The sequence below is a fragment of the Delphinus delphis genome, chromosome 3 (genome assembly GCF_949987515.2).
Source record: "Delphinus delphis chromosome 3, mDelDel1.2, whole genome shotgun sequence".
In the NCBI taxonomy this organism is placed as follows: domain Eukaryota; kingdom Metazoa; phylum Chordata; class Mammalia; order Artiodactyla; family Delphinidae; genus Delphinus; species Delphinus delphis.
In genome coordinates, this window is record NC_082685.1 from 168,567,709 (window position 1) to 168,711,887 (window position 144,179).

The following is a 144,179-nucleotide window of genomic DNA, read 5'->3' on the forward strand; positions in this document are numbered from 1 at the left end:
CATCTAATATTATTAGTCATTTACAGAAATACATTAAGACTACAATGGAACACCATGACACACCCTCCAAACTAGATGTGTCATGGATTGACAGTAACAACCAACCATGTTGCTTGGAAATGTTTGGCATCTTTTGAACAAATGCCTGTCCTACGTCTCAACCATGGTACTCTTTGGTTTGTACCCAAAGACATGTATGAGAATACTTGTGGCAGCCTTGTTCATAATAGTCCCAAACTGGAAGCAACTCTAATATCCATCAATAGCGAATGTATAAATAAATGTTAGAATACTAATACTGATGAAACATCACAAAGCAACAAAAATGAACAAACTACAGCCACATACGACAACATGGCTGAATCTCACAAATACAAGTTGAATGAAAAACAAACAATAACAAAATAATTATACTATTGTGTATGATCCCACGCAGATAAACTCAAAGCCAGGCAAAACTGATCTAAGATGTTAAAGTCACATGGTGGTTAGTTGTGACTGGGAGGCAGCATGAATGGCACTTTTGTGTGCCTGGTGATGTCCTATGTCTTGACCTAGACATTAGTACACAGGGGTATTCAACTGGTAACAATTTGTTGGTTGTACGTTTATGATTTGTACCTTTTATGGACATGTGCTATATTTTATTTAAAAAGAGGAAATGTGTGCTTTCAAATGTCAAACTTGAAAGCACAAGAACTTTAAAATTTGTTAGCTGACGTTGGAAATAAGTTCCTTGGGAGCCTCTAACTTACCCTTTTGACCAGATTTTGATATGTAATTCAAAATAGTTTCTGTTTACAGTACCAGTATTTGGTACTCTAAAAGACACAAAAGTTTATGGAATAAATAAATAAATGGAACTTTGAACATTTAACAACAAAAAAAAAGAATATAGCTATTCTTTGGGAGTAGAGGGCAGATCCACTCTGAAAAAACAAGTCCTTTATTAAGTCATCCCCTAAGGACTGATACGGAGCAGGACCTTATGGGGCTCTTGGTCACAAAAGTCTTTCTGTGTCCCGCCATTTCTCGATTATAGGAAATGGTCTTCCTTTAGCCTCCTTGACCTTCCCTGAGGCATGGGCATATATACACTACCAAATGTAAGGTAGATAGCTAGTGGGAAGCAGCGCATAGCACAGGGAGATCAGCTCAGTGCTTTGTGACCACCTGGAGGGGTGGAATAGGGAGGGTGGGAGGGAGGGAGACGCAAGAGGGAAGAGATATGGGAACATATGTATATGTATAACTGATTCACTTTGTTATAAAGCAGAAACTAACACACCATTGTAAAGCAATTATACCCCAATAAAGATGTTATAAACAAACAAACAAACAAACAGTTGCTAATCAGAGAAAGGAGGGGATGCAGAGACAAGGGAGGAACAGTCAAAAGAAACAATAATGTAGCCTTGGGGCAGGGTCTTGGTTCCCCCTCAAGGGATACACACAACAATATCTTTGAGCTGTTCTGCAAGTACTGAAACCTTACCAGGTGGGAGAAGTTAACTGTCTGCTGCCCACAAGCATGGAGACCCCAAACCGGTTGGAACCAGAAGGTTGATGATACTGACTCCCAATTGCCTCACCACCAACCAATCAGGAAAATGTCCATGAACTGATCACGCTCTGTTTGAACCATGACTATAAAACTCCTCACTACCCCCTCCAGGTCAGGACACACAGTCTTGGGAGCATTAGCCCACTGTGCCCCCCTTTGCCTGGCAAATCAACAAAGCTATTCTTTTCTGCTTAACCCAAAACTCTGTCTCTGAGATTTAATTCAGTGTCGAGGTACAGAGGTCAGATTCGGCTTCAGAACCTTGTAGATTGCAGAGCAGGTGTGTCTTTTGGCCCAAAGACCAGAGCCTGGTAAGAGGATCCCAGGTCCCTCATAAAGTTGGACTCTTTCTCTTGACCTCTGCCACAGAAAGGTCATCTTGAACTATGATATGGATATATGTGAGACAAAAGTACATGGAATTTGAAATCAAAACACCTACAGTTTAGACTCAATGCAGCCATTAAACTAGGTCATTTTTGTGGCATTTTAACAAAGAAGATCTAGAAGATAAAATATAGATTATCTTATTATTCTGTAAAGTAAGCATGAAACATTACAATTCCATGGCCTTTTTCATATAGATTTTAAATAAAATGTAGATGATTGTATAGTCATAACTCCCACTGGGGTTGGGAGTGAATGAACCACAGAAAACAAAGATCTGGTAAAGAATCAGGTGGGTCAAACTCTCCCTGGGAAGTTGCCTCAGACTAGGCATTTCTGAGATCTTGAGTGATTGAGGGGTCTTCAGAGAGAAAGCATAAGGAATCCCAGTACATCTTGTAGCTCCAGGCTTCTCAGAACAAGTATGTAAAGCTGGTTCTGCTGGTATCTTCTGGAGAGTCAGTACCTTGAGCTTGTGGTCTCTCTGTGGTCTGTCAGGAGAAGCTCTGTCCAGTTCAGGTAACATTAAAATCATCATCAGCAATGACTCCTACAACAGTCCACATCCTCACCATTAACTCTGAGAGAGCCCATCTAATCTTGGATGGCATAAAATACTATGATATTCCTGGCAAAGGCTGGTATATTAAGCCCTTTTCATCTGCTCGCACCCTCCTCTAAACATTTTTGTCTTCAATCTCAACCTCTACACCTCACAGGGTCATGTGATGGATGACACCCTGACTTCAATATCACACATGTGAGGATAGGTTCATGGGAAGACCCTTCTGAGAATCCATAGCATAGCTTTTCCAAAAGAATTACCCCAAACAAGAGAAGTAAGACTCCATTAAGGAGAGTTTCCAAGTTGACCAAATCAGACTAATAATAGGAACTACATCCCAGGGCTTTAGGCTTAAGTTAGATTAAATTAGAGGTAGGTGATTGAAATAGAGTGTCCTCTATAAATGATAGGTATCACCACTATTATCATTGTCCTCATCACCATCAACACCATCATCACCACCATCATCATTATTGTCATCATCATCATCACCATCATCATCCCCATTATTGTCATCACCACCACCAACACCATCATCATCAATCCCACCATCATCATCACTATCATTGTCACTGCTGTCATCACCATCAACACCATCACCATCATCAACATCATTCTGGAGCTAGTAGACTGCTTCTGTCTTCTTTTTATCCCACCTCCCACACTCCTGAATGCTCCACTCCAGACCTGTGGATCTAAATGCACCTAACTGTGCCCATCACAAAGGCACTGGTAAAATGGTGTGTTCTCTCCCCCTGACCACATGAAAATGGCAGGGATACATGTCAACATCCAACTGAGCACTGCGTGAGCCAGATACACCACAGACAAGCCAGGATGCATGTCTTTGAGTTCAGTGGACACAGAGCAGGAGGACTCCAGTCCCAGGAGATGGTGTGACCAGATGGCTGAAAATAAAGATATTAAGAAACTGGCTGCCTGTGATCTTGAAAGTGCAATGACTCGTGGCCTCAGGGAGCATTTTTGAGACGCTTTTGCCTTGCTGTTTTGAGTGAAGCTCATTGTGATGCTTGCCTGTTCCACTTATTTATAGTGAGATGAAACCCAGGTGACTTATTTGGCAGCAGGGAATGCTGCTGTTTTTAATCAAAGCAAAAAAAAGACAATCTCTTTATTGAAAAGATATAACCTCAAGGCCTTTTACAGATGGCAGATGTGTGTACCTTAAACTTACATTCCTTTGAAAAAATAACTCTCTTGAAAAGCAATCTATATGTTCTTAATTTCACAATAAAACACTTCAATAGGTCGGTCTTTCTGAATCAGGAAAAAAAAATAAAAAGCGTAAGTCCACTGTGACTCAGAAACTATCACACAACATAAGCCCCTGGAAGGTGGCGATGCTGGAGTAGTACTGAGTTCAAGACCACCGAGTCTTAGGCTGCTAAGAGGCAAATTTGATTTTATAACATAAACATGAGAAGTCAAGACAATGAATAAAATGTAAGGACACAAAATGTTGCATAGAATAGCAGAGCCCAATGTGTCTGAGGAGGCTGTAAGTGTAGATTTACTTAATGTCTGAAAAGACTTCACACTCACGATTAAAGGAGAAGTTGCATGCCACCTGGCACTATCTTCCACACAGCAACAATGGAGAGTTGAAACAACTGGATAATGATGCTTAAAAAACAATCAGAAACACAGCAACCTCTATGCTTGCCCAGGGAGAAAGCTGAGAAGGCAAATATCCAGGGAATAACTCCTTCCCAGGCTAGAGCAGACAGGAGCAGCATGATTTTTCATACCAAGCAGTGGAGAGAGATGACTTATATGGTGATGTTGCTAAGGAAAAACATTTGACTTCTTAAATTATTTGGGCCTCATGACTATAGAAGACAATGTGTAGAAAAGATACATTACCTCTGGATTTCTAATATGATTTTTTCAGCCAACTAGATGAGGGAAAAAAATCATCTTTCCAAGTTACTCTTTATTTTTTAAAAAACTGGTTTGTATGAGGGCAGACATAACTTTGCCCTCTCTTTAGTTGTTCTACTATTCTCAAATGACTCGTACCATAAAACCCATTAATAGCGTAAGGAAGTCTTCATTATAAAAATAATGAGTCAGTCAAGTGAGATGAACACAGCTGAGGGGCATTAGAGCTTGGGACCTGAGATTGAGAAGAAAAGTATTGACAAGGTCTGGACTGGCTAGGAAAGTGTCTCCCCAAGACTCGAGTCTACCTTGAATCTCTTAATGTGACTTTATATGAAAAAAAGGGCCTCTGCAGATGTAATTAGTTAATGAAGTCACTGTGGATTAGGCTGGGTTCTAACCCAATGACTGTTGTCCCAATAAAAAGAAAATAGAGACACACCCGGACGAAGGCCATGTGACGACAGGGCCAGAGACTGGAGTGATGTGTCTGCAAGCCAAGGACTGCCACGGACCCATGGCAACCGCCACAAGAGGAAGAGGCAAAGAAGTGTCCTTCCCTGGAGTCTTCAGAGGGAGGGAGGGAGGCCCTGCTGACACCTTGATCTCAGACTTCCGGCTCCCACAGCTGTGAGCGAATAAATCTCTGTTGTTCTAAACCATCCAGTTTGTGGTGCTTTGTTGCAGCAGTCCTGGGAATCGAAGACCAGGTCCCTTAGTCTGGAGAATGGAGCCCACAGACCCAGAACCTTGCCAGGAATCCATAAATGCTGAGCATTTTAAACCAAGCAGGACCCTGTGGGGCTCCTGGGAACAAAAGTCTTTCTGTGTCCTCCCATTTCTTGATTACAGGAAATAAGCTTCATCCAGCCTCCATGACCTTCCTTGAGTTCCAAAGGGCAGGTCCAAACAATTGCTAATTAGAGAAGGGAGGGGATTCTGGGACAAGGGAGGAACAATCAAAAGAAACAATAGTACAGACTTGGGGTCCCAAGGCTGTGTGCTGGAGTTCAGGGGTCGGAATTGGCATCACACTCAAGTGTCCTCTGAAATTGTGAAGGGCAGAAATTCCTGAAGTAGATTAAACAGTGCTGGCCTCAGTTTACCCCACTAACTGACAGACACCGTTTCCTTCCGTGAGTTCTGTTCATCCTTTGAGTGGGATGTATTCATTTTAGTCTTGATCAGGCTTAGAGAAAACTCTCTTTTATCATCTAACCTGCATTTCAAAGGCCTGGGATGTCTTTCAATAGATAGTCAAAGGTTTTTAGCTGAGAATGTGGAATTTCTGCCTGGCGTTTCAGGCTGCCCCGGCCATCCCTCCCCTTCGCTGCATCCCCTCCCTCTCCTGGCCCTTCCTGCTCTGCCTGAGCTGCACCAAGGCTCCTCCCACTGTACGTAAGTCTTCCCTATTCTGCGCCCCGCCCCTTCTATCTTGTACGTGTCTCCTTTGCCTCTTCAGAGCGTGGTGTGCCAGTTCCCTAGGGCTGCAGTAACAGTGTCACAAACTCGGTGGCTTAATGAACAGAATTCTCTTCTCTCACAGCTCTGGAGGCCAGAAGTCTGAAACCAAAGAGTCAGCAGGTCCCCAGAGGCTCCAGGGAAGAATGCGATTCCTCCCCCTAGCTTCTGGGGTTGCCGACCCCAGTGCTCATGGGTTTAAGGGTAGAAGCGTTTGGGCAATTGTGTTTTTGTCCAAACTCAATCTTCTGCCCAGGTGAAGGGGGACTACGGTGTCACCAAGCGCATAAGATGCAGAAATAAAGGAGCAAGGCAGCTACTGTGTTAGTGACACCACCCTGTGAAGTGTAACTCCCTCTTTAAGAAAAGGAATTGAGTAACTTGCCCAAGATCACTGAGCTAGTGAGGCGATGATTTGGGATTGAAATCCAGGTCTAGCTAACTTGAAAAACATTGATCTTTCCACCACCGTATTCACTCAGTACTTAATACAGAATTTAACATTATACATACCTATGTCTTCTCTGAGTTTTCTGTGCCATCATGCCGTTAATGCCACTTTGAATTGCACTGTTTTTATTATTCAGCATTAGTTCTTTGTTTTTCCAAGTGTTTTAAATTTAATTAAGGTATGTCCTAAACACAGGAAAATCAGAATTCAGACATGCATGGTTTGATGAATATCACAAAGTGATAATTACCAATGAGTTTCTTATATCTGTGAATTGACATCTTCCATTGTGTTTGGAAAATTCTCAGCCATTATCTCTTTCAGGATTGCCCCTGGTTCATTCTTGTTTTCTCACCAATTCTAGAAATGTCACTCAGTCTCTTCTTTCTTTGCCATGTTTTTCATCATTTATTCTTTCTATGATTCAATCTAGATGTTTCTTTCAACTGTTCCTTAGTTCTTTGGTGAAATTCCTAACTTGGCTTTTAATTATTGAACATATTAATCACAGTTATTTTAAAGTCTGTGTCTGATCATTCCAATATCTGCATCTTCTGTGGTTTGGTTCCTAGTTTTTTCTATTTGTCTTTGGTCTGTCCTTATTTGTTTTCACCCCTGTTGTTTTAATCTGCATTTAGAACTTTAGGCATGAGAAATTAGAGCTCCTGTGAGGCACTGGTTTGTGCTATCATTCTTCAGGGAAGGCTTATTCTCCCTTGAGACAGGCAGTCGGGGGGCGAGGGGGCTCTAGGCTTCATTCTTTGTGAGACTTCATCTATTTCTGTTTCACCCTTATTCTTAAGTGTGACCCTGCAGGATTCCCAGCTGAAGGCCTTCTCCTTTGTGTTGGGCTCTGAGATCCAATTTTTGCTGAAAGCTCTGCAGATACTCAGACTTTTAGCCGGTACACAGGCCTTGAGGGGAAAGTGACACCTCCCTCAGGGTTTCTTCAGTGCCTCTCCTTCCATCCGGCATCCTGGACCTCAAATTCTTGCTATCTCAGGAGCTCTGCAATGTCTATAAACAGATGGGCATTTTCTCATACAGTGTGTTCAGTTTTTCCTGTTACTCTTGGTGGAAAATTTGGTCTGCATTATCTCATCTTCCAATACTAGAAATGCAAGTCTCTTCTTAACTGTTTAAAGCATTTCACATGGGTTCTTTTATATCCTCCGTAGCCCATCAGCAGGGCAGATGCCTAGAAAGACACCTTTCCCTGGGCAGTACCCACAGATATGAAGTCAAATGGTGCAGGGCATGCATTACATTCTTTAAAGTCATCTCCTCAACAAAGTTTTCTTTTTTCTTTTTTTCTTTTCCTGCCTCCTTTGGTTTCAGGAAGGGCCTAAAGAGTTAATTTTTATGAAACTGGGAAATCTCTCTCAGGATTCATCATATTGTGTTCTTAGATATTGTCCACCTCTCATTAAAGCATCCCAGGTTATTTACTTATAAGTTTCAAGTAGTGGTTGGGGCAGAATAAGGTATTTGGAACATGTACAACCTAACCTTAAACTTAATAATGTGTTCTCAGAAAACAAACAAACAAACAAACAAAAAAAACCTTTAAGAAAGCCAGATGACAGAGCAGGGAAATGTAATCAAGCGACTCAGTCTTCAGTGGAAAGAAATGGGAGATTTATTATATATTTGCTCTTGAGATCCAGCCTGGAGAGTGAGGGTCAGTGATGCGTTTGAATGGAGGAGGTGCTCAGGGTTGACCAGTACACAGCCCCACGCCTGGTCACTCTTAGGACCCCATCAAGCAGCCTGCGAGGGAGGGCAAAGAGGTGAAGAAGTGGGGTGGGGAGCCACCTCTGTAGGAATGAGCAGAGGTGTGCTCACAGACATGGAAAAGCTGCAAGCCCTGTGCCCAGTGAGTATTTCTGCTCACTCAGAAACCACACTCCCTAACACAAATTTATCTCAGGTGCCAAATTTAATCTGTCAGCACTGTGTTGAGAAAGATCCTGATGCTGAATCCAGGTCAATGACAAAGGGTCCTACTACAATGAGTGGTACCAACCTGAGGCTTGGGGTGGGGAGAGCAGCAGTGCCGGTGTTGTGTATTTGCCACTTGTCTCATTGAAGTATGTGTACAATGACAATTATCCTATACGTTCATTATTTATTCACTTGTTCTTAAACAACCTCATGATGTAGGTAAGACAGGTATCATAAATCCCATTTTTCAGGTAAGAAAACAGCATTTTAGAATGTAACAAGATTTGACCACATAATCCACAGCTTCCTACTGAGCTTCTGTTCCTATTCAATTTTCCCATAGCTGCTAGGAAGACAGTCAGCACCCGGTGACCAGGGCATCAGGCAAAAACGTGGACGATGCAGTAATATTCATAGCGTTGCTCTCAGAGAACACAATAAATACTCCCTAAAGAACAGTAAACTATTCTGTCCATTCATGTTAAAAATTTTTAAAAACATAATTAAAAGATAAAAGTTATGAATGATCATGAATTTAGACTTTTTATATCGCAAATGGAATAAATAAGTATAGAACAACACGTATGCGAATTTATACACGGATTTTTTTTCAGTAAACACATTCTATAGTACTAAACAATCCGTGGTTGGTTGAACCTGCAGGTGCAGAACTGCATATGCAAAGGGCCAACTGCACAGTTACACATGAATTTTCTATTGCACTGGGGGTCAATGCCCCTAACCCCTTCGTTGTTCAAAGGTCAACTGTAGTTGATGCCCCAAACGTATAAGGAAATACAAAAGGGGTTGAAAACTTTCACTGCTAATTTTTGTGCATACCTATACCTAAAAATAAGGCAGGAAAACAGCCATTTAACTAAATTAAAAATATATATTTGGGCCACGTGCTAAATGCATAAAACATACTAGAATATAATCTAGTGTGGGTTAGATTAATGTATAAGTAACTATAATCCAAGACAGGATATGAGAGTACTTGCCATTGGAGAGACACAAGAAAACAGAATGGGAGATCATTGAGTCAGGAGATTTGGATATAACCATTCAGCATGATTATTGAATGAATTACATTTTTATAACTATATAAAATTTACTGTCAAATTTAAGAAAGCAAAAAAGAGAGAGGGAGAGAAAGAGAGGAGTATTTCTTTCAACCTTATAGATTGACCCTGATCCTATGTGTTCTTTTTCCTGGACTCCTCAGGTGGGTATGAACAAACCCAGTCTATAATGTACTCACATCTATTTCCTGGAAACTTTCTAGAATTGTGTATAATGAGCATCTGATGATAAACCAATTTATCTCAGGACTCGTGGCATGGATTTTAATTTCGGCTTACAAATTTTCAAAGGTTAATAAAAGAGAAAATAGAGTTTCTACAAGTGAACACAGAAATCAAGAATTTGTTGTAATTCCTGCCACCTTTAAATAGAAATGTTTTTATACTATCCAGCATGGACTACTACCCCTCTTATTACTTAGCTCTCCTGGAAACAAGATCCGAAAGCCCCTCTGCATCAAGTGTTTTGGCTTCTCTGGAGGCTGAACAGGTCTGCTGTAGGCAGAGGGAAGGTCTTTAGTTGCATGATCAATTTCTAAAGTCTCTGACCATGGACACTCTTAGCAGTGACATCTCCTCCAACCACTTATGCCTTGGTGCTTAGGTCCTTGTAGGCAAAAGAAGAAAGATCACAACTTCTTTGACACTCCTCCAGTTAAGGGGCTGAGTCTGTGTCCCCTTCCCTTAAGTGAGAGCAGGCTTGTGATTGCTTCAGTCAAGCAGAATGGTGGAAGTGACCCTGTGTCTTCTGAAGCAAGGTCATAAAAGCTGTGCTGCCTCCACGTGGTCTCCTGAACCCAGCCCCATGCAGTGAGAAGCCCAAGCTGGTGGGGAGAGGCCACGTGTGGGTGCCCCACTCAACAGTCCCAGGTGAGCCTGGCCTTCAAGCCATCCCAGCCCAGGCAACAGATGTCTGAGTGAGGAAGCATCCAGATGGTTCCAGTCCCCAGCCTCTGGTCTGCCCAGTCATTCAAGTCTTTCCAAATGAGACCTCGGACCTCCCTCCTGTGCTCTATAGAATTTCCTGACCGACAGGATTTGTGAACATAATAAAATGATTGCTGTCTTACCCCACGAAGCTTGGGGTCATTTTTTACGCAGAACTCAACCAGAACGCCCACAATTACATATGCCCATGTCACTCAAACTTGTCCTGAGTCCCACCTCTTAATCTATTTCTATCCTGACCTCAAATTCTCTGCCAGGCCTTATGCAAATTTTCCATCTTAACACTCACCCAGCTTTACACTAACATTCTTCTCATTGTACAATAATATTTTGTTGTATTTACTTCCATTTTTAAAACTATTTTACTATCACGGGATGTTTCCATTCTTTTCCACTTGGGGTAATTAAGGATGATGCCATCATAAATATCTTTGTATGTGATTTTATGCTTGAGTTTCAGATTAGTTTTAAAGGGTACATTTTCAGAAGTTCAATTACCAGGTTAAAGAGGGTTAATGACTTTAGGCTCTGGAGGCATATTGGCAAATTTATTTTCAGAGTTATAACAATTTAGAGTGACACCAATAATCTATGAGCGTACCTGTGCCTCTGTGCCCTCTCCAGCTAAATTAAGTTTTGTAATTCAGAAAAGTACTAATTTGAAGCATAAAATTCACAGTTTTGTTTATCTCACAAATGCATGTAGAGGTGGAATGACACGGGCAGCTAGAATCATAAGCACATTAAAGCATGAGATGCAAAAACAGACGGAATATGATTTAGAAGAAGAGAGAGAAAGCAAAAGGAATGATTGTCAAGTCTAAGTGGGAGAGAGAGAGAAAGACAGAACAAAAAAGAGATGGAAGAAGGTAGCAGAAGAGACCCTCAGATCATGGCAAGGCCAGATACATAAAGAGAGAGAGAACCAAAAAGAGAGATTAATTCCAGGCAGCTGCATGGGTCACTGTATTGAGTAGGGCTCTGTGGCTCCATCAAAGCTCATGGCGGGGGTGGCGGCGTGGCGGGGGGGGGGACTTCCCCAGTGGCGCAGTGGTTACGAATCCTCCTGCCAATGCAGGGAACACGGGGTCGAGCCCTGGTCCGGGAAGATCCCACATGCCGCGGAGCAATGAAACGTGTGCGCCACAACCACTGAGCCTGTGCTCTAGAGCCCGTGAACCACAACTACTGAGCCCGTGTGCTGCAACTACTGAAGCCTGTGCACCTAGAGCCTGTGCTCTGCAACAAAAGAAGCCACCGCAGTGAGTAGCCCCCACTCGCTGCAACTAGAGAAAGCTGCACACAGCAACAAAGAACCCAAGCAGCCAAAAATAAAGAAATAAAATAAATAATTTTATTAAAAAAAAAAAAAAAAGCTCATGAGGGGTTGTTCTCCATGGGGTTTTCCGGACAGCTGTGTCCGAGAATCAGACCAAGGTATTGGAGAGACCCAGACCCAGAGTCATTAAGAGAATGAGAAAAAAAATAATCTTGATCACTGGTGTCACTATGATAGAATGAATACCTTGTTTATCATTCCCAGAGTTTCCTCAGAGAGTAGCAGGAGGATAGAGCACAAGCTTTAGATAAATAGCATTAGGGGAAAAAAAAATTACAAAAAAATATTTGGAATGGGAGTGAATTTGGCCAAACAGATTCAAATACCCTTACTGTTATTTTCCGAAACAACTAACAATTCATCTTCTCTCAGGTAAATGTAGTTCCTTGAACTAAGAAATGTATAAGAATATTCAAAACATCCTTTTCAAGACTGTGCTCCTTGGGCTTCCCTGGTGGCGCAGTGGTTGAGAGTCTGCCTGCTGATGTAGGGGACACAGGTTCGTGCCCCAGTCCGGGAAGATCCCACATGCCGCGGACCAAAGAGTGTGCTCCTTGAAATCCCACTGTTTAATGGTCAGCTCACTGTGCTGTTTCATTTTTTTTCCCACAGATACCAAGGGCTTACGATAAAAACATCTGGTCTGGGTGAGCTTGTTTTTGGAAGCAGCACATTATGTAAATAAATATCTGCTTAAAAATGCTTCCCACAATTGCAACTGATATTGTCAGCTCCCCAGTTTTCCAAGAGCAATATGAGATAAACCACAATTAAGTCTTCTAAACAAGAAGAGAATGACAGATAAAATAATCATTTTTGTTGAAGCTCTGTTCTGGGCTGGCATCAAGGACCTTTGTAATTCAGGACACTGCAGGCTACTGGACTTGCAGAAAGAAACACCTCTTTCCCCAGACCGCACTCAAGTGCTTGGCATATACATTTCACATATACAAGCAAATTCGTATTTTATTTTCTGCTTAGCTGGGAAATAGGCAAACTAAGCACTAGCTTATAGTATCAGCGATATTTACGTGTCAGGTGTGGCCACTTATATTGGTAACTGGCCTATGATGTGCAAAGTGGTTTCCTTGTATTATCCCATGCCATTAGCACGACAACTCTGACAAAAAGCTGTTAGTACCTCCATTGTTTTCAAAAACGGGTCCTAAGTAAATCCAACTGCTTGCCCACATGTGGGGAGCTCAATGCTGAGGGGAGAAATACAACTGTCGTTTGGTGCAATTTCAAACCAATGTTCCCCTACTGCACCTGGGCCCTCAGACCCCACCCCACCTGGGCCCTCAGACCCCACCCCACCTGGGCCCTCAGACCCCACCACACCTGGGCCCTCAGACCCCACCCCACCTGGGCCCTCAGAACTCACCCCACCTGGGCCCTCAGACCCCACCACACCTGGGCGCTCAGACCCCACCCCACCTGGGCCCTCAGACCCCACCCCACCTGGGCCCTCAGACCCCACCCCACCTGGGCCCTCAGACCCCACCCCACCTGGGCGCTCAGACCCCACCCCACCTGGGCCCTCAGACCCCACCCCACCTGGGCCCTCAGACCCCACCCCACCTGGGCCCTCAGACCCCACCCCACCTGGGCCCTCAGACCCCACCACACCTGGGCCCTCAGACCCCACCACACCTGGGCCCTCAGACCCCACCACACCTGGGCCCTCAGACCCCACCCCACCTGGGCCCTCAGACCCCACCCCACCTGGACCTTCAGACCTCCAACCCGTGCCTACCTCACCTCCCACCTCGGCGAGGGATTCTGTGCTGTGCCCAAGGGCTCACCAGGTGCCCGCCGCCCTCACGTACGGCTCCAGTACAATTATCAGGGCCACCCCATGAATTCCACCACCTGCATTTCTTGAAGTGAACCTAACACAGGCCAGTGAAGAAAAAAAGGTTCTGTAGGGGGGCCCGAGGACAAACTTCAACTCCCCTCTTGTTTACATTGACATTACAAACTGAACAGAAAGGACTCTTTCTCATGTCCAGATGCTCTTTGAAGAGATTACTGGTGACTTCTAACCTGCTTACTTTCCATGTGGTCTTCCACACCATTTGGAAAACAAGGATTTATTTTCTGGGCCTTTGAAGAGAAAAGAAAGCAATACAGTGGCTCTTCACACAGTTGGGACAGAACCTGCAGGGGTGCTTGTGGAGCAGGGACCCCAGGCCAGCCCCACGAGGGACCAGCAGTGGGTCCCATTCTCTGCAGCTCCGCAGATCTTCACAGGTGAGGACCAGAAATGCGATTGGGCAGGGAAGGGCCGGAAGGACACAGGACAGCGCGGCAGAGCAGGTCCAATCAGAGGGTCCTCGTCTGGGAGCTGGCAGCCTGTGGTGATGTTCATGGTCAGGTTCCCGAGAAGCAGACCTGAGACAAGGAATAGAGTGTGTGTGATGAGGAGGAGGTGCAGGCGGGAAATGGCGTGAAGTCGAGGCTGGACCAGGAGGAAAAGTCAAGCGGGATACAGCCCCAGCCTGACCCTGGAGGGGCCGCGGGGTGTGAGTTATGCCTCAGTGCAGTTCCAGCCCGGAACAAGGATGCTGCGGTCACACTCCCACACCCGGGACTGGGTCACCAGCCACTCGGGTGGGGTGGCAGGACCTAAACTCTGGGCATTTCCTGTCTGTGCACGTGGAGGATGGGTCAAGGTCAGTGCCTCAAGGAAGAGCTACAGCTCCAGTGGGAAGGTGGACGCAAAGGCAGGGAGGGATCTGAGGGGATTTGGTAAAATACTGGCATCGTCCTCCACAGGTAATAACTATCTTACTGTTTAATGCTTACCACTGTGCTCCAGCCACTGTTGTTCAGCCCTGTATGTATGTGGATTCACTTAGAAGGATCTAACAATCCTCATTGTCCTGGTTTTGCCGATGGGCAATTTGTGCACAGAGGTTGATTCAGTGGCCCGAGGCCCGATTTCCTGATGGTCATATTCCTACAGGTGGCAGAGCCCTGCCCCGGGGGCCATATTATAGGCCAGTGTCTGCACTGCCCTTGTGTAAGAGCCCATTTCCTCCTCTGTAAGATGAAAGGGTTATGAGAAGATCCTTCTTGATTATGACACGATGGTGAATTACCCTGACCAGGAGCAGGGAGAACCAGAAAGGGAACCAGCTGACCCAGACAGCCACAGTCCTGGTCAGTTCCAAGTACAGTGAGCCTCTGGCGCCCATGATCACTTTGATACTGGAGGGAATGACCACACACGTTTAACTCCACTCTCATAGGACCTCAGTACAAGGGGACCTACCCCATCCTCTTTCATGGGTCGTAACCAACTAGCTCCTATGTTGAATTTAGTCATTTTTAAAAACTGGTAGTTTTGTTTTCTCACCTAATGAGAATTCCAGAGGCAGGTTATTGCTGGCCTTGGTTCAGTGGCTCAGTGATATCAGGAACACAGTGTCTGCTATTTTCTTGGCTTTCCTTGTGGTTACAAGATGGCTGTTGCAGTTCCAGCCATCACATCTAAATTCTAGGCAGCAAGAAGAATGAGCAGAAAGGGAAAGGGAAAGTGGTAAGTGCCAGCTGAGCCTTCTGCCTTTTAAAGCTTTCCCAGAAAGCCCACCCAAGGGCAACTCATTTGTCAGAATAAAATCACACGTCTGAAACCAAGTTCCCCTAAAACCGAGTTCCTCTGCCGAGTTTAAGATTAACCTCTCTAGCAAAAATTTTGTTCCCTTTCTTGTCCCAAACTTGTTCCCCTCAAGATTGAGGAGTATCAAAGTGAAGGGGGAATTAAAATCACACAGAAGCCCCTGTGTACCTGTCCTTTGTAGTAAAAGGCTTTAGTCTCTCAGGTCTCCCCTGAGTCTCAAAAGGCTGGCTCAAGAGTTAATGATCAGGAAATGTGAAGGTGTAGAAACACAGACTAGCTTTTGGGCCAGGAGACAGGTAACAATTTAGACTATAGACCAGCCACATCACAGAGTCACTGAACTCCCAGTTCCCTGAAAGATAGAGATAAGGGCCTGACACATCTTCCTAAGTTGTTTTTACAGGGAGCAGACCCACCCGATGGAAACTGCTGCTGCAAGCACAGAGACCCCAGACCGGCTGAAATCAGAAGGTTGGTGATGCTCAAAACTCAACCTTGATACCAACAAATCAGAGAACTGTGCACAAGCTGACCACACACCTGGCAGCCCCCTCCCTCACACTGCCTTTAAAAACGTCTCCCTGAAAGCCATCAGGGAGTTTGGGTCTTTTGAACGTGAGCTGCCCATTCTCCTTGCCTGATGCCCTACAGTAAAAGCTGCACTTTCCTTCACCACAAGCCAGTGTCAGTAGACTGGCTTTACTGTGTGGGCAAGTGGACCCAAGTCCAGGTTCAGTAACATGGCCACCCCATGTTCAAAGGAGGCTAGAAAATATACTTCCTTAATTGGGTTCATTGCTGCTCCAAAATGAGAATCCTATGGGTGTATCAGTTTCCTATTGCTACTGTAGAAAAAGTTAACACAAACTTGTTGGCTCAAAACAATATCCATTCATTCTCTTTCTGTTCTAGAGGTCAGAAATCTGCCGTGTCTTAATGGGCTACAGACAAGGTGCGGGCAGGGCTGCAATCCTCCTGGAAGTCTAGGGGAGAAGGTTTCCTTGCCTTTCCCAGCTCACAGAGGCTGCTTGCATTCCTGGGTCTGTGGCTTCCTTCTATCTTGAAAGCCAGCAAAACCCAGTCAAGTCTCTTCTGAGTTTTTATCTGTCTGGTTCTCCTTCTTCTGCCTCCCTTTTCCACTGTTAAGGACCCTGAGATTACTTTGGTTCCATCTTGATCATTTAGTATCATCTCCCATCTCAAGATCAGGAAGGAATCAAAAACATTAATTTCCCTCTGCCATTTAAGGTAATGTACCCACAAGTTCCAGGAATTAAGATATGGACATCCTTTTTTGGGGGGAGTAATTTTTCTGCTTACCACAGTTGGAAGGGAAGAAAATATATATATATATATATATCAGGTGAGGGGCCACCAGCAGCATCTACCATTTTGGTGACTATACGCAATGCTGAAGTAAAAAGTTCAAGTAAATAATTCCTTTTTACTCAGTATGACAATCTCTAGGTCCATCCATGTTGCTGCAACTGGCAATATTTTGTTCTTTTCATGGCTGAGTAATACTCCATTGTATATGTGTACCACCTCTTCCTATCCATTCATCTGTTGAGGGACATTTAGGTTGCTTCCATGTCTTGGCTATTGTGAATAGGGTTTCAAAGATAAGTCAGACAAATATATGATATCGCTTATATGTGGAATCTAAAAAAAGGGTACAAATGAACTTATCTACAAAACAGAAATAGAGTCACAGATGTAGAAAATAAACTTACAGTTACCGGGGGGAAAGGAGGGAGGGGAGGGATAAATTGGGAGATTCGGACTGATATATACACACTACTATATATAAAATAGATAACTAATAAGGACCTACTGGGCAGCACAGGGAACTCTATGCAATACTCTGTAATGACCTATATGGGAAAAGAACCTAAAAAAGAGTGGACATATGTATATGTATAACTGAACCACTTTGCTGTACACCTGAAACTAATACAACATTGTATATCAGCTGTACCCCAATAAAAATTAAAAAAAAACAAACACACACGCTTTTTCCCACTTTCAACAAGATTATAATATCCAGGAATTTAAGAGACAACCCTGAAGTATCTGATTTTTAGCGTGGAATTGGGAAACTGCGGGTCAGGAAGGTTGAGCAGCATGCGCTAGGCTGCTGAGCAGCAGAGCTGGGAGTTGAAATTGGGGGTCAGGGGTCAGGGGCATGTTGGAAGCAGAGCCTGGTTCTCTTTCACCAGGAAGCCACATCATGTTTGTACACAAGGTGGAGAAATTTTCTGTAAGGGACCAGATATTTAGGCTTTACGGCTGTTTGGTCTCTATCACAGGACTCAAGTCTGCTGACAGCCACAGAGAATAGTAAACAAACAGCCTGGTGGCTGAGTTCCAGCAAAACAAAAGCAGCAGGTGGACCCAGTTTGGCCCAAGGGTCTAGTTCACTGAGCCCTGGTCTAGGCAACGATATCTTTCATAGTTTGTTTTATGAAACCTCCTTGAACCCTGAGTTAGTGCTGAGTCATGGCTCCTGTGGAAACATGGAGCCAGGCTCCTGCACGTCTCTGGGCACACATTTTTGTGAACCGATCAATACAGAACCTGGTTTTATGTGTGTTTCTGTTTGAAGACACTTGTTTAATGTATAGTTGAGTTATTAACATTGAACTCATGCCAGCATCTCTGTAGCTCATGATTGAGTAAAGCTCATCTAACACATGTATTTTCCCCAAAAGGCACATCACAGCCTTCTTGTCCTTAGGACCCTGGGCAGCATTTCAGCATGATGCTCGAGGGCAATTTTAAACAGTAAAGTCATCAACGAGAAGCACAAGAATGAGAAAACTGTGTCACTAAATAGACTGTGAAAAGGACGCTTGTTTACAGGGTGAGAGCCGAGACCAGGAGGCAGAGTCCCTTGGTTCTCCCTCAGCTGGGACCGTGTGTGTCAGGAACTCAAATTTCCCACTGCTCTGGGCACATCTGCCAATGACCATAAAAACACCAAGAGTATTGATTTGGGGTTACAGATAAATGTTAGCAAGTGGGTGAATGCACAAATATGGAATCCGCAAATACTAAGGACCAGCTGTGCATGATGTTGGTAACCAGGTTACCTTCACAATGAGAGATGTCGTATTTGACATGCTTGGTGACCGTATGACGCTGACATCACCAATGAGAACGGACCCTGGCCAGGCCCCGCCCACAGCATCTGTCAGCATCACTGGTGGGAATCTACAGTTCTGCAGGTCAGAGTATTATGACACGGTGCTCAGAGGAATAGCATGTAAGTAGCCACATTATCCACAGAACTGGGAAACTAAAAGCCCTGCCCAGGCTGGAGCAGTGACCCATGTCCCACACGATGCCTGTGAAGCCTGGTGCTAGCACAGGGCCAGAGGTGGGGATCGGGGGAACTTCATACATGTCAACCAGACAAGTGACCAAGCTTGGGCCCCCAAGGCCTGGTGTCCTGGACAATGACCCACGGTGCTAGTGTGATGTGGCCTTGGGCAGGCTACTTAGCCTTCCTGTGCCTCGGTTTCCTGACCTAAGAGTAGCCACCTCACGGGAGCTTTGGGAGAACCGGAGTTGTCGTCTCTTCTCATCCTGTAAGATCCCAATAAGATGAGCTACGTCTGCGCTTATGGATCTCTCTATCTTATTCCATTTCACACTCAGAAACCAAACCTGGAACATCGTGTCCAGTGATGGATCCCACATAGTAGAAGACAAACTAAAGAGATGCCATTCACGACGATACGGATGGACCTGGAAGATATTAAGTGAAATAAGCCAGACACAGGAAAACAAATACTATATGATGTCATCGATATTGAGAACCTCATAAAGTCAAAGCCATAGAAACAGAGAGTAGAAAGGTGGTTGCTGAGGGCTGGAGGGGAGGGGGGAATGGGGAGACATTGATCAAAGGGTACAAAGTTCCAGTTATAAGATGAATAAGTCCTAGAGATCCACTGTACAGCATAACGGCTACCGTTTCATACATAGAAATCTGCCAGGAGGGTAGATCTTACGTTAAGTGTTCTTATCACACACACAAAAATATTAGGAAGTAGGAGGAGGAAGAGGAAGAGGAGGAGAAAGAGAAGGGGAAGAAAAGAGGAAACTTTGGGAGGTGATGGATGTCACCTATTACACTTAGGTGGTGATGATGGTTCCATGGGTGTCTATCTCCAAATTTATCAAGTCATGTCTGTTAAATATGTACAGCTGTTTCTATGTCAATCATACCTCAATAAAGTGCTTAAAGGTACTTTATCTCAACTGTCCAAAGTACAGATAGAGTAGAGGCTCTATTCTATCTCACGTGGTTTCAAGCTTCAGAATTCTAGCTGGTTCTGTTGGACAAGGAGATGTAATGGTTGTGTGAGGTATAAACTACAGCAAAGTCAGAAAACAGATTAGAAGAGCTGTTTCTTACAGTGGAATTTGACCCCAAAACAAAATGGCATACAACCGTGCCACATGGTTTGGGATGAAATTCTCTCCCAAACAGGCAAAGTCCACGTGCCAGGCTCCAAGACAGTTGCTGAGAAGCTTGACGTTTGTCAAAATGAGACGTTCAGGGTTTTCTTGAGGACCTTTCAGAAAGTCCCCACCAAGTGCAAGGGGCCAACAGCTCAGTGACAGGCAGCAGGATGAGCCGGCCAGTTCTAAACCCCGCCGGCTGGGCCTTTGTGGCTTTCTGTGCGTCGGGTGGTAATGCTGTGACCTTTCCCAAATGTGTGGAAATAGAACTTTGGTTAACATATTTGTACTCCTCGTAGAGACCTTTGTATATATACAGGGCAATCTGTTTGTTGGGTGAATACTTTGTACTTATTTATTTTTAATAAATTTATTTATTTGTTTGTTTTTTATTTTTGGCCGCGTTGGGTCTTTGTTGCTGCACTCAGGCTTTCTCTAGTTGCGGTGAGTGGGGACTACTCTTCGTTGCAGTGTGCAGGTTTCTCATTGTCGTGGCTCCTCTTGTTGCAGAACAAGGGTGCGCAGGCTTCAGTAGTTGCAGCATGCTGGCTCAGTAGTTGTGGCGCATGGGCTTAGTTGCTCCGCGCGGCATGTGGGATCTTCCTGGGCCAGGGCTCGAGCCCATGTTCCCTGCGTTGGTAGGTGGATTCTTAACCACTGCACCACCAGAGAAGCACCCTTTGTACTTATTTGAAGACTATTCTGGATCCATTTCTCCCATATGTTGCAAAATAGTGAAAAGTATCTCCCTGGGAACAGAGGCAGGTCAGGCCTGGGTCAAGAGTGGCTGGAGTCAGTCCTTCTGGACCTGGACAGACCGGAGAAGGGGAGGACACCAGTGGCTCTTATCAGAAGGGTGCCTGAAGGGCCCCAGGGTGGAAGGGCTGGGCTCCCCTTGCTCAGATCCTGTGGCGTCTCCACTGGGCAAGGCTCATGCAGAGTGCACGTTCCTCATATTGCCATGAGGCTGAGCATGAAGGTCTGGTCCCACAGAGGGTAGAGCCTAGCCTCCTGAAGTTGGTTCAGGTGAGGCGTTCACTGTGGACCAAGCTCCTGTGCACCCATCGCATCCGTAGGATGCCTTCTCAGAGCCTCTCTCTGCCCAGGACCCTCAGCCCTGGCTTTGCCTGAGCCACGAGGCATCTCCTGAGCCTCCCGGGGACCCCAGCTGCCTGCCCAGAGGAAGCCCTGCTCCAGCACCATCAGCGCTGGCCTGAGGCTGAGCGGCTCCCTGCCCTTGTCTCTGGTACTGGTACCACTTCTTGAACCTGTTAAAATGTCAAAGGCTTGGGACCTGGCTCCCGAGCAGCTGTCCCAGGAAAGTGCAGTCCCGTTAACTTGGGGAAAAATTTGGTCAACATGACCCAGGACACAGGAGCACACACTCCCCCTTTTTCCTTCTGCCTGGGGGCTGCTTTGCCTGGAGCCATCCTGCACAGCAGAGCAGGTTCACCTGCTGAGCACCTACCTGGCTGTGGCTCTCCCTGGCACTGCTTCCCTGCTGCTGTGGACTGAATGTGACCCCCGCCCCCCAAATTCATATGTGAGATGGTATTTGGAGATGGAGTCTTTTGGAGGTAATTACGTTTTCATGAGGTCATGTGGGTGGGGTCCTGTGATGGGATTAGTGTCCTTAAAAGAGGAGACACCAGAACTTACTTCCTCTCTCTCTCTCTCTGTCTCTGTCTCTGTCTCTGTCACATTAGGACACAGCGAGAAGACCACCATCTGCAAACCAGGAAGGACATGGCCCTTGCCAAATCTGCAGACACCTTGATCTCCAGAACTGTGAGAAATAAAGGTCTGTTGTTTAAGCCTGCCAGTCTGCATTTGTTATGGAGCAAATGAAAATGGCAGCCCTGGTGTCTCATGCCCCAGTACAGCACCAGCACGTAATCCTTTCCCCAGGCTCTGCTTTCTGGGGAATGCAGGGTTGGTTTCAATTATTCAGTTTTTAAGACAGAGGTTAAGAGATCTATCTCATAGGCTTGTTATGAACATGAAATCAAACATATGGAAGGTAACATGTATTGTGCATTAACTGTAGTTGGATATTGTGCTAAGACTTTCACATTCACAATCTCTCAAACAACCTATAGGGGTCATCCTATTGTCACCTGTTTCCCAGATGTGGAGAGTGAAGGATTCGAAGAGATATGGCCAAGGTCAAATTGTGGTGAGGTCAGGGGCTGCACAGAACTTTGTACCCAGAGGTCTGGCACAGGGATGGCATCTCCTTACCCACCACCTGCATGATCTGTAATCTGTCCAGGAAGACAGGCCAACATGTGGAAGGGGTTCACAGACAAGAGTTTCCCTTTCCCTCCATCTGTCTTTACAATTATTATGGAACATTGGCTGTCTTTATTTCAAGATAGTTTTGTGACATGTGGTAATCCCCAAATGTGTGTTTCTAGCTGTGGGGAGAATCATTCCTGCAACATCCCTATAATCACTTGGACCGCATTGGGAATTGAGGTTCAGAAACAACAAAATGAATGGACTGTAGAATATACACCATTAAATTATTCTGCAAGATCCTTAAAATGAGTAAGCACCCATCCTGATATTTCTTCTTGGAAGCTGGTGGTTGTTTCTGAAACTACTTGCAGCATTTTGATTTGTATTATATTACCAAAAAGTTATTCAATTTTATTATATTGGGTTCTTTTTGACTTTACAAGCAACTTTCTGATCCCATAAAAACAGATAAATTAAAAGTTGGCTGTGGGGATTGAGTCGTACTTGAGTTTGGAGCCCCTCACCTTGGTTCTCCATAAGGTTCACTCACAGCAGGAGGGCCATGCACGGTGTGCTGTCCACCAACTTCTTCCCCTTCGACCTTAGAGGACATTATTATCGCTCATAGGAAGCCAGCCATGGTGGGCTACTTGCAGATCATTTGGAACCATTATTGGAGAAATTGATACTCTGCGTGGTTCCTGGGCAGTTCTTAGGCACACGGCTGGTGCACACAATCCAACTGATGCTACAGGAGAGAAGCAGGTGATGGGCCTTCAGGCGAGAGCTGAAGGGCCAAGTGCAGGGCCTGGGGGGTGGAGGGCAGTGGAGGGGGGTGGGCAGGAGGCAGCCTCTTCAGGGCAGGGCAAGAGGAAAGCTGCAAAGAGGGCGAGCTTTGGCTGTGTTGGGAAGATTGGTCCTTGTCCAAGATACTGATGGGAAGGGAATCCCTGGATGTGAAATATGGGGAACAAAGCCAGGGGGACGGAGCACACCCAGCAGCGTGCTCAGTGCAGATGAGTTGGGGTAGGAGTGGGAGGGGACGAGACTGGAGAAACAATGGGTAAGTGACGGTAATCTTCCCCTGGACCCCCCAGACAGTCAACCACAGCGACAAGTAAAACTGAGCAGGTGATTGTAGAGGCAGTGAAGTAAACACACTAATGATGAGCGAGAAAGGACCCAAGGCTCCCTGTGCCTCAACTCTAAGCTGGGGGTGTCAGGCCCCACCCGGGTCCCGTCTGTCTGTGCCTTTGATGAGGAAGGAAGAAAGGAGAAGAGGCGGAGGGGGTAGAGGGGCAGGAGCACGGGTACCTCTGTCTGGTGGTCGGCGGTCGGTGTGGGGAAGCATCAGGGTCTACGGTGGAATAACGGAAGGTCCTGGTGAGGGCAGCTCCTCCTGGCTTCCTCCGCAAGCCGCCGCCTTACACTCCTGCTCTGGAGCCTGTGGCCTATCCCAGTTTGGATGCAACTGTCTTTTGAACTGTGTGCGCATTACAACCCCACACCCTCTCATACCCTGAGGATCTCAGGCTGCAGCTGGGATTCATCGTGGGATCTTAGGGTCTGTATTGCGCACCACGTACTAGATGGAGGATGCCATGGCTTTCAGAGGCAAACATGTGACCACAGAAAGGACCTTCTGGGGACACAGAAGCCAAGGGCTTAATATATCCTGAGGGGCAGGGTGAGGCGGGGCTGCCCCCTGCCTGCACTGTGTGGTTGTGTGGGTGTGGTCCAGGTGGGATGGACAAAGCCCCCTGTCCCCTTACCCCTTTCATTCTGGGTTTCCCGTCACACTCAAGCAGCTACTCCCACGATAACTATGAGATGTTGACCTTCACCCACCTGCTGAGTTCATGCTATAGTACTCAACAATGCAATGGCCCTCAGCAGAAAGAGGTACATTGTGATTAAAAAGCCCAAAAACACCAGGAGAAAAGATTGTGGTTTAACAATTTTGCATCTGACCACTATTTTTCATGGGGGAAATAATGAACAGGTACATCAGGATGAATTATGTGGTGAGCAGTACAACACCCCATTCCAGGGATTCCGGATTCATAAATATGAATGCCCCTGTCCACAAACATGCCAGCTGGAAGACACCCTCATCAATCACTTCACGAATGCTTCCTTCCAAATAAATGACCTTTCACATTGGGCCACCTGCTTCCTCTGACTCAGGATGCTGGGCTAGGGCGGAGGGAAATACAGCTGGTGTGTTAGTCTGGGTTCTCCGGAGACACAGAGAATAGGACATATATGTCAGGGAATGTGGCTCAGTGTTTCTGGAGGACCGTGATATGATGAATGGATGGACAGATAGACAGATAAGTGTGATTATAGTCTCTCTATACATATCTCTGGATATATAGATATATGTAGAGATATCTATATAAATTATCTATATATTTACATATATCTATATATAATCTATACTACTAGCTATAGATATATAGAGACAGAGAGAGGAATTTATTTTAAGGAATTGTCTCACATGATTCTGGGGGCCAGAAAGTCTGAAGACCATGGATCAGGCTGGGAGTTCAGGTAAGATTTGCCACGGCAGTCTCAAGTCTGAATTCCCCAGGGCTGCAGGCTGGAATGTAAGGCAGGGTTTCTGTGTTGCCATCTTGAGGCAGAATAGCTTCTTCTTTGGGAAACTTCAGTCTAGCTCCTTCTTTGGGAAATTTCAGTCTTTGCTCTTGGGGCTTCAACTGATTGGATGAGGCCCACCCACACTATTAAGGGTAATCTCCTTTATTTAAAGTCAATTAACTGTAGACGTTAATCACATCTAGAAAGTACCTTCACAGCAAGAGGTATACCGGTGTTTGACCAAAGAAACAGCACAGCCTAGCCAAGCTGACACCTAAAGTAACAACCCCAGCTGGTGTCTATTCCCTTCTTTCTGGAACTCCATCAGGATGAATAGTCATCTTTTCCCAGAGAGCAACCATGCTGCTGGGTCAGCTACCTCGCTGTCCATGGACCAGAGAGATCCGTGGTGGTAGGAGATCACAGAGGGAGGAGCATGGTTTCTTTCTTTCCCTCTAGAAATTTCCTTGTGAAGGCAACTTCAGGTTTCAGGTCTGCTCTCTCAGACAGGGGGTGGCAAAATGATCCAAATTCACACAAGGAAGATAATTTTTGAATATAATTTACACACATTGACATGCTCAGATATCAAGTAGAGTATTCCATGAGGTTCTATGAATACTACGAAGGCACAGAGCACTTTCACCAGCACACATCTGCTGCCTCACCTTCCCAGTCCCTCCCTCCCACCCAGAAACCATGGGTCTCTTGCTTATTCTAGACGTTTATACCTATTGAATTATACAGTATGTGCTTTTCTGTTTGGCTTATTCCAGTCATCCTATTATTCTGAGAATTACACCTGTTACATGCTTGTCAGTCATCTATTCCTTTTTAAAAAATTTTCACTGAGTACTAATCAACTGTATGAACAAGCAGAGCTTATCCATTCTGTTGATCAACCGTCCAGGTTTGACGGTTATAAAAGTCTTATAAGAGGTTTTGCATGGACATACATACACATTTATTTTGCACACACACCAGGAGTGGAATTACTAGGTCATAGAAGTAGATTTAACACTTCGAGAAACTGAAACTTCGCCAAAATGGCTGTATGTTTCACAGTCCCGCCAACATGTGCAGGGTCTGGCTGCCCTAGAGCTGTTCCAGATTTGCTGTGGTCAACCTTGTGCATTTTACACATTCTAATGGAGCATGTGGTAACACCTCATTGGGTTTTTAATGTACATTTTCTTGGTGATTAATGAAGTTGAACAGTTTTTCATGTGCTTATTGACCACTTATATACCTTCTTTTGTGAAGTGCCTGTGTGCCTTTGCCTCTTAAAATTGGGCTGTCTCCTTGTTATTGAATTTCAGGAGTTCTTTGTATATTCTGGATACAACTACTTTGTTTTATGAACATATTCTCACAGTCTGTGACTTGCTTTCTTATTTTATTGATAATGTTTTATGATGAAGAATTTTTGTGTATTTGATGAAGTCTAATTTATCATTTTTGATTTTATGATCACACCTTTTGTCTCACAAGAAATGTTTTCTTACCTCAAGGTCACAAATATATTCTTCTATGTTTTTTGTTTTGTTTTGTTTTAGGCTTTACATTTAGGTCTGTAATTTGTCTCAAATAGGTTTTTGTTTGGAGTGAATTAGTGACTGATGTTTTTTGGTTTTGTGTTTGTTCTGTCGGACCTCACACAAGTACATTTCAGACACTGATTTACAAGGTGTTAGTATTAGCAACAATAAAATCTTTCCCCAATTTGGCTATTAACACAAGTTTTGACAAGTGGCTTTAATACACCTGGGAGCATTAGGTGACCTCACAAGAGCCAACTCCTCTTCTTGCATTTTTAAGCTTCTCTGCATGGGACCCCTCTGACTTACCAACCATATTTATTTATCACTGTCAGACTCCTGCTGTCAAAAGAGCACTTCTTTTCACTCCTCCTGTGTGTAGCATAGCATGTGTGACAGTCTCCAGATGGTATTACCTCCCTTGATTTTTTTCTCTCTCTACTTTTTTAAATTATGAAATTTACTATTCACAGATACATATGTACAATTCCAAGAATACACATTCACATTGATAAGGTCTTTTAAATTTATACAAATTTGTACATTTTTGGTGCTCTTCATTGCTTCCTACAGATTTGGGGTTGAATCTGATATAATTTTTATTTAGTCTGAAGAAATTATTTTGGTATTTCTTGTATAGAAGTTCTGATGGGGAGAAATTCTCTTAACTTTCATCTCTAAAAATGGATTTATTTTGCCTCCAATTTTTTAAATTAATCTTTTCTTTTGGGGAAAATAGTAGATTCACATGCAATGGTAAGAAATAGAGAGAGATTTCATACATCGTTTACTCAGTTTCCTCCAATGATAATATCTTACAAAACTACAGTAAAATATTATAGCCAAGATATCAGCACTAATGCAATCAAGATACAGACTATTCTGTCACTATTAGGATCTCTCATGTTGCTCTTTTTAGTAACTTCTCTCTCCTCTCTGCCTCCATCAGTGACCCTTGGTAACCACTATTCTGTCTCCCCAGTTTATAATTTTGCCATTTCAAGAATGAAATTATTGGATGGAACAGTTTGAGATTGCTTTATCTTTATTTTTAAGGCTATTTTGGTAAGAGATGGAATTCTAGGTTGACATTTGTTTGTGTATGAGTGGGATATGTGTGTGTGTGTGTTAGTGTGTATGTGTCCTTTGTATTTTTCCAGATCAGTGTTTCCTGAGCTTTTTGGATTTGTGTGTTGATGTCTTCCATCAAATTTAGACCATTCTCAGCAAATATCTAATTAAATATTTCTTCTGTTCTCTTTTTTCCTTCTTGGGCTCCAATTACAGATATGTTGGACCATTTGATATTGTCCCATAAATTAAGACACTCTTATCTATTCTGTTTTCTGTTTTTTTTTTTGTTTGTTTGCTTTCTTATTTTTGGTTTGCTTTTTTAACCTCAATTCACCTGTCCTCAAGTTCACTCATTATTTCCTCTGCTGAGTCATTCTGTTATTAAAACCAATCAAATATTTATTTCTGATACTCTCTCATTTCTAGAATTTCTACTTGATTCATTTTTGTAGTTTCTTTGTGTCTGCTGAAATTCACCATCTCCTTATCCATACTGCACACTTTTTCTAATAGATCATTTAGCATATTTCTAGTTATTTTAAAGATGCTGTCAAATAATTCCAACATCTCGGCCACCTACAGTTCTACTTCTATTATCTGTTTTCTTTCTTCATCATGAGATGTTAGAACAATTAAGTCTAAAGTAAATAATATTTCCCTTTAGAAAAGAGTTTTTTCTTGTGTCAGGTCACTGGTTTGGAGTGACGGAGTAAATTTGTTCTATAGTTAAACTGGGTCTGAGCTTTTGGGCAAGTTTAGTTTGTTTCAGTTCACTACTAGCTACAGATATTTTGAGAGTCAGCTCAGAATTTTCCCTTCTGCAATGCTCTAGGTGTGAATGCTACCAAGACTCCCCAAATTTATTCATGTTTTCCACCAGCTTTCCACACCATGATGGATCTCTCTCTGATTTACAACTCTACTGACAGCTTTGTACATTGTTGGAGAGTTCCCTTTACTTTCTGGTCCAGCCACAGGCTTTTGGAACTTGTGAAGACTCTGTTCTGCCTGGAATGCCTTGGAGGGATTCCTTTCAGCTTTCCTGTCCCACCTGTAGCTATTATCAGTGGAAAACCTGAAGTGTTTTGGAGAGTGGAGGATTCTCTCAGGTCTCTTGCTTATGACCAGACCTTGGCAGATGAAAATCCAGGATGCCTTTGGCTGACTTATCTCAGTTCTCCTCTCCTTTTGTAGCTGCATCCTCAGCTCTCTGACTGGTTTAGAAAGACGGTGACTCTGTGGCTTATACATCTTGTCTGGGTTAATGAGAACAACAGTCTCTTGTCATTTTCTACCTTCTAACCAAAGAGACATCTTCCACATGTCTTACCTTCTGTTTTCTCTCATTTCATCTCTCTGAGTTGTTTTCTGGGTAATTTTATTCAGAGCAATCTTATACCAATATCTCATCATTTGTAACTAATCTGCTTTTACCCTGTCTTTTGGCTTTGTACTTGGAATGCATGTGTGTACGTATTTGTATCTTTTTGTTTTTAGAAGTTCTATTTTATTCTTCATCAAATCTGCTGCCTCATAAATTTTCATAATCTCTTTTTCTTTTGCTATACTTTTATATTGCCCTCTTATTTCTTTAAACATATTAAAGACAATAATTTTATGTATTCTAAACCTGATAAATAAAATATATACAAACTCCATAAATCTGACTTCAAACAGAGTTTGTGGTTTCTGGAAATTCTCACTCGTGGAGTGTTTTTTTTTTTTTTTTTTCTCATCTGTTTAATAATTTTGTCGGCATGAGTATGAATTCATGCTCCTTGGAACTTTAGCTGTGGGGAGTCTTCAAAAATGGGGTTTAAAAAGAACTTTTCTCTAACAAGGATACACATTTGCCTTTTCCAGGTGCTTTAGTACTACTGAATTGGAAGCACTGTCAACTAATTTGGAGGGATTGAGGCCACATTCCTGCCCAAGTTCCCATGAGTACAGGCCTTTGGATAGAAATTCTCATGCAAGATTGTGTGTGTGTGTGTGGGGGGGGGGGGTTCTTCCTGTTCCTCCCATAGCTAGGATGGTGGGGGGGGTGGGTTTCAATTCCTACCTTCTCCTGTGGATTTTTCCTTGGCTTGACCCGAAGCTTCCTGCGTTTATGGGGTGGGATTGTCAGTGATGTGACCACATTCTTCTGGCCCCAGGTTGTCTCCTTTGACCTTCCTCATGGCCCATAAACCTCAATCTCATTTACCGTCCGAGACTGGTTTCCTCCCACCAGGTGCCATCTAGGCTGGTGCCCCAGTGATCCCAACCCCCATGGATTTCTTCCCTGTCCTTTATGACCTTCAGGAGATTCCCTTATTTTCTGCTGGCTCAAATGGGCATTATATTTTAAATATTTGATTCAACATTTTTAGTTGTGCTATTTGTCTGCAACTCTGCAGGATTCCCTCTTTATCTGCTATTTCGACTCTGCTCTCCTGACAACGAATGGGTCTGTCTGCAGTTTCCAGGGGCCCTCAGGAGCCATATTTTGAAAGCACACTTCAGGATTTGGATAAGTGTGGGGAGATGTGTGTCCTTATCGGATAAGGTAGTTACACGCTCATCTGGATATCCACCATGCAGACCTTCCAAAAGGGAAAGCCTGCTCCTTCCTCAAGCCACTGGCCCATTCTGACTTTAAAAATATCACGTGAAAGTGATTCTCATATTAGTCTTTATTTTGGTAACTGTAAATGTTGACATGAATGTAGATATTGCTAAGTTGAAAAGTAAATGTATCGTTACTACAAACTTACTTTTACTGTTTTAAATCTCATACAAGCCCTTATGATTTAAAAAACAGTGCTTAACACTTATTTCTAATTTTAAGTTAATTGTTTGGCAGAAATATATACTTTTAAATAATGACTAGACATTGTCTGGTGTTAATTGCTCTCGCAGACTTCTGTGAGTAAAAGGTTGAATAAGTCTGTGCAAGCTTAATAATTTAGAAGGGAAGTGCATAATCAAAGCTGTAATTACACAGAAATGTTGTGAGATAGTCTGGGGTAAAATCTATCTGATAAAGTAGAAGTAACTGTGAAGTCTTAAAATGTGCTGTTTTCCCTTTCTGCAGAGAAGAAACCTCACATGTGGATACACACAATGGGGCAGTGAGCCAGCGGCATGGATGTTGAAAACCAAGTGGGTTCTAGGCTAAAGCCAGAGACCTGGTTTGCATCCTACCTCTGCTGCTGCCAACTCTGTCCCGCCAGGGTCCTGGCACCATGGATCGGGTGAGATGGGTCGTGGTGAAGTCACTGCAGAGACCTCTGTGGGGACGATGCCTGTGTCCTGGGCTGGGGAGCAGGGGAGGCTGATAGTGATCTTGCTGCCGGTCAGCTAACTGTCCTGCTCTACCAGCCAGGGTACACCAGCATCTTTCTTCTTCCAGGAGATGCCAAGATGAGACAGGAGATACATGGGCCCCAGGCTGAGCCGCTAGAGTTTGTCCCCTGGGGACAGATACTCCAAGATGAACAGAACAGCAGGAGGATAATAGGAGGAGCTGAGCCCTGCCCAGATAAAAGATAAAGACCACATATTCCTCATTCTCGAAGTCAAGGGGACCTTTCTGACCACACATGTGCAGAAAGACTCCTTGAAGGTCAAAAGGGAAGGGGCACCACCCCATAGTAGGTGATGTCAGCCTTCCCATAGGTCTCTGTGCTGGAATCCATCTTGGCTAAGGGAGCACAGGCACACAGGGGAGGACCCTGAGATAAACCACATACGGACTCAGAACCAGGCAAAGCAAGATGATTGGCCACAGTAAACCCAGAAGAAATGTCCCATAAATGTGATTCAAACTACCACGAGGGCACGACTCTCTGAGCCCACCCGTGTGAGTCTATTCACAGGTACTCTTTTCCTCCTAATAAACACTTCACTTGTTTCGCTACTTTCCATCTCTTTGTGGAAATTCATTTCTACACAGCTGACGGGCCAGGGCCTTGTCACTGGCCACTGTCCCTAGTGGCCTAGTGGCTAGGATTCAGTGCTCTCACCGCTGCGGCCTAACTTCAATCTCTGGCTGGGGAACTGAAATCCTGCTTCAAGCTGCTGCAGGCCAAGGCCACCCAAGATCAAAGAGACAACGAAGTGGCCTTAAACCAAGTCTGACCTTTCTGTCACCTTTGTCACGTCTGTTCAGTCTAACATGGTGAAACACATGATCTGGGATGCAGGAAACATTCTTCATCCCCGGACACTGGAGACCTCACAGGATGCTAGAAGCAGCCTCAGGTTCCTACAGTTCTACTTAGTGCTCCTTGCAAGCCCACATCCACAGATGCTGAGGTCACCATGCCTGCCTGAGCCTATGGAGATGGCAGTGCCTGACTTTCAAGCAGGCCCCCAGGAAGTCAGAGATACAGTATTCCTCTGTTTTAAAAAACAGTAGTTTGTCTTGACAAACTACCAAGTAAAACTTCTAAAAAGTTAATCAAATAAAATTAGTGGCACATAATTGCTTCAATCGTTAACAAAGAATATTGTGATACCCATGTATGAACTTGAACATTTAAAGCAAATTCTCATTCCCCACCCCCCCAAAAAAAACCACCCAGATACAACAACAACAAGAAAACAATAAAGGCAAATGCAAGCTGTCAAAATAATATCATTCCAATGGCGTCAACTAAAAAACCATCAGGATCCTACTGGAATTACTGACTGAAACAGATGTCTCCAAGGCTGACTGTCTCCTGAGCTCAGATTCTCATTATCTGCGTGGGCAGTTTTAGGGGCATTGTCTGTCTTTTCTATAGAAAAAAGTTTTGAGCCCCGCAAAATTTCTTGGGTGACTCATAAAAATATCATTTATGGTATACGTGGCTTGTTTCTGCTACACTGAGACAAAAGACAAGTCCCAGGGGTGCAAAAGCCAACTGAAGTCACAAAAGAATACAGACATTCCAGACTCAGCCTCCATCTGAGAATCCACGCCAGTAATCCCGGGTGAGTTGCACTGTGGTCAGGTTAAAAGGGAAGGGTGCAATTTCTCATTGCTTTCTCAAAACTTCTGTGCTGGAGGCCCTTTCCCAGGTCCCTCAGAAGCATTGCCACCACCAGCGGATGCAGCCTTTGCCTCCGTGGAAGTTTCCTCCTTACAAGACACCAAGAGCACATTTGGGTTCCTGTGAAATCTACCTTGATGTCCTTCTGTTTCTTTTATCTCCTAAACCCGTGTTTCTGCGTCTGGGCGGAGGAGGTCCTTGGGATGGGTGGAGGGTCCTGTGCTCACGACCAAGAGCCCCCTGCCGGGAAGGTCAGGCAGCTGTGCGTCCCCAGCTTGGAGGGGAGCAAGGGAACTGATAAGATCAATGTGTTTTCCATTGAAAACACTTGCATGAGATTAAAGAGAAAAAAATAAAAATAAAAATCAACTTGAGGAGCCAGCACAAGGGTTTTCTTCTTTTAAGATTTCTTTCTCCCTCTCCTTTCTCTCCACTTGGTCAGATTGTGGAATTTGAGTGGAAAGGAATGCCAGGGAAGGACAAAATGCAAAGCTCAACCTGTGAATTAAAACAAATTGTTCATGGTAACATTTCCTTTTTCTAAGGTGCATTAAAAATGGGATGCACAGCTAAAGAAAGCCAGAAAAAAAGAACGTGAACTTACACTTTCTGAAATTGTATTTACCTTACTTTAAATGCCAGTATTTCTATTTAGAAATTAAAATTATGCATTGCAAAACTGCATCAAAATCCAGAAAACTCACTTCCCCATCACTAAACAAATAGGTTTATAAACAGAAAGACACATTAAAAATATTATTCCGGATGATTGCCAAGGTGATAGGAGATAAATTTCAGTCCCTTTAAAAATACAAATAGGAAAGGTCAAGAGTGAATGCTTTTAAAATTCTATTTTCTGCTCCACTGCTGATTTAACAGACAGATTTTCAATATGCAAATAAGGGCTGGTCCTCAGTTACAGACATTCTGAGAGGTTAGACCCTGAGTTGCCCTTTTCCTCCTTCCCTGAAGGCGGCTCTCCAGTTCAACTCAGGTTCCTCGAGTCTCAGGCAGGAAGAGCAGCTATAAACTGACCTGCAGGAGGCGCTACTCACATTTCATAAAGCACTTCTTCAGCACTTTAAGGCGGGATAGGGGCTGTGTTTGGTTTTCTTGGGCTCTTCCTCGGCCGATGACATGGCTTCAGAGCAGATATCATGAGTCCGGAGAATGGCTGTCACCACAACAGAACCCAAGTCTGCTTTTCTAGATGCTTCCACACTAACAAGGGTCCGGAGGAAGCAAGCGCCCTACACTGGCAGGTTCTCCTCAATATCCCCAGGGTGATGGGAAAGCAGAAACTTGAGACAAGTCCTGCCAGCCTTTGGATCATTGATGGGAGCATCCCAAACTGATGGCAGCTCAGGATCAGAGGCCCCTTGACCTTCCTCTGCCTGCAGGGATGTGGGCTGGCAGGGGGCTCCACTTAAGCAAAAAATAACCCTGCAAGCTAAATGCCTCTTTGTGAAAACTCTATCCTCTTTCTCTGGGAACTTATTTTTTTCCCCAAAGGTGAAGCAATGGTTGTAAAACATAGGGATACAGGCCAGGAGACCTTTCTCCTGCAGAAGGACACCGACACTAACCCCCAGTCTTCCTATGAAGCATGTTTCTGGAGTCACGCGTGGGTTGCCCAAGCACTTGCAAATGTGATTGTTGTCTTCTATGAAAAAGTCCTGATTACCCGCTGGTGGCTGACGGGCAGCCTATGTGGGGCTTTGCCCAGCGCACGTGGGGCACGTTCCCGGCTGCTGAGAGGCTCATTGGGCAAGGTGCCCTGGGCAGGGCAGAGGACCTGGCACTCGGGTTTAGGGCCTTATCTTGTCAGTTGCCTCCCACCCCCAGGGCCCTCCTGAGTCCACGTGACCAAGGTGCCTTCAATACAGCAGGAGCAGAGCAGTAAAGGACAACAGCATCTCAGGGTCCCTGGTGACACAAGGGTACCTTACCATGAACGCACTGATTGCCCTAAACCCCAATCCCTGAAACATCACAAGGTGTTTTTTTCTTCAAGAACTGTCACAAAACTTTAAATGTGACCGTTACTTAAAAATCTGTATGGATACCTCCTTTCAGGTTTTGCTGCGTTTTTATTAAGGACAGTTTTAAGAATCTAACTGATGCTGCTGGCTTGGACTTTGTTCATGAAACAAACACCCACGGAGTTAGGAGCTGAGGTGTTCAGGCTGCCTGGGGTGACAGCTGGGTGGAGACCCGACAGCACTGCCTGACAACCCTTCCCCCGGAGCTGCAGGCTCAGGAAAGGCAATGGAGAGCAGAGCCGGGCGGAGGGCACGCGGGGTTCTCCTCCCGCTGGGGGACAAGAGGACAGCAGCCCCGAAGCTCTCCCTTCCCCATGCCTTCCACCCTTGGGGACAACTTCCCGAGTGGAAATGCACTCAGGAGACAAGGCAAGCGCCTGAGTTTGTTGTTAACCTCGGGGGCCATCAGAAGGAGCAGAGCAGGGGCTTCCCTGGTGGCGCAGTGGTTGAGAATCCGCCTGCCAGTGCAGGGGACACGGGTTTGAGCCCTGGCCCGGGGAGATGCCACATGCCACGGAGCAACTAAGCCCATGAGCCACAGCTACTGAGCCTGAGCTCTAGAGCCTGCAAGCCACAACTACTGAGTCTGAGCTCTAGAGCCCGTGAGCCACAGCTACTGAGCCTGCGAGCCACAACTACTGAAGCCCGCGCACCTAGAGCCCATGCTCCTCAACAAGAGAAGCCACTGCAATGAGAAGCCCGCGCACCACAACGAAGAGTAGCCCCTGCTCCCCACAACTAGAGAAAGCCCGCACGCAGCAACAAAGACCCAACACAGTCAAAAATATATTAATTAAAAAAAAAAAAAAAAGGGGGCAGAGCAGGTGTGGCCCATGACGTTCCTGCTCCTCCAGCCAGAGCTGGGCCCGGGGTCTCTGGAAGGAAGCCCAGAGCCTGGTCACAGAGCTGTCTGGGGAAGCAGGGCCTGCGGGATGGCGCAGAGGGGGACGGACATTCCAGTGTGTGGACTGTTTTAATGTTTAATTTACTACATGCATACAAAACTAGCATGAAAACATTAAATAAAATAAACATACTGGATTACAATTTAAGCTATTAAAGTGGATACTTAATAGTACAAATTTACATATAAAAACATGGCAATCAAGAGCGGGCCTTCTGTGAATGCAAAGGGCGGGGTGGGGTTGAGGTTCACTTCTTTTGCCCCCATTCTCCTCCTCTTTTGAGTTTTGTCAGTTGAACACTCACAGTTTAGGGTGAGATTATCTCAGAGCAGCAATCAATGGCTATTTGTTAGGAAAAAATAATATTCTTAAAGATGACATAAAAAATGAAAAAGAAAAAATGGTGGGGACTAGATTCAGTTCCAGATGGTGGAAGGAAGTTAACATGCTCACCTTCTCTTCTTCCTAAATCTCCACTGAAATCGACCAGGAGGGGGACAATGGGGGAGGCTGCCTGCAGAGCGGACATCTGACCTGAAGGCAGTGCAGCTGGGAGAGCAGAGGTGGCAGGGACCCAGGGCAGGGCAGGCTCCCTGGCTGCAGGGAGCACGCCCCTCCCTAGAGGCTGGTACACACCCGACAACCCAGGTTGGCACCCAGTGGGTCCAGGGTGAGGCCGTGCCCTTTGAGAACCACTGGTCTGGGGATCAGCCCGCCAGGCATCCCCTCTCCCTGTCACCCAGGGCACAGCCCCAGACAGGTGCAAGGCAGCATCACCTTTCCCAGCAGGACAGCAGAGGCCCCTGAGGCAGGAAGCCCTGCTCCTAAAGCCCTTCACAAAGTCCCTCGTAAAAGCAAGCAGCTGCTTCCATTTTTATAAAACTGAATCAACCATCTCTCACCACCACTCTTCACTCACAATTCTTTGTCTACATCGTTAGAACTGTTCAGCTGTGCTGAGCAAACTGATTGCAATACAGTGACGGCTCTTTAATTCATAAAAATCATCCGAGCATACGAAGACAGAAATGTCACACTATAAAAGTAGGTCTTCCTTAAAATTCTCTGTAGAAGCAAGAAAAGGAACCTCATGTTTGTTTCACAATCACAACAAGCACACTGAATTTCTCTGAGAAAGTGGCAGGCAAATTAAGGAAAAAAGAGAGGGAAGTGTTTAGGTTAATGGCTCTGTCTTACTTCCCAAAGTCCCCTAAATTCCTAGAACACTCTTCAGGGAGACCTCTGTGGCATCGTTGGCCCTGGTCAGGCAGGTTGATTAGACTCCCATTCATGATTCTCTGTACTATGGTTCTAGGAATGCTATTTGTAAAGAACTGAGCAGGTTCCAGGTGGGCAGGTGACTTAATCAGGCCCGTGTCACAGAACCTCTCACCCACTATCACTATCACCCACCTGCCACTTGTTTATTCATTTATTTATTTTTGGTCAAAGTGTTTTGTTTTAGGATCGTCAGAAAATATCCAGGAAAGAATCTGACCAAACTGGAAAAGTATTTGCTTCTATTTTGGGGGGGTGGGGTATTATTGTGCTCTTGAATTCCATCAGCTTTACAAGTCACCCTTTCCACACATCTTTTCCCACTTACTTCTGGAGATAAGGGGCCTGGGCAGTAAAACTAACTCTGTTCGAAGCCCACGGCATGAATGGAGAGCTGTCCTCCTGAGTGCCGACTGCAGACAGGAGGGCCTTTGCGTCCTGGATCTTGTTGCTCACGGTGGGACCACAGCGCCCTCTCACGGCGCCACGCTGCTCATTCCACTCCAGGCACAAACCCCTTCAGGTCTCCATCAATACCGTAAATTTGTGAGTTACGCCGTCACATCCTCTCTTATAAAAACAAAGTAAGCAATGTGACCAAGTATTCTCAGGGGGGTGGGGTGGGGGATTACAGCCTGAAGTGTCACCTCCAGGCTGATTTGTGCTCGGAAGGAAAAGCTGAGGCCTCCCTAGGAGGTGCATGGGGACAAGATGACCGTTAAGGTCACTAGCCACGCTGCTCTACGCCCTCCGCACCGCCCGCTCCTCGGGCCCCCGAGTCACGTGAGCGGCTGCAGGAACAGAGGGCCAGGCCCGGGCCAGGCTGCCTGCCGCGTGCGGGACCCAGCCAGGTTGCCAGGACCCCTGTGCCTCCTGGGTGCACAGACTGACGCCAGCCTAAAGCCCCACCCAACTACAGGTTCAAATGTTTACCTACCTTTGTGCGTGTGTGTGTGTGTGTGTGTGTGTGTGTGTGTGTGTTTTGTTTTTTTTTGTGTGTGGTACGCAGGCCTCTCACTGTTGTGGCCTCTCCCGTTGCAGAGCACGGGCTCCGGACGCGCAGGCTCAGCGGCCATGGCTCACGGGCCCAGCTGCTCCGCGGCATGTGGGATCATCCCGGACCGGGGCACAAACCCGTGTCCCCTGCATCGGCAGGCAGACTCTCAACCACTGCGCCACCAGGGAAGCCCGTGTGTGTGTGTTTTTGATAAAACTCTACAACCATGTTCTGCCCGGGGACCAAAAACTAAATTTAACCACAGCTTAAAATTGTTTCACCTTCTGAGAGTGACGCAGCACAACAGGCAAGCTCAGGCCTGTGTATTAAATTCAGGACCGGATGCTGACATGTAAGCTCCATGCATCCTCGTGGGCAAGGAACGGCAGCCGGCAGCCAATGTCAGGTGCCACCTACCCTCCACCAATTAAGAACACCTCAAACTGTTGAGGTTAAAAAACGTTTTGAATCCTGTGACAAATCTATTCACTAGGCAAATATACCCCCCAAACTGCATCTGCAGACCTGCTCTCTCTCCCCTACCCCCTTTCACTCCGCAACCCTCCCCGAGCCCATCGTTTGTGGGAAACGCTCACCAGTCTCACTGCCACCCACAGGAAGCAGAATCCAACCACTGGCCACCCCCTTGCTCACCGACCTCGCAGCCTCAAGCAGCTCAGGGGCCAGCTGCCTGCCTTCCTGCCTCCCTGACTCGGGCAAGGTAGCACGAGCCGAGGTGCTTGGCCACCACCTCCTGCCCTGCCTGGCGTTTCTCCCTCCCCCCTCCCCCACGCATCTTCAAATTACCCGACCTGCCAAGTGAGGGAGGCTATCTTCCTCCCCAGGTGACCATGCGCTTTAAATAACCTGCAAACTCAATCAGCTTCCTAGCTTGTGTCCCCACCTTGCCCAAACTCGACTTCCGCCTGTAAAGGATCCCTGCCACCTCCACTTGGATGTCTCACGTCCCAGACACACGCCTAGGACGTGTGACTCCTACCACCAATCCCGGAGCTCCTGTCCCCAAGCCCAGGTGCCGTGGGAACCCTGATTCCTATCTCCCCATCACCCCCAGTTCACGAACTCAGCATTGATCCCATCTCCATGACCCGTGTGGCATCCATCCACCCCGATGGTCTGCACGGCCACCAGCGTCAACCCCCAGCCTCCTGACACGTCTGCTTCCCGCCCCACCCTTCTCCTGCCCTGCGTCACAGCACAGCACCGTGAACCATGACACCTGCTCCAATCTCCCCAGGAACGTGACCGAGCCCAGGGCCGCCCAGGTCCCAGTGACTGGCAGTTACCTGTGTCACTGAACAAAGGACGCTCGCCCACTTACACAGTATGTTCTGGCCATACCGGCCTCCTGCCCACACACGGCAGGCTCTTCCCCTCTCAGAGCCGGCGCACCTGTCTGGGAGGGACGCATTCCACGGTCCCCTCCTTTCAAGGTGGGCTCCCTTCTCTCGGGTCCGAGCTCACGTGTCGTTACTTCCTTGGAGGGACCCTCCTTGACTAACAGAGGAGTCTCCCTGCTATTCTTCTGCAGATCGCTGCATCTCCCTCACCACACTTAAACCCCAAATTTGGACTGCTGATTTATTGGGGTGACTGTGTAGGGTTCTACCAACAGTTCACAGGCCTTTGAGAACCTGGCCGTGACTTTCTTCACCAGCTCCTCCCAGCAAGGCCCTGGCACAGAGCACAGGCCCAAGAGACAGAGGTAGAAAGAGGGAACACACCAACAAAAAGCATCCAAAGGGCAAGGCAGAGTTGTTTACAAATCTCAGTTTGTTATAATTACTTAAAAAACAGGAGGAAGAAGTAACAAAATACTTGTCAAATGTGATTTTTAAAGGGTAGCAACTGTAGCTAAACAAAGACATCCAACCAGCACTTATCTGGTATCTGCTCTCACTAAGAGCACCTGGGAGAGCACCCAAACCCGATTACATCCGGGCAATCCACCACGCCTCCGTCCAGGAGGGAGGTCCCTCTGGCAGGCCACTCTCCTCTGTCTTTGGTTGGCACTGACTATTTGGTTCATCGTTGGTTGGAGCAGAAGTAAGGCCAAGTGTCACTTTTTACTGATCAGGACAATCGTGTGCATGGCTTACTTTTATTTTTTATTATAAAAAACACATACAAGAGTTTTAAGAAATGATGAATATAAGACAAATCAGGACCACGGTGAGTTATTAAACCCATTTTCTATGTACAAATACTAAAATTCCGAAAGTGGAATATCATCAAATGTGAGACACATTATAGGCTGTCCATATATACACGGCACATGCAGAGACCTGCCCGCACTTGGCTGCGTCTGTATGCACACAGCGAGGTACAAACACCCGCGGTGACCTCTATCCTCAGCTCTCCTTTTCCTGATACATAGTTAAATATTTGCAAGGAACTTTAGAGATCTGAAGAAATGCATTAAAGGAAGTTCTAAAGGCTCTCCCTGTTTATTTACTCTGGTCAGCTACACTCTATACCTTGAGAGGAGCTCTGTAGCCCAACTCCAGCTAAGACAGTGGAAGAGTCTTCGAGGAGCACTGTTTTAGCCTCCTCATCTTTTCCTAGTCAGTCATTTGGGCGCAAAGTCCAAAATTGGCTCAGGAACCAAATCAATGTTTTTACATTAAATTCATTACAAAATGCCACTCAATTTTTAAAAGCGACTAAAAGGACACTTTCTGCAGCAAAAAAGGGCTAAGTTCAAGTTTTTGTTGTTTGACCAAGACACAACAAATTACAATCCATGTCATGTGATCACAGCAGCCATAAGTGAAATGTGTGCGGTTTAGGGAAAGCAGCCACTGCTTCCTTCTCCGCCCCCAGCACTTGTATCTCCCTGACGTCTCTCTCTGGAACCTCGGTTTGCACCCTGGAAGCTGACTGATCTATCTCCACTCGAGCAACGGGAAGGCACTTCTCCGGGCACAGCACGGGGCAGTCAGCCACAATCCTCCGTACACAGAGCGCTGACCTCCTCTAGGGAGCTAAGCACTGCGGAGGGGACGCGGTGAGAGGTCTCTGTGCGCCAGGCTTCCAGGATCTTGGAGATCTCCGCTGGGTTGCTGGGACTTAAGTCACACAGAGCGTACACGGCTGCCAGCTGGATACCCCATGGTATGTCTGAAAAGAATTTCCACATCAGTCATCACACAAGAAAATCTTCGTTATGCAAAATGTTAATGATCTAATAAAATACTATTCAACAAATACTTTCTTCCAGCAATGAAAAGTAAATATTAAAAATAAAAAAAACACAATGAAAAAATTCATTTAAATCCCTTCTGCAAATGGAAAACAAAAACAAAGCAAAACACTGCACAGCTCTCTACAGGTTCCTGGCGCTGCCTGTACCCAGAGGACGACGAGCCGGAGTAGGGGCACAGGACCTGAGACGCCTGCCCTCTCATGATCAGTGCTAAGCTTTCCAAAGTGGTCCTGGAAGGATCACACCCTCATGTTTAAGTTTTAGTAAAATGTGGACCCCAAAGCATTTGTCAAATAAATGACTCCATTATACCCCCGGAAGTGTTTATAAGTGGACTTTGGAAATGAAAAACATGATGAAATGAGAGCAAGTGAAAAACTAATTTTTAGTATGTAGTATAGCATATACAATACTCTTACACACTAGATTATAGTATATGACTATTGATCATGGCATTTAATTGTAGACTATAGCTAGGTTAGAGATTATGGTGTATTAGAGTTCTCATTCAGTATAAGTTTATTTAGGAGTTATTTAATTCAAATTTAATTTAGTTCAATTTTAGTTAAATTCACTTCAATCATTTAGTTAAAAAATTTAGGAGTTATTTCATTAAAGCTTATTATTAACTATACACTGTTAGTGATGCAATGCCCAATAGGGAAAACTACTACTATTTAAAAATAAATATCACAAAACCCACACATTCAAATGTTAATGCTGTAGATGTAGATAGTACTACAGCAGCTTTAAAATTACATTCCCTGGGCTTCCCCGGTGGTGCAGTGGTTAACAATACACCTGCTGATGCAGGGGACAAGGGTTCGATCCCTGGTCTGGGAAGATCCCACATGCTGCAGAGCTACTAAGCCCGTGAGCCACAACTACTGAGCCTGTGCTCTAGAGCTCGCGAGTCACAACTACTGAGCCCCCGAGACACAGCTACTGAAGCCCGCGCACCTAGAGCCCGTGCGCCGCAACAAGAGAAGCCACCACAATGAGAAGCCCACGCACCACAAAGAAGAGTAGCCCACACACCACAAGGAAGAGTAGCCCCCGCTCGCCACAACTAGAGAAAGCCCGCGCACAGCAATGAAGCCCCAACGCAGCCAAAAAAAAAAAAAAAAAATTTTAAATTTAAAAAATATGTTCCCCTTATCTACATGGTAATTAGAGAAGCATAGACAAGGGCACATAGTAAAGACTTAAAGTCAAACAGTTAGAGTTTTACACAGGGATTTAAAAATAATTATAAGACCATGTGCACTGTGTAGGCTCTGGACTCGGGCAGCCTGGCTGTGACCTGGTGGAGCTAACCAGTGCCAGGCCTCCAGCAAAGTATGCTTCTTGCAGGGCGTTAACTTCCTGTGCATAGAACAAAGTCAACGTTCAAGCCCTGGAGGGCCAGCCCCAGAAGGTCACCTTGGGGACCCCGTGCTGCTCTGTGGGACAGGGCCTAACCCAGAGCAAGCCCAGTGCAAGGCCCTCTCGTTCCTCCCAGCAGGAGGGCCACACTGTTGCCAGGAAATGTCCACCCGGCATCTGTGGCGAGACAACCCGTCAGCCACTCCCTGGCTACTCCCTGATGACAACACACAGTCTAGACGGTAAGAGTACATTTTCAGGGCCGTTACCTCAGCAGCTATTCTAAAATCAAAGAAGACAAAAGTTCTCATTAGCTCAACCTGCCATGCCTCACCCTGAAAGCAGAAGACAACCTACACGTTAAGATCCTCTCGGATGTAAATTTCAGATGTCACCGTGTGTTTCCGATGGAAATTGTGTAACTGCATTACTCCTTTTTTTTGTTTTAATTTTTTTTTAATTGGAGTAAAATCGCTTTACAATGTTGTGTTAGTTTCTGCTGTACAATGAAGTGAGTCAGCTATATGTATACATGTATCCCCTCCCTCCTGGACCTCCCTCCCACCCCCTCATTACACCCATCTAGGTCATCACAGAGCACCAAGCTGAGCTTCCTATGCTTTACAGCATGTTCCCACTAGCTATTTTATACATGGTAGTGTATATACGTCTTCCCTAATCTCCCAATTTGTCCCACCCTCTCCTTCCCCCCATGTCCACATGTCTGTTCTCTACGTCTGCGTCTCTATTCCTGCCCTGCAAATAGGTTCATCTGTACCATTCTTCTGGATTCCGCATATATGCATTAATATATGACATTTGTTTTTCTCCTTCTGACTTACTTCACTCTGTATGACAGACTCTAGGTCCATCTACATCTCTACAAACGACCCATTTTCATTCGTTTTTATGGCTAATATTCCATTGTATACATATACATGTACCACATCTTCTTTATCCATTCGTCTGTCGTTGGACATTTACGATGTTCCATGTCCTGGCTATTGTAAATAGTGCTGCAGTGAACACTGGAGTGCATGTGTCTTTTTTTTTTTTTTTTTGCATGTGTCTTTTTGAATTATGGTTTTCTCAGGGTATATGCCCAATAGTGGGATTGCTGGGTTGTATGGTAGTTCTATTTTGAGTTTTTTAAGGAACCTCCATACTGTTCTCCATAGTGGCTGTATCAATTTACATTCCCACCAAAGAGTGCAAAAGGGCTCCCTTTTCTCCACACCCTCTCCAGCATTTACTGTTTGTAGATTTTTTGATGATGGCCACTCTGATCAGTGTGAGGTGATAACCTCATTGTAGTTTTGATTTGCATTTCTCAAATAGTTAGTGATGTTGAGCATCCTTTCATGTGCCCCTTGGTCATCTGTATGTCCTCCTTGGAGAGATGTCTATTTAGGTCTTCTGCCCATTTTTTGATTGGGTTGTTTGTGTTTTTGATATTGAGCTGCATGAGCTGTTTGTATATTTTGGAGATTAATCTTTTGTCTGTTGCTTCATTTGCAAATATTTTCTCCCATTCTGAGGGCTGTCTTTTTGTCTTGTTTATGGTTTCCTTTGCTGTGAAAAAGTTTTTAAGTTTCATTAGGTCCCATTTATTTGGTTTTGTTTTTATTTTCATTACTCCAGGAGGTGGGTCAAAAAAGATCTTGCTGTGGTTTATGTTTATGTCAAAGAGTGTTTTTCCTATATTTTCCTCTAACAGTTTTATAGTGTCTGGTCTTACATTTAGAACAAAAAAATTTACAATTTGCATGGGAACACAGAAGACCGTGAAAGCTAAAGCAATCTTGAGAAAAAAATGGAGCTGGAGGAATCAGGCTCCCCGACTTCAGACTCTGCAACCAAAGCTACAGTAATCAAGACAATATGGTACTGGCACAAAAACAGAAATACAGATCAATGGAACAGGACAGAAAGCCCAGAGATAAACCCACGCACATATGGTCACCTAATTTCTGAAAAAGGATGCATTACTCCTTGATTGCGTAACATACAAATAAAAATGAGACTCATCACTTCAAAGGGTTACTTTTGAGTTTTAATCTCTTCCCACAAAGGAATAAGAATATAAAATTACATGCTCTGAGGTATACAAATGAAAAGGAAACCACTGCTATGAAGACTGGCTCACAAAAAGCCTCCAGTTTCCAAGTTCTCTGGGGATGCTAAGTACTCAGTGATACCCAGGCCACACTGGGGTCGCTGCTTCACACGTGTGACCACACTTGGTCTTCACGACACAACTCCAGCCAGGCCTCTGCAGGCAGCTGAGGCTGAGTCACTGGTCGGAGGTCACAGGACAGCATGAAGATAGTACCGACAGTTTCTGAGACAGAACGTCAGCACCAGGACAATAAGAGAGTTTCCTCTTCCTTAGGGATGCGCTGCCCAACAGGGCGAGCCACTACCACTGAAACAACAGGAAACCCACACACATTCAAATGCCAGTGCTGAGAACGCAGGCAGAGTGTGGCTTCGTGATCAAACTCCTCACCCCCAAGCACTGAGAGATGCACAGAGCATGGCACGTAGTAAGAACTCAAAACAGATTTAATAAGAGGAATGCAAATGATTTAAAAATAATGATAATAAACAAAAGTTTTACCTTCATCCTGGGCATGCTGTATAAACATACCAATAACTGCACTAATGTTTTTCACAGCTGATGGAAACCCTTCCTTCAAACCCAACTGGCCTAAACGACCTAGGGGGGAAAAGAAAAACAAAACAAAATGTAAACAATCTGTGGTTAAATGTTAACTTTTCGTAAGAATTTAAAACTTACGTTTTCTTTCGTTTAGCATGTACATTAAGCTTCAGGATCCTGAGCTGAAGTTAGATGGGTACCTATTCTTAAATGAAAACAAATTAAACAGTAAAGCATCAGGACTCAATACAGCACCATCCGTCCCGGGGTGGGGGGCTGTTCTGACTGAATGATTCGTCATCTCTTCTGTTACTCACACATACAGGTGATACACAGATACACAATGTGTTGCTTCCCCAGTTATCATATAATAAATGGAATTTAGCAGAATGAATGGTTTTAGCAGGCTCAGTGTGAAATGACTAACTTCTGTGGGTTAACGGACTAAATATAAGACACAGTTTGCTGTTACAATGTAGTTGGCTAACACAACCTCCGTCCTCACGTAGAGCAGCCGCTCCCAAGTGTGCTCTACTAAACCCCCGGGGTCCTCAAGGTCAAAACTTTGCTTTCCCAACGACACTAAGAAGTGATGTGCTTTCCTTCCAGTGCTGAGATGTGGCCTGACAGTGCAAAGGCAGTGGCGATCAAACTAGTGGACCCTCAGCACCAGTCAGGGCAGTGACATGGGGGTCACTCTCCATGGCCAGGAGCTCACAGTCGGAAAAGCTAACTCATTCAGAATGTCCTTCATGAAACGGTAACAATGATTCTTATGAAATCCAGACCCCTAAGCACACGGCTCTGCGATCTTCCACGGATGGGACAGGAAGGGCACGTGAAGCACACCCCTGGCACCTCGGCACCCCGACTCTCTCCAGGAAAAGCACCTGTGCAGCTGCTTCAGCTGGGAGGGGAACTGGGTGCTTTCTCCACCCACTTTTCACTCAAAGAACCACTGACAAACTATGGCTATTTAGACCGAGACAGACATTTTCTCAAAAATGAGAAAAGTGAACCTGTCACTGCAAGGAAATCATTGTTGTCAATGATAAAATTTGAGCTCTTAAGCAAAATTAGAATTTTGGAAAAACTTCCATCACCTACCCTAAGCTTGACAGCTTCAAATACTTCAGATTTCTCTGATGAGATCAGTGATGATATTAATGTCTGTTTTCTTGATATTGTTGACATTTGGAAGATCTGTACAGATCAGTATTTTCCAAGCGAGCAGTACATGTTACAAAATCATGAATGGGCAAAAGATCCCTTCAACAAGTCAGGTGGACCAAGGGACTCTGGTGCAATAGAGAAGCGAAGTTCACTGGTGAGGTTTCAGATTGCACACTGCAACTAACCTTTAAGAAATCATCACTTGTTGAGTTGCACTGCAGTGTCAAAGAAGAATATCCACAATTACTTGAACGGGCTATTAAAACACTCCTTTAATCAACTACACATCTGTATGAGACTGGACTTTCTCCAAATACTTCAACCAAAACAACATACAGCCAGAGACTGAATGCAGAGCAGCTATGGGAAACCAGCCCTTCTATGAATCTAGATAGTCAAGAGGTTTGCAGTAAGATAATGTTCCATTCTGCTCACTCTTATTTTTGTTTGTTTTGGAAATAGTTATTTTTCATTAAAAATATCACTTATATTAACATTAGTTTATTACTATTAATCTTAAGTGAATAGTAACATTTTTTTAAACTCCTAGTTTTAATTTCTAGTACAATAATTGACACATAAAACCTGGAGTGACAAAACCTCTTTGGGGGTCTCACTAGGGGACTAAACAGGACAACACTCCTCGCCTAGTCCCCACCCATCTGGACCCTCCTTTATTCCAATGGTCCTGTGGAAACCAGCTTGCTTCAAAGCGGAAGCCTCTGCACCTCCCTCATGGCCAGGCCTCATGTCCTTTTGCCCCGGCTGTTACAGAGGAGGAGGATTCTGAGACATACCTTGGATGCCGTCTTACCCAAGTCCTCTTCCTGTGCTCTTATGACAACATTATCCTGCATGCTCACTGTTCTGTGTCCATGTTCTCTCAATAGTACAAACAGCCCACAGGCTTAGATGTGACCCAGTCCATCAGCCTCAGCTCTGTGTTGAATATGGAGAAACTGAGGCACGGGACACTAAAGGGACTTTATTACTTTGTATCCCCTATAGGAACTAGCTTAGCGCTAGTTACACGCACCCTAAATGCTGTGATAGACAGCAGACATTCAGTAAATTCCTACTGATCAATGACTCCCCGGTTAATTCCTAATCCAGGAGGAAACTGTAAACATATGGATAATCCCTTAGGAAGTCTTTCACAGGTTGAAAAGTAATGTACTTCAGAGATCAGAAATTTCAAGGTACTGAGCACTCTTAGATATCTCCTTGCAATTAGATCAAAGTTCTAATAACTGCATGTCACCAGACCTGTCCTCTGAGACAAGCTATCGAGAGCATTCAATGCATGACTATTAGCAGAGAAAGGGACAGTGTGCGTGCCTAGCACAGCTATGGGATCATTTGGCCATGGGATATGCATGTGTTTCCAGATAATACACGACTGCATTATAATGACTCCCTTTCTTTTAATTAAAAATGCTTAATGAAGTGTGTTTTATAAAGCTTTATTTAAGTTAATGGAGCAAATCAGAGATAAAGTAAGAGGAAATCATGAGTCTGAGGTATATGGTTTGGGGGAAAAGGTTTACATATATGATGACTTGACAAAGATGATGGACAAATTTGCTAAATAGACGGGAAGAAAAGTCCCTCTACAGAAGGAAGGTGAGCGAGTCCAGGGCAGTTCAGCCAACATATTAAAATTCAAGTAAGAAATGTGGAGTCAATCTCAGTGTCAAAGACAACACACTCCCCACTCACGGAAGCCTGAAGAGGAGAGCTTGCCGGCCTTAGGGTAGGTGAGACCCAGTCTACAGGGCAGGGATCAGAGAAAGATAGTTACCCAGGGTTTTCAGTCAAGATTTCAGATGCAGGTATATTAAGGAAAGGATGAGTTAAGACAATTGCAAAGAAAACCTGAAAGACAAGGTGAGACACTGGACAGAAATCAACCAAGTACTGGCTATTGCAGCCTGATGTGCAAAAACCTGACATGAGAAACAGTGTCATCCTAGCTTCTAGGCTCTCCTAACACCAGATGGGCCACTTCAGAATTTAAAGCTCTTTGGGGGGCAAAATGGGGTATTCTATACCTTTATACTCCGCTGCGTCTAGTGGCATGCAGACTTCCGTCCCCACTCTGCTCCCTTCCCACCCAGGGACCTCAGACAGGGGCTCACCGCCCCCCTACCTCCTGCCCCCCCGAAGAGAACCCGACCCCGCCAGGACACGAGCCGCCTGGAGTAGGCTCTCCCCGTCCTCCACGTCCCCAGGGGTCCAGAGCGATCCAAATGTTCCACAAAACGCTCTTTAATCCATTATTGTTAAGGTAGGTTAGAGAAACCCCATTTAATAATCACATGTAACCATTTCATTTGCTAACGGCGGTGTTCATACCCCAATCCAACATTAGATAACACTGAACCATTTTGCCAGACAGCCTGTTTTTATTTCCCATGGGGTAAAAATCCAATTAGGATTTACAAATCTGGAGTTAAGAATACAGACAATTCCTTTATTTTATGAATGCCTACTGTGTGACTTCATTTATTATTAAGAAATCACAGTCAACCAAGTTAATTATTTGCTAAAATCTTTAGCAAATGTCAGCTTCAGAAACTGCAAGAAGCTTCTCCAGCAGTTTCTTCTTAGAAATGGTTCAAACTCCAACTCAGATGGGTGTGCGGGAAGGAAAGCACACACCCACCCCTAAAGCTGCCTCTCAGGATTCCGCCCTGCTTCCACCCTCCCCCTCGGCCCACCCCTGCTCGCCGGGACCCCAGCCCCTGCTTTGCTCGGGGGGGTGGTGGGGGGGGGAGCCTTCAGCACCAACAGACTCCCAGCAAAGCTCAGCCCCGGTTCTCCGGGAACAGCCCAGTGGCCCCTCTCGCCCTCCCCACACCAGGCTTTTCACTCACACGAGCTCGTCCTGCCCTGGTCCACCCGCGGACCTCAGCAGGGTTTGCCAGTCCTGAGTCTGCTCTCATTTTTGACATTACACTTCCTTTCTAATTAGCCATCCTCTCAACTAAATTTATTTACTTATATATTATAATTTTATTATGCAGTATTGTTAACTATATGTTAATTATACATTATTCCTATGACACACATCATTGTATTATACCACTCCTAATTATGTAAATATACATATATTACTCTAAATAATATATATTATCAAATGTTATAAATTATTTTCCCAAAAGCTATATTTTAAAGACTTAAAGAATAAATTAGTCTGAGTTTGACTAAAACTACCAGTCAGGTTTTCTCCCTACAATTATACATCCCTGTTTTTAGACAAACTATGACCATATTCTTCTTAATTCACAAGTGAGTTACTTTTTAAGGTACATATTCAAAAGTATTTCTATAAACTTGTACGGGTTTGTCTGGAGCCTGAGCATTTGTAATTTTAAAAAAGCTTTTCAGGCAGTCTGGACAATCAACCAAAGCTGATAAGAGCTAACTGAGGAGGAGAATGACATGTGAGGCCGACCCTCCATCACAGATGCTTCTCAGAGCAGGATGGGGGTCAACCACCAGAAACACATCCTCCCACTCTCACTTTCCATCCTGTTACAATCAATAAATACACAAAGAAACAACCACTGCAATGATAACAGCAAAAATCACACCATATTTTATAAGTGTGACTTCAAAAGTATATTCTTCAGCAAATTTCACAGATTCTTCATCTAGGTCAACATGTAAGCATTTACAAACCTAACACCTTTCCCAATTTCTTAAATTCTCAAAAAGCATTCTCAATTTGGAATGAATTAGTTCAAAGTATGAACACATTCTTTCTTGAATTCATAAGAGAAGCTGCTACCCAAACCAGAATTTCCAGACACACACACGCCACCAGCTGACGGCTGAAAATGAGGTCACTGGCCCTTCTGTGTCCTTGCTGCTCCCACTTGGGACAGACAATGGTCCTCAGAGCACTGGACCTGAGGCATTCAGGGAAGTCCCCCACTGAGCAGTTTAGTCATCTCCACTTCCACATTTTCATGCTTTCATGTTCTGTATCTTAACTCCAAGTGTATGTTAGGTTATTTCCAGTGAAAACTGTTAGATGTCCACCTTGAAACCAGGTTTTTGTCAAGACCCAGTTTATATATTTATTTACTACAATGTTCCTATGTTTGCATGTAAAATGTGCACAGTGCAGGAATGCAGATACAGCTAACAAAATTAGTCAGGAATATTATATTTCTTACTGTGGTCTATTTATAAGACTGACTTACGTGATTTAAAAATTCTCAAACCTATTTCAAATGGTTTTATCTTGGAGTTTTAATTAATTAAACACCAAAGATACTTAAAAGTCATGATAACTATCTCCAAGGATCTAAAGGGCCCTGACACAGAAATAGGCTGAACCTTGTTTTGTCAGCCCCCAAGCAATCAATACATGGCAGATAGAGGAGTCACTTCAAAGTAAAGAGAGCCTTCTGATAATGAACAGACCTCATCACTGATAATGATGCCTGGACTAGAGAGCAGTTTGTCAGAGATGGGGCAAAAGAAGAAAAAATAAGTAAAAATAAAAAATAAAGATTTATGGGTGAAAGGGAGGGAGGGACAGAACTAAATGGCCACTGAGGTCCTCTTTAGATGTGAGATTAAGAAGAATCTATATTTCACTTAAAAGATTTTTAAACAATGATTTTAATTTCTGTTTATTCATCTTACAATTTACAGAAACAAAATAAAACTAGTTTCCAATTATAGAAGTACATAGTTATCCTTATTGAGTGAGTATGAAAAAAAAAAAACTGGGGTGCAAGCAGGGATTAGGTATCTACTTATTTTATAAATCAAATTAACTGTAATTTATAGCAATGTATCCAGCAATGTATCCTGGAGTGTGTATATGCAAGTGTGTGCATGTGTGTATATTAAAATTAATATCTGAGAATCAAGAGTTCAATTATAAATAAAATGTACTAACATGAAAAATCTTAAATCTGAAAAAGGTGAATAAAATGTTAATTTATAAAGGAAGAGTATGAGTAATGAAAATTAATTTAGTGCAAAAGTACCTACTCTCGTGGCCGTAAAGTCAGTTATTATAGCGAAGTTTCAGTCAAAATATATTATTACACACTTATTCTCTCACCAAGATACCATCAATAACAAGAACAAATTTAATACAACAGACAACTCACCAATGAGCCTCAGTATTGATGCTATGATAATATCAGGAGTGTATGCAATGTTTGCATGTCCTTTTCTGTATTTTATCCACTTATCCATTACAGGCCACAGCTCCTTACTACAAAATAACAACAACAAATATATACATGTATGCATATGAAAGTATGCTCACCCACCATTGTTCAAATATTAAGAAGAAATTATCTTAAAAATGGTCCATAGGAGACAGTTAGTGAAGAGGAGGAACTTGAAAAGATGTAGCATTTTTGGCTAACATGAGAACAGACACTGAAAGCTCACATACTTTCCAACTATTCAGGATCTCTGTGCTTACAGTGGCTTTAAAAAGGCTGCAAACACCCATGCTTGCATCTTTATTCTATTTAACGCTTTTCACAAGGCTTTAGCGTAGAGATGCTGAACAATGTCCCCAAGTCACAGAACTGGAAGCAGCAGAGTCTGGATTCTCACGTGGACCATCCAGATGGAAGGTGGCACCTGCGTTCTAGAAGCCTAGTTTCCCGGGGTGGAGCAAGGACAAACAGCCTATATTTTGTAAAAAGAACTAAACCAGAGGAAATGAACCACACTTTACATGGATTAAAGAAACTAGATCTACTGACTGAAAACAGTGGCAATTCCTCTTTGCTCTCTCTTTTCAAAAATGTATTAACTTCTTACATAGTATTTATAATATCAGCAAAGTTAAATACAGACAAATGAAAGGAAAATGTACGTTAAAAAACACATCCTCAGATAACTATCTCTCTTTTAATTTGGGGCTTTTCCTCCCACAGACCTCTATGCTTGCATGTATGTGACAAACACAGTCAAAGTGACTGCAGTGCTTAGGAATCAGGGTCTGGAATCGGCCAGGCAGAGATCCTGATATCCAACACTGTCCATACCGCCAGCGGGGGACCGTGGACAAAGCACCTGTGACTGGCACCATCCCTGGTTGTTTCATCTGTCACTAGGGATAGAAGGGCCCCTGCCCTCTGGGCTTCCAGGAAGATGAGGCCCAGGGTAGCCACTCACACATCATTACCCAGACAGCACTGAACAGAGTGTCCTGGCACTTTCTTAGTAACAGACTGAAAAACACTTTCATGTCAGTATATAAAAATCCATGTACAGCTATTTATTCTAACATGGCTGTATCTCATTATATAGACATTCCATAATTCTATTACCTATTATTTGACATTCAGATGTATAATCTTTCCCGAGTGTTAAGAAGGAAAAACAAGAGAACAGATTTCCACAGAATATATTCCTCAAATGTCTCAAAGATACAGACTATTAATCCTTTGGTGAATCCTTTTCAATGTGATAAACCCCTTTAAACCAGCCTTTCTCAGTCAGGGTTGTAAGAAAATTAAGGGTTGTAATTAACTGCAGAGCAGTTATTTGACTACTTTCTCCATTCTCCAAACATGCTGCATAGATAGATGAACAGAGAAAAGTTAATTCATTACATAAAATGGACGCATGAGCATTAACAGGCTCAGTTCTCTCCTGAAATCCCAGTGAGAAGAGCTGCTGACCCAGAATTTTGAGTATTTCTGTTCCTGTGGGTTTTTCCATAGTATCTGTACATTAAGATAATGACCATTACATTTCAATCTACACATATTCGCTGAGTACCTCTCTTGTGTTGGCACGGCTCTCTCTACATACATACCGGGGGAGGCCAGGGAAACCAAAGTCCCCCCTGCATGAGATTCATTTTCCTTTAGTAATAAGAGGACACAGTGAAAAGTAGTGAAAGGTACCATAAAAAAATAAAGCGAGGGGATGTGGCAGTGACACTGACATTTAAGAGTAGTTTTATTAACTCTTACCCAAATCAAAATGTGCTTTGTAAATGTTTCAGCTGCCTTAAACAGCAAAAATGATTCAAACCACAATTCAGCAATCACTGAACAGACTACCTGACAATTCAAATAACCCAACTTAAGTTAGCAGAATAGCCCTGTACCTTATAATGTTGTCATGTGTCCAAACCCACTTCTGATGGCAGCAGAGCAGATCAATGGCACATATGTACTCCCAGGTGTTATCACTTAGGTCTTCGCCAAATCTTTCACTGGACTGAAATTCTGTTTTTGGACATAACTGTATGGTCAAAAGCAGCTTAGAAACCATGAAGCCAACATCTGCAGGAGCATTCTAGCAAATAAGGTAAAAAAAAGAAAATTCAGAGTTTCAAATATAACATATCTCATGTGGGTGATCTCAAAGAGTACTAACAAGCATCAGTTGAATAATCATTTAATTTTAAAGGACACCTTTTGAAAGTTATTTTGAATAAAGAACTATGTTTATCTTGTCATAACAACTGTCCTAAAATGATTATACAATGGTGGTCAACAGGCCAGATAAAAAAGCTCCAGGCAGAATGCAGAATCCAGTCAGGTAGGAAAGACACTGCAATCCAGATAGGAATGCAAATTTTCATTAACTGAAATCAGAGAATTAAAATTTTATTACAAAACAATTTTTAATCTTTAAAAAATTCTTCAATAAATTCATTCTGTCATCTTTCTGACCCTAGATATCAGTCTGCTTTTTCCAGAGATTCATAAAATTGAATCAGATTGTACTAGACTCTTCTGTCTGGCTTCTTTTACACCTATGCATGCTTTTTTTGATATTTTTTTCCACGTTCTTGCACGTATACGTAGCTTGAACACCCCTTTTTACTGCCGAGTAGGAATCCATTGTATGGATATACCACAGTTTGCCCATTCACCTATTGACAGAAATCTGGGTTACTTCCACCTTTAGGCTGTAATTAATAATGCTGCTTTGGACATTCATGTACAAGCCTTTTTGTGGACATAAATTTGACTTTCCTTGGGTACATACCCAGCAGTGGATTTATCATTTTTTTCTTTTTTTATTGGGTTTTGTTATTAAAAATGAACAAGGGGCTTTCAATCTTCACTTACACCTGAAAAAGACTGGAATTAGTTGGTTCTTTAAAGATTAGATAAAATTCAGATGAAATCTATCCATGCTTCTTGTATACGAAATTTTTAATCACCTTTTCAACCTTTTAAAATGGAAAACAATTGGTTTATTCCAGTGTTTTACCCCTAAAGCCAATTCTGACCATTTTTATGTTGCTAAGGAACCATTCTCGGTTTCTGAACCTGTTATGAAGCTGTAGGCGGCAGTCTTCTCATTCTTCATCCTCCATCTCCACTCACACTGCCTCTCTCATTCTGAAATCTTGAACATTTTTGCTTTTCTCTTTTTACATTAATCTGAACTGAGTTACCTGTTTTATTAGTATTTTTTAAAGGCATTTTTTTTTCTCTACTTCATTACTATTACACCTCTTAAACTATATTTTTCTTCTGGATTCCTTCTCAAATTTTAATTTTTAAGATGATTATCAGGGAACTTTACTTATTACTTGTTTAACAATGAAGACATTTAAACTATTTCAATGAGTGTAAGTTTTCCAAAAATGAGAGGTCTTCGGTATGAAGGGTTTTCCTTTCACACCAAATACTTTGATTTTACTTCTGAGTTTCTATTTGTTCACAGATTGTCCAGGACTGTGTATCTCAATCTCCAGGAAACTTTTATAGAATCTTTTAATTCTTTGTCTAATTTTACTGAGTCATTGACAGAGAATTGAGTGTAGACTCTTTACTTTTTAAAAATTAAGGTCAAATGCATGACTGTTTTTTGCAAATCACAGACATATGAAAAACTACAGTCTTCATTCAAGTTTACTTTTTATATTGTTGAATTCTACTAACTCTGTACTTATTTTTGTGCTTCACATCTATTGAATTCTGTAGGACAGAATTTGGAAGTCTTGGACTATAATGGTATCCCCCCCAAGTGTTCCTCTTTTTTTTTTTTTAATAGCTTTGACTTTATATTTTTATTTGATATGATACAGGCTAAACACACTTATTAAAATTCTACCTTCTTCATTAATCATGCTTTATCATCCAAACATATCTGGCTTCATCCTGAACAGGCCAAAGGAGAAGGCTCCAGTGCACAAGCAGGAGGACCAAGCAGGGACAGAAGTGGACCTGCAGGTAACCGCGGAGGGTGGAAATGCGTGTATGGATGCACTTCTCACTGCTAAGGGACTGGAATCTGATGGTACCTCACACCAATACACTCTGGTTTGTCTAGGTGGATTGATGAAGAGATGATTAGAGACTTGATTTTTTAAATTCCCTAACTTTTTATCTACCAATAGCCCTTTCCTTTTCTTTTTATAAGAAAATAAAAGTCTAATGAAGAGTCACATCAAAAAGTACTAAAAAGGAAAGCAAAATGACATATAAAAGTCGACTACATGCATAAGCCAGAATTTTTTTAAAAGAGGACAGTAATACAGTCATTAAAAAGGGCAGAACAAAGTGAATGTTAACCCCTCACTGACTTCAATACCTCTTCTTAAAGATTACCACTATCAATTCAGCATCCAGCGATTCTCATCAGAGAAAATCTATGAAGAAAAGAACACCAATCTAGATACTATATTAACATATCAGTCACAAAGGGAAATAAGATAATGAAAGAAAACATGGAACACAATACTTAGAACAAACACAAATTCCATCAACTGGAAAGAAAAACAGAATATTAGATTCAGAAAAAATCGTAACAGGAAGGAATTGAGATACCAATTTTTTCACTTAAGTACCTACTGTAGAAGCAAATGATGTGCAACTCTTCTGAGCCCTCACATATATATGTGCATGCACAGATTTCATCGCCATAAATTAGTACACAAAAGAAACTTTGTTCAATTAACACAGCACACAGGTCTACAACTTCTCCCAAAGTGTCTCATGCATACTTAATGAACAAAATGCATAAGCTTAGACTAAAATGGTATTTTAAAGGATCTAATATGAAGAATATCTCTGAAATGCTCACGAACTAATACAAAACCAAATAATAACATTTATATAAGACCTACAAGTACAGTATTACATAAAAAGAAACCTCACCTTCTCCCAATTGAGGAAAGCTCGCAAACAGTTCAAAACTTCTCCTTTAGCGCGTTGCCTGGCTACCAACTGCATTGCCTTATTAATCACCGATTGAGAGATAAATATATCATGCCACATGTTTGCAATGAACAAAGTCAATTTTTCAGACTCTGGAAAATCTATGAGAAAGGAAACAAGATAATAAACCTTTACGTCTGATTAAGTGAATAAATGACAAACTAAGAAGATATCTGAATAATTTCCCCTTGTGCACAGCAGGGCCACCTAAAGCTAAAGGGAGGAAGCCTGACGAGGCCCCAGCCTCAGTTATTTCAACTCTGCTTCTCCATCTCTCCCGCCCATCCCTCCCCTTCCCCCCACCAGTCAACCTTTCTTTCTCTTTGGCAAACTTTCTTTAATCGAATTTGAAACGCAGTGCATGAGTATACACCACTGTAGAAAAGAGCAATAAACTCCAAAACAAGAAGAGAAGGCAAACCTCCTCTCGCAGGTTCCAGACCCTGCGCCCAGAACCCTCCCATCTGGTGCGTGTCCTTTCAGGCCATGTTTTATGCATTTACAAGACAGAATTCACTTGAAGAACACCTAAGGCTTTTGATATGAAGGGATATTTTTTTTATAAATTATGACTGATAATCCTTTTCTTATGAATACCTTCTCCAATGCCATGGCTTGTCTTTTCTGTTTGTCTAATCAAGTTAATCGAGGCACAGCTTACATACAATAAAATACACTCTGTAAGCAGACAGTTTGAAGGATTTTGACAAATGAACACACCCATGTAACCCCCACTACAACCCACAGATAGAACATTTCCATCATCCCAAATTCCCATGGTCTGACCCTTTCAGTGAATCACTTTGTCCCAAATACAGACAAGCGTGATCTGCTTACTGTCACTTTGCACATGTGCCTTTTCTCAAATATTTATGAAGAGATTTGTAAAGCATGCACCCTTTTCTGTCTGGCATCCCCCTCTCAGCAAAATCCACGTTGCTGCACGCATCACTAGCCCTTTCCTCGTTTGTCTGAGTAGTATTCCAATTGCTTGATATACCACACTGGTTTTTCATTCAACTCCTGATGGACCTCTGTTTCCAACCATGGGCTATTATGAATTAAGATGCTCTGAATACCTGTGAAGTGTATATGGATATGTGGATATGTCTCTATTTCTGTTGAGTAAGTACCCGAGAGTGACATATCTGTGTCATATGACAAACTGTTTAATTTTATAAGAAACTGTCGAAGTGTTCCGCAACTGGTTTTATCAGTCAACACGAAGATTCGGATCTTGTTTGGCATGACGCCACATCTTTTTCATTGTCTCTGTTCTATTTTATCTAACACTGCACTGCAGGGTGTATAGAGAGAGGGTAACTCAAAGCATAAACTCACTGCGCTATTTTGATCTGTTACTTTGGAAACCTTGTGCTTATCTGATTATACTTCCTCCTGTCCCAGGACTCCACATGCTGTTCCCTCTGCCTGGAATTCTCTCCCTCACTTTTATCTTCACATCTAAGTTCAAAAGGCACTCCGATGAGGAAAGCTTCCTCGACCCCTGAGACTCTCTCAAACCCACCTTCCACAGCACAAGTCATTCAATCAACAGATACTTAACGAGAGCATACAAGACATTCTCCTGGGGTGAGGATGTAGTAGGAACAAGACAAACAAAATCCCTGTCCTTAGAGTACACGACCTAGCAGAGGAAAGAGACAGCAAACAAAAAGGTAACAGTGTAACCATAGCAAAACAGAGGGAAAAGCTTCCCCGCAGAGAACCTGTTACAAAGACCCAGAGGTGAGAGCGGGCTGGGTGTGTTTGAGGAAGAACCAGAAATCCCACGTGGGCTCTGCAGAGTCCCTGTTGCCCTGCTTCCTGCTGCCCTTCACTGACAAAACCTGACGCGTGCACCCCACTGGAAGGCTGCATCTATACCTGGGTTTGGTCACCGTCAAAGCCTTAACACTTATGTGCGCCCCGTAACTATTTGTTAAGTAAGTCAGTGACTGAAAAAATAAATGAAGTGGGCAACAAACACAGCAGCCTCACTCACAACTCTACAAGTGACAGATTCAACTATCCTGATTTATAAGCCCCATAAACATTATGGTAATAAAAGATTATCAATCTTTGCAATCTAGATAAGACTCTCTGATGTAGCATTAAATTCCATTTGTGTGTCACTTTGCTATATTAAAATGTTTCCACTGATGATCTGATATGAAGGAGTCCTATTTGCTCCATTAATAGACTTAAGAAATAGTAGTAAAAGGAAAAGAGAATCAAAGGACAGCCCTCCTTTCCATTTCTCCCTGAAACTCTTCTTTCCATGGGCTTATGAATCCATCTTAGCGTTTCTGCCCTTTCCAGCTAGTAACAGAGCAGAGCGGTTTGTCACTCTAAGATGATTCCATTATCTTGTGTCAACTATATCTGACTCTAAAGTAGATGCACAAGGAATAAAACCGACACGCACTAATGAGAGAGACACTTTTCTACACAAGTGGGAATGTATATGCTGACCTAAGTAAGCTTACGTCACACAAATTCTCCCACTGAAAACCAGGTATGGCTGGGTCTATAGCTAAGGCTCTTCATGCCTTCTGGTAAATGCACAAGATAACATGATTTTAAAAGATACACAGCAATACCTTAGCTGAAAATACAGATGCATATATAAGCAGATAAAAAAGCAACAACCCGTTTTCAATACAAGAATGTTGCCATCTAAACATACCTTCCTTAAGCAGACTGTAGCAAAACAAGCGAGCTCTTTCCAAGTCTCCCAGTTGCCGACAAATACCCACATACACTCTGCAGAGGGCGTGGATGTAATTGTGCTCCACAGACATCTTCTGAATTTTCAGTTCTGAGAGAATAGAGTGAAGCAAGCACTCTGCTAAAGGCTGAATTGGAAAAAAAAAAACGAAAAGGCAATGTACACTGATACTTATCTTCAGCCTACTAAAGACCAGCTACAAGTTACAAAATTAAGTACCTTTTGGAAAGTTGGAAAGATAAAACGTGCCCTGTCTCAGAAAGTAGAGGACAACACCCACCGTGGTAACTTGCTTTAGCAGGGAAAGCCGTGAGGCTCGGGGAGGAGAGAGCCCATGCCTGTCGGTGTCCGGGGGTCAGCGGGGCTGCAGGGGCCACGGGGTGAGTCCCAGGACACCTGGATGCCTACTGTCACTACCACCACTCCTACAAATGACCACTTTTTGTTTTTTACTGAAATGATCTGTGTGTATGTATTAAGTCCACTCATACTCTACTCCCATTCTTGTCTTCTGAACTCCAATGTACTCGACACATTTATCCTGTTTAGATCTTAAAATACTGGGTAATGTTTTCCTCACCCAGGAAAAGGAGCATTAAATAATTTGATACATTCAGTCATTTGAAAATAAACATCTTTCCAAAGTTACCTGTACTGCTCTTTGTGCTTTCTGAAATGCAACCTAAGAAAAATAAATATTTATACCATTGTGATTCCAAGGATGTACAGATAACCGATAAAGCATAACCCATGGGACACTGGAAATCATCCACCCAGTATCAACATAAATATGTAGAAAACAAAAACCAAGGAAAGTCCTAATAAACCATGTAGGTAAATCTGCATAATCCTCCCCCAGCCCCCTTCCTGAAACTAAGCATCTGTTCCTGTTTGATTTCTGACCTACACCAAGGGAAGTGGGAGGAACCCACACACTACCTTTCTGACTCTCAAAATCCTCAAGTGTGTATATAATATCATTCACAGAAAAGAAAGTCTCTATTACATAGCAATTTGATGCTTTGAAGCAAATCATTCTGAGCTTTTAAGCATGCCAGAATCAATAGGAAATATGCAATTTAAGTCCTGACAGGCTTTTTTTTTTTCCCTTTAAAATTTTAAAGTATTTGGTGAATACAAATTATCAAATCTCCGACATCTTATCACTTCTCAAATGTATAAAATGCTGGCTAGAAATAAAGTACAGGTCCTAATGTTTACACAGGTGACTGCCCATCTCTGAGAATAAACTTCTGTTCAGGGCCACCTCCCCTTTCACTGACAGGAGACGGCCTCTGTCTGAGGACATGGGATTCCTAACGCTCCCAGAGCAAAGGAGCCACATACCTTTTTTGTTGTGCTAAATTCATAAACAACTTCTTTCTCTTGATCTCTCATCACAGGCTTTTTGGAGATGTTTCCCACATACACATGACTGCGAATGACAGGTAACAGGTCGAAGGACGACTCTGCGATCTTCTTCAGAGCCTCCGCTACAGCTCTGTCATAGGACTCCACGGCTTCCTTGGGGCTCAGGGGTGACTGTGAGACTGTACTGACGGCCAGAAGACGACGCCCCTCCTCCTCTGTCCTCACAGCTGCAGCCTGGGAGGGGTTCCTTTGGGGGCTCCTGCTGACACCCTCTGAGGGGGGCTCTGGCTCCGGGGACCCGCTGTCCAGGCGCAACCTCTTAGCACTCCTCGGTGTGCCCGCTGACAGTGCCCTTTTCCCACCTGAACACTGCGGAGGCTCTGGATCTCTCGACTTATCCTGCGTACAGTCACCACCAGAGCTGCCCCCTGCTTTCACAAAGGCGGTTGAGCTTGAAGTGATGGCTTTGAAGCCCCTGATGGCGCTGCCGGGCCCCGGTAGGTTCTTGGAGTCGGCCGGCGGGCCTCGCGTAAGCTGAATGTTCCCTTTGAGGATGCTGAGGGTGCGGGCCCTGGCAGACAGCTCTGGGTACATGGTGTCCAGGATCTTCACGGAATTCTCCTGGGGCGCTGCCACTGCCGGATGGGCAGAGGCGAACGGGGGCAGGCGGCCGGGCACGGGGACGGCGTGCTTTGGGGTCGCAGCACAAAACTGCAAAGGAGATGACAAGACCCTGTCATTGGCCGGGGCGGTGGACGGGGATGCATGTGGAGGAGAGGAGTGCCCCGGCTCCTCCAGCAAGGGGGACACCATAGGCGACACCGGGATCTCACACGGCGGAGAGATCGGGCCGTGGGGAGAGACGGGTGAGCAGGGGCTGGAACTTGACGTCAGTGGAGAGGCTGGCTGTGAAGTCCTCGGAGGCGTGGCTATCAGAGGAGCCAGCAACGGGGGCAGGGGGGGGCCCACCTCCTGCCGGATCTTACTTAGCGTGTCCGCACAGCAGTCCGCAGGAGTGGACGTGTCGGCGCTGGCTAGGATGGTCTGCGTCTGACTTCTCTGAGTTTTTCCGTTCCCTCTTTCTCCAGAAAATGACGGAGAAACTTCATTCTGAGTAGTCTCCATTCTGCTCGACGCTAACATCTTCACTGGTTTGTTTGTCTGATCTCTGTTTGAAATCTTTGATCGATTCTTATTTTTGCTCAGCGGCTCTAGTTTCGAATTATAGTACGTGTGATCAGAAGGAACCGTCTGAGTCTCAAAGTTCTGATCATAAATCTCAGAGCTAATCCTCACGCTGGGCTTAACGGGTCTATTCCGTAAACGACTTTTATCAAAGTTAGTACTCTGACCGCTGCTTGAAATATCGCCCTGGGTTCCGGCCACACTACTGCCACACTGGGGCTCCGGAGGAGGGCCGGGGCGACCGGCCTCTGGGGACTTCTCCACGGAAGGAAGTGGAATGAAACCAGCCGCCAGCCCTTCTGGATCCGGGGAAACAGGGGCATCTTCAGGGGCGTCACACAGGATAACCTGGTCCACTTCTGGCATGAGAGCTACCCCATTGATGATGGTCCAGTTGTCCCCTTTCTCAATGACTAGATTCTGATCCTTATTTATCAGCACATTTATAACCTCGGAAGTCACTGTAGAGATCTGACACTGAAACGCCACTTCCCCCGGCCCCACTCCCGGGGCAGCGCACAGGGGCAAGGGCTCCGGGGGTTCTGACGAGGCCTCTTCCTTACCATCCACTGGCCTGATCGCATCCAAGTTACCCGCAGGTCTGCTCTGCGTGTTTTCATGTCCAGGTCCACCACTAGTGGGAGAACTGCCCTGAGTGTCCGAGCCGGCCGTCGGCAGGGGTGAAGAGGAGCCGGCTGTTTCCAGAGGCAGAACTTGCTCTTTCTCATGCTCCGCTGTGACGCTGTCAGGTGCATTTAAGAGCTGTAACTCACCAGCATCCTTCCCACCAGCGTCCTCCCGGTCGGGCTGCAGCTCCTGGTGGATCCTGGTGAGCACCTCAGGCAGCGTCTCCAGGGAGTGCTGAGCAAGCCGCCGCCTCATGTCCCTTAAAAGACAGTCGTCTTCCTCCGAGGAGCCGACGCACTCCTCAGAGGTTTCTAGTGTTTCCTCTTCACACAGTTGCTTTCTGTACTTTTCTCCTGACGGTTCACTTTGCTTTAATTCCTTGTTCATCCCTTTATTTAGGGCTCCCTTGTTAGAACATTCTGAAACAGAGTCCCCTGAACTATAATCTCTTAACTGACAACTTTCAAGAAACATCACGACCTCGGACGTGGAAAGTCCGTCTGTCTCGGAGAGCGCACTGAGGCTACAGTCCCGCAGAGCCGAGGTCAGGCACCCCACCTCGACGGAAGGTCTGGTCTCGGCCGCACCGGCGCTGGCAGCCCCCACGCCTCGTCCGGAGGCCCCACCAGCACTCTGCTGGCCGCCCTCCAGCCCGGCTTCGGGATCATTCTCTCCCTCACTGCAGCTTGGCGCGTCACCCTCTTCTACCTCAGTGTCACCTCCGCCTGCCTCGCGGATGCCCGTGTAACAGTACAGGGCACCAGTGAGGCTGCTCTGCGGGACAACACGTTTCTCCTCATCTTTGCTGCCAAACGCTGGTGAAAAAGCAGTCTCTGTGGTGTCTAGAGCTTCAGGAGAAGCACCCCCGGGAATGTGAGACGGCAGCTGCGGATGCTCCTTTGGGCCGTGCTGTACAACAGACGGGTCCATTGTAACGGCCAGAGCCTCCCCAGAGGCTCTGACTGTGTCTCCAACAGGAAAACCTCTTGACAGCGTCACCTCCGTGGCTGGAAGTTTATCCACATCCAGCCTGGACGTGTCCACATTTGTGGCAGGAAGACACGGGCTCTGCTTCTGCACCTCTTCCTGCACTGTGGCTTCCGTCACGTCGTCTTGGTTTGGGACCAGGATGTTGTCAGAAGAGAAAGATAATGTACTATCTGTGGGATAATGGGAACTTTCTACTGGTAAAGAACCCCCTGGAGAATCAAAGTCTGATTTTCTCCAGGAGGAGGAAACTCCCAGGGCAGCGTTCTCTATAGCAGCCGCCTCCCTGCTTCTCGGTGCTGTGGGCGCTCTCTCCCCACATCTTGCTCCAGATGGTGTCCGACCAGCCCCATTATCAACGTCTGTCACTAAGGGGGGCTCCCTCCTAGACAGTCTCGAGGGTTCCCATCGTGCGCCCTGCATGGTTTCAGGCCGTGCCTGCTTGGTGATAACTGACACCTGGTTAGGCAACAAGGATGCAGGCGCCCTGAATCCTGCAGAACTGTTATCCTCTCCAGCACGTTCAGGCTTGGGTGCTGATCCTCTGCTTTCTGAGGACGCCGCCGCCTCTTGTTCACGTTCAGGTTGAGGTCCCAGCCTTTCTTCACCACTTCGCTGTAACAGATCACTGTGGTGCCACAAAGTGCTTTCACCAAAGCCAAAGCCACTCCTGATCAAGCCAGACTGAGGCCCTGCCGACGATGTGAAACCTGACCGACTCGGCGTGAGCTCGACCCTCGGACCTTGCCTTTCACCTGGCCCGCCTCTGGCGGCTCCCGAGAATCCTGACTGCAGGAGTGAGCAGATATCGTTCATGCCCTTCACAAGGGTCGTACACCCCACCTCGCTGCCCCTCTGACCATTAGAATCAGATGCCCCCGACACTGGGCTCAGAGCATGTAAGCTGTTCTCCAGATGGCCTTCTCCTATGGGACACTCCGGGGGCTCAGAATGTACATCTAGCATGGTGAACATGGCAGCTTGTGATTTCTGCTCCAAACGATGCAGTTCGGGAGGGCCTACTTCAGTAGGAACAGATGTTTCAGCGTCATCCTCCAACCCAGAGGGAGTCTGGGGGTGACCACAGAGAGATGAGGCCACGGGGGAAGACAACTCCTCTCCCAGACCGAGCACCGCGGCAACCAGCGCGGCCCCTGCTGCTCCTGGGGCAGAAGGGTCTCCCGAAATGAACCCTCGCATTGCTTCTCTTTCCTTCTCCAATTCTCCAGACAGTCCCTGAAAATGACCAGAAGTGGACAGACGACCTGATGCTGAAGTGACTCCATCAGTCAGTGTCCACTTGGTCACCTCTACTTTAGGTGATCCTATCACTCTGGACACTAGGGTTTTTCCTTCAGGTGCGCTGGGCTCATTCGATGGCCACGGGCCCAGGGTAGGATGACATGAGTCTGACGTCCCAAGAGCCGTGCCCTCCTCTACAGCCAGGCCGCTCGAGAGCTGCTCAACACGCCCGCTGCCCGTGGGTTCAGGACGTGTCTTCTCTGTCTGCACTGACCCATCCATCTCCCAAGCCTCTCTCTGTCTTCCTGCCTCATCCAAAATGCCTCTTTCTCCCTTGCTCACGAACTCAGATGACACCGTCCAGTGTTTCTCATGAGCGGAGGGGAACGTGGCTGCAGGTTCTCTCAGGTTTGCTGTAAATGTCCCAAACCCAACCGCTGTCACCTCACTGACTTCCAATGTATTTAGAGCTTGGGTGGCTTCGTGTGGCTGGAGCTTTTCCTCCCATGTTCCAGTTCCTTTACTTTTTCCAGATGAGCTAAAACAATCCAGCAATTCTGGTGTATCATCTTCTGAAACAGGCTCAGAATTCCTATGTTGGGCTGAATCATGATCACTGGAATCTGTACACTCTCCAAAGTAGATTTCCTTAAATATAAATGAATTACATTAATTAGTTAGTAAAACACTACTTCAGTCAACTAAACGCAACTACCAACTAAATGCATTAAAAAAAAGTGTGTGCTTCCTGAAGAATCTGAGGAAAGGGTAGTCCACTCTCTGGACTCTATCAACGGATGGGTAGGTCTCAATGAGCACAGCACTGCTTCTTCTTTCCTTAAAGAAGCCGCCTCTCCCCAGCGTTTCCTGCACTCACACTGCTTCTCCCCAAACGGAGAAGCTTCCCAGTTCTAATCCACATGCAGCCTAGGGTTAGGTCTGTTCTCCTAACTTCGAAGCAGGCCTCCTCTCAACTCTGACGTCCCCATTTTCTGGCCCAAAAGGCTTCCGCCTCTAGCTGCCCAGCCCCGCCTGCCTTCCCCGGCGAGCCGCAGGCTCTGGCCCAGGGCAGCTCGCCCCAGCGCCAGCCCGGCCATCGCTCTGGGTGTCACCCTGCAGACCCCTCTTGCCACACCTCATGCCTGTGCTGCACCCCGACACCTCTGCCTCCTCCACAGCCCCTGACTCCCGGTCTGCTCTGGAAGCCTCCCTCCCCGTCTTGAGTGGTAGAGACCACACGGCCCCCAGGAGAGCCGGTTCAGCCACCCGTGCCCCCTGGTCTGCGAGGCCCAGGGACTGACGAAGAGTCACCACCGCTGACATGAACTTGCTCCCACTGGAGAAACCCTTTCCTCCCTTGGATGGATGCTAGGGCACCATCACCCCCTGGTCTTCCTCTGCTGTCCTGACCTCTTCTCCTCTTCTGTTTGGCCGCGTCGGCACTGACAGCTCTCCAGGACTGTCGGGACCCGACCCTCTCCTACACGTGCATTCCGGGGGGATGACAGCACGCAGCCCCGGGCCTCTGCTGGCCCCCAGGCTGAGGCACCCCGGCACCTGCGTCCACCCAGCCTGGCTCTGAGCACCAAGCCCACGGAAGGGGGTACAACTCGCACACGCCGCACCTGGAAATCCCGCGCACACCTAGCACCTAACATTCCTACGTTACCTCCCCGCCCAAAGAGGTTCTTCTTCTCTGTTGTTTCCAACATCCTCAACCCCCCACTCACCTAACAACCATACCGCAGATCTCACGAGACATGCTGCTCGCTCAACCTGGAGACCTTTTCCAAACCAGTTGACTCAAATGCTACTACTGTTCAGGTGTCAAGAACTGAGGAAACTGCTGATTGAATGACTTCCCGACTACAGTCCTGCCTCCTTCCCGACTCTCCCTTCTCCCTCCTCATTCATACTGTGACTAAACGAAAACCTTCAAGTGGAACTCAACCATTAGCTCCACTTCTTTGGATCCATCGAGGATTTCCCTTTGCCTTCAGGATACAATGGAAAGTCCTTAGGGCACACATGGACCTGGAGACCCGGTCTGGGTGAATGCCCCCCAGCGTCAGGTTCGCCCTGAGTCCAACACCTCTGTGTAAACAGTTCCTCCAGCTGACACAACGCACCCCTCCACACGCTCGGCCGGGACACCTGCTCGCTGGAGACGCTCCCACCCGGCCTCCGCCCGGCCTCCGCCCGGCCTCCTTCCAACATGAGCTCCGTGTCCAGCTCCCTCCAGCAGCATGCTTCCCAGCAGCGCGGACTCCACCACGGCCGTTATGGGGGCAACCGCCACACAAGACCCCACCAGGGGTGACCACAGCCCATGTCACCTCAGCTTTCCAGTGTCTAGCACCAGGTCCAGAACGTAACAGACATGCATTATGGTTTCTCGAATGAAGGATGTGACTCAAGGAGTCATTTATCTGTTCCTTAAGCCAAAAAGCATACAAATCTGCTTTGTCAAGACTAACTTCCTAAAAAATTACAATAAACCATTCTGCAAACACACAAAAAGATGATGAATTCATTGCATGAAGGTGGGGAATTCAGCAACCTAATTGACCTGCATGCTCTATACATGGACTTCCCATCTCTGAAAGACTCCATGTCTGTAAACACTTGTTTAATTCACTCATTCCATATCTGTTATGTGTCAAGCACTAAAGATAAGAGTAAGCAATTAAGACACAGGAGACTTACAGTACACTGTAGATTAAAACAATAAAAATGCACCCCTAGTACAAAATGAAAAAAGCCGTATGTGCACGTGGACCCGAGGGCACTGGCCCGCCTTGTTAAATCCTCACTTTCCTCCCTGACAGCTGGTCTGAGATCCCGTAGCAGGATGGACAACATGGCCACCAAGTAATGCAAATACAAAGTGTCAACTTACAGGTGAGAGTGAGGACGGAAATGCACCCAGGTGTGGGGACGACAGCAGAGGGGGTGAGGGCACCGGGGACAGAAGAGGAGGGGGCAGCTTGAAGAAGTCGACGGCAGCCTGAAGATCTTCATCAAAAGAATGATCATGATCAGAAAAGTCAGCACGGTCATCCTCATTCCTCTGCGTTACAGCCTCAGGATTCCGGTCCTCTTTAAAGACACCATTGTCACGGCAAGCTGCTCCACCCAGCCTCTCTCTCCCCGTGTCTTCACACGCAGAGAAGTCGCCCTCTATCTCCATGGACAGCTCTGCCAGGCACGTCTGCACAGCTGAGGTCCTGAGAGGGCTACCCCCTGCTGGAGGGGGCACACCATCCTCCCTGGACTCTAAGTATCTGGGGTTTTCTTTGGCAGGTTTTTCTGTGGGGAAAAAATATATATAAAGAAAACTTAAAAAGAAAATCCTTATTTTAACAGTTCAAAATGCTTGCATTAAATCCAAGTAGAAACATTTTTAAAGGCAACCAATCCCTTCCTAAAGAATAACCTATAAGACTTGAACATATTCCACAGAAGTATGCTTCCCTCACAACAAGCGAACGAGAAGACAGGCAGGTGGATGGTGAGATGCCCGTGTCTCATTAGCAGCAGGGTGTCCGTGCCAAGGCGCCCATCCACCGCCATGGTAACGGGGCTTGACGATGCCCTCATTCTCTTGGGAAATCAGCAGGACTGGGGAGAAACAGCTTCTGCATACAATGTGATAGGAAACACTATTTTCCCTGTCTAAAATCAACCTATATTAGACTACTCCATGACCATATTTGTATAATTCTCTAACTAAGGAACCTGACTAGGTCACATAAATACTTCGCATTGTGACGCAACAAGAAAACTACTATAAAACGTTAGTTCTCTTTGGATTTGGATTTTGCTATACTGCAGTAATGGTAATTGTTAGTAAAAACATCGTGTCCTAGGAAATAACTAGAAATAACCATTTGTCATATTTGAAAGCTGTAAAAATATATTTTGCAGAAGGCCTCAGGGCTCCTTGGAGCAGTGTTTGATAACAGGGCTGGGGAGGGGAAAATACAAGCGGAGCCTTAAACAGTTTGCAGTACCAGAAGTAAAGAAGTACTCAAAACAGGACGGGACATGCCTAAAAGACCCAGGAGCCAAACTAAAGATGGTCCCAATAACCAAATCTGGAGCAATTTGAATAAGATAATGAAAGTACTGTATTATAACATACAGAATAAAAAAAAAATATCTGTGAGACTACACTGACAGAAATAGTGAATAAACAAGTAAGTGGTGAAAAGCAACAGCTCTTCCTTACTGAAGAATTCCAATTAATACACGTAGGAGGAATGAGGGAAATACAAAAAACACTATTAGAGTGGTAATCGTAGCAGACAAGATCCATCAATAGATGCTAAAATCAGTGGGCTACATTGGAGAGAAACAGAATATCTGCAGTGTCAAAGCATCTCCCTCAAGATAATCAATGAATAAGGAAGCAACAGAAACTTTACATGCAGGAACCTGGCCGACACCACCTTAAACAAGCAATCAAGGTTAACATCCCCAGTGACAACGCAGACCCACACACACTCTCCCCTGGCACACTACTGGGGAACTCTTGCCAAAAATACATAGCCTCGCTCTCATACAAGAAAACATCCCACAAACCAAAAGATTCGTATTCTCCAAAAGGGTCAGAGATGTGAGACAAAGAGCGAGCAGTAACTGTCAGACTGGGGGCAATTAAAGGAAGAATGACTGGTAAACACAACATGGGGTCCTGGGATGGGAGGCGACAAAAGTGGGAAACTCGGTCTTCTGCGTACACCTGCCATATACACCTCCCACCATGTGTCTTCCAGTTTCCATGAATACTCCCTGACGAAAGGTGCTATTACAAAATAAAAAGCCAGATGTATTCACTGAGACTAGGAGTCACCCTGGAGGGAATGGAGTTCTGTATGAATTCAAGTACCCATCCTACTTTATTTCACTCTTTCAATGTGAGATTCAGGAGATATTAAAAAGTGAAGGCATACAATGCCCAAAGTAAGCATTTCTACTGCATGTATGAAATGTACTTCTGGAAGCTTCTCTCTCACCTGGGACACATCTGCTGCCTTCACCAGGTAGTCTGTGTGTTGTGTTTATACAGAGCCAGAGTTCCTTCAGAAGTAGTTTTACTTTTCCTGTGAAAGAGAGTAAAGTATTAAAGTCATGTCATTTGGCTCATTCTACACGAGGCCAAAACACAGTCCTGTAAAACCGGGATTTACTAGGGAATTAGAAAACCAGGCAACTTAAAACATCTTCCCCAAATTCAATCATTGCACACAATTCAGTTAGCTACTGCTAAAAAGGTCTACTGATGGGCTGAATACAAACTCAGGTTTTTTTTGGAAGGTGGGGTGCAAACAGGGGTAGGACTCAAAAAACCAAATCTACTTGTTAAAGGCCTTTATCACCGTTATGAATGCACAGTATAAATAAATCTTTGGTCTATGTATTTTCTACAGAGAGTGATAAGAGACTGGGGTCGGGGGGGAAGCATAGATACAATGACGGATGGAAGAGATTAGGGCTCCAGGTAGTCTACAAAGAACAAAGGACAGTATCCCCTCAGTTCCATGAGGCTATCAGAAAAGCCATCCGAGTTGACCATGCTGTCATTAACTTAGGGGCTTCATGGATCTTGGAAAAAATTTTAATGGCCTTAAGGGGAAATGGGAGGAGACAAAAATGGGTGTGTATAAACATGAATAGGGAGAGAGAATCACACATGAGCAGACACACAGAAAGAAGCATATGCTTCTATAAGGAAAGTGAAAACTTTGGAATTTTCATAAATATTTTTCAAACGGGTTTGATTTCCTAAAATGGTTAAGAATCACTGGTCCAAGTTGAAAGGCAAAGGGCAACTACAACAAAGACAGGCCTAATGAAAGTCATATAACATTAAGAATATTATACTATGGTTTTAAAGTCAACTTAACGTTAAGAACACAAATTCCCAAAAATGTTCCAAAGCAAAACATATTCATAAAAATATAAACATGAACAGTTCGTGTCAAATATGCATAAAAAGACAACCCACACTAGTTAAAATTTAACTGAAAATAGCATTAAGTATTAGGTAATTTCAGTCCACCCCTAAGTTCTGTTATAGTTCATTGGAAGTTCTTAAACTGAATCATTTATTGAAAACACTGAAATCTCTAATCCAGTTCTAGAGAGGCTAAAAAGACCAACCTTTTAAACCAAAATTTCTACAAGGAGTCACAAATTTTGGAAGAGGTCAGCCCTATTTAAGTTGGCAAACTACATCGCTCTAAAAAATGAAGTCCATAGTAAGAGGACCAGGACAAATGGGGCACAACAACAGAGAAGTCTGAAAAGTTGGACATTTCCAACCTCTCCTGAGACAAATCAGCCACTGTCACTGTATGAGGTACATCCATTTTTGAGTTTCAAAATTCTATGATCAAGTAGTTTATCTACATTATGATTTAACCTACCCAAAAGCCTGCTTCCAAATACTGTAATCCCCTTTGCTTAAATGACCTGACCAGGATCCCTGCTTATTACGTATACCCAAAGCAGCAAACAAGGAACCTTAAAAAAAAGAAAAAAAGTTACTTTTCTATGCTTATGGAGGCTATTAACCAGAGTTAGGCCTATTTCAACTGAGCACTCATTCATTACTTCCAGTCTGACATAAAAGAGCTATCCATTCCCAGTAAAGCAGAAAATAATTTTCATTGTGGCATCATTAGTTGTGAAAACCTCTTTCAGCTGAACTGCACACCTTCCCCTTATCCTTTAAAATGCCTCCTTTATTAAAATCCAGGCAACTCTGAGTACAGTATTTCTGGACTTTCCTACTCCACTGATTTGTCAGTTTCCACGTGAATAGCACGCTTCTTTAAACACGACAGTTTTATAAGTATGTTTTAATATCTGCACAGGCATGAATGTGGCTCAGAATTTTCCTTTTCAAAAATTAAATTATTATTCCGAACAGCTATTCTTTCCGATAAACCTTCACCATCTGGTTTTAGAGTGTATATTTATAAATACACATGGGGAAAATGCACATCTTTATGCCTTAAGTCTTTCAATCCAGGAACATAGCATTTACACATGTGTTCAGATGGTTTAGTTTTCCTTCACCGAGGCAGGCATGCTGCTTTCAGGTCTTTCCCTGGACATCTCAGGTCGGCTGCCACCTGAGATCTGGTCGTTCTTATTCCACCCGTTTTGATAGGCTAATGATGGCCCATTGTGCGTGTCCACTGTATATACCTGCACCTTGCCCAGCTCCTACACTTCTGTCTTCCTTTTTCCACATAGATAGTCACATCATTTAAAATGCAGACAATCTGACTCTTCCTTATTAGCACTCACAGCTCCTACTCTTCGTGTCTGCCTGGCTGCACGGCTTAGGGTCTCCAGCACACACAGAAGGGATGGAACGAAAAGCAGGCTTGCCTTGTTTCTGACAGTAATGATTATGCTCTTAGGGTTTCACCTTTCTCAAGTTCAAAATGTTTTTTTCTATTATTACCTCACCAATTTTCTTTTTTAAATGAGGAATGGGTACTGAATTGAGATGATCCTATCATTTTCCTCTTAACCAGTTGTTGTGGTATTCCTGAGATAAATCCTTAAGTCGTAACTTGTCCATATTCTAAATTACTAATAGATTTGAGTTCTTAAGATTTTATTTAGTACTTTTGTAGCTTTATTCCTAAGTAACAGATTTCTGAGTCTTGAAGATATGTATGCATGTTATTCTTAATTGATCTTGGTACAGGGTTATGCTAGTCTAAGAGAATGAAACGGGAAGCATTCTACATTTTTTAAGTTCTAAAACCAAACAATAATAAAGACATCAGTTTTTCACTTCAGGCTTGCTCACCTGCAAGCCACCTAGATCTTCCATGGTGTTGGATATTTAACTATTTTTAAAATTTTCTTCTGGGTTATTTTTCTGTTCAGGATTGCAACAACTAGTCCATGTCAATTTGAGTATGTTTTCCTACAAAATGGTCCATTTTATGAACATGATAAAATCTGAATATAAATTTGTAAATTAAAAATAATTCTCCAAATGTATTTTTAAAGCTTTCTCAGTCCTGGTGCGAGTCGGGTTTTGTTTCTTCCTTTCTTGATCAGATATGCCAAAGAGCTGTCACTTTCATGAGCATTGCAAAGACCCAGTTATTAGTTTTAATGGTCCCAAATCAAATGCCTTGTTTCCTATTTCATTAATTTATGTTTCCCTCTTCATCAATTCCTTCCTTCTATTTTCCTTAGGTTTCTGCTGTATTTTCCTACCTTCTTAGTCATTCATTTTCTGTAATCCTTGCTTCATTTTCTGTAATTCTTGCTTTCTAACAATCGCTTAAGACCACAAACCACTCACTGAATGCTATATTGACTATATCTCAAAGATTTTAATAAATACTGCCCTGCTTTTGTTTATTTCCAAAACAGATTAGTATTTCAGTTTTTATTTTTTCTGTTATCCAAGAGGGGTTTGTATTTATTATGTGTGTTCAGTTATCAGTTTTTCAGGGCGGAGGTAGGAGAGATTTTTATTAATATCCTATGAAATATCAGTATCTTCATATCTCCTATTATATCGTAGCTTTTAGTTGTCTAGTAAATAGTCAGCTTTTATATATGTTTGAAAAAGTATTTTAAAGAATTCAACGTTTGTGGTTTAAGAGTTATATGTAAATCATCCATCCTGCAATTATGATTCCAATTTATCTCCTATTTAAATTCTTGCTTTTACTCTGTATTTGTGAGAAACACACTGAAGCCTCCCATGAAAACAGATTTGGTTATTCCCCCTAGAATATCCAAGCATTTTACTTGACATAGTTTTATGCTCGAAGGTCATAAGAGCAGTATCTTCTTGATGAATTGTACCTTTAATCAATCTAAATATTTCCTTTTAATCCATGTAAATTCATTTCTAGGTGTGAATTATTTCTTTGTCTTGTATTACTGCTTTCAAGTTAGCATCTGCTTAGCATTTCTTTATCCATCCTCCTATATTCAATCTTTCTGCTTCATTTGATTTTAAATGTATTTCCTTTGAACAAATCAGAGATGGAGATCATACATGAAAATCATGCTCTACAGCTGGGAGGCTTTTCTAATATAAATATTGTATCAGTGTCCTGCTCTGGGAAGTTTCTTTCTATAGAATTTCTTGATCACATTTTCTCCTTACAGCTCTGTTCTCCCCTCTGAGAAGTCCTAGATGACTACTACAACACCTGGCTCTATGCTCCAGAGTCAGGTTTTCCCTAATACCTTTTATTTCCTTATCTTTTTACACCACATTCTCACAGATGTCCACAATTAAATCTCTTGGTTCATTATAGCAATCTTCTATTTGTCCACTCAACAATCCAGTCTTTCGAGTGGGTTTATTTCTACAACGTATTTTTAATATTTGAGAACCCCAACTCAGATTTCACATCAGCAGCCTACGGACAGGTTCTTAGATGTTCTCTAAGGACTCTATTTCAATTGTTATCATTTTCTTCTTGTTCATGAGTTAACACCGTTTCCTCAGGGACTAGTTTCTCTTGAGCTCGGTGCCTTTCTTCCCTGTCACTGCTTTTTCTCAGTGACGTCTCTCACAGCCAGAGTACATTTCTACGGCATCCATTTTTAGTCCTATTCCTCTGGCAATCAATGCAGGTCCTCATCTCATGAACCCACAGGACCCTGTCTTCAGAAGGAGGAAGCAGAGTGAATACGGTTGTGAGGACTTACATGGCATATATACAAATATCTCATTTTCTGGGAACAGGAGGGGCTGTCCTTCAAAGCAGCCATAAGTAACCCAATTTTCTGACATCCACACCCACTCTGGGTCTTCCCATGTCCTAACAAACACTTCAGAGAACTGAACTTTGGGCCACAGCCTGTGGACCATTGCCAGGAACAGTCTCAAAGCCAGAAGGCCACAGGCTTCTCGCCCCTTCGCTGGCCACCTGGCGACTGCCAATGCACTGCCCCTTCTCCCGTGCCCGCTCCTCTGATGTAGGGAAGCACACACTTCTGTGGTGAAAACCTGCTTTTTGAGGGCTGCTGCTTTTCTCTGTAATTTGGGGTTTCATCACCAACTGACACCATCTGCTTTACACCTTCCTCATTAATTTCTAGCACGTTTTAACTATCCTTTTCTTTTTTTCTTAATCTTCTGCCATTTTCATTGGAATTTGAAAGGAAGGCAGACCAACAAAACCCCCAGGCAGTCTTCTCAAAAGTGAAGCCGACCCAGTGCTCTTTCTGCCTAATTTGTAAGGTTTTTCAGAAGTCAGGTATGAACAAAGAAAAGTGTTAAAGATTTACTTAAGAATTAGGTATTAAACCCATTAAGGTCCACAGCTAAATAATCAGCAGATTCCTAAAGACTTCATTTATTTACTTGTTTGGAAAAAATAAACAGTATCCCTTCCCTTACAGTGAGGATAGATTAAAAAAAAAATTATTTGAGAAAGTAACTAGTTCTTTGAAGTTAGAGAATGTATGGCTAGAGAACAACTATGGAAGGGGGTGAGGGATGTGTTTTAAATAGTGAGGCCTGAGAACAGCAGAATCCTAAAAGAAAGAAGGTTAAAGTCCACAGCTGACTGTTAGCTGGGAAAGCCCAGTGCTGCCGAGTCCGGCTTCTCTCAGCAGCACCTATTACTCAAAGTCCCACTTTCCACACCTCAGAAGAGTAGGAAGAAAGGTCAAAAGCACATGGAATTATGCATCAGTGATAGTGATAAACAGACTCAGGGCCCGGGCAACTGCAAAGTATCAACTGTTAGTCTTAAGCCTTGATCTATGGATTTAAAAAAAAAAAAATTAAAGGAAGGAAAAAAAGGTAAAGGAGACTTCTGAAGAGACACTGCATACTTGCACAAAACAGTGTAAGTGGTTTTAATAATCTCCATTTGGAGAAAACATGAGTGACATGAAAATACCATTATTTACTTATTTGCCTTTTTAAATGTATCTCTACCAAAACAGTAGAAGATAGGCAGAGAAGAAATTCATAATCTCTTTTTTACAACTAGGAATGAAAACACAAAGAAGGGAAGTCAATGGTCAAGGGTCAAACAGTAAGTAGAAAAACTGACATGAAACTCCAGCATCCCCACTTCTCATGTTACACCTCCTCATCCATGAGGTAGCAGGCTCAGTGCTGCAACGTGCCGGGGACGCTGGGGACGTCCCTGTCCTGTGAGCACCACTGCACTCCTCTGTGTAACTTCCGGCCTTCCGTAAACCCTTCTGTCTTCCAACAATACACTGCAGGGCTTTGACTCCACAGTTTCCCTGCCTGACTTTAACCATTTTTATATATTTGGCACCTATGAAATCTAATACATTAACTTGATAAATTATAATCTAATGAGGAAAACATACTCATTTATTGAAAAGTGTGGAAAGTATAGCTCTCCCAGTTTTCTTTCCCAAGGAATACTGCTTTTTGACTCTTTCATTCACTATATTATTTTATCAGACAGCAAGGTGGTAACATACACAGATCTAATGAAGACAGGAAATAGGAGATGGCTTCTTCTAACAAAAAACATGTACAAGCCCAGGAATTCCCACAATTATAGGTAAGAGTAACAAGCAACCTCCCAAACCACTAAAAGAAATGCAAAGAGATTGAAACTAAATTTGCAGTATACTTACTTTTATCGATGCTTCCATAAGAATCACTTGAAATTTGTGTTCCAATATGTCTCAACTCTAAAATGTGGGGAAAAAACAGTTAGAAAAGAATACTGTGTGTCAAAATAGAATTCTTAAGTAAGCATTAACTGAATACTCACCCTTTTCATTTTTCTGTTTAGAAAATTCATCAAGCTTTTCCTGTAAAAACAAAACACGAGCAGTGTTTGCAGTGGATAAAGGAGTGCTAGTTCTAGACGGGATGTAAGAGGGGGCGACCCAGGGGCACTGCTGACTGCCCTCAGCTGGGGGCCTCACGTGTGACTCCTCATGACGAGGACCCACGGGGCTTACAGAGGACCCAAGGCGTCCCGGAGGGAAGATCTGAACATGTGTGGGCACTGCTGTTATCTATTACCTGTGTCTTCCTAAATTCCTTTTCAAGTATTTTCTTTTCATTCCTTAGTTGCTTGAAGTCCTGAGTTTGCTTGACAGCAGCCTCTTTATTTAAAGAGTGCAGTGAAGTAAGAGAGAAAAGTAATTTACCACATTTATAATTACCATTAATGAAGTTCTCAAAATAAACTACTGAGAGCTTTCCTCATTTCTTAAAATTTGAAACAAATTCTGTAAAAAGTTACTGTTCTTTCAGTATTCTATCAGAATCACGGATAAATGCAGGAACACTTTTGTTTAAACTATTATCTACAAAACTGAAGAATTGGCATATAGGCCCTAAGACTCCTTTCCAATCCTGAAACAAGCCAACCCCGACCCTTTAGTCAGGCAACAAGCCAACGTACAAGATCTTTAGAGGGAGGGGCCGTGGTCCCCTTGTTCTTCAACAATCAGGAACATTCAAGTTTTAGAGATTTAGAACTGTGATTTTATCAAGCAATAGTTAAGACCATTTTCTTCAGTTGGGGGAAGGGACAATCTTCTCAATGTTTACTATATTTTTACTCCTTCCTGCCTGGAGTTCCCTTGCATCAAGCCAACTCATTCTAAGTCCCTATATCTTTACATAGATCTACTTTTAAGGTATTTTTATAGCTCTCCTGTGGATCTAGAGCAAATTCTTAACTCGAGTTTTTGGTTCTGAATGGTTCAAATATACTATTAAGAACCTGAGCAGTATTGACTTTATCTGAATATGTTCATATACAATTACTATGAAAAGTAAAATCCTATAAACACCACAGTAACAATCCTCTCCTGATTCCTCTAACAAACTTGAGTATTTCTTTACCTGATTATTAGCCCTGTCACTTACTAGAAATATATTTTTGTCACATGGGAAATACACTCTCGCTTCAAAGGAAGTTTGCTGTAAAAGCTTCATATAGTCTCACAGGCATTTTAGATCCCTTTAAAATTTTTCCTTAAATAGACATTATCTCCACACAGTAGCAATAGAAGGTAATACTGAGAAAGAACACAGTGATGTTGTACTTACTGCCACACTCAATGTTTGTGCAACAACCAAATCAGAGGAAAACTTGTTAGCAAAACATTTAGAACCTAAGTCTGAAAAATTGGGCTCAATTAAGGCAAGTTAATGACTGGAAATATATTCAGCAACTTCTATTCAAATTCTCACTTCACACTCGAAATGAAAATAAACTGTTCTTCGACAGACTTGCGGTTGCCAATGGGGGCTGGGGGAGGGATGGAGTGGGAGTTTGGGGTTAACAGATGCAAACTATCATATACAGACTGGATACCAACAAAGTGCTACTGTCTAGCACAGGGAAACCATTCAATATCCTGTAGTAAACCATAATGGAAAAGAATATTAAAAAAAAGAATGTTTATATATGTATAACTGAATCACTCTGTACAGCAGAAATTAACTCAACATTGTAAATCAACTATACTTCAATTAAAAAAAAAAAAAAAACCCATTCTCTGAAGCAGAGGACTACGGGAGTGATGACAGGGCAAAGAGCAGGTCCGTGAGCCCCACAGCTACGAGGGCAGCCCCAGCCCACACTGGAGAGAAAGGAGGAGGGGATCAGGGATGGGCTGGCAGGTCACACTTGTCTCTACTTGATGTTATTTCCACGTCACAACCACCCAATAAGGAGGAGAAAACAGAAGAAAAAATCTCGGATTCAATTCCTAAAAGGGCTCTTAGCTGCCACAGGAGGGCTGAGCAGACTCTCGTGTGGCCCTCTGCCTGCTCAGTGTAGACAGAAGGCCCTGAGCAAACGTGGGGTGCCGGGGGCAGGGGGGTGGTGCGCAGGGACACAGTGGAAATTCCCACTGTAGGGAATCTCACAGAAATCTCTCCATCATGAGTGTGTCACAACCATCCAAATACATCAAGTTTCTCAGTACTAAAAGTAGTATCCTTTTCTACTAACCATTTATTTCGTTAGTAAAAAATGAGAGGGCCCCATGAGATTCAACTTTCAAAATTTAAGTCCGTTTCTTGATCGCTGCTTTTTACAGTAAAAGTATGGGCTGTTATTATTTTGAGTGAACACTTCAAGGATATGCCACATTCCATTTCCATGTCTATCCAGTAACTGAGAGAAGTACAGTATTCAACCTTCTTCCTAACGGTACCCTTAATACACTCATCCAGGGATGCACCATCAAAAACAGGACTCAACTACTTGACCAAGTACTACAGCCTTGTACAGTTACCAATCATTCATACAAAGACAATGACTTCCATTAGCTGGACAAGAGTGCTAATTACCTTCCAGCTTCTTCACCTTGGCTTCTAGTTTCTTCTTCCTGATAATTGTATAAATTAAAATGGTTAAAAAAAATTAACTTCACAATTTGTGATATACATGATTTTTTAAATTATTGAGATTTACATAATAAAGAAAATGTTAGTCACAACAAATATAACACATCAATCATTAAAAATACCAGCAACTGTTTTGAAGGTAAACTTCAGAAAGAACAGTATGCTATTTAGTGTGTAATATATGTAAGATGGATTTTTAAAACTCTGCATTTTTGCGGCATATCGTGCCTGTGTGGCTCATCTCTGAGCCAAGCTGATGCGTCCAGGTGGCATCCTGGCCTCAGTCCAGCACCTGACTAGGTGCGGTTGCTTTCAGGAGCACAGGCAGGCAAGGGCCGTACCACCATCTTACAGGAGGCAGTGGCCATAAAACTGCACTTGTTTTAGGATAGACTTCTGAGGCAGAGAAGGTAGGAAACCCTCTGAGAAAGTCTCTGAATTACTGTGACATCGCATCTACATTAAACTACTGTATGTGTAGCTCACGAGTTTTGTAAACAATGTGAATATAGTATTAAACTTCAAAACAATCAACTGACTTCTTTGGAAGAGCCCCTTTCATTAATGGAACACAGACACCCATTCCAGATGATATCTATTAAAGGAATGGTACAAAGAAGTGAGACGATAATCATGTTTTCTCTACGAAAACAAAATACAGACATACAAGCATGTATGCATATAGACATAAAAACTTTTATGGAGTTCTTTGTGCAGGCCTTTAACATAAGATGGCTTATTTACTCCTATTAATCCTTCCACATAGGTATAATTTCCATTTTACAGATATGGAAACCAAGGTTGTGAGACTAGTTCAAGATCACCCAGTTAATTATGGTCAACATACCCAAAGACAGAGAAAAGAGAAACACTACTGATTTAAGCATTAAACATTTTCAAAGTTGAAAACACTATTTCCACAGTTAATTTCAGAAATACTTACTGAGCATCAGTTTTCAAGCATTCTTCTTTCACACGAGCATATTCCTGATGAGTATCCTGATACAACTTCAGAGAACTCTAAAAAGGAAATAAATGTGTGTGTGTGTGTCTGTGTGTGTGTGTGTGTGTATATATATATATATATGTGTGTATATATATATATATATACACATATATGTATATCTCAACAATTTGAAAGTCACTGACCACCAGTGACAAGGATTTTGACCCTGATAAGCTAAATTATCACCACTTAATAGTATGAAATTAACCAAATGAATACATATGATTAGGCAGGAAACCAAAGTACAATTCATTGAACATTTTAACAGATATAACCAGATCCTAAACAGAGGTAATATGATAAAACAGTCTAATCAAACAGAGCTATAAAACTTAAAATATACTAATTTTAAAATAACCCCAAATCTTCATAATATCGAATAGCTAATATTTTTGTTGCAGCCAATTAAAATTCAACAAAACCTAAAGAAATTTTAGAGGTAATAAATATAAGCTATTATTACTACTATGCAAAAATATAAAATAAAACATTATACTTAATGATAATTGGGGAAAATATGTTAACACCAATATGTATACCCTATGGACACTATGGAATGGGAAAGAAACATACTGAGCCTGATAACACAGTACAATATAATGTGTATAGCTCTTCGGTCGCCAAAGCTCTGAGAGACGGGCTTTATGACCCCTTTTTACAGATGAGGGGTCTGAGGATCCAGACACTGAGTAATTCTTTGAACGTCACAGTGAAAGAGTGACTATTTAGGTTTATTATTCAGCTGTGATTCCAATGTTCATGTTTCCTCTCAGGTATAGCTGATGACATTACTTTGTAGTCAGAGGTAGACAAAATTCAACATCTTGATTGTTTCTGTTTAATTTTCACCGCATAGTTAAATATATAATAATTCCTATAGAAATAGGAAAATCGACCACTGTTTGAGTATGTAAACCTCAGAGAGGTGCATGGCATCCTAAAATGAAACAATCTGAAGACTGGGAGGCACAAATACTATCAGACCGAGGAGTCAGCAATCATTCTGGCTTGGCTACGACTTGCCTAATGCTAACCACCTAACTTCACTGGCTTCAGAGTTTATTTTAATTTGTAAAAGCCATGAATTCTCTTCTAAGGCTCCAATAAAAAAAATTTATATTAAAAGTAAGTTTATAGCATCTAAAATAGTTTTACTTAGTGCAACTGGGTTTTGAAATGGAAAACATAATTTCTGTAATTTAAGTTTGAACTTTTGCAGGTTACTTTACACTTACAGCAAGAAAAATGGAAAAGGCAAGCAATGCAGGGCACATAAAGTCATAAAAATTCATAGCTAAAAAGGTTCCTCTACTGAACCTCTCAAAAAGCATAAGCAACTAATACAGTATTACATTAATTACTAATAATTACTGTAAGAACCAAGCCATCAATCTACTAATTCAATGTTCTCTAAGTATAGCAATACACTTAAGAGTCTTGACTATCATTTATGTCCTTTGTTAAGGCATAAAATGTCCCCTTATCCCAATTATAGTAAATAAGTAGATCTTAATTTACTGATGACAACCTTCTGTAGGAAAATTACTTTAGGTACCTTTTTCTCTTCTAGCTCTGCTTTTAAAGATCCCAGTTCTTCCTGACACTTCTGCAGAGGAGAAATTTTTTGAAGCATCTGTTCCACTTGGTTATGCAGAGTAATATTCTCTCTAAAAATGGACAATGCATTAACGTTATTATGCAAAAGTATCTACAGTGAATTATTAAATGTATCTACTGGTTTCAATTTTATTTCTACCTAAAAACAAAGACTCTCTCTTTTTAAATGCATTCTATTTGTACCAAAATGATTTATGTATCACTTTTTATTTCTGACATGAGTCTATTTCTAATAAAAGTACAGCCAAAACCATATGAGAAGCAAGCGCAATAGGCTCTCAATCTGCTGGAGAATACAAAAACACTTGGATGATCTGCCAGGTGATCTGGCTCTTCAATCCTGAGTTCATCACCACTGATTTCAATTCAATGATCGGCAACTGTGTGGTCATTTTATAACCATATTTTGCCTTCTTCTAATTGACAAATGTAATCAGAGTATAAAACATTACTAAATTCTAAGTAAGACTACTTTAAATTGATCAAAATATACAGGATAAACAACCACTTTAAATTATCCAATTCACAGAGACAACAATAACTGATAGCAATAAACTTCATCTCAGCGGCCACAAGATCAGTAAAATTTACTGAAAAATCAAACACTGGGCTGTAATTTAAGACCTCGGTAAGAAATTCATTTGGACAATTTAATAGTAAGGAAAATGTGAATCTTCTTTTATTATAAGCATCAAAGAAACAGTCTACATAATGGGTCAATTCTATGTGGCACTTTGTTGAATCTGTGTAAAAATCTAGTCCGATAAGTGTCTACCCCAAATAGACTAGGAAAACAGGTAGCTAGCTTACCTTCTTGCAAACTGCAGCTGTAAAACTTGTTAAAGAAAACTGTGACAATTTTATCTACTGACGATAAAACAATTTCATCTTGTCTGAAGATAAAACTCACCTTAAAACTCCAATAATCTGTGTTCAGCATACATACAGGCAAAATCATAATTCTTAAAAAACAACAAAGTTCCATCTACAACATATGATAAAGCTTTTTACTGAGTTACTCCTATTAATCATAACATGTGCCATAAGTCAAAATATGTACTTCTATAAATTAAAAAAGATTCTTGATTAACTATACGATTAATATTAAATTCCAAGAATAAAGACAATGCAATAAGCAACTAATGAAAACTACCTTGAATCCTGTATGTATCAGAATACCCAAACATCCTGTCCTTCTTTTCTCAGAGTCCAGAGCTCAACTCCAGCAAATAAGAGTTACATACTTACTAAAACCATGTATATATGTGTGTATATATATATTTAATGAATATAAATATTGAATGAATTATATATATATATATATATATATATATATATATATGTATTTAACGAGCAATGAGAAAAGAAATACAGGGAGAACATAAAATCTGGAAAACCTTTCACTTTTTCAGTCTGCGCAATTTGGTAACTTCATTTCCCATCATGCTGCCAGTAAAATGTTCTAAGACAGCAAAAAGTCATTCCTTTAAGTTTCACCACCTGTCAAATCCTACTCTCATATCACAATATAGAAAGGTCTGTTGGTCACAACACATCTGTACCCTCCTCTATTAGAATGTAAACTTCTGAAGATTAAGGAGTTTCACCCTAAATTACTGCAGTCTTTGCAAGAAAGAAAAATTCAAAAAATATCTGATGAAATAAAATATACTCTCTGCCCTGTACAAAGAGGAACTAATAAACAACAAAACAGTCAGAATTACACAAAAGAGTAAAGAATAGAGTCACACAAGAAGCCATGTTAAACCTACAACGTTGGCACCTCAGGTTGTAGAGCAAACAACTGCATACTTGAGGTACAATGAATACATATTGTGAGCAAAAGTCAGATGTGTTTAAAAAAAAAAATCTGTATTTACCTATAGTTGAGGCTGAAGCAGATTAGCACACTGCAGAAGGGAAATTCAAGAATAATCAAAAAGTTTTATCAATTTTTAATAAATTACTCTAACAATTGATTTTTTAAATTTTATAAATTTTAGAAAAGTAAATCAATAATTTCCCTGCTAGCTTACGTTTGTAATTACCTCAAAAAGTTCATACCATTTTCTCCAAAAAGGATACAATGAACACATATTTTCCTAATACTGGAATTAACTGCCTATTTCCCTATTTAGCTAATTATAAGTGTTTATAGTAACTGTTTCTGTACAGCTTTCAAAATCAAAGATATTACTCTTGCAATAACATACATTTATAGTTAAACAGACTGATAATTTCAATAAAGCACAAGAGGAGATTTTCAAAGACGTATTTTTTTGAATGTAAAACCTGAGATACTAAAAATAAATCGAAATGCTGTGCCTTGATTTTATTCCTCTAATCACACAAATTAGATACAATGGTACCAACACAAACAAATAACTGGTGATTACATATAAGTTTAGGAATGCCAGAAATAATATTGAAACAGGCCTCAGGTTACTGCCAGAGTTGAATAGCAGTTATTTGCTCCAGTACTGAAGTTAAGGCTGCGGGTCACACGTATGTGTGTTTACTGTCACAGGAGACACTTAATTCAGGTAAGTATCACCAAAAGATGTGGGAGGAATGATTGTGCACACTACTTCCGCCCTGCCAAGAAAATACAGAGGCCTGCAGGTGCTCTAAACGGCTACTGGACAAAACGGTGACACAGAGACCAAGGGCTGTCCTGGGGATACAAACTTACACTATGATTTGGGATATATTCATTAATTCTCTACAAGTCACAAAACTAATTAACAAAAGTTAATTTTCCTGCATTCTGAATATTCCTACAGTGCACTCCTTATAGAAATCCCAAAATATTCTCATAGCATCATATTCAGCTTCACATTATTCCTAAACCTAAAGAGCACAGGTCATGTCCTCAGTATAAATGAAAAAGACCTACTCTTTAAAAAGCTTACGAAACCTTAAGAAAATCAATGACAAAAACAAAACACATTCTATAACAAGGAGGCCAGCAGCCTTGACCATTAAATGTGTGTTATGAGTAGAAGACAGCTGCTCAACTGCGCTTGTCAGGGGCACTTCCTACTTGGAGCCTGTAAGCACCGCTTTCCAAAGAGTAACTATGAAATTTCTCACATTCCTTTACATTCTTAAAAATTCCAACGAAAAAGCCAGTAAAAGGATATCATCACATTTCTTCTGATATTCTGTCAACAAATTACTGTAACAAAGAAAAGAGTTATGTTACTTTTTCAATCTAGAAAACACACTATGTTAAAATCATGTCTCCAAATGTACAAGGCACCTTTCTTCCTAGGTTTCCTGCAACAAATTTATGTTTAATTAATTAAACATATGCACATACATATCACCTTAAATTCCTTAAAAGCACTGCAATGATACATGAGTTTTTAAGTTAAAATTCCTATGATCTAAATAATATCTTTGCCTACAAATTCTTGTAACTTTCACAGGATTAAAAAAACAATCACACCAGGAAATTTACTACAAAGAAATCCGATGTCCAGTCCTAAAGCTAAGAAGGCTTTAAAGATAGAAAACAGCTTTAAAAAAAATTTCCAGTTTAGCAAAAATCATGTTCTAACCGCTGAGCCTTGCTGTAAAGGTCTGAGCACTGGTAACTCCCCAGCGGGCCAGTGGTTAGGACTCTGCGCTCTGGCTGCCGAGGGCCTGGGGCAGGCCCTGAGGAGTTCCATTATAACCCACACCACACAGGCACCGGGTGAGCAACCCCAGTTCCACTCTCAGCCCGAGGGGGTCTAACACCACCACCATCTGCTCCAGCTTGTATGTCAGGTTCACGAAGTTCGGCCAAACAGAGGAAAACATACTCACTCTGTATTAATAATTTTTTGCTTCAGGGTAATTAATGCTTCAACATATTCATTTAAATTCTGAAAGAAAAAAAGCTACAGTTAGCTATTTGCTTTTATAATATAAACTACTTTATTATTTTTTCTGTAGCATTATAAAATATAAACATACTGTTCACTATATTATATAAACATGGAAATATGTAAATCTATTATTTATGTTGAGTATAAACCCACAGAGATTCTATGTGACCTTGAGCCCATGCTGCATTTCTCTGAATCTCTTTCTTTACCTGAATGACGTCACTCTAACAGCAAGGCAGTTGTACTGATGCTCTGACTATGTGTGCTTTTTCACTGCGAGAACTCAATAAATATTCATTACTTTAGTTCACTGATTACTACTGACCATCAGTCTACACTTCACATTATTTCCGAAAGGACTTAATCCAAAAATACATGTAAATTATTAAAAACAGCAAAAAAATAAAAATAACATGGGAAAAGCACATAGGAATATTAAAATGGGGTCAAGATTAAGTGAAACTTCTTTTTATAAGGATCTATGTTACACTTTAGGGACAAACTGCAAATGTGGCTCTAAATTACTGCTATCAACTTGACAGAAAAAAAACATTAGTTACACTGTTCAAAATGTTCCTAAAATTTAAAACTGAACAGATTTTCTTTTCTTTAAGTGACTTTTTCCTTTAATGTCTCCTTTTTTCACTGATAAACTTCAGAAATAAGATCTTATTTTTCATTAATTATCCCCAAAACATCTTTTTCTATCTAGGTAATCTAATTTTCAGAATTACAGAACTATTTTCCTTCATGCTAATACATGCATTTTCTTTGCCGTCATACATGTAACATATTTACTAAAATAAAAAAATCTACACATTAAAATATATAAAGTAAAATGTATATGTTATCTCATAATCACAACACCTGTCAAAAATCACTGTTACTTTTTGTATATATTTTTTCAGAACTATCACTATATATTTAAAATACGTCTGGATGTACTCAATTCACCAATTCTCCACTGAAAGCCAGTTAGGTCCTTTTCAGTCTTTACTAACAACAGGCAATGTATTTCCTTGCCCAGTTCTCTGGGAGACACTTCTAGTTTCCCCTAGGATGAAGTCCAAATAGGTTCCCTGCATTAGTGATAGCTGGGAGCTTTGATAATCTCAGAGACATATTTTTCATTTATATTTCTTTATGCGTGATACTGAGAAATCTTCCTTATCTCCTCATCATTTTTCTTTTAGTAAGAAAAACGGCCCCTTATACCATTTGCTCATTGGTGTGGTTGCACTTTTCTTATGAGCTGCAATATATGAGGAACAGTAACATCCGGTCCAAAAGTTACAAATATATACATGTGTATGTTTCTCAATTGATCATTAAAATACAACTATATATGAATACAGTAGTTTCAAATATTCACTTAGTTGAATTTGTCATTTTTCTTAAATTTTGGTTTCCTAATATATTTAGAAGGCTCTACCCCACCTAAGATGCTAAATCATGAGGAGTCTTCCACATGTTTTTCTAGTACTTTTATGCCCTTTCTTCCTATTTCTATCTTTATTCTAGAATTGATTCTTGGGTACAGTAGAGACTCTGAACATTATAAATCAAAGGGCAATGAATGGACTATTCAATAACTTTAGTGTATTTGGCTTTCCACATTTAAAAAAAATCTTTCATTAAGTAAAAAGTAAATTCTACATGGCAGATTTCTAGGCAGAGGGGGTAAATAATGCATCTGCTTTTACTCCCTCCCTAAAACCAGCTAAAACTGAAGTCAAGGGATTTCTTTTCCCAAAAGGCCAAACCCACAAGGATGAGACGAGGATAAAAGACAAAGGAACACAGGAAAGCTGACTTGAGAATACAGATTTAGCAGACCCAGGAGAGGCGGGCAGGGCGAGGGTGGGGGGCAAACCACTCAATTCTCAGTTTACACTACAAAACTTCAACAAGCACGGAGGGGCTAGGGTCCTCAGGAAGGCTGGACGGGGGTCACTAAGAAGATAACTAGTTGCAAGCTTCCTGGTAAGCATGAACCCTCAAATCCCCACTCTGCTCTGCTACCAGGAAACTGCCCCACCCCCAGCCAGCAGGAGGAGCTCTGCTTTTTGAAGAAGCCTCTGCCTAGAACACTGTGAACACTTGGGGCAGGTGGAATGCACCAAAAACAGAGGGACCAGGTACATCTAAGCACACTGCGCTGATACTGACCGCCTGCTTCTCCCCATTAAGCTCCCAGACAGTGGCAGCCAATCCTTTTGCCCTCCAGGCAGGAGACCAGAAGCCGTTTCTCTGAGGAAATCTAACCAGCCTGGAGACAAGATCTAAAGTAGCAACATGAGATATTCTTCAGTCAAGAAGTGGCCCACCCAGACCTACTGCAATGAAGCTCAGGGTCCAAAACCCCGCAACACTCAGCATTGCCAGCCACCGCTCTATTAGCTACCGCTCTTAATATGAACAATCAATCAAAGATTTCCAAACATCAGACAGGAACCTGTAATATGAAAGAGAGACCAAAACAAAATGAACCAAAGCAACTTGCAGTAGACAAAAACTGAGAAACCTTTAAAGGTACTAATTAACATGACCTGAGATAAATGATGTTATTTTCATAAAACAAGAACAAGCAGCTATTTTTAAAAGGAATACTCAGAGTTCTTAGAAGTTTTTCAAAAAGTTTTTAAAAATTAAAAACAAACACCCACTAGGATGGCTGAAATCAAAATGACAGACAATAACAAGTGCTGGTGAGGATTCAGAGCAACTGGAGCCCTCATAGCACTGCTGGTGGAACAGGAAATGTGCAGCTGCTGTGGAAATAATTTGACACTCCTCAAAATGCTAAACAGTTAATTAGATGATTTAGCAATTCCATTCCTAGGTATATGCCCAGGAGAACTGAAAACATGCCCATGCCACATTTGTACACTCTTATTTAAAGGAGAGCATTTATTCACACTAGCCAAAAAGTGGAAATGCAACTGATAAATGGATGAACCATCACCTGATGAATGAATAAATAAAATGTGGTACAGCCATGCAATGTGAATATCTGACAATGAACTGCAATGAATGGCACATGCTACAATGTGGATGAACCTTGAAAACCTGCTCAGTGAAAGAAGCCAGTCACAAAAGGCGATACGCCGTATGATTCCATTCATATGAATTGTCCATAATAAGCAAATCCAGAGAGACAGAAAGTAGCCTAGTGATAGCCAGGGACTTGCAGGCTGGGGAAGGGGGATGTCTGCTGATGCTTAAGAGGTTTCTTGGCAGGGGCACGGGCCAGGGTAAACATGTTTTACAAGTGGCGACCAGGTTGTGTAACTGTGAATATGCTAAAAACCACCTAACTATACATATTAAAAGGATGAACTTTATGGTATGTGAATTATACTTCAATAAAACTGTTATAACTAAATTAAAAACAGGGAAGCAAAATAAAAGACTCAGAAGATTTGATGATAAAGCTGAAAAAATGTCCTCCAAAATTTAAACACAAACAAACAAAACACAGATGTAGGAAAGAATGAAGAAAAAATAAAAATCAGATTGTCAGTGCAAGAAGTCTCACATGCCCAACAAGAGTTCCAGTAAGAGAAGAATGGAAAAATGGAGAGATCATTGAAGAAATACTGATATTCAAGAAGAAAAAAACCAAGAACTGAAGCCAGAAGTTTCTAAATTGAAAGGGCCCAGCACATCAATACAAACTGGATACAAACCATGAAACATAAGCACAAAATTTCAGAGCATCAGAGACAAAACAAAGATCCTATGAGAATCATGACAGAAAAAAATCAAAATGAAACAAGTCATGTACAAAGAACCTGGAATCAGAATGGCTTTAGACTTCAACTATCATCTAGAAACCTAGAAAGCAAGCTTTCAAAATTTTGAGAGAAAATGAATTCCAAGGTAAAATTCTGCACAAGCTATCAGCCAGTCATGATGGCAAAACAGACATTCTTAAACCTGGAGTCTCCACAAACTCACTTCCCAGACACCCTTGCTCAGGGAGGTGCCAAAGGATGTGGACACACTCCACCCAAATCCTGGAGTAAACTGAGAAAGGACGAGGCGGACGCAGAACAGAGGTAAAGAGAATCCAGAAAGGCAGCTGCACACCAGACTGGAGCAGCTCTAAAGGCCCAGAAGGGGATTTTTTTCCCTTAAGAACAAAACGACAGAATTATCTGGTGGAATGAAGGCATTAAGATGATATTTCTACCTCACTGGCAGAGAACTGCAAGCGCCACGTAGCGTCATCACGCATTTAAATGGATTTTTTTTTTTTTTTTTTTTTTTTGCGGTACGCGGGCCTCTCACTGTTGTGGCCTCTCCCGTTGCGGAGCACAGGCTCCGGACGCGCAGGCTCAGAGGCCAGGGCTCACGGGGCCCAGCCGCTCCGCGGCCTGTGGGATCTTCCAGGACCGGGGCACGAACCCGGTCCGTGCAGGCGGACTCTCAACCACTGCGCCACCAGGGAAGCCCTAAATGGATTCTTTTTTAAATAACCTCCTTCTTTTCCCATTCTCTTTCGAGTTCTCTGCTAGTCAATCTCATCTTCCCAGGCTTGCTTCCAGATGCCATTCTGTAATGTCAAGAACTGTGCCAGAGACGTTCCAGAAACCTCAGGCTCTAGAGGTAAGACACAGCTGGATTCAAATTCCTGTTCCACCACTTCCTGGAAGGGTGCCTTGGGCAAACTGACTTAACTTACCCCTGCCTCAGTACTATTTCCAATGTTATAGATAAGGAGACTGAAACTGGTTTGGGTGTGTGTTTCGGGGGTAGGGGGTTACCTAACTGGCTTGCTATCAGGGTTAAGCAGAACGAGCCATATATAGTGTTTAACAGTCTCTGACACATAGTGAACACTCATTAGCATTTTCAAGATGAAAACACTGAATTAAGGAAATAGGCATTAATCGGGGAAACAAGAAAACACACAGGTAAGGAAAAATCATCCTAAGTTACTCCATAGTTTGGCTCTGAAAAACAAATGGTCATAATGATGTCAACTCCGAATAGTGACCTAAGGGAAATTCACAGCTACACTGAGAGGACTTTTTTGGGGGGGGCGGGGGGCAGGAGGGAATGCTCAGGGGTGCTGGGGTACAGGGCAGAATGACAGCTCAATCCTCACCTTCCGAAGTCAGAAATCAAACAATATGCCTAAAACTGAAAAACAAGCAGCAGCAATATACATCTATTATTTAACCAGATGAAACACACAGAGTGCAAACAAAAGTGGTATCTCTAGGGAACGGGGACAGGCTGGCTGGGGGCTAACAAATTCTGTACATCTAGCTGTCTCTCTAAACTATGCTCATGTATAATTCTCATTTTAAAGACTTAAAAAACATAGCATTACACAGGAAAATAAAACACAAACTGAGTGAGGACAACGTCTTAGTTTCCTACAGCACTCCAGTCCCTAACTGTTTTCCTATGGCCTGGCTGAGTGGCAGCTTGAATCTGGTCTGTTACTGCAGTGTCCTAATAAAACATTCTTTGGTTTTTCTCCAATCTGATTCAAAGGTCACTTAGGCTGATTGCAATCAAGGTCTCTAATGGATCTCAGAACTGTGAATGCTGAGTGGGCTGTGTCTAGGTGGAAGGCAGTAGGGCCCTTCTGACTCACGGTCACTTACGAGTACACACACCGTGTGCCCTCCCTACTGCTGTCCAGCCTCTAGGGAAGGACGCAGGGTCCAGGGTGTTGTTCTTCCTCTCCAGGCAAGGGGAAGGTGGCCTGGCGTCTTTGATTACAGCTTCTCTCCCTGCAGTCTTGTCCTCTCCTCTGGAACTTCTATTATAACATCTACTGGAAAGCTTTATTTATCTTTTCTGCTGTCCTAACTCCCACCTTCTGTTTTTCTCTGCCTTCGGGCCCAGCTCCTCAAGCTCTATCACGCTCACCCGCTCACGTGTTCCCTAACGCAGCCCCCAGAGCAGCCCTCGCCCCGCCCCCCATGCCACTCAGACGTGCTCCCCATACCCCCGCCCCCGCCGTAGCACACTGTGCATGTCAGCCATACCACAGCCTCCTGAACGTCACCGTGAGCACGGAGCACTGAGGAAAAGAGAGGCAGTGCACTCTGTGCTTCCCGTCTCCCCTCCCCTTCTCGGGGAAGCGGGATCGACATGGTGGCTAAGCGCACAGGGTGAGGAGAGGGGGCCTTGGCACGGAGCACGCAGTGGGCCTGGGGGCTGAGAAGTGGACAGAGGAGACGGCAGTATAGTTAGGAAAGCGGTTTTACTAAACCACTAAGTACAATACATAGACACAGAGCGAACAAGGAAATACACAGATGATAATGGAATAACTAAATTGCCTGAGTCGACCTCAAATTATACTAACATTTGGAGATGGGAGATTCTTAGCTGTGGGGCTTCCCTTTGCACGGACAGGCCTGCCAGCTTCCCTAGCTTCTACTCACGATGTGTCCAGAGCACTGCCTCATCCCCAAGGGGTGGTGCAGACAAGAGTTCACAGGGCGGCCTGAGACTGCTGTCCTTAGAAAGGCCTGCTCGAGACGTGGGCCCTTCGCTGGCGTCTGGGAACTTGGATTTCTGGAGGGTTCCCACCATTCCCCAAACTGACAGGAGTGGCCCCCTGTACCTCAACTGTGCAGTGTGGCCGATGCTGAAACCTGCTTTCCTTCTGGGAGTCTGGAGTTTTGGTACATGCTAGACAGGGGGTGCCCACGTGACCAGCCCCTAGCAGTCTTTGGGCTCTGAGTCTCTAATGAGAGTCCCTGGTAGACGATACGTCACACGTGTCACAACACACTGCTAGAGGAATTCATGAGTCAAGTCACTCACTTGGTTTCCTCTGCACGTCACCCCACTCGCCTGCCCTTTGTATCCTTTCACTACAATATACCACACGCTGGAGCAGTCCCCCTAGGGAATCGCTGAATCTGGTGTGGTCTTGGGACCGCTAATACAGTGTAACCACCAAAAATGTCTCCAGATCTGGCCAAATGTTCCGCAGAGGATACAAGGCTGTACTCAAACTTCCCTGAACGTGAAAGACAGAGAAAGACTAAAGGAAAAAGGCTGAAGAGACGTGACAATGACATACAACACATCTTCCTTATAGGACCTTGAACCAGAAAGGGAAAAGCTACACCTGGGCCTAACCATAAGCACAATCGGACGGGTCTATGGGCTGCAGGGAAGTGCTGCACCGAGGCTTACATCCTGACTGGAGAGCTGTGGCTCATTCTGCTGACAAGTGCTCAGGTCTCGAGGAAACACTCTGTGGAGTGCGCAGGGGAGGGAAAGTGTGCGTGTGTGCACACCATGATGGAGTGAATGCAACCATCTTGACAACCTGTGAGTGGGGTGAAGAGAATACCAGAGTTCTTCGCACTATTCTGGCAACTTTCCTATGAGTTCTCAATTATTTCAAAATAAATTCTTTTTTAAAACCACACTAATCTCCTTGATTGCTCTGCTGTGGGCGATCTGCTAAATGGTCAGCTTGAATCCTCTCTGATAAGCCACACTTCCTCCTCCTGTTTGCTAACTTCTTATTAACTGCTCTTACTTAAAACTGAGAGTCTAGGTCGAGCTCCGTCAGAGCTGAGTGTGTCTCTGAACGGTTAGACAGGACCCCGGTGATGCCCTCTGGCACAGTGGTAACAGCCCACCCCTTTTCACCTGCGCGCACCCACCAGGACGAGCTGAGAGGCTCTGGCGCCCGGGAAGGCAGGCTCCAGCCTCGCTGGCCTCGTTTTCCTCTCCTCGCCTTTTGCTTTGTGCTTACTCTATCACAGACTCCATTCTCCCCTCCTAGTCTTTGACATGATGCGCCCTCTGTCCATACTCTCCCTCCATCTCTTGCCTCTTATTTAGTAAGGAACCACCTTCAGGCCTAGACTCCCTTCTGCTGCAAAGCCTTCACCCATCCGTCCTTGATGCTCCCAGGGTACCTACCCTGAACATCCCCTAAAATAGTACAGTTGACCCCTGACCAACATGTATCTGACCTATGCAGGTCCACTTTTCCTCAAATTTTTTTCAATAACTATGCGTACTTATTACACTACAGTTATATGGTGGTTGCTTTTTCACTCCTCCGTAACTTTAGCCACAACACAAGCTCCATGCCTCTTCTGTTCATGGTTGTATTCCAACACATGCCACGGCATCACAGACACAGTGACGCTCAAAAAATGTTCACTAAATGAATGAATTACAATTTTGTAAGCATTCTTTATAACCACTTACAAATCATTATGTCTAGGGACAAGTATGTTTCAAGTTCCAAATGATGAAGTTCAAACCACTGGTGATTATCAAATAGGAGTTCAACAAAAGTTTATATAAATAATTATTTATATAAATAATTCGCTCAAACCTGCTCCAAGGACAACCAAACACCATTTGTTCTAGTTACATGAGCTAAACAGTGTAACTATGTGCTTCAAACTCCCACCTGGATTCCCAAGAGAGTTAAACTGTTTCACTCTGCAATGACTGAAACTAGTAAAATAAAAGGGCCTCTCCTTCACCAGAATTAAAGGGACTTATGCCAGCTTGACTTAAAACCACTCAAGACTTGTTTAATTGCACATAATATCACCAGAGTAAGGATCTACCTTGGTTTAGGATTCCCAAAGCTCGGCAACCCATATGCACACTGGGCTACAGATCAGTGATAAACCATTATAACCAATAAGGATGAGCAAACAGATACGGTGACATGAGAGACTAGAAAAAGAGAAACTAGTGGGTATCTCCGCACCCACTAAAGAAAAAAAAGGCAAGGAACTCCCTGGCAGTCCGGTGGTTAAGACTCTGCACTGTCACTGCTGAGGGCTCGGGTTCAATCCCTGGTCACAGAATTAAGATCCCGCAAGCTGTGGGCACGGCCAAAAAAAAAGAGAAAGAGGGCAGGGAGGAGTGAGACAGGAAGGAAGACTTGCAGCGCACCCCAGCACTGTTCCACTGGGGACAGAGACAGCCAGCCTCCCACGGAGGTTCAGAATGAAGCCACAGCCACTGATGAGGTTCAGAATGAAGCCACAGCACTGATGCCAGGGCTCCTGCAGGCAAGACGCTTGTAATGTGCTCATGTATGTTCCGCAAGATCCACAAGTCTCAGCGTGTTAGAGCTATACAGCAGGATGCCTCCTCTATGTACAGAACCTCTTCCGTTTCTCCCTGGTACAATTTTAGCTGAAATACAGAACTTGCTGTGACACTATGTAACCCTGCAGAAACTTCTTTTCTACCGGTGACCGATCATGGACCTTCTACCTGGCAAATGCCATCGCCTGTTCTCAGCCCTCCATCTTTCTCATCCTGATTTCCGTATGCTTCCTGTTTAACTCTGTTTCTCCTTGCTTCACCATTCCATGCTCACCTTAGTCATGAGCCTGCTGGTTTTCTTTTAAGAGACAGAACACACTTCTCCATTCTCTCTCCCTCTTCAAATAAAATTCTTACAATGAACTCAGTGCCCATCTGACCTGGCTGCTTCACTATTTCCCTGGAAGTATATCACAGTACCTTGGAAGCATCTCGCACTACAAACAAATGTGAAAACAGCTGAAAATCCACTATGCTGACGTCATTCCAAAGCTTCGCTCCTACATTTCCAACGTCTCTCCCATCTTGGTGTCTGCTTTTTCCTACCTCTACCACAGTTCTCAGAGTCACTCAGGATTTAAATCTCTGGACCTTCTGTTTTCCTGACTCGAGATCTGTCCACTCTTTGCAGTTTCTCACACTCAGAACCTTCTTCTTCTCTATTCCCAATCCCAAGACCCTTCAGTTAAGCCACCCTCTTATTACCACTAGCATGCATTAGTGAAATCATTTACCTCCTGAATCCAGCATGCACACCGCCACCGGTTATTTTTACTACAAACACTGCTCTTGTGTAGTAACCATACAAAACCCTTCACTCTTCATGGTGCAAACGGAATTAAGCACAAAACCTTAAGGTGGTTACCATTCAAGGTCCTCCATAATCTGCCAGGAACCTACTTTTCCAGCCTTACTTTGCAATATTAAAGACTTATTCCATGGACTCCACTCACAACTAACCATTCTCTTCCCCTAAAAATGCATTCCAGGCAACAGAAAACCCAAATGCAATGGAGTACTGCATCTAGGAGAGAGGTCTGCAAATAAGGTCCTTGGCCTGTTTTTGCAAATCAGGGTTCCATGGAACATAATCACACCCATTCCTTCAGTGTTATCTGTGGTCATCTTTACACTATGCAGGCAGAGCTGAGTATCTGTGAACGAGACCACAACACCTAAATATTTACGATGCTGCCCCTTACAGAAAGGCCTGCAGACCCCAGGACTTAGGGACTTCACAGGACAACTCAGTACTGCTGTTTTGAGAACCAGTAGCAGGAATGTGGCATGGGAGGAAGGAAGGCAGCGACAGGAGGCTACTGCAAAAACCCCCGGGGCCAGAGATTACAGCAGTTCACACAAGAGTGGAAACAGTGGGGACGGTGATAAATGGGTGGCTGACAAAGAAGCCAACAGAATCAGTTGATGGACTGGATGCAGGTTATTAGAGAAAAGTGAGGAACCAAGGATGACATCTAGTTTCTGGCCTAAGCTACCAGAAGGATACAGTTGCTACTTTGAACCAAGATGGGGACTACTACGGGTAGACCAAGTTTTTGAAGGAAAATCAGATCCACAACTGGACAAGATAATTTACACCAGTCGTTCTGCTGCACAAAAGCCTCTCAGGACTCACTATCCTTTCAGAGTAAGAGCCCAAATCCTTACAATGGTCTCTAAGGGCTCCCACAGTCAAGCTCTCTTCTCTCTGACTTCATTAAACTCCCTGATTGCTACAGGTCGTTTGTGTCCCCCACAAAATTCATATGCTAAAACACAATCCCCAATATGCTAGCCATTTGGAGATTGGTCCTTTGCTTGGTGAACAGGTCGTAAGGGCAAAGCCTCCATGGATGGAATTAGTGTACTTATAAATGAGACCCCAGAGAGCTCTGAGCTCTCTCCCCGCTTCTGCCATGTGAGGACACAGCAAGAAGGCATGAACCAGGCATCTTGCTCTCACCAGATACCAAAGCTGCCAGTCCCTTGATCTTGGATTTCCCAGCCACCATAACTGTAAGAAATAAATTCCTGTCGCTGACAAGCCACGCACGTTATGGGACTTCATTAGAGCAGCCCCAAGCAGACAAGACACCAACATGCACTCCACCATGCCCACAGCGCCTCCCTGCTCTCCCCGGGCACACCAGTCAAGCTCCTGCGTCAGGCCCCCACACCTGACGTTTCTATTGTCTGGGATGCTTTTCTTCAAAGACATCAACAGAACTTATTCTCACCACCTCTGCTCAAATACAACCTCTGTGCGGACGCCCTATTTAAATTCCACTAGCCCCTGGCCCCTTCCTCACCCTTTTGTTCTCCCCCCTTCTCTGCTCACTTTATCTCCAGCACATTTATTACCTTCTCACATAACTTGTTTAATCTGTCTCCTCCCCCCACCTCCTAGAATGGAAGCTCCAAGAGATGGAGAATATTCGCTTTTCCCCCCACACTGTAACTGCACTGCCTAAAACACAACAGGTGATCAATAAATATTTGTTGAGTAAATAAACCGGCCCAAAGAATAAATATAACTCGTGAAAGAGTCAAGAGAACTTCACTCACGTTCCTGGGTTTTGAGGGAAAAAAACAAAAGCACGTTCTAAATTCCTACGTGTGGCAGCTCAGCTCAGACAATTATTTTACTAGTAGCTGCCCCTCTGTTTCAGAGTGCCAGCACATGACTTCCTTTTCTCCCTCCCCTGCTCTCAGCCCTTAAATATTTGGGATCAGTTCATAGATGATGCAGTTTAAAATAAAAACAAAACAAAACAAAACCCTAAGCTTATCTAGCCTACATTCCTTTCTGGTTTCATCAGTGCTCTCCCCTCTGCGCTACACTCACACCAACCAGACTTCGTTCTGCTCCTCAAAGACACCTTGCTCCTTTTCACGTCAATAATCGCTCGCCCGTTAAGCCCTCTACCTAGAAAACTCCTCTCACACCTCTGCCAGTCTGCTTCTTCTCATCATTCAGGTGTCCGAATGCCACCACTTCAAAATCACCCTGCCTGCTGCCACCCCAGCCAAGAGACAAAACCACCACTCCAACTCCTCCTTTATTTTCCTAACACTTAAAACCTTCTAAAGTCCTATTTGCACACATGTATCTTATTTATGACAGCAGATCTTACCTCCTTTGCTCACCACTATGTCCGTGGTGCCTAAAATACTGAGTAAAATAGGTGATAATTTAGTTACATGTCAATACCGTAGTGGACAGTTCCGCTTTACCATTAAAGACACTGATAGCCAGAAGAGAGACTCCTGATATCAGATAGCTGGGAGAGGCTAGTGGAAACGACTACTTGGGACTATTTCCACGACTCCGTGAGACCTGGGGCCACACACTAGCAGCTCTTCTGTCACGGTAGCGCACAGACCACGCTACAGTTAGGAACCTCCAGTATCGTCATGCCTTTAATCGATGAATGACCTCTCGGCCAATACGCAGGCCGCATAAGAACCTGCCCCCAGGCAAGAAATATTTTAAGGACGGACCAACACAATAAAAAAAGCTTATCCTGGGAAAGGTGGCTTCGCTTGTCATTTTGACCATCCCTCATCTACCTACAAGTCAGCCCTGGGGAGCCCTGAGACTGCATAAAGGCAGCAGGGGGCCCTCCAGAACTCGCTCCCCAACCACTGCGTCCCAGTAAATGAATCCTGGATCCTAAACCTAAATAACGCAAAGGAAGCCGTTTCCAAAGCAACTAAAGGAAAGGGCGGCAGGGGGGAGGGGGGCTTCCGCCCGGGAGTGGGAGCAGCGCGCAGAAGCTTAACGCGCGCGGCCCGAACCCAGCCGGAGCCCTGAACGGCCGGCCCAGCCCCTCCGCACCCTCGGCCCGGGGGAGACGCCGTACCTGCTGCAGGGAAGCGCAGCCCTGACAGCGTGAGAGGTCCGCCGCCGTCCCGGGCGCCGCCGAGTGGGTCTCGCCCGGCATCATGGTGCCGCCGCCGGGCCCGGTGAGCCCGCGCGCCTCAGGGACCCGCGACCTCGGCCCTGTCCTGCCTCTGCTGACGCCGCCGGGGCCGCCGCCTGCCAGGCCGCTTCCCGCCGGGTCCGGGCGGGTCCATCCGTGCACAGAGGTCCCCGTGGAGCTGACAAACCACTCTCCGAACCAGAGCTGCCTCGGGCACTAGAAAGAAACGATACCCGGCGCGGCCCCCGAGCGCGACGCAGTCCGGCCAGGACCCCGCCCCGCCCTGGCTCGCTCCGCCCCTCGCCGCGGCGCGGGGCTGCCTGAGGCGCTGCCTGAGCAAAATAGGGAGAGGAGCCGCGCCGATGCGGCTGAGAAGACGGGTGCGAAGGAAACGTCGAGGAGAGAAGAGACATCGGAGGGGCCCTTCTTCCACAGTGTAGCGTTTACTCTTTCATTGCCGGCTTGCTGTGTGGCACACTTCACATAGACACCTAAAACCTTCAACGAGGGGGAGGTGACCTGAGAATGACGTCATTCCAGGCGCCTCATGGTCTTGAAGGACCCCGCACCCGGACGGGTCAGTGCGCGATTCTTAAGTGGAGGAATGGACGATGTCCGAGTCCGGCCGGGTCCAGGAGGAGACGGCAGGACTACAGCTCCCAACGCCCCGCGCGGCGGGCGGACACCGAATGGTTCCTCCGGCCGCGCCCGGTGCGCTTTGGCGCCTCGCCTTGTTTGTCGTCGCCGCTGACCAGTCCTTTCTCCGGGAACGTCTTTCTTCCCGACAGCGCCTGCTGTGTCCACTTGCCGTCCGACCCGGCGCTCCTCGGCCTCATTCCAGACCCATCCCCGCCGCGTCCCTGAAGCCGGCTGTGGGCGCCGCCACCCACTAGGTGCCAAGCACAGCGCCTGGCCGAATCCTCGGCGACTCTGCCACCAATTGCTAGCTACTACCAAGTCTTATTTTTTAAATCTCTTGGAAAGGGAAAAAAGAAAAGAAATCCTCACCTGACCGCAGTTCCTGGATACATTCAGGTCCCCATCTTCTTGTTTGAACCGAAGTTTTTCCCATCTGTATGCCAATACCCACCGCCACCAGAATCTCTTTGATAATCACAGCTTTCTGTCATCGGTACCTTGCTCGGAAGCCTCCCGTGGCTTCCCGACGTCTGGTTAGAAAGTCCAACTTCTTAGCATTCAGTACAAGCTTTGTATGTGTTAAGGAGACGTCCAGACCTTACCCGCTCCTTCCTAAATGTACAGGATGGAAATTGCAACTGGAAACACCCCTTCCAAGAAAGCATTCTGGGTTCCTCTCCAAATATCGCACCCCTGCCGTTGCTTACACGCTCTGTGGCTGACGCTTGCTGTGAGGTGGAGGGGCAAGGTATCCAGCAGATCCCTAGATTACCTGTCGTGGGCACTTAAGACGCACCTGTACTTGTCTCAAGAGGTGCTGTGGGATGCGAAGAAAGCAAGAGTAGGGTTAAAAGTGAAAGGAGAAGTAAGCAGATGGACAGCGGGGAAGCAGGTGTACCTTGGAAGAGAAAGGGGAAAGGAGGCCCTTGCGGTCCTGGTGACTTTCCATTTCTGGTTTCCGATCCCAGACAACTGGTCTTAAGAGTAACTTCCTTTTTATTTAAGGTTTCCCAAATGAGTGTTTCTTCCAGAGTCTCTTCGTGGAGGAGACACCAGCTTACCCTCCGGCGTTATCTCCCTCTGCACTGCACCCATGCACACAGCGCACCTCCCCTTGCTGGAACTGGGAACCCTCACTACTACCTTCCTGCCTTTGGGCCCCTGCCCTTGTCTTTCCCCCAGCTTGACAGTCTGTCGTCCTCCTGTTCCGGCCCCACGTTTTACCTCCACAACTGCAAGTAATATCTAGGTCCCTTTTTATCCCTTAGCACTGAGCAATTTTTTTTTTTTTTATAACACCACATTTTGACTTGTACTGTGGTGCTTTTTATGTCTTAGAGGTGCTTTTTCCTTTCAAACGCTGCGAAGTGCTGTACACTGTAGGTGCTCCATGGATGTCAGTGAGTCAAATTTGCTGCAGCTAGCTGAAGGTGAAAGAGAATAAGCACTTGCATTAAGTGGGAGTGCATTTGTTTCAACTTCTGCCTTTCTCATAAGATATTTAAAGAAAAGAAAAAAAGAAAAGTCTGGTTTGTGTAAAGTAGGGTGGGCAAACTTTCCATAAAGGGCCACATGGTAAAATATTTTAGGCTTTTGGGGCCATAAATATGCAGGTCTCTACTTCATATCTGTGTCATTTGTTTTGTTTTTGAAAAACTTTCTAAAGGTGTACCTGGCGGGCTGTACAGAAACAAGTGTCATTGTAGTTCATGATGGTAACTGATGTTGGCCACTAGCTAAGGAATGCTGAAAACATTTTTCCTCTTTCCCACATGATGGGCCACACCTGTTTTGTCATTGTGATGGAAACAAGCAAGCAAACGTCTACACTGCAGAAAGTGGTGAGCAGTGGCTTTGGAACCAAACGCCTAGCCTTAAAGTCTAGCAAGGGACCTATTTGAGCTGGTATTTCCTTACAGAGGATTAGCTATAATTTAAGTGTAAAATGACAAGGACAGGGCCAAGTCCATAGGATCTTCTATACAGAGGGTAGGTATTAGCAATTCATTGATGGTGTTACCCACTTTGGAAAATAGAGAAATAATATCCGCAGCCTACTCATTAAAAAAAAAAATTGGTTTTGTTTGGTGTTTTAGCTTTTTTTTTGGTCAAAATTCCAAGGAAAGCTGTGTTTTTCTGTCAGACTGTTCTAAGACCTGGAGGGATGTCTAGATTCTGACTCTGATTTGGTGGACCCCTTGCCTGTAGAGTCCAGTTAGTTATTTAGAGGAGAAATAACTATAAAAGTCTCAGTTCTTGCCCTGCACCCTCATCATCAAGATACTCCCAGATACTTGGTAACTTCTCACAATTAAAGCTTTAGAGTATACCATAATTAAAAGGTTAATTAAATTGATTATTTAATTTATTAACATATGATTCCACTGAAATGTCTAGTAGATATTGTCTAGAAGTCAAGGCTTTCGTCACAGGAACTCAAAATGGAAAGTTGTTTGTTGTTTGAATGTTCTTGTATTTTGCTTTATGAAGAGCTACTCTCATCTGTTGCGTTTACCCATAAGAAAAATAAACTATGTTTCTTCTTTCTTTTAAAACCCTGAGAGATGTCTTATGGAGCAGGTGCCACTCTAGCACTCTACAACTCAGTGATGTTATCTGATGGAGTTATGTTCGTTTCCACATCTGTGATGTAATGCTAACATAAGCCCACAAGATGTCTGTCTTTCCCTGTCTGTGGTTTAGGCCCAAATGGAATCTCCAGCCGTATTTATGTATGATATAGACCCTTCTTACGGGAGTAGAAATGCCGTCTCCTGGGGCATCCCGTGTGGAGGTATTTTGTAGGAGCCACCTTGCCGTCTGCCCAGTCGTGTCCACTGTGTTTGGTTCTAGCGTGCCTTTGCCTTGGTGTTTCTTACTACCCTAGGCAATGGTGGGGTTTTGATCCTCCCCCAGGGATCGGGAGCAGGCCCTGTGACTTTGCTTACAGCCCAACTCTTAAGTTCGGGGGTGGGGGGTGGGGTAAGCATGTTACTTCTTCCTGGAAGATCGAGTTCACTCAGAAACCAGAAGAACCCATTTTTGTTTGAAAACAAGCATAATTTGGAATAGAATGCAAAACTGATACGATTGTTAACGCTGAAGCACAATTTTAAAAGGCTTTCCTGGTTGCTAGAGCCCTCTCCAGGGGAGTGTGGGGTATTTTGTGAACATCTGGCAGCTGTAGCTCCTTGTCACGTGAGACAGTTCCTGTGGTCTCAGGGATTTGCTTCCTAAAAGTTTCTACACTACAGCCCCAGTAACTGGCGCCTTACAGCCCCAGGATCATCTATACAGTTTGTGAGGCCAAGTGTAAGACGAAAATGCCAGACCCCTTGTTCAAAACTTCTGGAGAATCTTAAGATGCAACGGCGAAGCACCAAACAAGCACGGAGCCCTTGGGAGTGTGGATCACTCTTTGACAAAACAAGTAGAACACTGAGGAAGTGGCCCCGCCAGCCACCTTCCTTCTAACCAGACCTGCTCCCAGCCCTGCTCACCCTGCGTGGTACCACCCCCTCCCAAACCAGAGGTACAGGGCTGTGTCGTCACTACTTTCAGATTCAGCCTGCCACATGGTCGCATCTAACGCCCCACTCCCTGTCCTCAGAAACACCAGCATCTGGCCAACCCAAAGGTATCACTGATTGACTTCTCACTTCACCAAACTCTTATCCTGGGTCTCCCCTCCTCTCTCTGTCTGTCTGTCTAGGCCCTTGATGAATCTGGTTACACATGACCTCACCCTCCCGTGCTGTATATCAGGGGTCCCCAACCCCCGGGCCACGGACAGCTGGGCCGCACAGCAGGAGGCAACCAGTGGGCGAGCAAGCGAAGCTTCATCTGCCGCTCCCCATCACTCTCCATCACTCCCCGTCGCACCCCATCGCTCCTCAATGATCCCGATCGATCCTCAACGTTCTCCATTCCTCCCCCTCACTCCACCTCGCTCCCCATCGCTCCCCATCGCTCCCCCTCGCTCCCCATCGCGCCCCATTGCTCCCAATCGTTCCCCATCTCTCCCCCTTGCTCCCCCTCGGTCCCCGTCGCTCCCCCTCCCTCCCTATCACTCCCCATCACTCCCCATCTATGCCCCTCTCTCCACCTCGCTCCGATCGCTCCCGATCAATCCCCATCTCCACCCATCACTCCGCACCACTCCCCATCTCTCCCCATCACTACTCATCACTCCCCATCCCTCCCCCTCGCTCCCCATCGCTCTCCATCACTCCCCATCGCTCCCCACCGCTCCCCATCGCTCCCCATCACTCCCTGTCGATCCCCATTTCTCCTCATGGCTCTCCATCGCTCCCCATCACTGCCCGTCACTCCACATAGCTCCCCATGTCTCCCCATCGCTCCCCCTCGCTCCCCGTCGCTCCCTCTCACTCCCCCTCACTCCCCATCTCTCCCCATTGCTTCCCATCACTCCTCATCTCTCCCAATCAGTGCCTCTCGCTTCCCGTCACTACCCCTCCCTTCCCCTCGTTCCCCATCTCTCCCAATTGGTCCCCATCTCTCCCCATCTCTCCCTCCCCCTCTCCCTGGCTCCCCATCGCTCCCCATCACTCCCATCACTCCCCATCTCTTCCCATTGCTCCCCATCGCTCCCCATACCTCCTCATCTCTAACCATCACTCCCCATCGTTCCCCATCTCTCCCTGTCTCTCCACATCGCTCCCCATCTCTCCCCATCACTCCCCATCTCTCCCCATTGCTCCCCACCGCTCCCTATCGCCCCCCATAGCTCCCCTTCGCTCCCCATCTCTCCCCATCCCTCCACATTGCTCCCCATTGGTCCTCCTCACTCCCCACTGCTCTCAAGCACTCCCCATCACTCCCAATTGCTCCGCATCTCTCCCCGTCACTCCCCATCGCTCCCCAATGCTCGCCATCTCTCCCTATCACTCCCCCTCAGTCCCCATCGCTCCCCATCACCTCCCATCTATCCCAATCGCTCGCTGTCGCTCCCCATCTCTCCCCCTCTCTCCCCATCTCTCTCCATTGCTCCCCATTGCTCCCCATCTCATCCCATGGCTCCCCCTCGCTCTCCCTCGCTCTCCCTCTGTCCCCATCTCTCCCCGTCACTCCCCATCGCTCCCCATCTCTCCCTATCGCTCCCCATCTCTCCCCATCTCTTTGCAACTCTCCCCATCTCTCCCCATCGCTCTCCCTCTCTCCCCATCTCTCCCCATCACTCCCCATGGCTCCCCATCTCTCCCTATCTCTCCCCACCTCTCCCCATCTCTCTGCATCTCTCCGCATCACTCCCCATCTCTCCTCACCGCTCCCCATCACTCCCCATCTCTCCCCATCTCTCCCCATCACTCCGTGTCGCTTCCCGTCACTCCTCCTCGCTCCACATCAATCCCCATCACTCCCCATTGCTTCCCATCACTCCCCATCTCTACCCATTGCTCCCCCTCGCTCCCCAACGGTCCCCATCACTCCACCTAGCTCCACATCGCTCCCCATTGCTCTCCATCGACCCCCCTCGCTCCTCACCGCTCACCACTGCTCACCATCGCTCCCCCTTGCTCCCCATCACTCCCCAACTCTCCCCTTCAACCCACTCGATCCCTACCACTCCCCACCGCTCCCCATCTCTCCCCATCTCTCCCCGTTGCTCCCCGTCGCTCCTCCAAGGTACCCCTCGCTCCCCATCACTCCCCATCACTCCCCCTTGCTCCCCATCTGTCCCCATCTCTTCCCAACGCTCCCTATCACTCCACATCTCTCCCCATCTCTCCCGGTCACTCCCCGCCTCTCCCCATCACTCCCCATCACTCCCCATGTCTCCCCATTGCTCCCCCTCGTTCCCCATTGCTCCGCATCACTCCCCATCTTTCCCCATCGCTCCCCCTCGCTCTTCTCTCCCCCTCACTCCCCCTTGCTCCCTCTTGCTCCCCCTCGCTCCGCATCGATCACCCTCACTCCCCATAGTTCCCGCTCGCTCCCCATTGCTCCCCATCTTTCGTGGCACCGCCTGAATCATCCCCCGCCCACCCCAGCCCCATCCATGGAAAAACTCTCTTCCTCGAAACTAGTCACAGGTGCCAAAAAGGTTGGGGACCGCTGCTGTATATCACTCCTCTCTGCTATGTCTGTTGTCATAAGACTCCAGGGAGCCCTAGGATAACTGCAGTGTGACCCCAGGAAAATTCTGAGGCATTCCTAAAGACAAAATATTTTCTAACTGTTGAATAAAAAAAACTATTCACAACACTTGACAAAGAACAGTTAGGAAGCCTTACATAACACCTTCATGATAGCTGTAGGGACCACTGCAATGGGATTTCGAGGTAGCAGTTTGGGCTCAACTCCAAATACCACCAGGAAGAGTGGGAATTTATAGCCATGGAGCAAGATGGGGGGGGGGGGCAGTGGAAGGAGCATTTCTAAAAGGAAACATCAGGCATGAGAGGGTGGAGGGCAGGAGTTCTGGCTAAACCATGCTAACAGGATTCTTGCTGAGGGCAGGCCGGGTGATCAGGCCTCCTGTGGGGTCGGTGGAGGATGAGGAACAGTGTTAGAAATCTTGGGAGATCCGATATCCAGGGTGGAAGATTCTGGTTCAAGTGACTTAGCAAGACCCTAGCTAAAATTGCACAAAGCATAGATGAACCCAGAATCCCGGAAGTCAGGCCCACAGTGAGAAGACAGTTCAGAAAAGTCCTGTCGAGGGACTGGCAGCTCAGGCAGCAGCTGCTGGCCTGTGGCTCTGCTCCCCCAGCCCCACTGGACCGCCTCCAGTTATCACATAAAGCAAAGATTTCTCTCCCAGGAGAGGCTTGAGGACCTCTTTCATTCTCAGAGCCACAGCTCAGTCGGAGTCTGGGTGAAGGCCTGCCGAGGGCTCTGTGCTCTTAGAAAACCCACCAGGGCATTTCCAAATCAGAATAATCTTCGCTGCTACCGCCTCAAGGCCGAGAGTGGGTCCCAGCCCAGGGTGACAGCAAGGCTGGATTCCGCAGGTGAGAGGGGGTGGAGAGGTGCCACCAGAGGCCACCCATGGATGTCTTCTGATCCCAGATCCATTCAGGCAGATTGGAAGGAAGGGTCTCTAACAGGCGTTGTCCAAGGATGGCGGTGCTCCTTTTGAGACAGGCTTACTTTTTCCACTTCATGGGAATCAAAGCTGCTGAGGAGACGGAGCATCAGGAGGGCGGGGGGAAGCTGTCCTGCCTGTTGGACACCCTGCCTGGGTCCTCCCACCCAAACCCCTTGCCAGCCCTTGCACACCTGCACTGCTAGCTCAGTCCTCACCCAGGGAGTCCTGCTGCCACCTCGGTAGATCCAGCAGGTACTTAAAACCCTCTGCCCACCTCTAGCCATGATATTCTCTGGGATGCAAGTCTTCTTTTTTCTACTATTTTTTGGAGACAGTGACTGTTCTGCTTCCTTTTAGTCCCTTCCCTTGGGCATTGCCTTCTCTCCCGTCCCACTCACCCTCTTCAGAGTCTGTGCCCTGAGCTGAGGTTTGGTTCCCACAGTCTCTGCTGGTTTATCCTGTATCCTTGAGCTCTCAGAAGACCACCTCTGGAAATGATCTGTTTCTACGATGCCTCTGATACCCGTAATTCCCATGCTCTTAGCATCCCTTCTTGTCATCATTTAAAGGGAACTATCTTTGCTAATTTAACAGGAACGTCTCCTAAACTGACTTTTCTTTTTTCTTTTTTTTGGCTGCGTTGGACCTTTGTTGCTGCGCGCAGGCTTTCTCTAGTTGCAGTGAGGGAGGTTACTCTTTGTTGCGGTGTGCAGGCTTCTCATTGTGGTGGCTTCTCTTGTTGGGGAGCATGGGCTCTAGGCGCACGGGCTTCAGTAGTTGTGGCTCATGGGCTTCAGTAGGTGTGGCTTGCGGGCTCTAGAGCACAGGCTCAGTAGTTGTGGTGCATGAGCTTAGCTGCTCCGCGGCCTGTGGGATCTTCCTGGACCAGGGCTTGAACCCGTGTCCCCTGCATTGGCAGGCAGATTCTTAACCACTGCACCACCAGGGAAGTCCCCTAAAATGACATTTGTGTTGAACGGCACTTCGCCCTCATCTTTTCATGGTTATTAAATATGAGGTCTGGCGAACCCCATTCACGGTTTGACACAAAACTGCCCATCGGTGTCCTCAGCCCCCTCCCAGGAAATGTTTTCACGCACCTGTGAGCTTGGCTGTAGGTGAGAGTCCCATCTGGAGTCTGCTAGAAGGAGTTGAAGGTAGTGGCTGCTCAGAAGGCGGGTCTCTGAGGGGTGCCGGTCATCACATCCACACTGCGAATTCTCACTCCTCATCAGTGTTTCCCATCCTCATGCTGCTGCTCTCTGGGACTGGATAATTTTGGATAACTGTGGAGCCTTCCTGCGCATATTAGGATATTAAACAGCACCCCTCCAGGCTGCACACCAGATGCTAGTAACCCCTCACCCCCCAGCCCCAGTGTGAAAATCAAAACTCTCTTTAGACCTTGCTCAGTGTCCCAGGGGATGGGGGGATGGTGTTTGAGAACCACTGCTCTACATCATGGTAGTTGCATCTTTAATTTTCTTGGTGGCTGAAAGGGAAAATAGGGAGGTGAGGGAGAGATTTTTTGAAGATGGGGGATGCACATCTCAGCATGGAGTCCTCATCTTGCACAACTTTCAGCATCATTTGTCGCAGCTGTCTGTCACCCTTTCCTCCTTCATCTGGGTTTTCAGCGGGGTCCTGGTACCCTCTCTCTGAGTGTGCTCCTGCTAAGTCTCTCTTACTGGGCCCACTGGCTCACCTCGCAGGGTGTCAGTGCTGATGGCCCCACTACTGTCCTCCTCCTCTCCTCCCTCCAGGTTCACTACCTGTACAGCGGCGTTCAGCCACCTGGCTTTAAGTACCGTCTGACTCCATCCAGCCTGGGCCTCTGGCCTGAGCTCTAGAAGAGCATGTCACCCGCCTGTGTGCTCTCTCCCCACATCCTGACTGTCTCCACCTAGGTTAACTGCCATGTGTGCTCCCGCTTGCAGGCGCAAAGCTGAGGAGGACCCTTCCCTCCTCTCCTCTGTCAGCCCGCGTCCAACTCGCAGGCAGCTGGGCAGACTGCAGTCAAATCATGTGAAGCTCCCAGGCTCCCATAACACCTACCACCCTCCCCCACGTCTGTCCCCAGAACACTCATCCTAATGATGCTTTCACACAGAAGTCCTATCAGATTCTTCTTGGACCAGGAAAGAGCAAAGTCACAGCTGTCCTTGGAAGTTCCGCTGCCTCTGTGTTCTCAAGCCCGCTCTCTCTCCCCTACTCACCCCGACCCGGCTCCTGGCCTTCAGGCTGCATCATGGCGGCAGACGCCTCTGACCCCAAGGCCTTCGCAAGGCTCTTCCTTCGCCCCCAACATCTGTTGGCCTCCCTCCCCCGCCTCGTTCACGTCTCTGCTCCAGGGCCACCTGACCAGAGGGCCTGCCTGACAAGTCTGTCCAGAGCAGCCTTGTTGTCCATCCTCCTTCCTCTTCTTCTGAGCTCTCATCAGCACCCAGCATCATCTGTCTGTTTGTTGATGGCTTCCCTCCGCTAGAATGGGTGCTTCAAGGAGGAGAAGCACTTTTTATCATTCTGTGTCCCCAGTACCTAGACCGCACCTCACACGTGACAGTTATTCAACAGATCTCATTGTGGAAAGAATCGATGAGTGAATTAATAAATGAATATCTGGATAAAAAATATAGTTTAGTGAGGTTAGCAATCAAGAGCTCCACAGTCGTGCACCTTGATACTCACCCAAATGAGCTGAAAACATACGTCTCCACAAAAACCTGCACACAGATGTTTATAACAGCTTTGTTCATAATTGCCAAAACCTGAAAGCAATTCAGATGATCTTCAGCGGGTGAATGGATAAAAAAACTGGTACATCCAGTCAATGGAACACTATTTAGCACTAAAAAGAAATGAGCTCTCAAGCCATGAAAGACATGGAGGAACCTTAATCGCACATCACTAAGTGGAAGAAGCCAATGTAAAAAGCTACATCCTGTATGATGCCAACTCTATGACTTTCTGGAAAAGGCAAAACTGTGACGACAGTAAAAAGATTGTGGTTGCCAGCGATTGGGGGGAGGGAGAAGTGAGTAGGTGAAGCACAGAGGATTTTTGCAGCAGTGAAAACATTACTCTGGGGACTTCCCTGGTGGCGCAGTGGTTAAGGCTCCACGCTCCCAGTGCAGGGGGCCTGAGTTCAATCCCTGGTCAGGGAACTAGATCCCACATGCATGCTGCAACTAAGAGTTCACATACCACAACTAAGGAGCCCGCCTGCAGCAACTAAGACCTGGCACAGCCAAATTAATTAATTAATTATTAAAAAAAAAAAAAAAAGAGGGCTTCCCTGGTGTTGCAGTGGTTGAGAGTCTGCCTGTCGATGCAGGGGACACGGTTTTGTGCCCTGGTCCGGGAAGATCCCACATGCAATGGGGCGGCTGGGCCCGTGAGCCATGGCCGCTGAGCCTGCGCGTCCGGAGCCTGTGCTCCGCAATGGGAGAAGCCACAATAGTGAGAGGCCCATGTACCGCAAAATAAATAAATAAATAAATAAAAATTAAAAAAAGAAAAAGAAAATATTACTCTGTGTGATATGCTAATGATGGATAGATGTCCAAACCCATAGAATGTTCAACACCAAGAGTGACCACTACCGTAAACTATGGACTTTGGGTGATTATGATGTGTCAGTGTAGCTTCATCAGTTGTAACAAATGTACCATGTGGAAGGGGCTATTGATAACGGGGGCTGGCTGTGGGGGGTGGGGGGAACGACAGGGACTATATATGTACTTACCACTCTATTTTGCTGAGAACCTAAAACTGTTCTAAAAATTAAATTCTAATTTAAAAAAAGAACACAAAGTTGTAGGCAGTGGGAATAACAATAAAAAGTCTCCAAGTCAGGAGGAAATTTGGCATGTTAAAGCATCATAAATCAGCTCAGGGACTCGAGAGTGTAGTGAGCAAGGGACCAGTGGTGTTAATTAACTGAGGTGAGGAGGGGGACACGGACCAGATCCTACAGGGTCCTGTAAGCCAGGCTAGAAATGCTTTCGATTTTAAGTGCAATGGGCAGTCATTAAATGTTTTAAGAAATGGAATGGCATGATCTGATTTCCATTAAAAACTTCTCATTCTGGCTGTCATATGGAAATAGACTAGGAGACCAGATGTCTTACCTGAGTTGGGTAAAAACATCAGCTTTGGGCAGGAAATCAAGGATGTGTTTCTCCAAAGATGCGCATAACTTAAAAAGAGTTGTTTATGGATTTCACAAGGAAAGATCACACAATAGAATTATCTGGGCCCCTGAATGACAAAAAGGTTTTGAAAAATAATGTTTTGAGTTTCTTACTGGCCTTAAGAAGCCATGATTCTCAAAACTTCTTTGTTTCTGAAATTGGAGGTCCAGACTGCCAGTTGGGATGGTTTTATTCTAAAATCATGAGAATATAGCACATTCTGTAAATTATCCTGGCAGGAAAGGATTGCCAAGGAGGAAAAAAAAACAAAATGGCTTTCACTTAGAATAAATGTCTAGCGATTGTTTGAATTTTAGATAAAATGATACCAAACATCTTTGGCCATAAATTTTCTTTTGGCCTCATTCTCCAGCCCTGACATAAAGAAAAATGCTGCTAAAATTTAACAATACGTTCCAGATATGTGGTGTGGAGACAATCATTCAACATATTCTAAAGTGAAAAATATATATCTTAGCTTAATGTTCTTCATTAAAAAAATAGGAAAGTATGAATCCCAAATGCCTCTTGGATATATCATATTGAATTCACTATTATATATTGAATTCCTGTTAAAAAATAACTTTTCTATCAAGTAAAGAACCTTACAGCTTCTGAGGAAAATAAATTAGATATCTGCTTAAACATAGGTTGAAATTTCCTTGAAAATTCAGAAGTAGGATCTGAGAAGTGCTGTTGTGAAAACAGATCACGTCCCATTTTTAACTCTGGAAGCAGGAGTTGCAGGCTGTCAAGTCCATCTTGGTTCTCGAGAACTAGGACATCCAGTTTATGTGGAAGGAAAGAGGAAAAGGGGAAAGGATAACCTTTTTCTTTGCAAAACTATAAACAATCATGGGAATTTCAAGTAGACAAAGTGATTCAACATTCTGCTAAAGCTGGGTAGCCATATCACTTAGAAATGATTCAGTTGTAAGAAATAGGAAATTTAACCTCATTTGAGTTTTAAAAGAGTGTTTTGATTCATGTTAACTAGTCTCATCCAGGGGTCAGCAAATCTGACCTTTTAACTCTGTTTCAGGGATCAGACAGGCCCTCCCTGCCCAGCCACATGGTAGGATGGGTCCTCTGGGTTCTCATCCAGTAGGAGAGAAGTTCCTGCTCCTACAAACAAAATTCTGGCTAACTTACATCAGTTGCTCATACCCAAACCAGCCTCTGGGCTGGGAGAAGCTTAGGTCTGGATCACGTGTCCTGCTGGGCAGCCAAGAGCACAGGCAGCCTCCCACCCCATGACATACGGGCGGGGCCAGATACCAAAACGGAGTCAGGCACTTCTACTCGAGGTAGAAGACTGGATGCTGGGCATTCCTCTAGCACAAGTGGCGATTCCAGGGGACTCTGTGACTGCACTGCCCGCTGTCATTTCCAGTGGCTCCCTTTATTCCTATGGTGACCAATAGTAGCAATGACCTCAGGAAGAGGAGACCAGATTTGGGCCGGTGATTATGACAGCAGATTTTTTTCATTTGTTCATTCACTGGACATGTTTTATGGGCCACCACCCTCCTCCGTGGCAGACCCTGTGCACTGTGCTGGGATGAGGAGATGCAAGCTCATAATACCTCACCCCCAGGAGCTCACTTCTGGATCAAGTAACTGAGAGTTAGGAGGTAAGAGTGCCTGTCATTGAAACCATGCAAGAAAAAGAAGGAAGCTGAGGGGGCTATGTTCTAGTTTGGTGAGAATAGGACTGAGTTGACGCCCTGCATTCAATTTGTGCTTTTCCTGGAATTTCTTTTCTGTTCTTTCCGGAGGGGGAGGGCCGAAAAAAGGACCATTCCAGGGCGCGGCGCTGGGCTTGCCACATTTGGGAGCGCCGCCTGAAGTTGGGCGCACAGCCTCCCGACGCCCTGCCGTTGGGCTGGTGGAGGCCGCAGCACTGCTAGGGTTGTATCAGTCCTCCTGTTTGCACTATTTCTTTTTGCGACCATGGCCCCGCCTTAAGTATTTCTAATTAAGAAACAAAACCTCAGGAAACCGAAACTTAACCAGCCGCTCTCGCTTCTGTAATTACGCCTGCTGACCCCCCCCCCCCCGGCAACCGTCCAACCAATCAGACGGCGACTAGTGTCTCTGTTTAAAAGTCAACCAATCGGCGACTAGCGTCTTTGTTTAAAAGTCAACCAATCGGCGACTAGTGTCTCTGTTTAAAAGTCAACCAATCGGCGACTAGTGTCTTTGTTTAAAAGTCAACCAATCGGCGACTATATTTGTACCGGTCTATAAAAGAGCTGTACTAAACTGCGCCAGGGCCTCTTAGCGTCACGAACAAGGAGTGCGCGGAGGTCCAGGTTCGAACCTGCAATAAATGACCCTTGCCGTTTGGCTTTGACTCTCGACTCTGGTGGTCTTGTGGAGGGGCCTCGCGACCTTGGGCATTTCAAAGCCCTGGAAGAACTTAATGGTCAAATAACATTGGGAAATTGAGTTACACCTGGATATTTATTTAAAGAGCTTTATGGGGGCTTCCCTGGTGGCGCAGTGGTTGAGAGTCCGCCTGCCGATGCAGGGGACATGGGTTCGTGCCCCGGTCCGGGAAGATCCCACATACCATGGAGCGGCTAGGCCCGTGAGCCATGGCCGCTGAGCCTGCGCATCCGGAGCCTGTGCTCTGCAACGGGAGACGCCACAACAGTGAGAGGCCCGCATACCGCAAAAAAAAAAAAAAAAAAAAAAGAGCTTTATGGGAGTTCCCTGATGGCCTAATGGTTAGTATCCCAGGCTTTCACTGCCGTGGCCCAGGTTTAATCCCTGGTTTGGAAACTTAGATCCTACAAGCCGTGTAGCAAATAAAAGAAAAAAAAACAACCCAAACCAAATAATAATAATAAACAAAAATAAATAAATAAAGAGCTTTATATCAATATCATATAAAAATCAAGGGCTTGGCCCTATACAATCAATTATCTTAAAAGGATGAGCAAAAATGCTTGCTCAGCACTTCTTTAGTAAACTGCTTAACAATGATTAGTTGTTGAGATTAAGTAGCTATAAACCAAGATACCAAAACTTAAATCATGGCAATTAAATCAAATTATAGACAAAATATAGATTGTAGAAAAGAAAACAACAAACTTCTCCAGTGGTACTGAATTTTCAAACCTTTATCTTTGAAAGAAAAAGTATACATACGGTAAACAAATTCAAAGCAAGGAAGTGGATTGTGTAAAATTAAAGTAGATACGATGCCGTTGTTTAAACATGACTTCGTGTGGTGGAGAGAGGTGATTGGCAACCACATCCCTTTACCGTCTCTCTGGCGTGTCTTTTTCAGATTTAAGGTCTAGAAAGAAAACATGACTGTGCTCATATGTCTTTGCAGTTAGACTGATGGATGTGAACTAGCTTCTGCCAATTAGATGCACTCACAAGTATTTCGGAAGAACTAAGCAAGGGGGAGGTCATGTTTCTGCTGCTGTGACTGTGTGAGGTTTGTTTTTGATTTTTTTTGCAGCAGTATTCCAGGATGCCGTCACTAGTCTCTTCGGTGTTGAGAGCCCTTTGCAGCAGTGACGGCTGGAGCTGCTTTGCACAGCTAGGAAAAGAGGTCCCTGGAGACACCAGGTTGACACTGACTCCATGACCATGGGCCTTCCCCACTTGGCCCAGGTAGACATTCCTGATCCATTTTGGCCTGCAGAGCACTGGGCCATTCCTGCAGGCACAGCCTGGGGTCACTTTTCCAACTCAGTGTCCAACGATTCTATGGTTACTTTGTTTTAAATCCCTTTATACTTAAAGTGGTTGGAGTGTTTTTTATTTCTTGCAATTTCATTCTTAACTCATATGGAATTTGGCAACAAAAGTAATTGTAGGCAACAGACCCTCAAGGACTGAGACTGTGAGATGATCTATCTGTCTTGATGGAATTCGAGGGCAGTAAGGATTCAATCACCATGAGAAAATGAGAAACTGTGCATTTATGGCACAGAATAGGAGAAGCTGTAACCGAGCAGGACCCTAAGGGGCCTTCCCAGGACGGGCCTTCCCCCATATCCTCTGCTTTAGCTCCTCTCTGAAGTACCCAGATAATAGTAATTGATGCAAATTTCCTGAGTTGTTTTGCAGATGTGAAAAACACCCACCAAATGGAAGATGTTAGCAACTTGATGACCTTGAGCACATAGCCCCAGGCCTCCTGGAGCCTAAGAACTGATAATGTGAACCCCTGTGACACCACCCTGTTCCCTCACCATCAGCCCATCAGAGAATTGTGCACGAGCTGATCACCTACCCTGAGACCCCCTCACCTTCAACTGGCTTTTAAAAAGACTTTGCCGAAACCCTTCGGGGAGCTCGAGGCTTTTTAGGGCACAAGACACCTCATCTCCTTGCAAAGCCTTGCAATAAACCTTTCTCTGCTCCAAACTCCAACGTTTCAGTTTGTTTGGCCTCACTGTGCATCGGGCGCACGAACTCGTGTTCACAAAGCTGCCTAAATTGTCACCTGAAGCTTTCAGGAATAAAGAGCCTGTTAAAGCAAGACACTGGTGGGCGAGTGGCTGCTACAACCTCATGGCGAGAATGAGAAACATAAGGAGGGATGGTGGGCTGGCAGCTTGTGGCTAAACTGAAGATTTCAAAGAAAGTGTCAAGCCCAAGGGTTTACACTCTGCTTAAGGCACAGTCACACAAGGAGCTCCTAAGTCTGACATGTGTTGCTCCTCTCTAGTAGCTGCCGAAGTGGCCAAAATTATCATAGGACCCGATCACGCACATCGCTGAGTTGCAATGTCAGCTGAATTCAAAGACTGTCCAGGCCTCTTTTGAAATACAGGGGACTGTTTGGTTGAGCTGGAACAAGAGAATTGTAGTGGGGAGATTCCCTTGCTAATGGAACTTCCTCCTTCTTTGTCTGATGAGGTCAGTCTTATCTACATCTGACAGAGTTTCCTTGAAAGGAATGCTAGTTCTCTCCTAGCCGGTTCCTACCTCCCCCATCGCCCCTAGACCTGTAATTAGAATCAGATCCCCACATGCCTTAGAAGCAAAGTATAGAATCTGACTCAGGAAGAGAAGACATACTCATCAAAATAATTATAATTTGTTTATACAGTCAGCCCTCTGTATCCATGGGTTTCACATGCACAGATTCAACCAACTGTGAATCAAAAATATTTGAAAAAAAACAAAATCCCAGAAAGTTCCAAAAAGCAAAACTTGAATTTGCCACTCACTGGCAGCTACGTACATAGTATTTACATTGTATTTACATAGAATTCACATTGTATTTACATTCATTTACACAGTATTTGCATTGTATTAGGTATTAATCTAGAGATGTTTTAAAGTTTGCTGGAAGATGTCTGTAGGTTATACGGCAAGTACTACACCATTTTACATAAAAGACTTAAGCATCCATGGATTTTGGTATCCTTAGAGGGGGTCTGGAGCCAATCCCCCTTGGTTACCTAGGAAGGACTGTATTTAATTACATGAGAAGAAGCCTGGGTAATACGTTTTGGAATGGATTAGAAACACACTAAATAAACTAGAGTAAAAGGAATATAACTTTAGTTTGGGCAAACTGTATCGGATATTCTAGACTCTTAAGCTTCGATCTGCATCAGTATTTTCATTCTCTATAACAATGGACTCATAGGGAATTTGATTTTACCATTCTACAGGGCACCATACTGGTTCAATTTATTGATGGCATCATGCTTATTGAACTTCGTGAGCCAGAAATATCCTATCATGTGTAAGAGCAGGCAAGATAAAACTATGAAAAGTTTCATAGGCCACCACAACCAGTGAATTTTTTGCAGGTCCAGATATATCCCAACATGGGAGAGGACAGTTGATTGGTCTTTGAGACCCTACCACTGAGAAAGAAGCTCAAGGCTTCGTCAGACGTCAGACTTCTTTTTTTTTTTTTTTTTTTTTGAGGCAGAATGCACCACATTTGTGTGTGCAGCCCTGACCCATTTATTGAGTAACCTGAAAGACAACCAACTTTAGAGGAAGTCAAAGCAAGAGAAGGCAAGGTGCTCTGACACCTGGCTTCCCAACAGATGCAGAGGGACTGACCAGATGTGTCATGGAACCTATTGCAGGCCCTGCTAGGGGAACTGGTGAAGCCCTTACACTTTTGGCACAAAAAGTAATGCCTTTCATGGAAATAAGTATAACTTTTATTATTATTATTATTTGCTAAAATGGCTCTCCTCTACTGAGCGCTGGAAGAGATTGCCTAACCAAGGGACATTGTGTATCCTTATGAGCTAACTGACTGGGTCACGAAGTGTGGCTTCCATAATAACACCTGGTCAAAGGGAAGTGACATAGGTGAGCCTGAGCATCAGCAGGTCTTGAAGGTCAATTAAAATCGCTTAAAGAAGAGGCTCCCCCTCTTGGCGTCCCCACTAACGCTTCACTGCTCCTTTCCTGGCGGGCTTCATGGAAAGGTCCTATGCCCAGCTGGCAAACGAGGGAAACATTAAGCCTAGTTCACAGAGGGTCCTGCATGGTATGCTGGTAACAGGCAAGGATAGATTTCTGCAGAATTACAGCTCTTCTTGGGTTTGTCCTTGTAGCTGAGTAGTGAAAGAAGTTTCTCCCCGAAGCAGAAATCGAGCAGTTCATGTAATGTCTCATTTTTATTGGAAGGAGCTATGGCCGGAGGTGCAGACCTTAACTGATCCATGGGAAGTTGACGGAGTTTGGTTGCTTAGGGACTTGGAAGGAATAAGGTTGGAAGGTTGGTGACAAGGGGTCTGGAGCAGAGGCACAGACACAGAGTATAAGGGAATTTATTTCCTACAGGTGCTCTCCAAAGGGCACCAATCTCAGAGACACTTGCAGCAACCAGGTGGACCAGATGGTCTACCTGTGACAGTCAGTCAGCCTTTCCCCACATCACCTTGGTTCTCCACGAGCAATATGGCCATGGTGAAGATGAAGGTGGGACAATAGCACTGCTTTCCCTCACAAAGCTGATCTGTCAGCCTGCCATGGGCTCAGCCTGCCAAGAGCTAACAGTACCAAGTGTCAGATATGGTGTCATTCCATGAGGAGTGAGAAAATATTGTCTGCCATATCAGTAAACAGAGGATGTAACAGCCATCGGTGATTGCAGCCACCCCATATGGCTGAGGGAACTCACGATGGAAACAAGGAATGCCAGCCGGCCATCTAGCCATCATCACACTGCAGCCACCCCAGCCGTGCAGCTTGAGGAAACTCAGGATGAGAAAGCACAGGATACTGGCCCCAGATAGCTGAGGTGCATAACAAAGGAATGATTTCAGTGAGCCCAAACTCTTGCATCTTCTCATACATAGAAAAGCGCTAAATTCCTTAACTTGAGATATCTGGTTTTATTTAATTAACAATAATCTTTTGATGTTCCAACTACCTGCCCTTTGTTGCAAAACTTCTGTAGATCCTAGCTCCCCTCTCACCTCCTTGCAGCAGTCTCTCAGAGTTGAGATTCTGTCTCCCAGGCTTGAAGTCCTATGAACGTCCACCGAATAAAACATAACTCTCAACTTTTAGGTTGTTCATTTCTTTTTACAGTCGACAGGTGTCAGACGAACACCCAGAGGAAGGTAATTACATCGGACCCTTCCATTTTGACAGGGACCGTGATTTGTCCTCTCTGGAATAGATACTTTGGGTATGAAAAACTTCTGCCTACACTACCACTGAAGGAGTGCCATTTACTATCATGGTGGCACATCTACCCTTGCTTGTGACCAAAGTACACATTTTATGGAAAGAGTGGTGTGGCAAAGACATACGCCTCTGGATTCTGCAGTCATTCTTTCTTCCGCAACATCCAGAGGCAGCTGGAGTTTCAAAATATTGGAATGATCTATTGGGTACCCAGGCAAGACATCCATCAGGAGACATCACGTGAGGGTGGGTGATGTCCTATAGAATGCAGTAGATGCTTTGAAATGGTGACCAATATTTGGTGCTATTTTCCCAGTGGCTGAAATACCTGGACCCCAGACCCTTGGAAGCAAGGTTGGCTCCTTTTGTTATTACCCCTAGTGACCATTACACAAAATTTACTCCACGTCCTCAACTTTGAGGTTTACTTGTTTAAAGGCTTTAGTTCCCAGGTAAGAGAAGCTGAAACCCAGGTTATCCTCAGGGACAGCTCTTAGAACTTCCCAACCAGTGGCAAAGGCTAATGGAAGATTCAATCATCCAACAGAGACAGGACCCTAAAGGGCTCAAGTCTGCTAAGAATAAAGGTTCAATTTACCAGGTAAATAGCCAAAGTATTTTCTGAGTGGAGAAAAGGAAGTAATATGTAAGTAATTACATAAATATAAATAATGTCTATGGCTTTGTGACCACTTGTGGGAGTGAGGACGTAACTACAAAGGTTTCTTTCCTATTCCGTAAAGATAGCTTAGCCAAGTCCCTTTTTCCATTCTTTACTTTTCTCTTTTTATTTTCACACGGTTTGTTGGCCATGGTTAGCTTCTTAATTTAGTCTTTAGGTTGCAGAAGGTGATATTGTGGCTTCAGAGGAAATGGTCCAATGATGGACACACTGATGGACAAGACTTGGGATCTCTCCCCTTTTGCGGAGAAGGTGGAGTTACTTTTTATTTGTATGAAGAATAAACCTATCATGTCGGACAGGAGCTTGGTTGCCCTTCCAGCGGTTTGGAAGATTCAGTGTGGGGTGTTCCTGTGGCACATTTGGAGTGGCGGCTCTCAACGTCCATTCCAAACTCTTGATGTGTCTTCCCAGAGGGCCAAGGTTGAGACGGTGTTTCTCTTATTCCTTTCCAGTTTTGGTCTGGATGGGCATTAACTCCTGAGAAGCAGATACCCTCCCAGGACAGTTGCCAGACAGAAGGGCAGCAGTGCTTACCTTGCTGCCACCTTGGCCATTTCAGCTGATTCGTAGAACAAAGATGTCGGGCTCCTGTAACCGTGCTCCACTGTCTAGGCCTTCACTTCCTGCACCTCCAGGGACAGTTTTCTGGTACCTGGAACACAGCGAAGGCTGTGTGTTCCTGAAGCCACTGGTTCCACCATGATTCTCCACCTTCCTGTTTATAGAGGAAGTACAGCCAGAAAGCACTTCTGGAATTATTCCCTGAGCCCAGTGGGTGTACAGACCCCTCCTCCTTTTGACCCTGCTGGAAGCACACAATCCCTTGCACTAAATCTCTTTTTGTTTAAAATACCTAGTGATGCCTGCGTCTGGCTTGTTAGCACGCGCATTGGCTTTGGAGGCAGGAATGCAAACTACACCTGAACTCTTGATCCCTAAGCTAGTTCCTCTGCCCATCTCCCTTGTTTCCCTCAAAGACCCCTCAGTCTCCCCACCGGCTCGCAGTTCACTTGCTTCCACCCTACTCCCTCTTCTTCTCCCCATCCTTACTCCCTCCCGCTTGGCTCAAGCTGGCTCCATCACTGCCCGTTTACACCCAGACTGCTGCTGACCCACGCAGCCTCAGACATCTCCTTCCACTTGTCTTTAATAGCATCGACACATTTGTTCTCTTAAATCAAATCAGTTTTTAAAAAAACAAGTTATTCTCTTTCCCTAAAATCTCTGTCACTAAGGTAACCTACAAGAAAAAGCCCAGATGCCATAGAATGGGGTGAATATCCTCCTGCCTCACCCCTCCCTCCACGTTTCCTGCACCTCTGAAACTTTATTACCAATTAGTACATTTAATCCACCCTGGGTCTCCCAGTCACTCCTTGGGTCACCTCACCTTGTGCCCGCATTCCAAGCATCTCCCTCACGGAGAGAACTGCCTGCCCATAACTTCATCCACCCAAACGTTGCCACCTTTGCTATCCTGCCCAAGCCCACATTTTCCATAACAAACCCCTAATTGATCTAGCTCGGGATAATTGCTTTGTCCTATGAACTCCTACAGGATTTAGAATACAACCTAGCTATGCACTAAATCCCGCACTGCTTTGTGTTGCTGTTGTTTAAGCCCGAGCCTCTGCTTAGAAACTTGTGTTATTGCCACCTTCCACAACGTGTATCACAAATCCATTCATAAAGCAAGCTTTACTCCATAATCATGCCACTGAAACGAACACTTGAGAATAATGGATGGGGAAGTATAACTCCTACCATCAACCTTGAAGGGTGGTGTTAAATACTTTACGTTCTAATAGCAACACGGGCATGCATTTCTTGTGTGCTTAGAACATTTTTTTCATGTGTGTTTTAAGTTTTCTGTCCCCAGAATGGGGGTATGTATATTGACTCACTTAACAGGAATCCTGTGAAGTGCAGTGTAATGTGTAAAGCACCTTGTTTCTCATTGATAAATAGCAACAAGAAGAGGACGGTGTCATTTCCTTTATGAAGTACGTTTAAGTCATAGATCTGAAATTTGAGAAAAATAAAAGGAATCCAATAAATTTTAAACTTGACAAATATGATCGATTGTCTTTGAACCAAATAGTACTAATTTGGCAAAGAAAAAGGCAAAAAAAAAAAAAAAACAAAAAACCTTGCTCTTGCCAGAGTATATGTTTTTAATTCCCTTATCCAAAAAGTCCCTCTTATTCTTTTTTAAGGGGAATTCTTTTTCGCACTAGGTTTGATGAAACTCCCATTTGTTAAAGGAGTAGGATGCATTATTTCTTCATCTAAAGTCTCCCCTGAAAAGTGAGGGTCCGTGTTAGAAATCAGCACGTTTGTTCCACTTTTGTTTATTGATCACAGGTGGACTGAGCATCTGCTCCAGGCTGGGCCCTGCTCTGGGTGTGGAGATGGCCGAGGGACACTACCTGGCCAGGTGAGCACCTCCTGTGCTGTGATGCTCTGCCCCGAGGACTATGCTAGAGGAGCAGAGAGGTACAGTGTGTGGGGTGGCAGGAATTTTACTAGATATTCAGGGACCTTCACAGAGGAGATGAGCTTGGAATTCTGAGCTGCACATTAAGAAAGGATTTTGCCAAGAACAGAGCCATTAGGGCCAGAACATTCCCAGGGGAGGAAGTAGCTTTGGCAAAGTCACTGGGCATAAAAGTACTGGCTTACCGAGGGCAGGTGAGTAACGGCATGTGGCCAGAAGGAAGGCTGTGTAGGGCAAAGTGAGGGAAGACTGAAAAAGAGGTGAGTTGTGGGTGATCTTTAAGCTCCAGAAAAGGAGTTTGGGCCCCAAGGACACTGCATTTTGTGGAAAGTCAGAGAAGAGAAGGGTTTTGTCTAACAAGCTGGACCACCAGGGAAGACAAGTTTCTCGGATGGATTTCTTCTCTTTTCTGAAGGACAGACATAAAAATACACACAGTACTGTGGATGATTGATGTTAAGCCATATAGGTATAGGTGTGCACATTAGTCGTATGTATTGTGCAAACCCTGCTGAGTCAACGGCAAATGCAGCAGCAGCTTCCTACAAATGCCAGGGGGCAGTGTGGGATCATGCAAAGACATCCAGCCTTAGGACATAGCCGCTCACTGCGAAGCCTTGGCTGGACACTTGATCTCTGAGAGGGTCTTTATTCTCACATCTGTAAGATGGGGCAATGAGACTTTCCTTTGTCGAGTTAGTTGCATGTATAATATCTGAGCGACCAGTAGGTGCTTAGTAAGAGGCAGATGTTACAATATGGAGACAACTCGTGTTCATAAATTCAGTGCTTGTTAACTTTCTTCTCCGTTGCCACAGGTGACCTCTCATTGGAAGCAGGTCTATGTGGTTCACACCATGTTGTTTTATTTGAATTTAAAAGAAAAGGCTCACACTTTGCCTGCATCCAGAATTCACCCCGGTGTGGGACACTGACCCACCCACTCCTCGGAGCAGAAGCACATCCCATGTGGTTGGTTAGGGCATCCAGCTGTGTGCTGGTCACTTGCAACACATGCGGCTGTCACTTAAGGCATTCTTCCTCCTTCCCATCTCCATGTCCACATTTTCTGTCATTTGAACACACCCTTGGAAGTCATCCGGGGCATGGGTTTTGGAAATCATGCGGAGAGAATGTTCCTCTCTGACAGCTGCCTCTTTGCAAATTACCCAGGGCATGGCATACTGCCCTCACCATTGGTTTGACTGTCTCAGTTCCTATGGGTGCCTTCTGGGTTTTCTATCAAGTGGGGACCTCCTCGAAGCACGCTCTGCCTGAATCTGACTCCTTTAGGAATTTTTGGTGGGCTGAGTGTTGAGAACATAAAAGTCTACCCACATAACTGACTGTCTACATTAACAACGGTTTACCCTTCCACTGTCTAAATCAACCTGACTTCACCTTTCCAGATAACTCTTGCCCAGGAGGATAAAACTTGCAAATAACTTTATTGCTAATTTCAGGAGCTTCCTCAATATTAATTTAAATGAACATTAAGCTACTCGATTTGCAATGGATAATGCATGCTGAGTCTGCCTCTCCTAAACTATTATATCATGAACTTTAAGCAATCCTAATCCCACCCCACTCCACTTTGAAAGACCAGCCTTAAACCAGACACCAGAAATCTCACAAATATCCCAACGTTGCCCCACCCCCTCCAAGACAAATCTAAGATAATCAAGGTAGTGCTTGCCTGTACCTTAGTGAGCAACAAACTCAGCTTTGGTCTGTCATCAACCTGCACGGGTGGGACTTTCAGGGAACCGACATTCAGCAGCATGGATGTCTCAATGCCCAGGTCCTTCCTGTCACCTCACTGCTCTGTGTCCTGTGTTGAAGATGTGTGTCTCTGAGGACCATCAGGGACCACATGCAGGGTGGTTGCACTGTCATCCTGGCCAAGCAGCCAGGCTCTTGGTATCATTTTGGTGTGGTGGGCTGAGTAATGGCTCCTGAATTTATCCACATCCCATCCCTGTTACTTTGTATGGCAAAAGGGACTTTGCAGATGTGTTTAGGTTAAGGATCTTGGGGTGAGAAGATTTTTCTTGATTATCCAGGAGGGCTCTAAATGTAGTCTCAGGTATTCTCATCAGAGGGAGGTTTGTTAGAGAGAGGAATACACACATGATGAATTCAGCTAGGCTTGTTGAAGTCAGCTTTGAAGGCAGTGTACTTCTTCTGCCCCACACACGAATGAGGATCATAGGATGTTCGCTAATTAGGGATCTTAGCCTTGGTTGCCCATCACTATGAAGACAATGGCCATTTGCAAGGTTATACTGGTCAATTCCAATGGTTCAGCTCAAATTTTCTGTGCTTTATATAACTTCAGTGTAACACCAGTTTTCTCAAATGTATCTCAAACGTGATAATGGTTATAAATAATAGCTGAGGATGCATGGAATCATGGGCTTTTATTGCTATATTTTTTCTGTCAAGGTGTTCTCTTTCTTTCTAAAGTTATTTGCCAAATCTTTTATAATGAGACATTTCTATATAATCTGATTTTTGATCATATACCTTTGCCTTAGTTTTGGAAAATTCTGATAAATTTTCTGAAGATCTAAATTATTCCTGGCTAAGGACATGGAAGCAACCTAAGTGTCCATCAACAGATGAATGGATAAAGAAGATGTGGCACATATATACAATAGAATATTACTCAGCCATAAAAATAAATGAAACAGTTATTTGTAGTGAGGTGGATGGACCTAGAGACTGTCATACAGAGTGAAGTAAGTCAGAAAGAGAAAAAGAAATACCTTTGCTAACACATATATATGGAATCTTAAAAAAAAAATGGTTCTGAAGAACCTAAGGGCAGGACAGGAATAAAGACACAGATGTAGAGAATGGACTTGAGGACATGGGGAAGGGGAAGGGTAAGCTGGGATGAAGTGAGAGAGTGGCATGGACATATATATATACTACCAAATGTAAAATAGATAGTGGGAAGGAGCTGCATAGCACAGGGAGATCAGCTCGGTGCTTTGTGTCCACCTAGAGGGGTGGGATAGGGAGGGTGGGATGGAGATGCAAGAGAGAGGGGATATGGGGATATATGTATACGTATAGCTGATTCACTTTGTTGTACAGCAGAAACTAACACACCATAGTAAAGCAATTATACTCCAATAAAGGTGTTAAAAAATTATTCCTGGTTAGAGTACTTTGTCCTAATTACTTAAAATATTTAATTTAAAAAAGACATTCTCCAAATCAGGTTTCCAGAATTCTGTTTTCACATGGTGCTGTAAAAAGACCCATCTCCTTTCCCCTCAATAAGAGAGCAGCTTCCCATCACTGTAGAAACAACTAGTATTTTAAAATCTTTACTGAACACGTGGTTTGGAGTCATCATTGGTAACATCTTCCCTTAACACTAAAGGCAGCCCTGACCTGGTTGACTACCCACCTGGAAAGATGCACCTCTGTGAAGGGGTACAGCCCTCATCTTTCCAGGTGTGGCAGGCTCCTGCCCTGTGTACCTTTTTTTTCTTCTGACAATGAGTAGTTCTGAGCCTCCTCCAAACACTGCATGCAACAGAGACACAGAACAATGATTGGGCCAGGCTTGGCACAGCAAGCAGCCAGAACTGGAAACCTCATGAGTCACCAGTCACTGGCATATAGGGCAGTGGAGGAAAGGAGTGGGGACAGTTTGAGCAGCTGGATCGGGGTGGTTGACCAACGTTTGGACAGCTGAGAGGTGACACAGACCTGGCAGCGGGGAGGATGAGTGTCCACTGCAGCCCAGAAGCACAGGATATGGGGCAGGCTGGTCTCAGGGAATCCTTGGAATGTGTGAACACCCCAAAGCAGTCACAGAGGGCCCTCTTGCCTGAAGATTTAGGTACAGTTTGTTGTCACCATTTCAGAGAATTTAGTTGGGAAATGATGGGTGGAACCAAGGTTAAGAACCCACCCACTGTTTCTGTTTAGTATAGCATGTTCCTAAATTACCAGAATGTTTGGGCAAGTGATGGCCATGATAAAATCCTCTTCCCTTCCTCCTTTTATGGCCAAACCTTGCCAAAATACACACTACAATTTCCTGTGTTATACTATACAGTAATTGTTATATCCACATAAAATGCACAGTATATACACTATATAAATATAGTATATTGACTGATTCTCTGCTATATGAAGACTTTGAAGTTCATTAGCTTCGCTTTTTTAGCCCATTAGTTCATTCCTAACATCAGTGATGACAGTAAACGCTGACAGGTAGATGAGTTAACTGGCTACGAGTTGCTCTGAATTTTATTTTTATTTTATGAACTCTCTGATGGATATTATAAACCTCTTATGGAGGTTATTTTGTTCATGTGTTCTCAAAGGAGAGGAAGCTGCCTGTATTAGTCATCTATTGCTGGCCAGCAACTCACCTCAAACAGCACATATCAGTGGTCCCATGCTCTCTGCAGGTCAGAAGTCCAGGCGCAGCCTGGCTGGGTCCTTTCCTCGGGGCTCACCAGGCTGCAATCCAGTGTCTGGTAGAGCATTGGTCTCATCAGAGGCTCAAGTGGGGAAAGTTCTGCTTCCAAGTTCTTTAGGTTATTGGCATAATCTAGTTCCTTGAGGTTGTAGGGCTGAGGTCTCCCCCTTGTTGCCAACTGTCAGTGGGGGACCACTCTCAGCACCTATAGGCTGCCCTGTGCTTCCCTGCCACATGGCCCTCTTGCAGGTGGTCCCAAGAGATGGCAGCTCACTTCTTCGAAGTCAGCAAGGGAGATTCTCTCTTCCTCTAGCCTGCCAAGGCAGAGTCTTACATGATATATAACCATAGACATGACAACCCATCACCTTTGCCATATTCTGTCATTCAAATGTAAGTCACAAAGCCCACTCACACTCAAGAGGATGAGATTACATAGGACATAAATCACTGGGTTGGAGTCAACTTAGGGTATGTCCACTACATCACCTAAGTGTATATTAAACATTTGTATGCATTCTTCTATTTCCTAAGCATTCAAAATTTTCAAAAGGAATACATATAGAGATTATCATACTAAGTGAAGTAAGTCAGACAAAGACAAATAACACATGGTATCTCTCATATGTGGAATCTAATTTTTAAAAAATGATACAATTAAACCTATTTACAAAACAGAAACAAACTTACAGATATTGAAAACATACTTGTGGTTACCAAAGGGGAAACATTAGGGGGGCACATAAATCAGGAGCTTGGGATGAACAGACACACACTACTATATATAAGATAGATAAGCAACAAGGACCTACTATATAGCACAGGGAACTGTACTCAATATTCTGTGATAACCTGTATGAGAAAGGAATCTAAAAAAGAATGAATATAAGTATATGTATAACTGAATCACTTTGTTGTACACCTGTGATGAACACAACATTGTAAATCAACTATACTTCGACAAAATATATATAAAAATAATAAAAAAATGAGTAATTTAATGATTATTTAAAAAAAGGAAAATCTAGGTTAAATAAATAAATACAAAATATAAAATAAAATAGGTCCTAATTATCATTAGTTCTACCGTGAAGAGATGATCACTTATAACATTTAAATGTATGTGTTGGACCCAGTGTTTTGTATCATCCCAGCTTCTTTAGTCATGATTTACTTTGATGGTATTTGACTGCTCCACATGACAGATGACTCTTCAGAAACGTGGTCTGGGACTGACCACATTCCTGTGGGGCACAGAGAGCAGCCTTCCTTCCTCACTGGAGAGAGAGAAGCTTCTGGAGCTCCTTCCCCACCTAACAGTGGAGGTCACTGGAACCCCATGTGGCCTGTGATGTGACACTCTTGAATTCTTGATTGTCACACTGTCTGGATTGAGGGAGGGCTACTGGCGTCAGTAGGGGGAACCTAGGAAGCTGTGACACATCCTACAACACACAGGACAGACCCTCACACACCGATTGTCCAGCCTCAAGCATCAATAGCGCCCAGGCTGAGGACCCCTGGGCTCATCCTCACACAGCATAGTGAAGCTGAGGGTACTGTGGGGATTTTGTTTATTCACAAAGCTGTTCCTTTCTCTCTCAATCACACCGCACAGCTCAACCCAACAGAAATAAGGAGCAAAAGTCACCTGGTTTCAAAGCATCTACAGAATTCAACACTCCTTAAATCACATGACAATCTTGAGTAGATATTCACATGCACTCACAGATCAGGCAGAAATATTACTCCCAGAATAAAGCACTGGAGAGTGGGATATGTATTGGGCTTTAAGGAAAAAGGGGAAAATTATGTTATCAAGTGAAGGATTGGAACCAACCAAAAATTAGAAAACGTAGGACACGGCCAGCCTCCTTCCCAGGGGAGCAGCAGGGCTGGCTGACCCTCTGGATTTCCACGGTTACACATCCCTGATTGAGAATGTTTTGTAGGAAGAAATTTGGGGGGGACTTTTGGGGTCCAGAACTTGGAAAGAGGTTTACTTAAACTCCTCCCTGGAGTCTGTGATCATTTGAAAGTAACAGAAGAAAGTTGTCAGGCCAAGAGAACGATTTCAACAGGCACATCAGTGGTCATTGTGGAGACCATTCATTGCAAAATCGCAGAGAGAGACACATGATGGAGAATCCAGAGGATCAGGAGACCGCTGGGTAACGCGCTCACTTCACAGACGAGGAACCTGGAGTCATAGGCAGAGCCAGGGCGGGAGGCCAGGTTTGGGATGGACAGTCCTGAGTGTCCCTATCTCTTTGGGTTTGCTGCTCTCAGGCTGACTCAGTGAGTGGAGGAATAGGGCTGGCCTAAGGGAAAGCGGCAGGACCTGTGTCCACCCCATCTGCATCCCTTTCCTGGGCTGTTCAGAGGTCCATCCTTCTTAGGAGTAGTCCTGTAGCTCAGCACCAAAGCTGTCTGTTCCTCAGCTGAGTGACAGGCAGGCCACCCGATTTAATCAATAGCTTCCTAGGCAGGGTATATGTTCATAAGGGGTCTATGTGCTATCTCTCCAGACACAGGCATTATAACAGCTTTTTTTTTTAACATCTTTATTGGAGTATAATTGCTTTACAATGGTGTGTTAGTTTCTGCTTTATAACAAAGTGAATCAGTTATACATATACATATGTCACCATATCTCTTCCCTCTTGCATCTCCCTCCCTCCCACCCTTCCTATCTCACCCCTCTAGGTGATATCCTAGAGACCGTGCTGATCTCCCTGTGCTATGCGGCTGTTTCCCACTAGCTATCTATTTTACATTTGGTAGTGTGTATATGTCCATGCCACTCTCTCACTTTGTCCCAGCTTACCCTTCCCCCTCCCCGTATCCTCAAGTCCACCCTCTAGTAGGTCTGCATCTTTATTCCCATCTTGCCCCGAGGTTCTTCTGACCATTTTTTTTTCTTTTTTGTTTTTTCTTTTTTGATTCCATATATATGTGTTAGCATACGGTATTTGTTTTTCTCTTTCTGACTTACTTCACTCTGTATGACAGTCTCTAGGTCTATCCACCTCACTACAGATAACTCAGTTTTGTTCCTTTTTATGACTGAGTAATATTCCATTGTATATATGTGCCACATTATAACAGCTTTAATTGTGTCTTCACTTAGAGACAGGACTCCTTAGTGAAGGAACCTCAGGCATCATCACACTACAAAGGAAGTAAATTGATATATAAATCAATTGACAAAAGATATAGAAGAATAAATATGATAATATGTATATATATAATATATATTTCACTCATATGCTACTTTCTATAGTCGCATATAATTAGTCTCTCCATGGGAAACATGAGGTATAATATTCTATAAGTGTTTTTTATTATGTTTTTTACAGCCATATGACAATTTCAGGTATAAATTTATAATCATTTTTTTCACTTAGCAATGAGTTCTAAACATAAATATGAATCTAGACCTACAATACCATAGTTTTTTCTTATGCTTGCAAAACATTGCACTTTAACTGATTCAACCTAATCTCTGCAGTTGTACATTTTGGTCAGGGTTTCTTGGCCTTGGCACTTTTGGCATTTTGGGCTGGGTCATCTTCTGTGGTGGGTGTGTCCTGGGCATGGCAGTATGTTGAGTAGCCTCTCTGGCCTCTGCCCACTAGATGCCAGTAGCAGCCCCTTTCAGCTATGACAATTAAAACTGTCTTCAGACACGGCCAAGCATCTCTTGGAGGCAGAATCCCCCTGGGTTGAGAACCAGTGATGTATGTTGTGCTTTTTTGTTTTTTTTTTTCTTTTGGCTCTCATTAAACAAAGTTGCCCAAACTTCCTTATAGCTGTCTTCCCACATCTATCCAATTATATCCAGAGGGTAAATTCCTTGATGCTAAATTACTGTTGCAGAGAAGAAACATCCATTTGAGAACTTTAATATCCTTTTGCCAAATTTCTGTCAAAGTATAATTTTTTTTTAATTTATTTTATTTTATTTTATTTTTGGCTGTGTTGGGTCTTCGTTGCTGTGCGCAGGCTTTTCTCTGGTTGCGGTGAGTGGAGGCTACTCTTCGTTGTGGTGCTCAGGCTTCTCACTGCGGTGGCTTCTCTTGTTGTGGAGCACGGGCTCTAGGTGTGTGGGCTTCAGTAGTTGCGGCATGCAGGCTCAGTAGTTGTGGCACACGGGCTTAGTTGTCCCGCGGCATGTGGGATCTTCCCGGACCAGGGATCGAACCCGTGTCTGCTGCATCGGCAGGCAGATTCTTAACCACTGCACCACCAGGGAAGCCCCAAAGTATCATTTTTAAAAAGTTAAAAACAAGGACTTCCCTGGTGGTATCCCTGTGAATACCAGCTTTCTAAGCTCTGCAGCCCAGGAAACGCTATTTCCCTGATACTATGCTTTTTCAAGCAAAATTGTGAAAAAGACAAAATATCTCTCTTAGTGAAAAAGAAAACAGGTGTAATTAACGATGAGCACTGATAAGACAACAGGATGCACGCTATCTTGGAGTCAGTTTCTACTCTTCTGTACGTTTTCTGGGCAGCCCTCCCCATTCCCCAATGAGGGCTGGAGGACAGCCCTCTTTGCTGAGAACACTGACGTCCTGCGGCTGTGCGATGGGGGACTCTGCTCAAGAGTCTGCATCTGTTGACTGCACAGCAGATTTTGTTAGTTTTCCTTTGCTGTGTAAAGTCACAGAACTGAACAGTGTAAACAGACAGCCATTTATTAGCTCATAGTTCTGCAGGTCAGAAGGCCAGGCACAGTGAGGCTGGGTTCTCTGCTCAGGGTCCCACACGGTGAAAATGGGATGCTGGCTGGGCTTCCTTCCTTTCCAGAGGCTCAGGGAGAGATTCTGCTTCCAAAGTCATGCATGTTGTTGTTGGAATTCATTTCCCCATGTTTGTAGGACTGAGGACTCCAGGTCCCAGAGGCCGTCCACATTCCTTGCCATGTGAGTCATCCCCCGCCATTTTCAAAGTCAGCAACAGAGGAACCCCCTCATGTTGACTCACTCTCAGTCTTCCAATTTCTTTCTTCAGGAAGAGTCTTATCCCGTGTGTAGGCTCACCTGATTAGGTCAGGCTCACCCAGGGTAATCTCCCAAACTTGAAGTCAATGTATTCAATATTTTGGACCTTAATCCCAACAACAAGATCCCATGACAGCGGTACCTAGATCAGTGTTTGATTGAGAGACTGGGAGCCAGTGTGTACACCATGGGGTTGAGGGGCCATGGTGGGAATCTGGGGGCTGTCTTAGAACTGCCTCCACACTCACTGTCTTTTTGTTGGGGGCATCAGGATTGCACTAGCTTTAGATATTTTCTGTGCTACTGAGATGTTCCTTGTGTGATTGGGAAAATAAAAATGAGTCAGAAGAGATTTGATCTTGGTTAGGGGAAGTAGAATGCATGGGAAATGCAGAGAGGCTCCCAAGAGGTTGACGCTGACAACCTGGCAAAGTTCTTTCCATGTCTGTGGCAACATCACTTTCCCCACTGCTGCCTGGCTTGCTGTACTGGGGATTGAAAGAATCTGTGTGGTGGTTCCATGGTTGCCTTTTAATGAATATTTTATAAGAGTCTATTTTAAGCTTCATTGTTGCTTGTGGTTGATAAAATGCTCAATATATTTGAGACAATTAGATAATTAACAATCGTGGCACTGATGTTCTTTGTGGGGTGCCAGGACAATTCATGTTTCATTTGCTCTCAATGATACATCCAAAGAAACCCCCCATCCCAAACCCCCAAACTGAGACTTGTTAATATGGAAAGCATCACATGCTCCCACTCGTTGTTTTCCCCAAGCTACACCTAATCTCCCTTTCTGAGTTTTGGATCACAAGTTTGTAAAAGTCACTTTGTAAAGTTTTTAGTGAAATCTAGCAAGTAAAAACATCTAGTCAAACCAGGCTCCCTGGGGTCGGCAATTGGATGGTTGCAGCTCCACATTTTCAGCCAGTGTTGGGGGGAGAGGGCTGAACCCTGGGGAGATGCTAAATGATTATCCCCCCTTTGCCTCCATGCCAAGCTCCTCTCTGCAGGAACCTTCAGCTCCCCTCCTTGATGGGAGGAAGCTGTGATTTCCTACTTCAACGTGAGACAAGCTGGGCTCCTGTGGGACAGAAGATACAAGCCCTACTGCACGGTTTCCTCTGCTCCAGGGCTCCTGGCCTCAGCCACCCGATGGGAGCTCTGATGTCATCGGTACAATGAGCCCAGAGGCTGGAGGTCAGGCTCATCTTCTCAAGCAGGCCTCACTAATGTCATTAAGCTGCCTGGTTTTAATTTTCAACCACTTCCCAACTGTCTACTTAGGAGTGTTTAAAGCCAAACTCATTCATTCTTTCCACCATATACTGGTGATTGAAGCAGTTTCATGATGGTCTTGTGAGGAGGAGAAAGGAATACAGATCAGGAAGAACTGGAGAGTGATGAGAAAGTGGGATTCTCAGTTGGAAGAGAAACACGAGATAATAAACGTGTAATCAAAAACATCATCCTGTACAATCACCAGGGTGCGGGGCTTGCTGAACGGGGGGATCTAAATTTATCTCGTTGCTGAGAGTTCACTGTGAGAAATAAAGTTTAAGGAAATCTGGGGGGCTTTCCAGGATTTCTCAACAACTTTATCTAACAGTTTGGTATGTGGGAAATAGAGCGTGGGGGTGATTTAAGGGGCTTCAGCCATCCCCTTGCCCCTACATAAATGTTCCAGCCCCATGACAGGCTGTTTGTATCTGAGCTGAGTGGCTGACCAGGACCTGTAGGACTTGTCTGGTCCTCTCTGAGAGAGAAAACAGACACGTTGCTGGACCGCCTCTAATGCAGTGTCTTGTCCTGTTGACAGACTTCATATTTCAGAGAACAGTGTGATGGCTCTGGAGTCAGTCATCACAGGCTCTTCCCTGCTTGTTTTATCCTTGAGATGCCCATGTAGAGGTCCCATAGGCATTGCACACATGTCTTCCCCGAGCCGACCTGAGCATCCCTGGAACCTCTCCCTTCTCAGTTGGTAGCTCCCCCTCCCCGCAGAACTCACCCTTGGAAGTGTTTGTGGGTCTCTCGTGTCCTCAGATCCAATGACAGGATGGCCCATTGTCTCCCCCTCTTCTGCCTCTCCTTCTGGCCAGGCCGCTTCTCCCAGCAGACAGCTGAGAGAGCCACCCCCAGTATCTGGCTATTGAAATATATATTTAAATTAATTAGCATAAATACAATTAAATATTCAGTTCCTCAGTCTCACTACGCACATTTTGAGGGCTCCATAGTCACATGTGGCTAGTGGTCACCTAGAGTAGAATAAATGTTCTCGTCTCCCCAAATCCATATGTTGAAGTCCTCACCCACTGTGATGGTATTTGGAGGTGGGCCCTTTAGGAGGTGACTATGTTTAGACGAGGTCACGTAGGTGGGGCCCCCATGATGGGATCAGTGCTCTTGTAAGAAGAGAAAGAGAATTCCTCTTCAAGAAATTCAGAGTCGGGCTTCCCTGGTGGCGCAGTGATTGAGAGTCCGCCTGCCGATGCAGGGGACACGGGTTCGTGCCCCAGTCCAGGAAGATCCCACATGCCGCAAAGCGGCTGAGCCCATGAGCCATGGCCGCTGAGCCTGCGCGTCCGAAGCCTGTGCTCCGCAACGGAAGAGGCCACAGCAGTGAGAGCCCTGCGGACTGCAAAAAAAAAAAAAAAGAAAAGAAAAGAAATTCAGAGTCTACTGGGGAAGGACAGATGGGTAAATGCCAGCTAATTAGTTCTGGTAGATGTTTGCATAGGTGCTGAGGACTTAGCGCAGAAGCCCTGCCCTTGATGACTCTGAGCTTTTTCAAGCATGAACAGGAGCCATCTGGTAGAGTTGAGTGTGGAAATGTGGGGCTGACCCTACCGACTATCCTGAGAGTAAATATAAATACCTGAAGGCCTTAGGAGGAGATGTAACTCCCCAAGAGTGTGTTTGCTTGCCCTGCATCCTCTCCCCACGTCCTTATTCATTTCACTTAACAAGAAAGAATATGACACCATTGTTTTTGGCGAGACTGACATATACAGATGGTCCCTGATTTACGACGGTTCTACATGCAATTTTTTTTTCACTTTAAGTTTTTATATTATATTGGAGTATAGGTGATTAACAATGTTGTGATAGCTTCAGGTGTATAGCAAAGTGATTCAGTATACATATATATGTACCTATTCTTTTTCAAATTATTTTCCCATTTAAGTTGTTACATAATATTGAGCAGAGTTCCCTCTGCTATATAATAGGTCCTTGTTGATTATCCATTTTAAATATAGCAGCATGTACATGTCAATCCCAAACTCTCTTACTATCCCTCACCACACTCTTCCCTCCTGGTAACCATAAATTCATTCTCTAAGTCTGTGAGTCTGTTTCTGTTTTGTAAATAAGTTCATTTGTATCATTTTTTTTGAGGGTGTGGAGAGAAGGGAACCCTCCTACACTGTTGGTGGGCATGTAAATTGGTACAGCTATTATGGAGAACAGTATGGAGTTTCCTTAAAAAAACTAAAAATAGAGCTACTGCATGATCCTGTAATCCCACTCCTGGACATATATCCAGAGAAAAACATGGTCTGAAAGGATACATGCACCCCAATGTTCATTGCAGCACTGTTTACAATAGCCAAGACATGGAAGCAACCTAAATGTCCATCGACAGAAGAATGGATAAAGAAGATGTGGTACATATATACAATGGAATATTACTCAGCCATTAAAAAGAATGAAATATTGTCACTTGCAGCAACATGGATGGACCTAGAATTTGTCATACTTAGTGAAGTAAGTCAGACAGAGAAAGAAATATTGACTTATGATTGTTTGACTTTATGATGGCACAAAATGTCTCTACATTCAGTAGAAACCGTACTTTGAATTTTGAACTTTGATCTCTTTCCGGACTAGTGAAATGTATCACAATACTCTCTCATGATGCTGGGCAGCGGTCGCGAGCTGTAGCTCCCAGTCAGCCCCAAAATCATGAGGGTTGACAACTGATACCTTGACAACCATCCTGTGCCCACACGACTTTCAGCACAGTATTCAATCAATTATGTGAGACATTCAATACTTTATTATATAAAATAGGTTTTGTGTTAGATGGTTTTTCCCAACAATCTTTAAATTTTATTTGTCTATTTATTTATTTATTTATTTTTGGTTGTGTTGGGTCTTCATTGCTGTACACGGGCTTTCTCTAGTTTTGGCGAGCGGGGGCTACTCTTCGTTGTGGTGTGCAGGCTTCTCACTGTGGTGGCTTCTCTTGTTGCAGAGCATGGGCTCTAGGCAAGTGGGCTCCGTAGTTGTGGCATGCAGGCTCAGTAGTTGTGGCTATCAGGCTCTAGAGCACGAACTCAGTAGTTGTGGTGCATGGGCTTATTTGCTCCGTCGCATGTGGGATCTTCCAGGACCAGGGCTCAAACACGTGTCCCCTGCATTGGCAGGCAGATTCTTAACCACTGCACCACCAGGGAATCCCCCCAACTGTCTTTTAATGTAAGTGTTCTGTGCACATTTAAGGCAGGCTGGGATAAGCCACATTTGGTAGCTTAGGTATATTAAATGCATTTTTGACATACCACATTTTCAATTTACCAGGGTTTACCAGGAGGTGACCCCATAGTAAGTTGAGGAGGATCTGTGTAGAGGTTTATCACAGTAAAAATGGGCGTTTGGGATAAGTCACTCTGCATAGAAGAAGCTAAACTAGCATTTGTGAAATTGAAGAAAGAGCAGAAGACTGTGTGAGGTGCTGTATGTCATGTGAATAAAAAGTCTCAGTGTAAGGCCATGAGGATGGTCAGAGTCCACACCTGCTACCGAGGGAGCTCCCTTGCGATGAGCCGTGGAACAGGTCCATGCACAAGTGTGTGTCCTCCGAGGACACAAGACATTACTTCCTTGGTGGGGAAGCTTGTTCAGCCTTCTCCCTGCACACCTGATGTCAGTGACTTTCTTGCCAGGTATGCAGAGGTTTCAACTATCCCAAACCAACCATCTTCCTTCCTCTATGACTTTGCTTCCCGGAGTCCATGTTTCAGTTCCAGGTCAAAGTTTATGCAACTCTTTCGCATCCCGGTCTTCCTTTCCTCCACGGCACCTGGCAGGGTTCTTCCTGGAAGCAGGCATTTCGCCTGGGAATGGGTGCCTTTTAAAATGGTACATGAAGGAAAGCCACCCAGTACTCAGCTGAACTCTGGACTTGTTCTGGTTCCCCTGAACCCCATCCCATGGTGGGGAGTAGGAGAGAAATAAGACAGAGGACTTTAGATTTCCCAAGATGCTCTGGAAGTAACCGTATGGTAATTCTGTGTGGCTTTCCAGGGACCTCTGTGGGATGGGTGGCAAAGGAGAGGCAGCCATCTGAATGTACTTCTTGGGATTCTTGTACTTCTTGATGGAAGGAGGAAGGGGCATGACACAGCTCGGAGACTCTGAAGCTGCTTTACCCAGAGAACAAGCTCTGCATCCAAATCCCAGGCCACCACTGCTGCTCACAAGGAAAAACGGGACAGTTGCAGTGCATTTACACAGGTAAGAGGGCTTCTCCTCACCCAATCTGTGTGGACCATTTTTCATAGCCTTTTGGAGGCTGCAATGCTGCCACTCTATGTTGTGCTCGAGATGATACAGCCAGCTGGGCTTCATATGGAATAAATGTTGGCAGCGATACCAACTTTAAATTGATATTAATATCAGGCTTAGTTTTTATAGTTTCCCTGGAGGTTTTAGCAACAATAGATTGAGGCAAGCTTCATGGTACCCGAACCCGAATCAAGCTTACATTTTTCGGACGCATATTTAATTTGGTTTTGGCACAGCGTTCCTGTTTTCTTGGGTTTTACATCATTTATGAGGTTGCATGGATACACTCTAACAAAACACCATCTATAATCAAACGAGGCTCACAGAAGAAAGAAATGCATGCCAATTCCGACTAATCTTCGCCTTTATGGGAATAGCTGTTTGCTATCAATGATTAGCCAAACATCTGTGTCAACACTTCCTGAGCTGGAGATAGACATTGTTAACCAGCACATTTACAGTGATATTTCTAACTCTGTAGAGGGGGAAAAGCTCATTACAAACAAATGTCTCAACTAAGCTCTTCTGAGTAAAATCTACTCTCCTAATTACTTATGATAATTAAAGACACAGATATTTGCACGGGTTGCATGCACATCTGTGTGTGTGTGTGTGTGTGTGTGTTGGGCAAATATATTTTGTCTCGTTTCACACTAAATTTTCTAAGAAAATGACCTCTAGTCACTCTTATAGGGTCTTTTTAGGGAGAAAGACATCTTCTTTTCCCCATTGAATAGAGGCATACGGTCTCAATTGTACCTCTAATCCAGGCATCACTCAGCATTTTCTGGGTTGAAAGGAGGCCTATATGCTCTTTGAGATGGTTTATGGGATTAAGAATGACAAAAATGTTCAATAATTGAATCCGTTGTAAAACATCTCCTACAAGGGTCAACATCTGTACTCCATTGTTCTGCACATACACGGCAGTTTTCAGTGTTTGCGGTGCGGAGCGTGTTTCTCCTGATGATCACAAACACACGGCTGCCAGACAAGCTACCCACTGAAGCTCATGTTTGGGGACTGCGTGGGCCATGCCTGGGGGTGGGCGTGACTGCCTTTTGCTGAAGCTGTGCTCTGCCGGTGATCTATTCCGTCCATGTACGACATCCATTACTGTCATCCGTCTGTGGCGTTGACACTGCAGGAAGGTATGGCCGGAGATCTGGACACATCAGCAGCTGGACAATTTTCTCAAATTTAGAAACAGTCATAGATGGAGCTGATGAAAAGGCAGAACACTGTTCCTGGCCTCGGACGCACCTGATGCCTCTCCTCTCTGTTTTCCTGCCCTGGAGAACTCAACGTAAATGGGGCATTTCTAACCCATCTGAATCAACTGAAAGTACCCATTGATGTCAGGATCAGCAACTGTCTGTTTTGTCAGCTGCATCCTCTGTGGGTATGTGAGGCTTTCCCAAGCCCTCAGAGGAGGCCAACACGAAAACTTTGAGTCATCGGATCAACCCTCTTTAAACCTAGACACAAATTCCTTGAGTTTAATAAAATGAAGTTTTAAATAAAATGAGTTTTTCTTCTTAAATGTCTGTCCCTATTGAATTTGGCATCTTCTTAAGACCCTGAACTGTGGTGTGAGAGAGAAAGGGATGGAAATAGAGCAGCCTGAGCTATTCCAGCCTCAGAGTCCAGTGGGTCCTTTGAATTAATAACGCCAATTGGATGGAATCCAGTTTCATATTTGACCTCACTCTGGACAAGCAGTCTTTTTGTTTCCTTAAGTCTGCCTTTTTGCTTTGTAAAAGTTCACCTATGAGGCAAGTTATCATGCAGCAAAACCAGGGAAAATGGCTCGAATACATCTCGGTAGAATCTGTGTTAAGGTTTGCAAGTCTCTTTCCAAACCATTCCTGCTTGCTTGGGAGAACACACTGAGACTGAAGTCACCTTATTTCCAACTGGTTTGCCATCAGCTTCCATCACCTCAGCGTGAGTGAGCTTTTAGCATGGCCCTCTGCTGTTCATTACCAACCCTCAGGTTGTTCTTGTTTTTGCATATTTAACCAGGAAAACCAACTTTTACCTTTACTGAGAAACTGAAAACTGACAGGAGAGAGGATTGGTTTTTATTTCAAAGTCGGCAAAGCTGGGGGCCAGTTGAGTAACCCCCGATCTCTTGTCTGGACAACTATCTGCAACATCACGGGGACCCTGAGTACTGCATTCCTACCTTGGAATTCAAGTGCTAAGCAGAAACTTGATTCAGTGTCTCAAGGAAGCAGATGTGTGTATCAGCACCAAAATGACAAGCAGACAAAAATGTAGCTGGAGAGAATGTTCAGATGCTCAAACAAGTGACAGTGAGATTGAAGTACTTAATTTCTCAATAATTTTATCATGCGTCGCGTCACGCCAATTGGTCACGCCTCCCCTCAGTTGAACTTGCGACTTCATTGGATGGTAGCTGGACTGTGTCCCAGGGCAGCAGCTCCCCTTTCGGTGTGTGGTAAGGACAGGGGTGACTAGGCACCAAGTCTAAGCACCCCCGTTGGCTCTAAGCATCCCCCACCCCTTTTCTTGGGTTCTCAAACGATTGGAGCCGTAGGCACCTACATCCAGTGTCCCTTTGGAGTATAGACTTGTCACTGCTTTGAAATTCCTTGCTTTTGAAAATGCTGTTTAGTACTAACAGATTGATGGACACAAGAAAACACAATGTTCTTTCTTGTTAAACATGTGGGTTCATTCCAACTTGTAGCTGGAATTTAAATTACTCGCTTTTGAATGAACTGAGATGGTCCTGTCATTTTTAGACATAAAGGAAATTTCCATTATGGCTTGATTTGCTATGATGGAAACATAAAATAAGAGCTTGTTCATTTGAGGGTCAAATAAGAATTCAGTTACTTTGGGAGACTGTATGTAAAACCTTGGGACTTTGGAGCAGCCTGGGGTGAGCTGACTCAGGGCAGGTGCCTGTCTTTTAGGGGGTGTGTTTGAGCTGATCACAGGGGAATGGAGGATTCAACAGGTGAAGTGGGTGAGATGGGCATCCCAGGCCAGGGAAGAGCCTTCATCATGTTTGTATCTGCTCTGCATTGACCCTGATGTTTGTCAGGATCCATACAGGAATCAGCTGGGATTCTGGTCTTGTCCACCAGCCCCATGTGCCACCATCCTGTTTGTGCTGGAGTGATGCTCTGGTCCTGCATGTCCCCTGAGTCCCCAGTGAGATTTAGCTGCTTCTCTCCTGGGAATCATCACCCTGGTGTCCCCAGAGTGAACGGAACTGACCTGCTGTCACCCATACGCCCGTGTGCAACATGTGCCCTGCTACCCTCTTCTCACCTGTCCCTATCTCTGTTCTTCTTCCAGGCTGGGCTGCGAAACCTCCTCCTCCGTGTTTCCCCTGCACCTTCTACAGAGTGTAGCGCACAGTAAGAGCTCAGTAGACATCGACTAAGGGGATGGAAGGAATCCCCACCAGATGCCTACTCATTAAGCCTCAGGGAGTCACATGGTGGAGAGATGTGAGCCTGTGTACACTTATCTCCAGGGAAAACCTTGTCAAGGTGAGGACTCAACGGCTCACCGATCCCTTCTTGCAAGTAACCAAGTATTTTAAAACTCACTTATTTTCCCAACGATTTCTTTTTATTAGTTTTTTTTTTTTTCTGGGAATGAAATATGACTCACTTCTTCTGGACAAAAGCAGTCCATCCCTTCTTCTGCTGTTTTTTGCTCCTCCCAAGGGCACTGGCTTCTTTTCATTTTGTTTAACTGTCATGTCTTCACTCCTCCCCGAGTACAGGACTGCTCACATCTGCTCATATGGCCTCTCCCTGAAATCTTTCTCTTTCTCTTTTATACAGTCCTCTGCCCCCACCTCCCATATCCACAAACACTCACATACCTTCCCACTCCACTCAGGCTCCCTCCACACTCCCCAGTTAGCACTCCCCCATTGCAGCTGGCCAGGACCAGCTCATAGTTTGGGAGATTAGGTCACTGTGGCTTGTCTATACAGCTGCGCTTCTGGCAGGGCCCCGGAACCACTAATCCCATCCCTCATGGTGGAACCGATCGTTTAGTCTCATATCCACTTTGCAGGCATGCTCACAGTCCTAGAAATGTGACACATTCATAATAAAGCCAAAATATGAGTCACCTAGACCTGTAACCTAGTACCCACTTCCAGTGTCTTCCTGCAAGTTCTATGACCGTGGTGGGAGCCCTGGACTCATTGAAAAGACCTTTCTAGCTGGTGGTGGGAGTGGCCGTGTTACGACCACCGTGGATGATGATGGTGAAGTCTGGGGATACGAGGTCAGCTGAGTGCAGTGAGGCTGTTCTTAGGATGATGAGGGCAGTGCCTGCCACTTCAGGGTAGAGGAGCCTGGCATGCTGGCTTATTTCTGGCCACACCTTGTTATGGCACTAGACACACCTAATTTGGAATTTGACGGGTGAAACAGGACCCAGAGATTGGGTCCAAACCAGAAAAATGTCCAAGGCATGCCAGAAGGGATTTGAGGATTAGGTAATAGGGAGGGGAAGGGGCTAGTCCAGGACTGGACTCTCTGTCTGTCTGTAGTCACCAACAGTCATGGCTGGCCAAGGTCTATGTGGAGGCAAGGCCAGAGTTGTCAAAATAATAACTCTGCTTGAACACAGACCACACAGTCATGGGACGTTAGAGCAGAAACTGACTTTCAAGCTAGTCTAAGATTCACGAGGTTGACCAGTTGCCTAAGGTCACAGAGCTGTGGGACCTGTCTCCAAGTCCCCTTCCCTTCCAGTGGCCTTTTCCTATTTTTTTTTTTTTAATGTCACAGGGCAGACAGGTGAGTGTGAGGCAAGGGGTGTGCTGGCTGCTCCTCTAAGTACTTCACTGCTGCCACCCGTGAATCTCTGTCGGGGACATGACATGGTTTTGTGGTTGTTGGAAACTTTACATTCCAGCGTCTCTTAGAAGAAAAGAATAACTCATTTGCAGCACCTGAGCACAGTGAGCAGGAAATCAACCAACGATTATGGTGTCTGAGCAGATGTGTGTGCGGGGATCTGCTTAGTGCTCCCAGGGCCGCCGCCTCTGCCTCCAGTCCGCCAGCTCAGAAGCTGCCCTGTTCTTTTCCGAGACCTTCTCCATGGCCTTCTTGATTAATCCAGGGATGGAAACCTGATCCTCTAGGAAACATTGAGTCTCTCCCCAGGGTTTTTGAACAGGAATTCCCCAATGTGGAAACTGAACACAGGAGCCAAGGGTACTCCGAGTGCCTTGTTTCCTGCCCTTTGGAGGAAGGGTCTGGGCTCATGGTGGACCCCCTGAGAGAAGGAAAGACCGGGTCCTGAAACTAAGGAAGCCTGACACCATCTATATCTGGGGGTCAGTGCCCCCTGGGGTTCAGAAGCACCACTCTACTTCCGGAGGTTGGTTGTTCAACCTTTCCTTGGATTCTGTCAACCAATTTAATGGTGTTTGTTTATGCTCATTCAAGTCAAGTTTTCTGTTTCTTGTCACCAAAGGAGTCTTATTTAACTAGGAAACTTCAATTTAGACTCTAAGTACTTATTAAAGAAAACTCTCTTTGTAGCATCGAAGTAAACCAAGAGGAAGTCAACTATCTTGTTTTAGATATAAAAATGGCAGATCCCAGGGTTGGGACAGAGAAAGTAGAAGATGAACTTGGAGCATCTTATTGTGTCAGAAAGTAAGAAAATGGTTTAAAAAAAAAAAAAAAAGACAGGGTCTTGTCATGAGGACAAAGATCACAGTTGCCACTGGAAGGACAGCAGCCACATCTGGGTCAATTTTTATTTCAGCATCATTGAGGATGGTAATGAATTTTTGCAAAAATTCCTGCCTCCTTGTTAACAATAAGTAGATACACAAAATAAGGGGGGCGGGGAGAGGAGCGGGCTCTTGCCTACTGTGGAATGCCTCGTTCAGCTGATAAAGTGGAGGGTGAGCTGGGTTGAAAAAGCTCCACTTGGCAACCATCGCTGTACAAAGTGGTTCAGGCAAGAATCATCAGTGAACGCTCAGTCTATTCGGGGGCAACAATAGCTTTCGATGAGGAGCAGGATGTTGACATGTCTTAATGTGCCTCCCCACAGATTTCTTATTAGAAATTAGGGGAAAACTAGTAACTACAGAGTGGAGACATTGTATCACACAGTGACTGGACGATCAGAATCTGCCTCAGCAACGAGGGCAGACCACAGCCTGTGCTCTGGGTGTGATGCACAATGCCCTGTGTCCCTCACGCAGGGCATGGACCAGCCCTAGATGAGCAAACACTGACAGACCCACACTGAGAATACAGGGCAGGATTCTGAACTGTTTCATGTGAAAGGGGATTAAAAGGTGGGATGACCAGATGAAGGAAATGGTCCTAGACCAGCTCCTTTACTGGAGGGGGAAATGCCGTAAAGGACATTACTGGGTCAGTTGTCAAAATTGAAATATAGATAGTGGGCTAGATGAAGCAATTGCCCCAAGGTTAAATTCACTGCAGTTGATAATGGTACTACGGTTATGCAAAAGCAGACCCACTTCTAGGAGTAAAGTGCCATGACCCACACAAGCTATTCTCAAACAGTTCAGAAAACATTATACACACACACACACACACACACATAGACAGAGAGAGAACAAATGCAAAAGCAGATGGGGAAAAAGGAAATAATATGTGATGCTGAGGAAAGGGTAGATGAGTGTTCTTGCTCGATTTTTTAAAACTTTTTCTCTAATTTCGAAAATATTTCCCAATAAAATGTTAAAAACCACAGCAAAAGTGGTGCAATCTCTCCCTACGGAAGAAAACCCAGACCTGCCTGGGCAGTGGGAGCTTTCTCAGTTTCGGGGTTTGCTGTTTGAATTCAGCAATGTGATAGCAGGCCCGGCCTGAGGGCTTGCACTCTTGGGTCCCCTGTTTGGCGAATTTCTCTTTTCCAGGATTTTTGTTTCAATTAACCCACAGGTAGCAGAGGGTGAAAACAGCCCAGCTGCATGCCAACAGTAAGGCCTGGCTCTCCTGCAGCCTCAGAAAAACTGTAAATAAACCAAAACACAGGGGACATTATTTGATCTGGAAAAGAGTTACTTAAGTATTCCAGGATGTTGGAAACAAAAGATACTTTAAATACCACAAGGCCTTCAAGAGTGATTTAGAGGATGTAATTCTGCTCAATATTAGCTGACATCAATTCACGGAAACCACAGCTAAGAACTAAAGCCCCAAGGGTAAGAGAAAGAATGAAAAAATCCAGTGACTTAGACCCCAAGATTTCAGTGATCCTCATTTCTAAGTGGACAATAATTGGATCAGCATATATCTGAAAATCCTTGAGCTCCTCGTGACTACATTAGCCACTCCTGCATGCGTAATCTTTTTCCCTCGTGGCAACATCTCGAGTTGGGGACTGTGTCATCGCCATGTGGCCAAGCTAAAGGGACAACTTCAGTGGTTCCTGAAGTGGGGTCCCTGGACCAGCAGCGGCACCACCCGGGAACCTGAGAAATGCAAACGATCAGGTCCCACTCAGACCTGCCAACTCAGAGCTCTGGGTGTGTTAACAAGCCCTTGGGTGGTTCCGTGTCCACTACAGTGTGACAGCAGCTGGGCTACATCTCATTTCCAGCTTTCATTTCCAATGGAATGTCAATTGCTCAAGGAGCCAGGTTTTAATCCAGTTCTATCACTCCCTGTAAACTTGGGGGGAGCCAGTCAAATGATTGTGCCTTGTTGTAAATGTAGGTACTTTGATCAGAAGATTTCTCATTTTCTATTTTCTTTTCTTGTTATTTGCTTATTCAAAATCACATGAAACAGGACTTATCTAATTTGAAGAGGTTTGCTCAACCTTACTGCAAAATGATACGCAGAATCCATTCCTTTATGGATCCAGCAACAGACAAGGACTTGTGGGGCGTGTCGGACTTCCCTCTGAAGGGCAGGGATTTCCTGCGGAAGGGCCCGGGCAAGGAAACTGGCACACGTGTGCTCCCAGATTGCCTTGTCTGTCCCCCTGCTCACCGTCCAGGTTCTGGCAGGCGCAGTGTCAGAGAGAGGGAGTGCCAGGCTCAGGCTGAGGCCATGTCCCCATTCAGAGTGGGGAAGTCCTCGCACATTTCAGGGTGCATATGGGTGTCCAGGAGAGATGCCGCAGGCTCTGGCCTGAACCAGGGCACAGACACCAGTGGGCGGAGGTCTGTAAACCGTGAGGGCCTGGAATGGGTGGGGGGCCCATCAGCCCTGAGTTTACAAGCACAGGGCTGTGCTTCCCTTTGTCAACGGCACCCTTCGGGAAGCTAGGGGCCACTGGAGCGTTGGGAATTAGGGTCCATCTCATCTTTGTCTTTGGCACCTATGGGATCGTGGGTTCCACAGCCACCCATGCTGTAGTCCACTGTGGCCCATGTCGGAGGGCGAG

At 44.6% G+C, this 144,179-nt stretch overlaps 1 protein-coding gene across 2 annotated transcripts; it reads right to left on the reverse strand.

Annotated features, from left to right (window-relative positions):
- Window positions 1-39,505: 39,505 nt before the first annotated feature.
- On the reverse strand, window positions 39,506-98,289 carry ICE1 (interactor of little elongation complex ELL subunit 1). 2 transcript variants are annotated; one of them, XM_060009687.1, is made up of 19 exons: window positions 97,990-98,289; window positions 84,993-85,051; window positions 84,323-84,357; window positions 81,990-82,008; window positions 81,118-81,229; window positions 79,500-79,576; window positions 78,500-78,537; window positions 76,211-76,293; window positions 75,954-75,993; window positions 75,814-75,870; window positions 69,198-69,284; window positions 67,079-67,488; window positions 60,115-64,827; window positions 58,726-58,894; window positions 55,977-56,137; window positions 52,964-53,154; window positions 50,994-51,100; window positions 44,644-44,742; window positions 39,506-40,573 (listed from the first exon to the last, which is right to left on the reverse strand). In XM_060009687.1, the coding sequence occupies exons 1-19, from the start codon at window positions 98,071-98,073 to the stop codon at window positions 40,392-40,394; spliced, it is 6,723 nt and encodes a 2,240-aa protein (XP_059865670.1). In that variant the 5' UTR covers window positions 98,074-98,289; the 3' UTR covers window positions 39,506-40,391. The 2 variants fall into 2 exon arrangements, with proteins under 2 accessions (XP_059865670.1, XP_059865669.1); XM_060009686.2 differs by lacking the exons at window positions 81,990-82,008; window positions 84,993-85,051; window positions 97,990-98,289 and adding an exon at window positions 82,090-82,164 and having other exon boundaries at window positions 83,060-84,729.
- Between the last annotated feature and the right edge of the window lie 45,890 nt (window positions 98,290-144,179).

Excerpts from the sequence above, each read along its gene's own strand:
- ICE1 (XM_060009687.1), bottom strand. The coding sequence starts at position 98,073 with ATGATGCCGGGCGAGACCCACTCGGCGGCGCCCGGGACGGCGGCGGAC. Across the intron at positions 75,994-76,210 it reads AGGAATTTAGGAAGACACAG|GAAAAGCTTGATGAATTTTC; the intron begins GTAATAGATAAC and ends TTGTTTTTACAG. Across the intron at positions 56,138-58,725 it reads CTACAGTCTGCTTAAGGAAG|ATTTTCCAGAGTCTGAAAAA; the intron begins GTATGTTTAGAT and ends CCTTTCTCATAG.